General features: G+C 54.8%; 12 protein-coding genes across 48 annotated transcripts; 6 read left to right on the forward strand and 6 right to left on the reverse strand.

The window, feature by feature from the left end:
- The first annotated feature begins 2,709 nt into the window (after nucleotides 1-2,709).
- On the forward strand, nucleotides 2,710-16,265 carry ADAR (adenosine deaminase RNA specific). 6 transcript variants are annotated; one of them, XM_040088098.2, is made up of 16 exons: nucleotides 2,968-3,625; nucleotides 3,960-4,008; nucleotides 4,859-6,385; nucleotides 8,466-8,652; nucleotides 8,735-8,892; nucleotides 9,304-9,445; nucleotides 9,605-9,810; nucleotides 10,002-10,170; nucleotides 11,122-11,293; nucleotides 11,883-11,976; nucleotides 13,320-13,448; nucleotides 13,555-13,688; nucleotides 14,148-14,330; nucleotides 14,654-14,766; nucleotides 15,204-15,331; nucleotides 15,638-16,265. In XM_040088098.2, the coding sequence occupies exons 3-16, from the start codon at nucleotides 4,941-4,943 to the stop codon at nucleotides 15,876-15,878; spliced, it is 3,501 nt and encodes a 1,166-aa protein (XP_039944032.1). In that variant the 5' UTR covers nucleotides 2,968-3,625; nucleotides 3,960-4,008; nucleotides 4,859-4,940; the 3' UTR covers nucleotides 15,879-16,265. The 6 variants fall into 6 exon arrangements, with proteins under 6 accessions (XP_039944033.1, XP_039944034.1, XP_039944032.1 ...); XM_040088099.2 differs by lacking the exons at nucleotides 2,968-3,625; nucleotides 3,960-4,008 and adding an exon at nucleotides 2,710-2,757; XM_040088100.2 differs by lacking the exons at nucleotides 2,968-3,625; nucleotides 3,960-4,008 and adding an exon at nucleotides 2,770-2,950.
- Nucleotides 16,266-18,190: 1,925 nt separating this feature from the next.
- Nucleotides 18,191-21,358, reverse strand: CHRNB2 (cholinergic receptor nicotinic beta 2 subunit). The gene is made up of 6 exons (XM_040088078.1): nucleotides 21,233-21,358; nucleotides 20,548-20,693; nucleotides 20,405-20,449; nucleotides 20,054-20,163; nucleotides 18,976-19,936; nucleotides 18,191-18,445 (listed from the first exon to the last, which is right to left on the reverse strand). Exons 1-6 carry the CDS (start codon nucleotides 21,273-21,275, stop codon nucleotides 18,275-18,277), a joined length of 1,476 nt encoding a protein of 491 aa, XP_039944012.1. The 5' UTR covers nucleotides 21,276-21,358; the 3' UTR covers nucleotides 18,191-18,274.
- Nucleotides 21,359-21,901: 543 nt separating this feature from the next.
- Nucleotides 21,902-29,708, forward strand: UBE2Q1 (ubiquitin conjugating enzyme E2 Q1). Its single transcript, XM_040088143.2, has 13 exons — nucleotides 21,902-22,261; nucleotides 23,414-23,518; nucleotides 23,814-23,918; nucleotides 24,228-24,278; nucleotides 26,111-26,251; nucleotides 26,796-26,880; nucleotides 27,284-27,344; nucleotides 27,869-27,959; nucleotides 28,051-28,109; nucleotides 28,356-28,404; nucleotides 28,574-28,669; nucleotides 28,818-28,884; nucleotides 29,282-29,708. Exons 1-13 carry the CDS (start codon nucleotides 21,977-21,979, stop codon nucleotides 29,311-29,313), a joined length of 1,227 nt encoding a protein of 408 aa, XP_039944077.1. The 5' UTR covers nucleotides 21,902-21,976; the 3' UTR covers nucleotides 29,314-29,708.
- Nucleotides 29,709-32,319: 2,611 nt separating this feature from the next.
- On the forward strand, nucleotides 32,320-36,862 carry SHE (Src homology 2 domain containing E). The gene is made up of 6 exons (XM_040088241.1): nucleotides 32,320-33,271; nucleotides 33,915-34,041; nucleotides 34,843-35,154; nucleotides 35,591-35,741; nucleotides 35,842-35,961; nucleotides 36,374-36,862. The coding sequence occupies exons 1-6, from the start codon at nucleotides 32,888-32,890 to the stop codon at nucleotides 36,558-36,560; spliced, it is 1,281 nt and encodes a 426-aa protein (XP_039944175.1). The 5' UTR covers nucleotides 32,320-32,887; the 3' UTR covers nucleotides 36,561-36,862.
- Nucleotides 36,863-37,370: 508 nt separating this feature from the next.
- IL6R (interleukin 6 receptor) lies at nucleotides 37,371-40,901 on the reverse strand. Of its 6 annotated transcripts, none has more exons than XM_040088237.2 (10): nucleotides 40,764-40,901; nucleotides 39,962-40,056; nucleotides 39,605-39,708; nucleotides 39,066-39,250; nucleotides 38,826-38,989; nucleotides 38,606-38,750; nucleotides 38,483-38,526; nucleotides 38,280-38,358; nucleotides 38,089-38,197; nucleotides 37,371-38,013 (listed from the first exon to the last, which is right to left on the reverse strand). In XM_040088237.2, the coding sequence occupies exons 1-10, from the start codon at nucleotides 40,855-40,857 to the stop codon at nucleotides 37,824-37,826; spliced, it is 1,209 nt and encodes a 402-aa protein (XP_039944171.1). In that variant the 5' UTR covers nucleotides 40,858-40,901; the 3' UTR covers nucleotides 37,371-37,823. The 6 variants fall into 6 exon arrangements, with proteins under 6 accessions (XP_039944171.1, XP_039944170.1, XP_039944169.1 ...); XM_040088236.2 differs by having other exon boundaries at nucleotides 38,826-38,986; nucleotides 39,605-39,728; nucleotides 39,811-40,056; XM_040088235.2 differs by having other exon boundaries at nucleotides 39,605-39,728; nucleotides 39,811-40,056.
- Nucleotides 40,902-41,636: 735 nt separating this feature from the next.
- Nucleotides 41,637-50,947, reverse strand: ATP8B2 (ATPase phospholipid transporting 8B2). 7 transcript variants are annotated; one of them, XM_040088252.2, is made up of 27 exons: nucleotides 50,879-50,947; nucleotides 50,092-50,150; nucleotides 49,334-49,447; nucleotides 49,087-49,185; nucleotides 48,868-48,929; nucleotides 48,684-48,756; nucleotides 48,242-48,312; nucleotides 48,035-48,114; nucleotides 47,676-47,834; nucleotides 47,503-47,591; nucleotides 47,233-47,429; nucleotides 46,313-46,521; nucleotides 46,104-46,147; nucleotides 45,863-46,028; nucleotides 45,605-45,793; nucleotides 45,282-45,397; nucleotides 44,968-45,132; nucleotides 44,779-44,890; nucleotides 44,560-44,665; nucleotides 44,290-44,431; nucleotides 44,022-44,205; nucleotides 43,609-43,832; nucleotides 43,268-43,351; nucleotides 42,841-43,086; nucleotides 42,615-42,753; nucleotides 42,398-42,528; nucleotides 41,637-42,316 (listed from the first exon to the last, which is right to left on the reverse strand). In XM_040088252.2, the coding sequence occupies exons 1-27, from the start codon at nucleotides 50,907-50,909 to the stop codon at nucleotides 42,029-42,031; spliced, it is 3,579 nt and encodes a 1,192-aa protein (XP_039944186.1). In that variant the 5' UTR covers nucleotides 50,910-50,947; the 3' UTR covers nucleotides 41,637-42,028. The 7 variants fall into 7 exon arrangements, with proteins under 7 accessions (XP_039944186.1, XP_058279765.1, XP_039944185.1 ...); XM_058423782.1 differs by having other exon boundaries at nucleotides 46,313-46,566; XM_040088251.2 differs by having other exon boundaries at nucleotides 48,242-48,315.
- A 374-nt stretch (nucleotides 50,948-51,321) lies between these two features.
- AQP10 (aquaporin 10) lies at nucleotides 51,322-53,267 on the reverse strand. The gene is made up of 6 exons (XM_040087956.1): nucleotides 53,163-53,267; nucleotides 52,412-52,538; nucleotides 52,179-52,316; nucleotides 51,973-52,091; nucleotides 51,684-51,901; nucleotides 51,322-51,613 (listed from the first exon to the last, which is right to left on the reverse strand). The coding sequence occupies exons 1-6, from the start codon at nucleotides 53,265-53,267 to the stop codon at nucleotides 51,322-51,324; spliced, it is 999 nt and encodes a 332-aa protein (XP_039943890.1).
- Nucleotides 53,268-53,835: 568 nt separating this feature from the next.
- Nucleotides 53,836-55,513, reverse strand: HAX1 (HCLS1 associated protein X-1). The gene is given in 9 exon segments (XM_040088170.1): nucleotides 53,836-53,982; nucleotides 54,071-54,229; nucleotides 54,303-54,444; nucleotides 54,539-54,654; nucleotides 54,773-54,812; nucleotides 54,929-55,080; nucleotides 55,162-55,291; nucleotides 55,293-55,368; nucleotides 55,460-55,513. Coding segments are annotated over 8 exon segments (825 nt in total). The 5' UTR covers nucleotide 55,513; the 3' UTR covers nucleotides 53,836-53,982; nucleotides 54,071-54,113.
- Nucleotides 55,514-57,861: 2,348 nt separating this feature from the next.
- On the reverse strand, nucleotides 57,862-88,331 carry UBAP2L (ubiquitin associated protein 2 like). 4 transcript variants are annotated; one of them, XM_040087935.1, is made up of 28 exons: nucleotides 88,238-88,331; nucleotides 84,159-84,288; nucleotides 83,514-83,591; nucleotides 82,298-82,408; nucleotides 79,705-79,873; nucleotides 79,283-79,378; nucleotides 78,527-78,572; nucleotides 78,121-78,233; nucleotides 76,532-76,591; nucleotides 73,166-73,218; nucleotides 71,606-71,691; nucleotides 70,996-71,167; nucleotides 69,949-70,150; nucleotides 68,493-68,770; nucleotides 68,076-68,248; nucleotides 67,241-67,430; nucleotides 65,947-66,001; nucleotides 65,328-65,502; nucleotides 65,063-65,135; nucleotides 64,237-64,432; nucleotides 64,040-64,128; nucleotides 63,372-63,425; nucleotides 62,695-62,776; nucleotides 61,298-61,515; nucleotides 61,104-61,209; nucleotides 59,917-59,984; nucleotides 59,427-59,624; nucleotides 57,862-58,463 (listed from the first exon to the last, which is right to left on the reverse strand). In XM_040087935.1, exons 2-28 carry the CDS (start codon nucleotides 84,246-84,248, stop codon nucleotides 58,368-58,370), a joined length of 3,327 nt encoding a protein of 1,108 aa, XP_039943869.1. In that variant the 5' UTR covers nucleotides 84,249-84,288; nucleotides 88,238-88,331; the 3' UTR covers nucleotides 57,862-58,367. The 4 variants fall into 4 exon arrangements, with proteins under 4 accessions (XP_039943869.1, XP_039943867.1, XP_039943868.1 ...); XM_040087933.1 differs by having other exon boundaries at nucleotides 76,517-76,591; XM_040087934.2 differs by lacking the exon at nucleotides 88,238-88,331 and adding an exon at nucleotides 88,001-88,023 and having other exon boundaries at nucleotides 76,517-76,591.
- Nucleotides 88,318-91,641, forward strand: C29H1orf43 (chromosome 29 C1orf43 homolog). Its single transcript, XM_040087937.1, has 7 exons — nucleotides 88,318-88,515; nucleotides 88,958-89,059; nucleotides 89,260-89,368; nucleotides 89,540-89,593; nucleotides 89,852-90,018; nucleotides 90,141-90,199; nucleotides 90,576-91,641. Exons 1-7 carry the CDS (start codon nucleotides 88,447-88,449, stop codon nucleotides 90,772-90,774), a joined length of 759 nt encoding a protein of 252 aa, XP_039943871.1. The 5' UTR covers nucleotides 88,318-88,446; the 3' UTR covers nucleotides 90,775-91,641.
- Nucleotides 91,642-95,775: 4,134 nt separating this feature from the next.
- LOC120764154 (tropomyosin alpha-3 chain-like) lies at nucleotides 95,776-96,950 on the forward strand. The gene is made up of 3 exons (XM_040087957.1): nucleotides 95,776-95,930; nucleotides 96,281-96,410; nucleotides 96,793-96,950. The coding sequence occupies exons 1-3, from the start codon at nucleotides 95,817-95,819 to the stop codon at nucleotides 96,948-96,950; spliced, it is 402 nt and encodes a 133-aa protein (XP_039943891.1). The 5' UTR covers nucleotides 95,776-95,816.
- A 1,333-nt stretch (nucleotides 96,951-98,283) lies between these two features.
- LOC120764269 (tropomyosin alpha-3 chain) lies at nucleotides 98,284-114,537 on the forward strand. 18 transcript variants are annotated; one of them, XM_040088149.2, is made up of 11 exons: nucleotides 98,284-98,501; nucleotides 101,772-101,905; nucleotides 102,736-102,853; nucleotides 103,100-103,170; nucleotides 103,933-104,008; nucleotides 105,068-105,130; nucleotides 105,274-105,343; nucleotides 107,091-107,169; nucleotides 108,958-109,021; nucleotides 112,731-112,851; nucleotides 113,394-114,537. In XM_040088149.2, exons 1-10 carry the CDS (start codon nucleotides 98,370-98,372, stop codon nucleotides 112,806-112,808), a joined length of 885 nt encoding a protein of 294 aa, XP_039944083.1. In that variant the 5' UTR covers nucleotides 98,284-98,369; the 3' UTR covers nucleotides 112,809-112,851; nucleotides 113,394-114,537. The 18 variants fall into 18 exon arrangements, 17 of the variants coding, with proteins under 17 accessions (XP_039944083.1, XP_058279756.1, XP_039944096.1 ...); XM_058423772.1 differs by lacking the exon at nucleotides 103,933-104,008 and adding an exon at nucleotides 104,515-104,590 and having other exon boundaries at nucleotides 98,288-98,501; XM_040088145.2 differs by lacking the exon at nucleotides 98,284-98,501 and adding an exon at nucleotides 98,603-98,828.
- Nucleotides 114,538-132,792: the final 18,255 nt, after the last annotated feature.

Consider the following 132,792-nt stretch of genomic DNA (forward strand, 5'->3'; position numbering starts at 1 on the left):
CTGCCATCCTGCGGGGAAGCCTCTGCTCAGCCTGTAGAAAGTGGGAGATTTGGGGCAGCCCCCAAAGAAGCAGGGGAGCAGGATGAGGCCCAGCATCCAAGAGCAAATGATAGAGTTTTTTCCACCCTCCACCAAAATCAGCCCGGCAGCCTCAGGTAAACTGGTTATCAGTTCCTTATCTCCACCACAAATTGACTCATTTTCCCATGACTGCAATCTCCAGAGGCTGCAAGAGCTCCTGTCATGGTCAAGCAGATGCCATGCCTGTGTTAATGCTGGGACTTCAGCAGCTGGACGTCTCTTGGTCTCCCAGCCTGTTCCTATGGAAACAGATTGGGAGCCTGCCAATTTTCCACAAAGGAGAAAGGGGAAGGAGCTTGTGTGGATGAAGTGCCTGTTTGTCAGGTTTAGGGTGTTGCAATTCTAAAGGATACATGGCCCAACAATGCCTGCAACACATGATTTCATGAGCAGCTTATGTCACACCAAACAGTAGTGCTGGAACCTTCCCATTCCATCTTCACAGCAGCCAAGATGAATCACATCCACTGAGTCTGGAGCAAAGCTCAGGAGTGATCACCAGCAATTAAAACAGAGTGCAAAAAAAAGGAAAAATAACAGATCAAGGAGTCGCTAGTTGTGTACTCTGTGTGCTGTGGAGCAATTTGTTGTTCGGTGAAGTGGATGGGAGACACTGCCTATGTGGGCTGTGACCCCCATGTTTGATGGTCTGCCATGAGCCTCATCCTAGGCAGGAGTCTTTGTGCTCCCAGACCCTCCTAGGAACAAAGATGTGACCACTTCAGTGAGCGTGCGGGGTTCTTTTTTAGGCAAGGAGTCTCTTCATTATAGGAAAAAAAAACAAAACCAAAACCCAAACCAAAAAACCACACCAAAACCACACTACAACACATACAACACACAAGCCCCAAAATCTCTAAATCCAGAAATCATCTGGAAAAAAAAAAAATAAAAAAAATCAAAACCCTGAACAATCCATAACCTTCACTGAACAAGAGGAACAGCTGAGCCTGGCAATCCTGGCGTCTGATTCACCATTTCTGGACCTTGCCACTACTCCAGGTTCATCAAAATGCCTTTGGAAAGCTGCAGGGAAGAGGTCACGGTGGGAATATGGTTTCCAGCTGAAGGCACACATAGCTACCACTCCACTGGGACACACAGAGCTGCTGATGAAGACCAGGGTGCTCTGAGGAGCTTGTCTTTGTATGTTTTGCCCACTCATGGACAAATGTAATTAGATGGACCCCTAAAATTCTTCCAGAACCTATGCCTGTCCCTCCCAGTTCCCTCCACACCCACCACCCTGGCAGAAGAGGGTCTGGGGACTCCCAGATGATGGTCCTGCATGTGATAGTTTCTCACCACCTGTACCACAGCAGCAGAATTATAGAATTGCAGATTTGTTGAGACTGGAAAAGCCCTCTAAAATCACTGATTCCAGCTATTGATTCCCCATCACTGCCAAGGCCACCACTAACCAATCTCCCCGTGTCCACATCCACTCCATTTTTTAACACTTCCAGGCACGATGACTTCACCAATGCCCTGGGCAGCCTCTTCCAGTGCCCGATCACCCCTTCCATGAAGAAATAACCCCTAACATCCAATCTAAACCTACCCTTGTACAACCTGAGGCCACTTTCCTTCTTGCCTGGATCAAGAACCCGACCCCCACAGCTGCTCCATACATGCATCTAATAGCTCTGCTCCCAAACCTTTTGGTTACGATCCATAGCCACAAGTGTAAATATCGCAGTGCCCACCGCCCAACAGCCGCTGCTGCAAGGCGCTGACAGCCTGCGAGCCGGCAGCGCCGGTGCAGCTCTCGGACAGCACCCGCTCGGATCCCTGTGCCAGACGGTAAATAACATAAGGCTATTGACGCCAGCAGTGGAGCAGCGGACAGGAACAGTCTGTTCTCTGACGGTAGTTTTATAACTCACACGATCCGGATGGTGTTTGCCCGGAAAAGGGAGGATTCACCGGCAGCAGAGGATGTGCCTGGTTTGGGATTAGGGAGGAGAATGTCTTCATCTGCCTGGAAAGAACCTCGGGCAGCCTGGGATGTGACTCGCTGCACGTCTGGCATTAAAATAACGGATTAAAATGGGGGTGAAGGGAGTCCTGCAGGAAGTGGGAAGCCTGTGGGAAAAAGAGCCCCGCTGGGGGAGACCACGGTGAGGGGCACAGGGAGATAAGGAAGCTCCAAGGGAGAAGGGGGGCCCCAGAGGGCACAGCAGAGCCCCACCACACATAGAAAGCACACAGGAAATGGGTGTCCCACGGGTCATGGGGGACCCATGGAGGAGAGGAAAAGCCCCCTAGTCCTGAGGACACCGTGGCGCGGCGGAGCCGCAGGGGGACAGGGACAGGCGGCAACGAACAAGGCGCAAGCGCGGGCCCAGGGGGACGGGGGAAACGTCATCTGAGACGCATGGGCAGAGCGCCTATACGCGCCGCCGCCTCAGCGCTCCCGCTGTGGCGGGTGATGCCCCGGGACACAGCGGCAGTGGCGCTGCCTTTCGGCCGGGTGACTGGGCGGGTTGTGCCGCCTGTCCAGCAGCGGAGCGGGCGAGCCGAGCCCCGCCGGGCCCGCGGCGCCGGCGTAGCCATGCGCTGCCCGCACCAAACATGGCCGCCGCGCAGGAGAGGTGATGGCGGCGCAGGAGCTGCGCAGGCGCCGGAGTCTCGCGGGCGTCATCAGCGTGCGGCCGGGAGCGGAGGCCCGGCGAGGTATAAGCGGCGGGAGGAGGGGGCGGCCGCAGGTTGCATTCGGGCCCTCAGGGGTTTTCGTGGGGCCTTTCAGGTCTGCGTGTCCTGCAGCGGCCACCGCCGGTGACGCGGCGGGCTTGGGCCGCGCAAGCCGTGGTGCGGCCTCCAGCGCAGGCAACCGGAATGCGGCGTGACCGTGTCCCGGCTCCCCAAGGTCCTTGTCGGATTGCATAGGGCGGAACGCGTAGAATAAAAGCCTCGGCTCCCGGCTTTCGGGGCTTGCCGCTCTGTATCCCAGCGGGCCCTCCGGACTCGGGGGTCTCGTCCGGGCGAGCCCCTCGTGCTCGCGGTGCCGTCACTGCCGCTTAGGATGCGCGGGCCTGGGAGCGTGGTTTGACATAGGTGCGGGTGGTAGCCGTCCTGCCGTGGTCCTTGGGTCTCCTTTGGGGATGTAGCTGAAGGTGATAGGTGTTCCCGTAGCCCCTCCCTAAGCCGGGACAGCAGCCTCTCCTCTCGTGCGGGCCAGTACCGTGTCCCGGCAGCAACTCTTGAATGACGGGGCTGCATCACCATAGGGACCGGGGGAAGCAGCTGCCGGACTGGGTTCGCTTTCCCTCCCTGGGTTCCCCTGCTGGTAAGGAACCTGATGATTGCTCCCAAAGCCGAGAGCCTGTTTGGAAAAGCCCGAAGTCCGGCCAGCCCCGGCCAGCTCTGCTAGCTCCCTGGGCGGGGCGGAGTGGCTGCTGCGGGAAACGAAACTGAAACGGAGCTCGCAGCCATCTTGGCGCTTGCTCGGTACCGCTCCGCTGGGCCTCCTTGTGCGGGTCGCTGTTTCTTTTTTTCCCCCGTATTTTCTCATAGAATAATTTGGCGTACGGATAAGACTGAGGTAAGAGCGTTTTTTGTTTTTGTTGTTGTTTGTTTTGTTTTTCCCCAAACCCCTCTTCCTATTTCCGTCCTGCCTTTGGCTCAGGGAGCGCTTGTAAAACGGGGTCCCTGAGCAGGAGGGCAGCTGCGGGACTCCCTCGTAGCTGGGAAGGTGAGAACCTGTCGCGCTGCACTCAGCTTCCCCGTGTTTATTGTAAAAATAAACCCCGGTGATGGCAGCCTAGGGCAGTTGTTTAACGAAAGTGAAATTTAAGTTGGCCTTTAGGTGTTTGGTGAGGATGGGGGGCTTTATAAAGATGAGACTTGCATCGAAAAAACTGTCTTTGTGACCGTAGGTGCCCTAAGGAGGTCACGGAGGAGCAGGCAGTACGGGGATCCAGCAGTGTGTGTATCATGTTCCGTGTCTTTATCCTCTCGGTTTCGCAGCAGGTGTTATCAGAAAATTAAAATATGCAGGGCTGGATTCCCTACTTTTAAAAAGTATATCAATAGTTTAGTCTTGCAATCCGTACCCCAGGGAGGCGGCACGACTTTGTGTGATAGAGTGAAATTTGGGCTATAATCGAAAAAAAACCCCTTGTCATACTGTTGCCAGCTGCACACCTGTCCAATTTCTATGCGTGTTACCACTTTCATTCCCCTGTCAGTGTGATGTTTTACCTCTACAGGTCACATAGTATCCAGAGAAGAAAAGACACTTGTGGTTTCAGACTGTTTTGGCCATAAATCTGAAAGTAATTGCGAGCCTGTTGCAGCTCTGTTTTGTGTGGCTATTCAAGCTGCTCCAGCTGCTTGTGCTACTCCAACTCACCTCCTTGAGCTTCTTTCCTTCCTCATGCCCCCATTTCTCAGGTTGCAGAGTAGGTCTGAGATTCTTCTGTCCCTTGGGGCAGGGGAGTGGAGCTTGCTGTGTTTCAGGAGTGCGTCCTGAACGGGGCACTCAGCCCTGTGCTGGAATCAAGCCTAAGAGGAGCAGAGAGCTGCTTGTGTCAAAGCTGCTTCTTGTGTTTGGCTTCACCTGCAATTTGGGGCTGCTGGTTGTCTGCTGGGCAGCCAGAGCTTGCCGTTTGTGTTTCCAGGACTAATTTAGACTGTTAGAAAAGTAGGGGGAAAAAAATTTACAAGGGACAAGATGCTTGGAATGCCTCAGTAGCTGGGAAGCTGTTAAAATTGCATTTTTGGAATCCTGTATTTGTGTGAACACTTTCTGAGTTCCTGTGTTTTTTCTCCTCAGGGTGGGAGAGTGTGGAGTGAGTGACAGCTCCTCTCCTGGCTCATCAGCAGCCCGGTTCCCACGTGTGTCCCAGGACTGCGCTATGATCAGAGGCACTGGGCGAGGCAGAGGCTTGTATCTTACCCAGTCAAATCGTAACTTCCCCAGCACTAACCGAGGTCTTTTTAACCACCCTTGTACCCCACGAGAAACTAATCAGGAATCCTTTTTACACCAGCAGTTCCTAACAGAGCAGGACGCCGAAGTCTCTGTGTTGCAGGGACAGGGATCACACAAGGAGTCGCGCACCAGAGGCGGGCGAGCTGTGGCACCAGCTCCTGCTAACAGATGTCAGCCCAGCTCCAGTAGGGCTGGATGGCGTAAGTTCTCCAGCCAGCATCCGTGGGTTGAGACTTTGTCTCGGTGTTGCCCTCCACAGTACCGCTGTCAGGAGAACTACAGGAGAGATTCTGACACTGTGAGGCTGAATTTCCAAAGGCTGTCTCTTGCTGGGCAAGACTATGAACAAGAAATTCTGACTGTTTTCAGGCAGCTCGGGGAGGGGAGGACTTGCACGGCTAATGATCTGGCACGTAAACTTAAAACTCAAAAGAAAGAGGTCAACCGTGTTTTGTATAAACTCCTCAGAGAAGGCAAGTTGCACAAAGGGGGAGAGACACCACCACTGTGGAGAATTGCCAGCCCTAGCTCAGGGAGAGAAAGAAGCCCTACTGACCACAGTGCCAGTTGCACAGATCCAGCTTGTGAGAGTAGAGGAGAAGAGCAGAACACACTTGGCTCGGGACATACAGAGATGGCTGAGACAAAGGAGAAAATCTGCAACTACTTGTTCAGTGTGATGGAAACAACAGCACTCAATCTTGCAAAAAACATTGGGTTTTCGAGAGCCAAGGATGTTAATGCATTTCTTAGCGCTCTGGAAAAGCTGGGAGATGTCCACAAGCAGAATGCAATTCCACCACGATGGTCCCTGACAAATAGGAAACGCGAGAAGATGCAGATGAGGCTGAAGGCCAGCACAACAATGCAGATGGCAGATTCCACACCATCTGAGGCAGGTCATCCCTCTTCCTTTGTCCCTCCATGTCCCCCAGAGATGACTGCAACTTCTCCAGAAGTGATGGCATCAGAAGAAAGTGTAGAAAATGGGCAGCAGCCTTTGGGGCAAGCTGGTCAGGGCCATGTCAGTGACAAGAAAGCAGAGGCATCTGGGGACATTAAGCCTGAATTCTCCAGTTTGAGTAATTATGATAACTCAGAAAACAGCAAGTGGATCACAGATGATATCCCAGATAATCTGAACACTATGAACAAGCAGCCTGAGAAGTCGGAATGCATCATGAATTCTCAGTCTTCCCCCAGTTATGCTGCCCCGTTTGAAACTGCTTTCCCATGTACACCTGTAGAGAAACTGCTAGCTTGTCAGGAGAAGAACCCAGTGAGTGGCCTTACTGAATATTCCCAGTATACATACCAACACTGTGATTTCATCATGCTGGAGCAGAATGGACCCTCTCATGAGCCACGGTAAGAAAATGTCCTACCTTTTCTGAGCACTTTTTCCATAAAATGATTTGACTTCAACTAAGTTCACCCACTGAACTGTCCTGAACGGGCATGCTAGTAATATTTCTTTCATTTCAGAAGGATTAGCCTAGCTGATCCTTTGCATCAGCTTAAAAAATAAAACAAGACTAAAATTTAACCCTAGGTATGCCAGTTTTGGCATTACTCATTCTGAGCAGCGAAGATGGGTTTAATGTCTTCACTATGTGCCATTTTAATTACTTGCCTTCAATTTGATCATAAAGGAAGAAACTGGTATTTCTAAGCTGCCTCTCAAGATGCTCTCACCCTGGAAGTGGTGTAAAAGTGTGAGGGGTTTTGCTTCTTTTCTTCTCTGAGGTCAGGGTGAATAATATTCGGGAAACACCAAGCTCGAGTACAGACTTGGAATTTTATTATCTCTTATCTGTTTACAGTATTTACAGACTCACACACTGTGAACTCTTAGAAAATGAAGGTAAAATGGAGTGCTTCTAACTCTTTCCAAGGTTATTTAAATGATAAGTACCCAATACCAAGGTGACTTGTATTTTATTTTATGTTTCTAACCCAATAATGACCATCCAAGGCCTGCAATGTGGACCTTTTTCACCCAATTACAGAAAGCCACCTAAACCTGTGATTGCGACAGGCAAAGCAACCACACGGAGACGAGAGATTTTGCAGGGCAGAGATGTTCCTCTGAGAGAGCCCAAGGCTGAGCCAAGGCCAAGAGCCCCTCTGCCGGTTTATTTCTTACTTTTTATACATTTGTGGGTCTGGCTGTGGATTGGCTTCTGGAGTTTTCACCCCTCAGCCAAATGGCCAGACCAGCCGTCAGTTACAATTGTTTTCAGGTTAGAAATATGCAAACAAAGGACAGAGAATGAAAAACAAAGGATTTGTTTATGTTACATGTGTGAGAAAAGGCAAAAACTGCTACTAATATTGTACAGAAGCTAAAAAGACTGACTCCATCTTATGAACAATCAAAAGGCTTTGAAAAACCAGGGTGACATCAACCCATGAAGAAGAAGGACAAAGACAAAACCCAAAATCCTCCATCTTGACTCATATGTATTACGATGCACTAAAACCCCAAATTCTAAGTTTCTAGGACTCCAGCATAAAGGGGGCCCAGAACGAAGTGTTTGGGTGCATGTGTCTTAAGTTACACAAGGTGGCCCTACTCTGGACACTTCTGTGTTGTAGCAGGTCAGAGCAGATTCTCTGAGCTGAGCATGTGGTACGATGCTGCAGTTGGCCAAGTGGGTCTCTGGAGTCCTGCAAAATCATGGCTGTTACTGAGCACCAGTGAGACCTTGAAAATCTCCATATGTGCCACACTGGAATATGTCAATAGATCCGCTAGACGGGAAAATTGGCCTAATTTCTAAAGATGGAGTCCCGGGGTTTTATAATTTGGAGGGGTTTTTTTAAGACAGGCTCTGAATGGATTCAGTGCTGTAATCCCTCTCCAGATCTGGCTTGATCCATTCTCCTTGGAAGCAGATTTCCAGGGCTGGAGGATGGAAGATCAACTTGTTTGTTAGAGCTCACGAGAATGGGGCAGGCAGAAATGTCAAAGGCAGGAGGTTTATGTGAGGCACCACCTTTTTAAGATGGATGCACTGGATAGCCCTGGAGGATGCCAGAGGGAGGAGTGACCCCTGAATGACCAGGTACAAAAGAAACAGTGCGGGCTGCTTTTGAACTCTCCTATTCCTGGGCAGGAGCCACAACAGAGCTGCTGCCTGCATACAGCCGTTACCTGTTTCTGGCACCTGTGGTGGAACAAGGCAATCCATCCTGTTCCTTCAGAGCAAAATGTGGAGTGCTCCTGTGTTGTGAACAGCCCTGGAACTGCAGTGAAACAAAGCCCAGATGCAGTGCTGCTCGGTACCTTTGGTATTTTTGTCTTCTGCACATGGCAGCCGGGGTTTACTCTCACAGCTGGGAGCTGGCTTTTTCTTCTCCTTTGAAGTCCAAGAGCAGCCTTGCTTGCTCTGAGAAGACCGCACTTCTGCTTCTCAATGTGCCCCTTTGGTTTTTCTTTTCAAAGGTTTAAGTTCCAGGCAGTGATTAACGGGCGCCGATTCCCACCAGCAGAAGCAGGAAGCAAAAAATTGGCCAAGCAGGAGGCAGCAGCCAATGCAATGAAGGTCCTGATGAGTGAAGTGGAGAATGGAAGGCACAGCGAAATTAAATGTGATGAACCATTTCCCTCCAACAGCATGGAACCAGAACTGGTGAGTCCTGTTTTCTTTACTTTGTGAGACTGCTCAAACAGTGTTGAGTCTGACACTGATTTTCTCCAATTTCTTGATGTAGCCTTTGCAGCTGGAGCCAGAGCAGTCATCTACAGCAGCTCACCTCAACCTGCTTCCTGGGAAGCACCCTATCAGCATATTGATGGAGTACGGTCAAAAATCAGGGAACATAATTGAATTCCAGCTGCTCTCCCAGGAGGGCCCACCTCACGATCCTAGGTATGGTATATTCTTATCAGCTGTGAGGGAGGGTGGAAATGCTTTCTTCACTGTCCTTCCCCTTCAGCGTGCTGCCCGCATTCCTGGATTTGTCACTGACCTAGCTGAGTGCTCCTCTTAGCCAAGGATTCTGGGCATGGCTCGTCCAAGACATGTAGTTCCAGAAAGACCCAAAGCGATGCCCTTCCTCAGAGAAAGGATGCTGTTTCTTCCGCTAGAGTAGGAGTGGGTTGCAGTCCTGTACCGTGCCTGGAGGTAGTCTACTGGAAGTGTTTAGGGCCATCACAGTAGATTTCAATTGCTGATAAATTGGAGATAACCCAGAAGGATTTACCTGGAAGTGGGAAACAGTGATAACAACCAGATCGACACTATGGTTAACACTATTCATGTACTGTAATGTCCTGTCAGGTTCAGCTACTGTGTGAAAATGGGTGACCAAACTTTCCCTGCTGTGGTAGGAAACAGCAAGAAGGGAGCAAAGCAAATGGCAGCAGAAGTTGCTGTGAAGATTCTTTCTGGAGAGTCTGTACCCCATCTCTCATCTGAACAGGTATAAAGAGCTTCTTATTAAGACCCAAGTGTGTTGGGTGTGGTGTTCTTCCCCTCTTTTATTTCCTCTTTGCTGGATTTCACCCCACAGGGTCACGTGGGGGAGAGGTTTGCTGCTGCTCAGTGTTTAACAGCCTTCTCCTGTCTAACTCTGCTCTAGCCTGTTGTGAAGCCCCACAGTAACCAGTCCATGCACAATATCGCCACTCCAGATGAATCCAAGGTGGTGAAAACGAAGGGTGTTGGGGAGCTCATCAAATATCTTAATGTCAATCCTGTCAGTGGCCTGCTGGAATATGCCCGTTCCAATGGGTTTGCTGCAGAGTTCAAACTCATTGACCAGTCAGGACCTCCCCATGACCCCAAGTAAGTAGTGGCATCTGGCAGAAGGAAATTTTGCGCTGCTGCTGTTGTCCTAGGAAAAGGGCAGAAAGCTCAAAATTGCTGATGCCTTTTGAGATGGCAACGGGGCTAGCTGCTGCCTCTGCCAAATCTTGTCCCTTTGATTCCCTCCTCTCTCCACTTAAAGAATGTAAAGACCAAACTGAAATCCACAGGTTTCTTTGTAGGTTTGTCTATCAGGCAAAGGTTGGAGGCCGCTGGTTCCCAGCTGTAACTGCGCACAGCAAAAAGCAGGGCAGGCAGGACGCAGCCGATGCAGCGCTCCGAGTCCTGATTGGGGAGTCAGAGAAGACTGAGCACATGGAAGAGATGAGCATCACTGAGGTAAATCTTCTGCCAAAGCTGGGGTTGTGTTTGTAGTCCTGCCTTCTCCTTTCAGTCCAACAGAAAAATGCTTTCAAAATCAACTGTGATGCCTTTGTTCTCTGCATCTGTTGATAACCTGATACGGTTTTCCTGAAGTGGGTTAGATGTTTCCTCAGGGCACAGGCATACCCTTCTGTCCTATGGGTCTCTGCTTTAGGGCTAAATAATTATCAGATTCTTCCACAAGCTGCTGAAATGTGTTCCTGTGACAGAGTAGGAACATGCTTATTTTTAATTATGTCACTTTTTTTATCACTTCTTCCAAATTTCTTTGTGGTGCATTAAAAATTGTGTGTCAGCTCAAAAGGTTCGTGCATTAGATAAATGCAAAGCCCTGGTTGTGTCAGGATGGCTGTTCCCAAACTTGGGCTGATGTAAATCGTGTTTAGAGTGTAGTGATCTCTGAAAAGCCTCATTCGAGGCAGCACAACTGGGTGCAGTAGCTGGGGCTCTAAATAGCAGAGCCATCAGGAATGATTTGTCAGTCAGCAGTGCTGGAGGAGGTGAGTTGGTCTGCACTGGGAATGGTTGCTCTCTCCTCACAGGCAGGGAAAGGAGGAATTCCTCCAAAGCCAGGAACAGATTTCCTTGGCTCAGTCTCTGGAAATAAGCAGGTTGGTTTTGTTCCTTCTTGCTCAGGGTTTTCCCTGGCATTCTCAGGAGACCGTTCCTCAGCTCATGTTGCTTGCTGCTGTCTCTGATGTGGCTAAAGCAGAACTCAAAGCCTTGAATGAGGTTTTCCCAGAAATACCTAAAAGAACTTCACCTCCTCCTTGACACAGCACTGCCCAAACCTCAAAGCTTTCTGTGTTCTGCCTTCTGCTTGGAAAGCTGTGCTTCAGGTTAGCTCATTCTTGAGCTGTGTCGTGTGACCCGCTCACGACCCGTGCTGTTGTGTCTCCGTCCCAGCTCCCTGTGAGTGGCAGCACCCTGCACGATCAGATGGCCATGCTGAGCCACCAGCGCTTCAACGCCCTCACTGCTCGCATCCAGCACACCCTGCTCGGGCGCAAGATCCTGGCTGCCATCATCATGCGGAGAGGAAAGAAGGGCCTGGGAGTGGTGGTCAGCATCGGAACAGGTATGAGCAGCTTCTTCCAGCATGCTCTGAACTCTCACTTCTGTGCTAGGTTTCCTTGTCAGCCACAGCTCAGAAATGGCAGTTGCTGTAGGCTTCTTCAGAGAGGGTACAAAATGTTCCCGGGGCTCACATGGTGTCATGAGCGATCTGGTTAGAGAGAGGGAGAGAGGACAAAGCGAATGTGCCTGCAGCTATATTGCTCTTAATCTTTGCTTGCATTGCTGCGTCCTACTCTGTGCATCAGAGCATGGGTTCCTTATGTGCTACAGCACACAGCCTCTGGTTTCTAGCAGCTGCACATAACCTTATCTCCCTCCCTACTTTGCTGCCAGGCTTATACCAGGAGCGATGGGCTGAAAAGCCCTCAGGAAGACAAAGTCCCCCCAAACTCATGGCAATTTAAGTCTGTCTGTCCCTAAAGTGGTGTCCCTTTATTTTCTTAACTGCTTGTGATAGTGATTTAATAGGCAAGGTCTTCATGTGAATGCTGCTGCTCAAGAGCCCAAAGAAATAAGATTTTCCACCTCTCTGAAGCCATCTTGACTTTGATACCTGCCCTATTATTTAATTCTTTGTTTGTGTGTTTCAGGTAATCGCTGTGTGAAAGGAGAAGAGCTAAGCTTGAAGGGGGAAACAGTAAATGACTGTCACGCAGAAATAATTTCTCGAAGAGGCTTTGTGAGGTGAGAAAAGGGGAAACTCTAAAGGAAAAGGAGGAGGTCCTGCCAAGAACTGCTCTCCCATTCTAGAGGGGTGTAACTGAAACACACCCCTAGTACTTTGCTGTGCTGAGAGATGCTGTGATCCTCACACACAGTTTACGAATGTGTTGTTGAATAGAGGAAAGTTATTTCTGATAAAAAGGGGCCATGCCTGAATGATGCCCAAATAAGTACTTGGAGACTTGCCAGAAGCCCAAGGGCTGCATCTGATGTAATTAATATTAAAGCCTCCTGCTGAAGCTGCTGGGCTGATGTGCAGGGTGCTCTCCAACTGGAGCGCAGCTCCTGCCATGCCAAGCCACTGCAGGCTTGGTCTCTTGGCCTTTCTGGATCTGGGTCTGGATCTGAAGGATTCAGGAAAACATATTGCCTGTGTTTGCTTTGATAAGTCAGAAGCCCTTTTTCAGAGACTGGAAAGGGTTTTCCTAACTAAACTGCACAATTCTTCTCTCCTGTCCCCCTCCTCACATTTACCGTGGCACTTTTTAGTTTTTGAAATCTAAAGTGAGATGAAGTTGGACTGCTTCTTTAATGTCTGTCCTTCAGTTATGAAGAAAAAATCGGCTGCTTCCTTCAAGCCTTTGTGTGCTGCCACTGTGTTCTGCATTCCTCAGCAAGGGAAAGTGTTGAGGGCAGGTCCCTGGGAAGTGATGAATCAGGATTGCATCTTGCTTACTGTCTGTTTCAGCTGTTAATCTTGACAGCGGTGGCTGCTCTGGCACAGCAGAGTGAGCTCTGCCTCTCCTTGCAAAATCAGTCCCTGCACAGGCTCTGCTCAAGGACTGTCTGGGAAGCTGCAGTTTTTCTTTAGCCCTTGACATGATGTTGGAGACCTCAGGGTTTTCCCTGGCCAGAAGCAGCCATAAAAGACCCCATCCATGTAAACAGATCATGGGCTCGTTCTACTGCCACTTGAATTCAGCTGCCTGCAGGGTTGTTTACTTTTAATGCAAACTTGCTGCTAACTAAAGGTGCTGGTTAACTTGAAGTCTTCACACTGGGATTGGATGCATTGAGCAGCACCCAACCAGGCTCCTTCTCCTCCCAGTGCTTCCCTCTCCTTCCTGGACAGAGTATTGCTTTTCTACTGTTTGTCCACTGCATGGCAGAAAATATGCTGATTTTTTTTTTTGCTCTTTTTGTGCATCAAGCATTGTGTGTTGGCTTCCCAGGCATCCTCAGCCTCAGCTCCTCGTTTCTTCTCTTCCATGTGGCAGAAGTGGGTGATGTGGGACCCTGCCTGTCAATTGAAGCACTCCTTGTCTGAGCAGAGAAGCCTTTTGACAGGATGGTGTTATTTTCAGGTTTCTTTACAGAGAGCTGATGAAGTATGACCCATCTAATCCTTCCTCTGCAGAAGAGAGCATTTTTGAGCAAGCGGGAGGAAAGAAACTCAGAATAAAGAGCAGTGTCACCTTTCACCTCTATGTCAGGTTGGTTGGGGGGTGTTGAATGACTGGCATCAGCAGCACTGTAATGCCCCTGGCCCTGGCTGTTTCCTTTACAGTCAGTGCTAACCAAATAGGGTTTGTTTTCTAGCACAGCACCATGTGGAGATGGAGCACTCTTTGATAAATCCTGCAGTGATCAGGCAAATGAGATGGGACAACCCCAACACCAGCCTCTCTTTGAGAACTCCAAACAAGGCAAGCTGCGGACCAAGGTGGAGAATGGTGAGTGCAACCACTCCCTGCACAGTGGATTGGCTTCAGTTCTCTCCTCTGAGCCTTTCTGGTGCTTCAGAGCTTCCTTACCCCTCTCTGTGTGCTGTTGTGGGATTTGAAGCACTCATGAACCAAAAGAGGTAGATGGAAGGTTTTAGAGAGAGTTTCTTCCCCTTCCCAGCTCTGCCTGTTGCACTGCTGTGCTTGTGAAGTTTGCAGATGAAGTTTGATGCAAAGCTCAGATCTAGGTCTGTGTCCTCCCCTTCAAGCAAGGTTCTATTCTGCTTCAGCCATGTTGAAAATTACTCATCAATACCCAATACTGATGCCACATTTTTCCCTGAACCTGGTGTCAGACTCCTGAGTTCACTCCGGGTATTCAGAACTTTCTTGTGCAGTTGCTGATGGGATTTTGATTTACTGAATATCTGACACTCTACAGAAAATCAATCTTCTTCTCTTGTGCAGGTGAAGGTACCATTCCCGTGGAGTCGAGTGACATTGTGCCCACATGGGATGGGATCCAGCATGGGGAGCGGTTACGAACCATGTCCTGCAGTGACAAAATCTTACGCTGGAATGTACTTGGCTTGCAAGGGGCACTGCTGTCACACTTCCTAGAGCCAGTTTATCTCCATTCTGTTACACTCGGTGCGAAACTCTCTCTGTCTTTTCAGGGTAAAGCTAGGCTGCAGTGACAACTCGTCTCACTCCCCAGAGTGATGGCAAAGTTCATTTGTGGAGGGTGTAGGAGTAACAGATGCCTTTCTTGGCAGAGCTGTTTGAAAATGCAGAGGGAGTCAGTCTATGAATTTTGGGCTGTGGGTAGAGTCGGCATCTCTCCACACTTCTGGATTTTTAGGAGGCACATGTGATCTAGGAGAGTGAGATAAAAACTGCATGTTTGTGTCTTCAGTGGGAAATGTTGCAGTCTGTAGACCATTGTCTTACACACCTTTGCTCTGTCTCCACAGGTTACTTGTACAGTCAGGGTCACTTGGCCCGTGCCATCTGCTGCCGCGTGGACAGGGATGGGAGCACACTGAGGGAAAAGCTCCAGGCTCCCTATCACATTAACCATCCTGAGGTACTGCAGCTGTAGCACCTCTTCATCTTTCTGACCCGCATTCCTTTGCCTGTGGGTTTGGGGGTCCCTGAGGCACGCTGCAGGGAGGGTCTCTGTGCAGCAGCCCTCCAACCAGGGGCAAGAATTGCTGACCAGAAACACAGAATCATACAATCAAGGGATATCCTGAGTTGGAAGGGACCCGCAGTGTCTCATCAGGGCTAGCTCCTGGACAACCCCAGGAACCTGCCCTCTTTGTGTCACCCCACAGTTTGGGGGTTACTGGCAACGTTTTAGTCTGGAAGAAAGGACACTAAAGTTGCCTCTCTAGCCTTCAACCATCAATAATAATCTTACCCTTGTGGCTCTGGAAAGTTTGGGTTGAGCTAAAACTGTGAGGGGTGAAAGGGGCAAGAGACTCATGCAGCAGGATGAGGTTAAGAAACCCTCTTGTGCAGGTTGGGCGAGTCAGCGTGTATGACTCTGCAAGGCAGACGGGCAAGACAAAGGAGTCATCGGTGAATTGGTGTCTTGCTGATGAAAGCGAAGTTGAAGTCTTGGATGGCACCAAAGGGAAAGTAGATGGGTAAGGAGAGCCTTTCCTGACACTGCCTTTTCCTGACACTCTGGGGGAAGGGGGGGCAGGTCTGAGGTGGGGAGTACACTCAGCACTGTTACAGCACCTCTACACGTGGGAAGGGTTGGACAAAGGAATTTCAGACATAAGCAAGCGCTTCTGAAGGGAAAAATAAAAGTTGCCCAGCCTGGACCCTACCACAGAGCCCTGCCAAGCCCAGAGCTCCGTCATCACAGGATTTTACCCAAGCCCCCTGCTCCTCTTGGCTCTTCTCAGTGTCCCGTCCCTCACTGCTGCCACTGTCTTCCTTCTCAGTCTGAAGCTGGAGGTGTCTCGTGTGTCCAAGAGGAAGATGTTCACCCTGTTCCGGCAGCTCTGTGCAAAGAACAGCCGCAGAGACCTGCTGAGCTTCTCTGTGTACTCAGATGCCAAGGAGGCGGCCACAGCGTACCAGGCAGCCAAGCAGTGCTTCTACAGCACGCTGGAAGAGCTGGGCTATGGCAGCTGGATCCGCAAACCCCAGGAGGAAGAAAGTTTCTCTGTCCTCGATGCGTAGGGAAGCACTCTGCAAGGAGTGGGGGGTGAATGTGCACAGGCACCTGCGTGGCTGTGCTCATCCTCCTCTCACCACGTTTTTGGAGTGGCGTGGGGACTGTGCAGCAGTTTTTCTCATAGGCTCGGCTGCCTTGTGCCTGCTGCTCAGACCCTGCGTTTTTAAAATGTGCATGTAAATGATTCTTTTTTTTTTAAGCAAGGGCAGGCTCTGTCCCCATTTGCTTTTTTATAGTTTTATCCTCCCCCTTTTTTGTTTATTTTAAAGAAGGCACAAGAAACCAGAGGAATTTTCAGGACTGTGAGCTTGAAACCTTTGGACCATGTACTGCAAATCCCTCTGGCAGGTTTTGAGGCAAATTTTCTCCTTTGAAATTAAAAAAAAAAAAAAAAAAATCAGGCTGTTTGCATGGTTTTCTGCGTCTGTTGGAAGATGACTGGCAGCCCAGCCAAGCTGGGACATGGGGCTGACCTCTGCAAGGTGCAGCCATAGGACCAGCATAACATTCTGCATTAATAACAAAAAAGAAAGGGTCAGTATTGTTGGCTGTGGGTGTGTTAATTCCCACTCAGGTGAATAGGGGCCTGTGGTGGGGTTTGGAGAGGGACAGATGAGTTAGTATTTGCTAAATGATGAAGGTAGCCAGGTAGAGTTTGGAATTGAGCCTCTTGCCTCGACCACACCGTGAGGGCTTGGACTGGCTCTGAAATGCTGGGGCAGGGCCCTCCCAGCTCCTTCCCTCGTTGCTGGCTCTAGGATGGGGTGTCTTGTCTCTGGACACCAGTGGTGGCTGCAGGCCCTGTCCTGTGTCTGAGCTGAACCACGTGCCAGAGATGCTGGTGCAAGGTGAGAAGTAGCAATGCTGTTGCCATCCAATAACAAGTTGGATATTGTTGGAGCAGTCCCTTTCCTTGTGCAAGGCAAGTGCTGGTGTTGCCTGGGATGAGAGCTCTGTCTCTTATGAGACAGAGACCAAAGACCTGTTAGCGAGCAAGGACTGGAGCAAGACCCCAGCTCTGGCTGTGGATCTCCACAGGACAGCCAGAGGCAGCCAGGCTGGGGCCAAGCAGGGTCACCACTTGCTGACAGTCCAGCTGACACAGGTTCACCCTGCTGCAGCTGCCCATAGGCATCCGGTACCATGCAGGGCTGTGAGGGGTAGGAACTGCCCTGGCACCCAGCCCAGAGCTGGGCTGGGGGCCTCCTCTGTCTGCAGCTGCTCAGGGAGCTGTGCCCGAGGCTATGGGAGCTCCTGCTGTGCTCCCACGCTCTCCCAATGCTCACAGATCTCTACTCCTCACTGGGGCAAAGCAGGACCCCCCATCCTGCCCTTGATGTTGGACGAACAGCAAAAACCCAGAGGTGGGCTGAACTAGGACGAGCCCCTGGCCTGGGGCTGCTTTAGGAGCAAAGCTCTTAACATTTAAGCATTGGGGTGCATCCATGAGAGCAGGAGCTCCAGGAGCGGCAGCTGCAGCAGCGGGGATTTCTGTGGCTGGGTGAAGTGCTGGGATTTAAATTAATTTTCTAGCATGTGGCTTCCCCTGGCCCTGTGTGTTGCCAGGCCCCGCCAACACCACTCCTCCCAGCCCTGGGGATTACTGGTATTTATAGTGAACGCTCCATTTCAATTCTCCCCAATGAGGCCAAGGGCCAATTCCAGCTGGCCAGCAGAGTGCAGGAAGTGCTGCTGGCCATGGCTGTCAGCCCAGTGACCCATGGCGGGGCCCAGTTGCCAGAAGCTCCCAGCTTCGGTTGATTAATTATGTTTTCCTTTTCCTTGTGCAACCCATCTTGTGCTGCTCTTGGCTTCAGCACACTGAGCCTGGAGTGGAACGCAAAACGATGGAGCTGGAGCATCCCCTGGCACTTGCTGCCCCGGCCCTGCCTGCAGATAGGACCTAAAAACAGCCTCCTCCTGCTCGGTCCACATGTTCACCTCGGAGCCAGAGCTGAGCAGCTCTATCCTCCCCACACCGCCGCTCCTGCTCTGTCAGCTCATGGGAGCACCAGGCCGAAGCCAGGGGCTGCCCACCGAGGCTGGGGCTCTGACCCTACACAGCCTGAGAGGAGATGCAGGGAGTGACTGGTGCTCCCAGGAGCAGAGAGAGCTGGGCATGTCCCCATGGATCAGGTTTCATGCTCTTATGCTGTCTCCCTCGGCAGCTGGGATTTTCCTCTTCCAGAGCTGATGCATTCCCAACCTCCTTACCTTGGTCACACGCAGCCAGAATCCTCCAGCCCCAGCTGCATCCTGCTCTTTTAGGCCCGCAAATCCTATTAGGATAAAATGACACCATATGGAACCAGCCTGGTCCTGTGTGAGTATTTATTGGTTTGCAGGGGCTGCCTGAGCCCAGTACCCAGCTCTCTGGCCCTGGGACTGGCCATTCCCCATGCTATTTGGAGGTGGGGGTGCCCTGGCCAAGCTGCAGCAGGGAGTTGGTGGTGTAGTTCTGGAAGAGGGGCTGCAGGAACATGCCAATGGTGCCAAAGACACAGACGAAGACGAAGATCCACAAGAAGAGGCGGTCGATGACCATGGCCACGTACTTCCAGTCCTCGCTCACCTGCACGGGGCCGGGAAAAATGCTGGGTCAGGCTGGGGCCTCAGGCATTGCCTGACACTGCCCTGATTGGGAACTTGGCATCTCCTCAGAGCCTTGAATCTGCTCCCTCAGCACTGCAGCTCCTGGGGCTGCCTGCCAGCCTGCTGTGGGTCCCATGGGGCTCACTCCCCCTGCTGTCACCCGCATCACTGAGCCCAGGAAACATTTCCCCAGTGAGCAGAGCTGGAGGGCTCTGCAAAATCTGCAGCCTGACGGTGCCATGCAGGGCCAGGCCTCCTGGGAGTCTCCAAAGCTGCTGCTTCAGCCTCAGACTGCAGTGGTGGCTCAGGGATCAGTGCTGGACCTCCTACCCAGGCAGGAGCTGCAGGACCTCATCGGGCCTGGGGCTATAGGCAGGGACCCCCTTGGCTCTTGCAGTGCAGCCATGAGCAGGACACGCTCTGCACCCCACAGCTCTGCCTGCACCTCCCAGCTCTGGCCACCCCTGAGCACTGCCCACTCCCAGATGCACACCGCCCACCCCAACTTACACTCTGATCGTCATCCTCGCTGCGCATGTGGTCAGCAATGAAGCGCACGCCATCCACGGCTTCCTCCAGCCCGCAGCTGCAGCCAGCTACCGGGGCCGGTGCCTGCCCCTGTCGCTCCCGATAGCCGTTCAGCCCCTCGGCCTTGGCAGCACCAGGGTTGGCGTAGCAGGTGCAGGCGCGGGCACCAGCCTGGACGAAGACAGTGGTGGCGGCAGCACGTTCCTGGGTGTGCCGGCGCTGGCGCAGACGCTGGCGTGCGCAGTTCTGCCGCGGCTGCTTCATGAAGAGCAGCGCTGGGAGCTTGTGGAGGAAGAGGGTGCGGACCCAGGGTGGCATAGTGTGCGTGGTGGGTGAGCGGTGGTGCACATTGAGGACACAGACGCTGGTGACGATGGAGAAGGTCACCAGCACCATGGTGAACATAAGATACTTGCCCACCAGTGGTACGTCCAGTGAGGTGGGTGGCACAATCTTGGAGATGAGCAGGAGAAAGACGGTGAGGGCAAGCAGGACAGAGATGCAGAGTGTCATCTTCTCACCACAGTCAGACGGGAGGTAAAACACAAGGATGGCTAGGGAAGTAATGAGGATGCAGGGGATGATGAGGTTAATGGTGTAGAAGAGCGGCTTACGCCGAATGATGAAGTCGTACGTGATGTCCACATAGGTGGAGTCATCGGGGTTCTCGTTGCGCCGCCCTGGCAGCGCCACGATGTCCCACTCGCCACTGGGTGTGAAGTCATCCAGGCTGGCCACCTCACTCTTCAGCACCAGGTCGATCTCAGTGCGGTCGTAGGTCCAGGAACGGAATTTCATGGTGCAGTTCTGCTGGTCAAAGGGGAAGTGCTTCACCTCGATCTTGCATGCGCTCTTGTAGATGGCAGGTGGCAGCCAGAAGATGCTGCCATCATAGGAGATCACCGCATTGGAGTAAAAGGAGACCTCATACATCCCATCAGCACTGGTGTGGAGAGGCGTAGTCAGTCCTAGTGTTGTCAGCCCCACCAGCACATCGACATGGCCCCCTGCCCCGGGTGGGCTTGGGGAACACACAACCCCACTCCCCAAAATGACCTACTTGTTGTAGAGCACCACATCAGGCAGCCAGATGTGCTTGGAGGGCAGGCGGACCTTCTTCATGTTGTCAAAGTCCTCGGGCTTCCACGTGAGGCGATAGTCCTCCCACTCCTGAGGACAGGCAGGATCAGCCCAGCCCAACCACAGGACAGGGGCCTGAGGCAAGGGGCTGGGTCAGGACAGGGGGGACACAGGCTTTATGGGGGCTATGACAGGGCAGGGTAGACATCGGGGTGTCAGGATGTGTGGGGGGTCCCTATGATAGGGATGAGTCTCAAGGCAGGGGCTGGGGAGTCCTGAGGCAGGGTGGACATACAGGTCTCAGGGCCATGCCAGAGTCCAGGGTGCCCACCTGGGTCAGCCAGACGTTTGTGGTCATGATCTGCTCCCGCTCATGCTGCAGAGAGAGAAGGGCTAGTCACTCAGGGTGCTGGGAGGGTTTGGGGTCCCCTCGCTTGCCTGGTAGGTTGGGGAGTAGAGTCCTGGCCAACTCACCACACTGATGAGCTGTGCCAGTGACACCATCAGCTGCACAGTCACCAGCTCAGAGCCGTTGGTCGCCGGCCGGATCAGCTTGTTATAGCGTGCAGGGTCCAGCAGATACTCAACCAGTCGCTCCTCCGTGTCCGTGCCCAGGCTCCCTGGGGCATGGCAGAGCCTGAGTCCCATGGTGCCAGACAGGGCCCCCACGAGGGTCCCAGGACCCCCTGGGATAGAGCCCGCACACAGCCTGGGGCTCTCTGTCTGACAGCCCAAGGGAAGGAATGATAGGGTGCATGGTGAGGGGGTGTGGGTGTCATAACTGGGCAGGGAACAGGGAGAGCCGGGGGGAGATTGGGCGGTCTGAGGGGCTCCATGACTGGGGACAAAAAGCTGGACAGGACTGGGGGTTTCCCTCTGCCTGTCCCCGCAATTCCCTGCCCGTTGATGATACCCCCTCCCCTGCTGCTGTCGGCCCCTGCCCACCCCTGGCACCACCTCGGAGAGCCGGAGCCTACGGCGGCCGCACAGCCCCGGGGGGTCGAGGAGCGCCGGAAGCGCCGGTGGCACCGGCACCGCGGAGGGGCCGGTACCGCCTGTACTCCGGATGCAACAGGCGCAGCTCCCGGGCCCTGTCCGCTCCGGTCCGGTCCCCTCCCCGCCTGTGCCGGTGCCATCCCCCACAGCCCCCGACACTTACGCCTGAGGGCAGCGAGAAAGCAGAGGACGCGGAGCAGCGCCATGGGGGCGGCCCGGTGCCGCCACCGGTACCCGGCGCTGTCCACGGTTCCGGCCGGGCGCTGTCCGAGGTGCTGGAGCCGGCGGCGGCCCGGGCGGGGCGGCCCCGGGCGGGAGGCGGTGCCGGGCGCTGCGCCGGGGCCGCCCCGTGCTCCGGCTCCGTCGCCGTCACCGCCGCCGTCAGCGGCCCCGGGGCCGCCCCCGCCTCCGCCCCGCCGCGGCCCGGAGACACGGCGGAGGCGTCTGAGCTCCCCCAGCCCGCCGCTCCACCGGCGTCCCTGCACGGTGCCTGCGGGGCGGCGGAGCTCCGGGACGGGATCAGAGCGGGAGGGCGGAGCAGTGGGAGAGCTCGCGGGCGAAACCCGGCCCCGGAGGTCTCCGCCGTACACCAGTAGTGAAGTCTCCGAGCCGGGGCCGCCGGGCCTCAGGGAGCCCCGTTCCCGCCGGGCTCCAGCCGCGGCCGGTGTCGCCCCCCCGTGACCCCACGTGACCCCCCCGCGCAGGGGCGGGGCTCTCCGCGCCGGCCCCGCCCCGCTCCCCCGGGGCTCCGAGCTTCACTTCCTCTATGTCGCGAGACGGTTCCGGCGGGGCGGCTCCGCCCATTCCGGCGACGGCACTTCCGGGAGCGGGGCCGTCCCGCCGCCATCTTGGGCGGGCTCCGGGGCTGCGGCGGCGGCGGCGGCGGAGCGGGTCCCTCCATGGGAAGATGCAGCGGGCGGGGCCGGAGGAGGCGGCGAGGGCGCAGGCGGCGGCGGGGGGGCCCGGGCGGAGCGGGGCCGAGGTGGTGGCGGCTCCCGCCGGGCGGCTCCTGAGGCGGGAGCTGCGGCTGCTCGAGTCCATCTTTCACCGCGGCCACGAGCGGTTCCGCATCGGCAGCGCCTGCCCGGACGAGATCAGCTGCGAGTTCGTCCCGGGGGCCGGGGCCCGTGCCGGCGCCTCCGCCTCCCGGGGGCCGCCGCCGGGACCCGTCCGTATTCACTGCAACATCACGGTGAGGCCCAGGGGGTGTGGCGGGCCGGGCTCTGCGGGGGCACCGCAAGGCGGCCCCGGGACCCGGCGGCCCCTCCGCGCGTACGGGGCTGCCGCCGTTGGGGCCCAGGGTGAGCTGGGCCTGCGCCCCAACGTCCCTGGCGGCGGCTGCGGGGAGCGGGGGTTAGCTGCCCCTGGCCCCCTCCTCCGTGGGGCCTGCAGGAGCGCCCTACGAGCCGCTGCGAGCTCCTCGGGGCAGCGGCTCAATGCAGAGAAAAACCAGGGGGCAGTGCCCGGCAGCACTCCCGCCGTCCCAGTGTACGAGAGCTGGCCATTCCCCGTGCTATTTGGAACCCCTGTCCTGTCCGGCTGCGCATCCCCAGTCATCGAGCCCCTCAGACCGCCTCGTTTACGAGACCGCCCCAGTTTTCCCTGCTTCCCCCGGTTTTGGAGGGTTTCCCAGGGGTCCCTGGTCTTCCTGAAGGAGAGGCACCTGCGGCAGCAGCGTCGGCTCTTCCTCTCTGCTTTGGCTCATCTGCATCAGGCTTTTAGGGATCCTGCTGCTGGATGGCTTGGCGCTGGCGTGCTGATGCCCTTTTTGATCACAAGTTATGACTGCTTTGTCTCCAGGCGAGGAGAGCCAGCAGAGCTTGGATAGCCCCTCTTGCAGATTCTGAATGGGACTAATGACCAGGATTTTCTGGAGGGGCATGTTGAGAGTGTTGCCAGGGGGTTTGTCCTGGATTAAAGGTGCCTACTTGGCATTTGCCCTGCGTGGGTGCTGCCAGGTTCTCCTCCTGCAACTGCTGGAACTGTAGCAGCCCGTGGGCAACATGGGACGTCCTCAGCGTCCTGTCTCTACTGCCTCCCATCCCCAGTGGCCCCACGGCCAGAGGAGTGGCCAAAATGCCACTGTCCTCCCTCCATGTTCAACCCTGGGCTAGGGGAACACAGCACAGAGCCAGCCCGGCATGGTCAGAGTAGGGCTTTTTATTGCCCTCAGCCCCAGGTTTATGCTGGAGGGTGGATCAGTCACTTGTGGCCTGATCTCTGTGCTCCAGAGGGATCTGTTTGCAGAAGACACAGGGCTTCAGCCCCCACCCTGTCTGGCTCGCTGTTGTTTGCCTCACAGCGGCCTCCACCCCACCAACACCACCTTCGTCCCCCTCTCCAGGAGTCTTATCCAGCTGTTCCCCCAATATGGTCTGTGGAGTCAGACGATCCCAACCTGGCAGCTATCCTGGAGAGGCTGGTGGAAGTCCGGAAAGGAAATACGTTGGTGAGACACTCTCCACTGCTGGGAGAGGGGAGGGCTGGCAGCTTTGAGAGGGGTAACTCCTTGCTTGCATGTCCCCAGCTGCCTAAAGTGGGGATTACCTCTGGTCTCATAAATGTTCCAGATATTTGGGATGAGCTTCTCTGACATAGTTTGATGCTGGGGTGGGATTTTGTGCTTGTGTCTACCACTGCTTGGAGCAGGAAGGAGCAGCCCTGAGGCCTTTGCTTGCTGGCTGCAGTGCTGAGGCTCAGCACGGAGCTCCCCACACTTCGCTGAGCCTCTGTTCTCTGGACAGCTTTTGCAGCATCTGAAGCGAATAATCTCTGACCTGTGCAAACTCTACAACCTCCCCCAACATCCAGATGTTGAAATGCTGGACCAGCCTCTACCAGCAGAACAGGTGAGCAGCTCAGGAAAAGGCTCCCAAAGCTAAGAAAACAAGTTCCATGATGTTTGCTCTGGTGGCTTCTTGGGGTTACCAGAGGGGGAACACAGTGGGTGAGGGGTGGATTCCTGTCCTGGTCATGCCAGCCTGCTCTGCTGGGCCTTGGTGCTGTTTTTGGTAAAGGTTCTCAGCTACTCTTTGCTTTTAATTTGTTTCTGCTTGTATATGCCTGTTGACCTCATCTTTGAAGTGTCTGGGGAGGCAGGAGAGCATTTTCCCAGGATGCTGACCACACAATCTCCATCCTTGTCCTTCTCTCCACAGAGCACCCAGGAGGAGGTGTCCTCAGAAGAGGAAGATGAAGAGATGCCAGAGGTAAATGCCACCTCAGTGTGTGAGGAAATACGCCAGAGAGCTGAGCACAGGGAGAAAGGTGCTAAAAGCTGCAAGGGTACAGGGGTCTTGCCAGGGAGAAGCTCCAGACAGGGAAGGCCAGGTAATTCTTGGCATTTTGATGCTGAGGATTCTGAGGCACAGCTGGGTGCCACATATTCACAAACCCCAAGAGAGCACAGAGGCTGAGCAGTGTAGCCATGGCTTCCAAAGGCACTTGCTGTGGATGAGCTGTGAGCAGAGAGCTGCTTGAACAATATGTGCTCTCCGCTAAAGCCTGAAATTTCTGTGAGAGAGATGGATTTCTGGGTTGCTGTTGCTGGCAGGGAAGTCACTGTTGCACAGGACTCCCACAGAGAGGATGAGGTCAGGTGGCTGAGTGTGCAAGTGAGCTAATTGCCAGGAGTGGTGGAGGCAGCCACACTTCACTGCAGGCTGAGGGCACCTTGCAGCAGAACGCACAGGCTCTGGTTGTTTGGTTTGCAGCTCAGAGATCTGTGGAAGTGGGTGGAATAATCTTGAATCTCCATGGTGACGTTTAGCAATGCCTCGCACACGAGAGCAGCATGGGCACTGAGTCAGCAGTGCTGCGGAGCCTGGGGGCAGGTCACCGAGCAGGAGCACCCCAGCAGTTGGGGGGTTTTAGCAAAGTTAATTGCTTGCTAAATTAAGGCTGGGCTTTGCCAGGGTTTAGGGGGAAAAGGGGGTGGGGGATAAACTGGCACCAACATAACTTTATGAATCTGCAAATCTGCTGCTTCATGGCAAATCAGTGTGTGCAAGGCCTCTACTCCAGTGAGCTGGGAAATAAATCCCCAGGAGCTGGGCATTCCTCCTTGTGTTTTTTGCTAACACCATGTGTTGTGGAGGGAGAACGCTCTCATGGAGAGCAAAGGTTTTGTGCTGAGCTGTGTGGAGGAGTGGAGCAGCAGAACTGTGCCCTGGCACAGACATTCATTATACAGGTTAATCTACTCGAGAGATTTTCTGTGAGGATCTATTTTCCTGTGTGAGTCTAAAAATGTCAGAGTACTTCCAAGAATGCTGCTCAATAGCCATGACCAGTGCAGAGAGGCCAAACACTCGTTCAGAGGATTTAGTGCCAGTGCTGGAGCTCTGCGTACCCACAGCCATTTCCAGGCAGCTGAACCCTGTGTGCATGGGGAGAGATTTCTGTAGTGGGCCCAGATGGTGGCAGCTGCTTTTTCCTATCAGGGTCTTGCATTGCCACGTGTTATTATGGGAAACAGTGAGGGGCAAAGGCTCTTCTGAGGTCAGGTACAACACTTGGGGTGCGGTGAGCTGATCTGCTGAGACATGCCGTGAAATACCCACTTTCGTTGGGGGAATCACATCCCCTGTGGCTGGATTTGAGTGCAAGGATCTGTTCTCCTTGTGGTGCCAGTGATCTGTGTCCCTGCTGGGGTTTGGCTAGCAAAAGGGCCCAGGTGGACTGGCAGCACTGTGCCAAGGGGCTGTGCTTTGTTCCAGCACAAGGTGCTGAAGCCACAGGCATGCGAAGATCCAGGGTCAGTCATTTACATGGGGCTTGTTGAGGACTGAGAGATCAATGGCTCATTGTAAACAGGCATGAGACATGGCATGGGAGAATCCAGCAAACAAAGAGCTCACGTGAGCCCAACTGAATGCCCAAACCTTGTTTCTTCCACTCTGTTTGTACCTCAGGTCAGGAGTTGGAGCTTCCTGGGGTGAAGGAGTTGCACTAGGAATCCTTCCTGGGTCAGGGCAGCTCAGTACTCAGAGGAGGGAGGAGCAAAGGCACATCTCTTTGAGCTTTCCTCTTCCCTTCCCAGGACACTGAGGATTTGGACCACTATGAGATGAAAGAGGAAGAGCCGGCAGATGGGAGAAAGACAGAGGATGAAGGCATTGGGAAAGAAAACCTGGCCATTTTAGAGAAAATAAAAAAGAACCAGAGGCAAGATTACTTAAATGTACGTGTCGCCCAGTGGGCAGGTGGGCTGGGGAAGTAGAGGGACTCAAGGGCAAGAGTGATTAAGGCCCTTGCCAGCCCTACAGCCCTAAATCAGAGGGGCTGTTCCCAGCCAAAGGTACAGCAGTACCAGTTCTCTAGGGCTGATGGGGCTGAAGCAGAGAAGTCTGTGAACTGCCTCTGCAGCTCAGGGAGTTCCCTCAGGGCACTGGTGCCTCGTGGGGCAGTCCTCCTGCAGCAAGATCTGGGGCTTCTGCCCCAGGAGCTGTGCCCCCACGATCACCTGAGGCTGTGGAGGTGGGTTGTGCTTTTGCACCCCTGGGCTGAGATTCTTAGACAGTAGAGTGGGCACAGAGGTGTTTCTGCTGCAGCTGTGCTGCCTGAGGTGACATTTGGGGCAAGGGACAGACTGAGAGGTGATGGACAGGATACGGTCTGGTGTAGAGGCTGGACCAAGTTGTAGCTCAGGTATTGTCCTCGTAGAGCAATAGCCGTGGTTGGGTGCAGCATAACCATACAACTTTCCCCCTCGCTGTTCCTTGCAGGGTGCAGTGTCTGGGTCTGTGCAGGCCACTGACCGGCTAATGAAGGAGCTCAGGGATATTTACCGATCACCAAGTTTCAAGGGCGGTGAGTGCTGCCAGGAGCTCCATGGACGAAGATTCCTTCTCGTTCTCTGGGGTACCCTGTGGGCCTTGGAGCTGTTATGTTCAGCTGAGAGGGAGGATCTCTGACACTGGATGGCTGTTGCTCTGTCAAGAGTGAACAAAACCACCCTACCCTCTCTGTTCCCTGCCATTGCTGTGTGGAAGTGAGGAGCATGCTCCTGTGGGTCAGAGAATTATCTGACCTTGAGGGGGGTGGTGTTCCCACTCCTTTCCTGAGCCCAGGGACTGGATGGATGCTGCTTTTCAAGGAGGGACAGTGCCCAAGTGAAGTTGTGCTGCTGGGCCCAGGGGATTTGAAATCTGGATGATGGCTCAACCCCCTCTCATTGTCCCCCCAGAGTGATCCCTCTCTGTTCTCCTTGCAGGATACTATGCAGTTGAACTAGTGAATGACAGCCTGTACGATTGGAACGTCAAACTCCTGAAGTAGGTGGCCCAGCTTGGGAACATGCATTTATGGTGGTTTTGGTGATGGGACCAGAAAGTCTCTGTGAGCAGAGAGGACATTAGCATGACAGGGCAGCACCAAGCAGACCTTGAGTCAGCCTCTCTTGGGCAGCTGTCTTGCTGTCTCCATGACAAAAGGGAGATGATATCTCCAGACGAGATGAGGGAATCGGAGGACTCTGCAAGTCTCTGCTGTTCCTAGAGTCCGGAAAGAGATGCAGCAGGCAAACCCTGAACTTTAACACCCTCCAGACACCTTTTCCTTGGGCCAGGCAGCCTTTATTTTTTAAGCTGGCAGCATGGAAAAGGGGTGTGATGCTCTTCTCTGCGAACTGGAAGCAGAATGCTCGCAGGCCGTGCTGTTGCTGCCCTCAGCAGGAGCCTGAGGGCCTGTGTGCCTGCCTGGCTGTGCAGGTAGGGCAGCTCTGGGGTGTGGCAGCATTGAACATGGCTGACGTGAGGTGCACGGCCTTGACTGACCCTGTGGGGCTTTCCTGTCACAGGGTTGACGAGGACAGCGCTTTGCACAATGATCTCCAAATTCTCAAAGAGAAAGAAGGAACAGATTTCATCCTCCTCAACTTCTCTTTTAAAGTAAGGCTCCCCCTCCTAGAGAGATGCTTGACTCAGCAAGGCATCAGGGAACAGCTTCCTCAATGGCTCTGCTTCCCTTCTCTCATTCCAGGATAACTTTCCTTTTGATCCACCATTTGTAAGGGTTGTATCCCCGGTGCTGTCAGGGGGGTGAGTACCTACCTGTCTATTCTGCAGTGCTGCTTTCTGCAGCAGTTTTCACTGGGTTTATCTGTGCTGCGCAATCCTGTGGCTTCCTTGAGATGGATTTGCCATTGGGAAGCAGACAGCGACGGTGGAGATTTTAGCGCTTTTTTCCATCAGAAATCTAATCAGAGAAGATACTTCCCCTCTGGAGCAGTGGGTGGGTACAATCACATCTATCTGTGGGGTAACTTTGTCTGATTTCCTTCCCAGGTATGTTTTGGGTGGCGGTGCCATCTGCATGGAGCTCCTTACAAAACAGGTGGGTGCTGGTCCCTGTGGGAACTGGGGGAGCTGTTCTGCCTACCACACTCTATTCCTGGCAGCTCCTACCGCACTGCTGCCTGCCAGAGCTAGGAGAGGCCCTTTGGTTGCACTGGGAGCAGAGTCTTCGGGGTGGGCCTGGCCTCACCGTGTGTTTGATCCCTCAGGGCTGGAGTAGTGCCTACTCCATTGAATCGGTGATCATGCAGATCAGTGCGACGCTGGTGAAAGGGAAAGCACGAGTACAATTTGGAGCCAACAAGGTAGGGCCTGGAGTAGTGTAGGAGAATGGGGGGTGGCAGTGGTGTGGCAGATGGGGGCACAGCCAGCTCTGGCTGCACAGGGAAGGTGTGTGGGATGGCTTCCCTGGGGTTCCTGTGGGACTGATGGTCTCCTTGCCTTCCCTTGCAGAACCAGTACAGCCTGACAAGAGCACAGCAGTCCTACAAGTCTCTGGTTCAGATCCATGAGAAGAATGGTACGGGCTGAGGGAGAGGGCCTGCATTTTCCCTTGCTTGTTTGGGCTCCCGGGACAGGCCACTCAAGTTTTATCCTGCCTCAAGTGCGGAGGTGGCAGTGGCAGCTGCTGTAATACAGCCTGGCTGCAGAGTGCTGCTGCCCTCTCTGCTGCCCAGTGCTGGGCTCTGGTGGCTGTAACTAGAGGCAGCGCCTCAGTGATTGCTTGGGCTTGATGATCTGAGAGGTCTTTTCCAACCTAAATGATTCCGTGATTGCCTGTGTGGCGTTGGGAAGTAAGCCAGAGGGAAAGCCTTCCAGTAACTGGGGATATGTGGCCCTTTGGAAGTGGGGCTTGGCTGCTTTCAGCATCTTTTCCAGGTGCAGATTCTCATTGCCTGTGCAATCTCTCATTTCAGGCTGGTATACACCGCCCAAGGAGGATGGCTAGCGTGGATGCTGCAGGACCAATCTTGAATATCCTCTGGATGCTCTACTTGGATCTTTGTGATGCCTTTTGGCTTTCTCCCAGGATGTAATAGCTCTGCCTGTTGCAGGACAATACTGGCTGTTCAAAACTCTAAATAACTGTTTAAGGAGTTGGACTGACCCAGAACACTTGCTGGGCCCATGCTAGCAGGCATTCTTGTTAAAACAAACTCTCGAGCCTCTTGTATTACTGGAAACTTTTGACTATACTCCAGTCTAGAGCATCCTCCTTACCTATGCTATGGATTTAATTTATTTTCTTATTTCATGTACACTGCTTTTTTTTGTTACGGTGTATGATGGATGTGTATGGAAAATGTATCTTTGGAGAAAAATTACAGTTTGTTAATTTGAGAATGCTGGTGTAATTTTTTTCCAAGCTCCTGCTGGGTGGGTTGTGCTCTGTGAACCCTGCAGCAGCCCTGCTCTCAGGGTGGACTGGTCGATGGAGCTGTGGTGGGCCCAAGCCCTGCAGGAAGACTTGGCACAACTGCCTTGGAAGAAGAAAAGCCCTTTTCTTTTTTGGTATCAAGGGAGCAGGATTTCTGCCCCATCTTCTCTGGGTAAACCCAGCTTTTCTCTGTAAACTGCGGACTTGCAACTCAAAGCACGCAGGGGAAGGTCTGTGAGCTGGTCCTCTCCCCTGCAGTGGAAGAAGGGGTTGTGGGTGTATCCCAGGGCTGCCAGCTCCCACCCCACACTTCTCCCTGTCCTCTTGCCAAGCAGTAAGGTGAGCTGAGGCCTGAGCTTTGTCCTGTTTCTCCCCGCTAGCCATGCATGGAGGCCGAGCCCCCTGTTCCCATCCCCGCTGTGCTGTGGCTGCAAGCTGCTGCAGGGAGTGGAGCATGGGCACTGCTCTGTCCTGCCGCTGCTGCCAGCCCTGACCAGGACCTGTTCCAGCAGGGACCACCCCGTTCTATGGGGTTTTATTTTACTTTCCTTAAGCTGTTGTTCCTGCTCGCCTTTGTACTCCAGCCCTCCAAGGATGGGGTTGTGGCCTCTTGTCTTGAATCCCCAGGGCTGTTTTGAGGCTGCTGGAAGGAGCTCTGGTTGTGGGAGCACCTCTAACTTGGGCCGTGTCCTTGTCTGGAGGACAGAACTGACGCACCAGTGTCAAAGATGGAACCATGCGTATTAATACACTGTGTTTGAATAAAAGTCATTAGAAAATCAAAGAGCCTCTGAACTCCATTATCTGCTTCAGCAGCTGCTTCTCTGTCCTGCTCAGACCCTTGGAATAAAAAGATGCTGTTAGGAGAGGGATTACTGACGGCTGCAGGAGTGGCTCTGGCCTCAGCTTGGGGACTATTTTTGAGTGCTTTGCTGAAGGACCAGAGCATTTGTGAAGCTGAACAGCTCTGCCCTGTGTCCTCCAGCCCAGACCAGCCCCTCCCGGGGTTCTGGGTCCTTTCCAACTCTTCCTGGTACCTGGGGCTGGGGGGGGGCACAGGTAGCTGCACTCAGCTCCCACCTTTAGCTCAGGAACCTGCTCGGTAGTGGGTTAAGTCAGTTTAAAACACCTGTGGGGCTTTCTCTTGGGTGAAGTAGAGGCTGTTCTGCTGAGCCCAGCCAGGGGGCTGGGTTGGGATTCGGTATGCCAAGTTGGTTGGGTTGGCACACAATCTCACATCATCGCTGCTTTACAGGCTGGGATGGGCAGAATCGCAGAGGGCCCTGAAGGACACAGTCACTGGAACGCTGACCTGACAAGTGTCAATGCCGAAAGTGCAGCAGGAGCAGGGCTCTAGCAGGCATCTGCCAGTCCTGTCTGCTCACACCTGCCCAGTGAGGACCCATCCCACTCTGAGCCAGGCTTGGGCTTCATCTGCCACCCGGCTGGCTCAGGGAAGCAGGTGTGTGGTGCCATCTGTCACCACTGCTGAAAGCACTCCCAAAGCCTTCCGCTGTGGGATCTGGCAGAGAACAAGGACAGGGAAGACTTCCCACAGGAGATGTGGAACATTGGTGTAAACAGCACGGCAGCACAGTGACCGAGACAGTGCTGCCTGGATGTCTGGCCTATGGAGGCCATAAAAATTGAGGGGGACTGAAGTCTGCCTTCTGAAGGAAAGAAAAGGAGCCAGCAGCCAAGTTTACTGGTGGGGAAGTAGAGTTTTCTTAAGCCCCAAAAAGGCAGAGCTGAAGCCAGATGAGATCCCACTGGCAGCTAGGGCACCAGCCTGCCAGCAGCATCACACCACTGCAAGGCACATCCTGCCCAGCAGCACCGGCAAGGAAATTGCCACCACTTTCTACAGCACTGCCAGCACCCAGAACCTCTCCCCTGTACAGAAGAGGAGCCCATATTATGCCGCAAACTCTCATCCTGGGAGCTAAGGGAGCAATTTTGCCACAATTCCCTCTCCTCTTCCCGTGCAGTTGCAAAGGGGGAGGGGTTGCTGTTGAAAGGGCCCCCCAAGCACTGCAGCCCGACAGGAAACTAAACCACTGGGCTCTGCCGAGCTTTTCCGGCAAGGTGACAGCACGGCCAGACGCAGAACTTGGCTGGTGTCGTGTGAAGCACGGCTGCACGCAGCGCTTGTGCCCTGCCAGGCTGTGTGCGCACACGGTGCTGTGCACAGGGGGCTGGCGGCACTGCGCACGGTCTCCATCCATAGGGAGCGCGGAGCCCAGGCTCAGTCCTTCGGGTCCGTGCCCAGGGTCTGTGGAGGGAGCCCACGCGCGTAGGGTCTGCGCTGTGCCCGGGCGTCCACTCGTACAGTCCGTCCGCGGGATCCATGTGCCAGGCAGGAGCACGAGGTGTCCCAGCCCCACCGGGACAGGACCCCCCCGAAGCTTCCACATCTTCCCACGGCCCCCCGGCCGCCTGCCCGGCTGGTGCCGCGCCGTTCCCCGGGGCCGCCCCCTCCGGATCTGGGCGGGGAGCGCCGGCCCTGCCACCCCCTCCGGCCCCTCCGGCCCGGCACGGCCCCGGTCCATCCCGTCGCCGCCGCATGGGGCCCCCCGGGCCGGCCTGACCCCTCGCCGAAGCCCCTCTGCCCCCGGAGACGGGCCCCGCCGAGGAGCCGAGACGGGACCCCCCGGCTGCCCGTTCCCGGCCGGGCCCTCCGGAGCTCGGAGAGACCCCCCCGGGCCCCGAACCCAGGAGCAGCGGACCCCTGGAACCTCCCCGGGACTGCTACGGCCACACTCCTCCGACACCCGGCGAGACCCCCCGGCTCAACCCGCTGCCGGAGCGGATACCTCGGCCCCCTCCGAGACCTTTCCCCGGGGCAAGGGACCTCCGAGGGCACGCGGTTCCCTCCCCGAGCCCCAGGAGCCGGCACCCCTGGGGACCCGCCAGCAGTCCCCGCCGGGGCGAAGGACGCCTGGAGCCCCCCACGAAGGCCCCGGTCCCCCGGCCCGGATCCCCGCTCCCGGGCTGGCCCCAGTCCGCAGAGGATCCCGTTTCCAGGGCTGGGGGCAGCCGGGCTGCCCAGGGCCCCCCTGGCTGAGTGCACCCCGAGCCCGCGGGGCAGCCGAGGGGGGTCGAGGAGCCCCGGGGGCTCTGCGGCACCCTGCGCCTCCCCAGCTCCATGGCGGCCAAGTGGTTCAAGGAGTTCCCATCCAACCTGAAGACGGTTTCAGAGAGGGCTCGGCCGGGAAGCAGTAGCCTCGGGAAGAGCCGCAAGAATTCAACCGCTGAGCTGGGGGGCTACCGGGCGGCTGGGGGTGGAAAGGAAGGGGGCAGCCGGCTGTCACGAGACAACCTGCAGGGTCTGCTCCAGGCCGCCACCGGGAAGATGCGGAAGAATTCCCGAGTGGAGGGAGGCACGCCGGAGGGACCCTCCAAAACCTACATCAATCGCCTCATCAAGGTAGAGGCATCTGAGAAGAACGGGAAGGGGCACCCCGGACCCCTGCCTGCCGGTCTGCCTGCTCCCGAGCAGGACAAGGGGAAGTCCCCCAAGACAGAGACGGTAAGGCAGGGACTGGGAGCCGGGGGCAGAGGGGGAGATGTGGGGAGCGCAAAGCACTGGCAGCTTTCACTGCTTTGGTCTCTGATTCATTAGCCTGGCTGACTTCGTCCTTTTATCCTGCCCGGCTCCGCTGCCTTTAAGTTCCTTCAAAGCTGCCTTCATCCCAAGTGCCCTTTGTCACCCGTGTGGGGGTGGGGGGGGTCGTAGGGCATCCTCATCATCCCGCCAGTCCCATGCCAGCCTGACCCCAGAGCTCAGCTGCTGGTTAAACAAAAGCTGATGTAAAGCTTTTCTGGGAAGCTGGTCTTTCACCCCTGCAGAGCCTTGGGAGGATTGGGACCCAGTCGGGGGCGTTGCTGTCACCCAAGAGGGTCCCAGAGCTCCCCCCAGGCTCCTCACTACCACTGAGGTGCATGGGAATGGTCTGGACTGCCCCCACCCAAATGTGCCACTGGGTGCATCCTCCGGGGTTGTGGTATGGCTCCATTTACCCCAGAACAGCCGCCATGCTTCCCTGGGGACCCCGGCGTGCCTCTTCTCTGCCTGGCTCTGTGCTGGTGGCATCTCTGCCACCCCTGCTGGAACCCCTGCAACGCATGTGGACACCACCCCCTGAAGTCAGCAATGCCTGTTCTCTGCTCAGGTCATCATCCTGGAAGATTACGCAGACCCTTACGATGCCAAACGGACCAAGGGGCAGCGGGACGCCGAGCGCCTGGGGGAGAATGATGGGTACATGGAGCCCTATGATGCCCAGCAGATGATCACAGGTACGTGCCAGGTTGAGCCCTGCTACAGCTGGCGCCGCTCCCCAGCCGAGAGCCTGCGGCTGCCCTTGGAGCCGCCCGGTGCAGGAGGCTCTGGGAACAGGAAAGCTGCTCGCCGCTTCCTGCGGCTGCGCAGGGCCAGATAAGGAGCGGGAGCAAGGCCGGACACTGACCCGTGCCGGCCAGCCCCTCTGCCGCTGCCATGACCTGCTGCCATCATCCGACGGGCACATGTGGCCAGTGCAAAACCCTCAATGCCCCCCAGTCGTCCCAGGGTACCACCCCCCGAGAGCTCTCAGTGGCCGTGCCCCCCAGCCAGCAGCAGCCCGGCTGGCGTGGCGACTGTCCAGCTGGCCACAACAACAGGAACTGACTGGGCCGGAAGCTGGAAATAAAAGATTTGCTGCTGATGTTTTTTTTCCATGCAGGGCAGCCCAGGCTGTTAGGCAAAGGCTGGCGCCGTGGGGAGAAGCAGAGAGCTGGGAGGGGCGAGCCCCTGGGGTGGCCTCCCGCACAGCTGAGCTCCAGCTTGGGGTGTAGCATCCTGCTGCCATGGAGCCCAGCTGGCCCCACTGGCGTGGGTCTGTGCCGGTGGCGCCAGCAGCCTCGGGGCTGGACGGCAGAGCAGGCGCCGTGAGGACGGGCCCTTTCCTGCTCCAGCTCCTTCCAAGCTGGTTCCCAACGGGGCGTTGCCAGCGTGGGGTCCCCAGCACACATCCCTGACCGAGGGCCGGTAGTGGGAGTGGGGGGGGTCTCAGGGAACGCACAAACCCATCCCTGACCCATCATCCCTCTTCCCCACAGAAATCCGCCGTCGTGGCTCCAAGGACCCCCTGGTCAAAGCCATCCTGCTGCTGGACGGCCGTGGAGAGCCTGGGGAAGGGGGTGCCAAAACGGATCTTGCCAAGCGGCTGGGGGGCAAGGAGATGGCAGGGAAGGGGCCACAGCTCTACGACACCCCTTATGAGCCTAGGGAGGGGGTGGTGGCCGGGGGGACCCCGGAGCGCAGGGTGAGGGCTGCTGATGGGCGCCTGCCTGAGAATGATGAGCGCCCGGCCGGCGAGTATGAGCAGCCCTGGGAGTGGAAGAAGGAGCAGATTGTCAAAGCACTGTCAGGTAGGGGGCAACGGCAGGATGGGAATGAGGATGGGGGGAAGGGACAGGCATGGGAATGGTGATGACAACAGGGACAGGGGTGGGGACAGACTTTCTAGCGGGGCTTGTCACAAGAGGACAAGGTAACAATAGTTTTTAACTATAAGGGGCACTTTAGATATAAGATTTTCTTCGGCTGAGGGTGGCAAGGCACTGGCACAGGTTGCCCAGGGAGGTGATGCCTGCCTGGTCAAGTTGGATGGGGCTTTGAACAACCTGATGTGACTGAAGACATCCCTTTTCACGGTTGGGTGTTGGACAGATGGGGACGGGCACATGGCTGGAGAAGGGGTTAGGACGGGCAACGGGGAAGGTGGGGGGCTGGGAAAAGGGATGGAGCTAGGGATGGGGATCAAAAGTGAAGAGGCTTTGGGGGCTCACATCTTGTCCCTCCCAGTCCAGTTTGAGGGCTCAGAGCGTCCTAAGGAGGAGACGCTGCGGCAGCATCTACGTCAGAAGAGCTGGACTCCCAAGATGCTGAAGCCGGCGGGCACCGAGCACAGCGAAGGGGAGCGGGTGGACCCTGCCCTAGCACTGGAGAAACAGCCGTGAGTTGAGAGGCCGATCCACGCGTGGGAAACGGGGCGAGGAGGGCTGGAGTGCCCAGTGTTCTCCCACGGCTCAGGGCCCCCTCCGTGTCCCCCACAGCTGGTACCACGGGGCCATCACGCGGGCTGAGGCGGAGAGCCGGCTGCAGACGTGCCGGGAAGCCGGATACCTGGTGCGCACCAGCGAGACTGGCAGCGGCAAATACTCCATCGCGCTCAAGTGAGTGTCGGGATGGGCACGGCACGGGGGGGTCCTGGCCCCGGGGGTTCCCATCCTGGGGAGATGGGGCGAATCCCCACCCTGGGGCGATGCTGTTGGCAGGAGTTCCCCCTGGTTGTTCACGTCAGTGCCCTGATGGGGAGGAAGCGCCCAGATCCCCAGGGATGGCAGCCCCCGATCCGCGGGGGGACGCAGGCGTGCTGGTGTGGAGCTGGGGCGGAGCGGGTGGTACGGCCTGTCCCCCTCCCCGGCACATTGTCGGGAGCGCCAGTGGCGTTTCCTTCCTGAGGAAGTGCAGCCCCTGGAGCCGAAACAATCAGAGCGGGACGGGAACAAACAGGGGTGGATACGGCCTCGGGGCAGGCGGGCGCCGGGGGGCTGGAGGCGACACTGATGCCTGCTGGCCGCCCAGGACCAGCCAGGGCTGCGTGCACATCATCGTGGCCCAGACCAAGGACAACAAGTACACGCTCAGCCAGGCCAGTGGCGTCTTCGCCAGCATCCCCGAAGTTGTGCACTACTACTCCACTGAGAAGCTGCCCTTCAAGGGGGCTGAGCACATGGCCCTGCTGCACCCCGTCCACTGCAAGCTGCATTAGGGACTGCCGATGCTGCCCCCGAGTGGTCTGTGACCCCCGCCCCTGTGGCGTGAGACGGGGTGTGGGCACAGCGATGGGCATCGTACCACGGCGAGGGTCCGGTGAGAACCCCTTTGTCATGTCTCCAGTCCTGAAGGAACCCCACTCCTGGACTCCAACAGGGCTGTCCCCCCTTTTACTGGGACAAATCCTGACCATCCTCTGCCAGAACCGACTTGTCATGGGGCTGCCCATGTGCCCGAGGTGGGGGCATGCAGTGAGATGGGGATATGTAATGATCTAGTGAAATAAACTTGTTGGCTGAGAGGGAGCAGTGGTCCTGGGGGCCTAGGATGGGCCTTGTGCGGGCAGGAGTCACCAGTTCTGGGGGCCAGGGGTACTGGGGCACTCCCACAGAACATCTGCATCCTGCCAGGCTTTTTATAGCATGGGGCCAGCAGAAGGGAAGGGGAACACTGTCCCCAGGGTGCCCGAGTACCCTCTTCCCTGGTCCTGTGGTTTCCTGCCTGGGTGCAGCTGCAGCTCCCCAGAGTGTTGCACAACCCAGCATGGGGTGTGCAGTGCCTGACAGAGGAGACACGGCCTGGGGGCGCAGGCCAGGGGGTTTGTGGCATGGAGGTGTGCACAGCACAGGGGTACAGCCTGGGAGGCACCAGGGAAACAGGGAGCATGGGATAGAGGGGCAGGGGAGCATAGTTACAGGGCACAGCAAGGGAGGGGGGAATGAAGGGGGGGTACAATCCCACTGCAGCCACTCCCAGGCAACAGGCAGGCTGCAGAGACCCCCTGCTCCCAGCAGCCTTTCCAGTGTAAATCCAAAGCATTTATTTGAGCCACATTGTCCTGTTTTCCCCGACATGTGCTTTAAAAAGGAGCCCTGAGGGGACTGGAGCAGAGGGATAGGGCTGATCAGCCAGGTTCTCCCTCCCTCCCTAGTCCCCTAGTAGGGACTAGGCCCTTCCCTGTGGGACCCCCAAACCCGGTCCTGGGCCAGCTCCCATGTTCTGGTGCAGTCATGTTTCCAGTGCTATCACTCCTGGCCATCCCAGCCTGGCTGTGGTGCTGAAGGTGCCCCCTGGACCCCATTTGGGGCCCTTATCAGCTGCTTCTCCATGGGGGCTGGCACTGATTTCCCTCCTCAGAGGCTCATCCCAGCCACAGAGCCACCAGATAGTGGGGGAGAACTGCTCCCAGAGCCAAATCACAGCCCTGTGACCCCCCCCATCCAACCCCCAAGCACCTACCAGCATATTCAGCCCCCAGCTACTGCCCTGAGGAGGAATAATCTGCGTGAGTTATGTGGAGCATTCCAGGGGCTGAGGGGGCAGGGTGTGAGAGCAGAGGGGTATCACTGAGTGTGGGTGGGGGGAGGTTTAGGGGGAGTAGCATGTGCTGCCCCTCGCCCTCTGGCTTGGTCGTCGTCTCCTGCCCACTTGTCCACGTCTGCCTGTACCTGCGGGGGAGAAGAGTGGCTCCGGGTCAGGGGGGGGCAGACAGAGCCCCCTGGACCAGCCCCCCTGGCACTCACCTCACCACGACGCCAACAAACAGGGCGATGCCAAGGAGCAGACTCCCTCCAGTGACCAGGAAGGGGTAGGGGGATGCCACAGGACGGGTACTGGATTCCATGACAGACCCTGACACAGAGAGAATGGATGGGCTCATTGTGACACCTGGGTGTCCCTGCCCTGCACCCCCAGTCCAGGGACCCTTCCTCACCACCAGCACCATTACTGTCATCCTCTCTGAAGAGCCTGGGCACCAGTGTCACCCCATAGGTGCCATCTTCCACAAGGACCTGCAAAAGGCGGTGGGGCACAATGGGACAGGTCCCTCATGCCCTGGTGTTCCCTTGTCCCACATGGGGACAGGAGACCCATTCAGGAGTGTGTGATACTTCCCAGGGCCAAGACCATAGTTACCTGTGAGCTGAAAGGCTCCATTTCAGAGGTGAGGTCCCAAGGGTCTGCACAGGGAGAGAGAAGTGTAAGACTAGGAGACCCCACGCTGGTTCCCAGTCTCGGGGCCCCACGTTTCCCTCCTACCTGTCCAGGGGGTACCCACAGCCTCCTGGCTCCACTCGCTCCACGCACCGTGGCCGAACTCATCCTTCGCTCTCACCTGCACCACGTGCCTCATCCCACGCCACGCGTCACGAATGTCGAGCCAAGTTGTTGTCACCTGATCCACCTGGAGGGAACACGGGGCTGGGGACGGTCTGGCCAGGGACAGGGACAAGCAACACGCCAGCAAGCGGGGTCTCACCTCCGTGAAGATTGGCAAAGGCTCAGGGCGGTAGCGGACCTGGAAGCGGAGCCAGTAAAAACGGGAGTCCCAGGAGGAGGGGTAGGACCAGTTCACCTGCAGCCGCTGCGGCGCCTTCTCCAGTGCCTCCACCGTCACGTTGACTGGAGGGTCTGGCTTCACTGCTGGGGAATGCTGGGGCTCAGGGCCTTGCACTGCGCCCGCAGCCACCCCAGCTCCAGCCACAGGGGCAGCACTCACGGACGCTGCTGAGGGTGATGATCTTGTCCTTGCCAGCCGAGCCACCAGCGCTGTTGCTGACGCACGTGGACACCACAAGGTGTTTGGTGTCATCGGTGCCAGGCGGCACCTTCACCCGGCAGACGAACTTCCGAGCCTTGGAGAAGTAGCGGCACCGCTGCTCTGTGGCGTTTTCAGCCACAAACCTGTGAGGTCACAGCTCAGGGGGGGCTGCAGCATGCTCTAGGCACAGGGCAGCCGTGAGGGACGTGTCCTAATGCCGTATGGTCCCTGGCAATGTTAGGGAAAGAGGCTGTGGGGAGGGATGCATTCTGTGCCGTGGGGTGCCAGGCAGCACTGGGGAATGGGGCCATGGGGAAGAAACATATCCTGTGCAGTGGACTCCCAGCTACCAGCAGCTGCTGGGGAAAGGGTCTGCAGGGAGGCAAGCATCCCAAGCCACGGGGTCCTGGATGGCAGCAGGGAGAGGGTTCATGGAGAGGGACGTGTTCTGTCCTATTGGGGTCCTAGCCCGTGGTGGGTGCAGTGACAGCACTCACCTCCGCTTCACCCAGATCATCGCCCGTGTCCCTGGGGATGGCTTCTCCTGCTGTGGCCACTCACACACGACATCCTTGTCGTGGCTCCGCCGGTAGCAGGAAACCTGGGGAGTTTCAGGGGGCTCTGCAAGGCAGGGAGGTGCTGGGGGACACGGACCATCACAGGCAATGCTGCCAGGGACATTCCCACCCCAGCGTGGACCCACCTGCCACCAGCAGCCGCAGGGAGCGCAGCAGGTGGCTCCCCACAGAGCAGCTGTAGTGCCCAGAGTCCTCGTAGCGCAGCCGCCGCAGGAGCAGCGTGTTACCCTCTGCCAGCTGCTGCCCCCAGCCCCCGGCTGCCCCCTGCTCCTTCACCTGCCACAACACCGTGGCATTTTCCGGCACCTCGTCCTGGCAGGTCAATGTGATGTTGGCTCCCAGGTGGCCCAACACCGTGTCCCGTGACAGCCCTGGAGGGACAGGAGGGCACCAGGAAATGAAGATGAGACCCCCCCCCAGGCCCAGCGGGTGTCCCTGGAGATGGAAACCACCCCATCATGTGCTCCCCATGTACAGTGACTGCTGGGGATCAGGGCACTGAGCTGGAGATGGCAGTGGTTCCTCACACAGCGGGGTACTGGACCCCTGGACACCACAGCACACGGGGGGCTGCATATTGAGGGGTCTGGTGGTGTGGAGCACAGCTCTGGGAAGGTGGCAGACTGGGACTGGTGGTCCCAGGAGCCCTTGGGTGGGAGTCCAGTGCCAGAGGGGTTAAGTGACGGCACTGGCTGGCGGCCCGGGTCAGGCCTGGGCAGTGCTCCCGGCTCCCTCCAAAGGTCAACGGCCAGTGTGAACCTGCTGTTCCCTTCGGCTCCTGCTGCTGGGAACGCACCAAGCACCCAGCCAGCACCCGGGACACAGAACCCAGCACCCAGCACAGAGAATCCAGCACCCAATACCCACCCAGCACCCCGGACACAGCACCCCAGTCCCAGCCCCCACGCTCCCAGCACTTCCACGGTCCGCCCGTCTCCCAGGAGCCGGCTGAGCTCCTTCGGGCCAGGCAGGGAACCGCATGCGTCCCCTCCCCCTGCCCGCACCCACGAGGCCCAGGTACCGGCACAGGCTCAGGGCCACCCCCTCTCCCGCCCCGCCCGCTGCCGGTCGCACTCACCGGCGGGGCCGCAGGGCCGCCCGGCGGCGGCGAGGTAGAGCAGGAGGCGGAGAAGGAGGAGGAGAAGGAGAAGCGGCCCTGGCGGCCGCGCCATGCGCCCGGTGCCGGAGAGAAAAACATCGGCAGCGCCCGCGGTTGTGAAAGCGGCGGAGGGGCGGGGCCGGGGTGGGCGGGGCCTGGCGGGCACCGCCCCCTCCCACCCACCCCCCTTCTGCCCCCGACCTCGCTCGTACCCCCTCCGCGCCTCCCCCGGATACAGGACACGGCGGAATCTGCTCGGAACATTGATTTCTTTTTTAAAATAATAATAATTAAAAAGCTAGTTTGGCTTTTTTTTTGGTTTTTTTTCTTTTTTTTTTCCCCCTCAGGAACCATAAAATACTATTTCGCCAAGACAGAAACGCGTCATAAATTATTATCCAGCCCGATCCGCGTTCCCTTCACCGAAATAACCCCCCCAAATCCTCTCCAGCCAACACCTGTCTTAACAAGCTCCTCTTTGGTATCGCGTTCCCGGGAGCCCCAAGAGCCCCAGAGGCTCGCCGGGGGTCTCTCACTGCCCACCCACACCCCAGGAGCGCTCAGTCCCCAGGAGCTGGAGAGGAGGATGAGGGAGGAAGCAGAGGCCGAGGGTTGCACAAGACCACGAGTGGGAGTGAATCACGGCACCGCCAACACGCGGCCTCCCTGTGGCACAGAACACTTCCCCTTTCCCACCGTCCTGGTGAACCCTGAGGCAGGGAGACAAGGAGGGTGACCTTCCTCCCCCCTTCTCCCTGTACCCAGCCAAGAAAGGAGTTGCTCTGTAAACTCTGAGGGTTTTTCCTTACTTTTTTGGTTTTGGGGTGGTTTTTTTTGGTTTTTTGGTTGGGGTTTTGGAGGGGGGGACTCTTTTCCCTTTTTTTGTTTATATAAAAAAAAAGACACGTGGGTGAAGGGCACAGGGCGACCACAGTTGTCCCAGAGCCCTGCACCTCTGCCATGATACATTCAATTGTGATGGGGCGTTGAATACTGATGGCTGGGAGGGGCTGATGGTGGCGACATCCACCCATCCATCTGCCCACCCTGGGGAGGGAAAGACTCTCTTTTTTTGGCTAGAAGGCAACAGTCCAGACTCCACCAAACCTCAGCACTGGCCCCCACATCACCTCTGCTCCTAGCACTGGACCCCAGTGACAAGCGGCTTTGCCCTCCCAGGGGCAGAGGAGGGGAGCCCCTAGCTGCACCGGAGGGGCTGCGACCCCCCTGTGACCCCTCCAGCCTCAGATCCTGAGAGTCTTGTCGGCCGCGCAGCCGGGGCTGCCAGCACCGCTGCCCTCGCTGCCCTTCTTCCTCCGCAGGCTCTCGATCCAGCTGGTGCTGGGGCGGGGGGCAAAGCTGGAGAGCGCCAAGGAGCTGAGCCTCATGTTCTTGCCAGACATGATGAGCTCCCCAAAACCCTCCTGATGGGAGAAGGCGTAGCCAGAGCGGCGTGAGCCCACGCGCCCCGCGTGCCGCATGCACCGGTGCTGTGCCTTCTGCTTCTTTCGTACCAGCTGAGTGTAGCGCACCTGGGGACACAGGGCCGGGTGGAACCACCTCTCCTCAGGGCTAAGGACCCTGTGACCGCTCCTACAGCCATGCACTCTCACCGTATCCGAGAGCTCTGGTTTCAGGTCCAGCTTAAGGAAGCGAAAGGCCACAACGGGCATGATGCAGACTACGGTGGTGAGGGCGATGGTCAGCCAGACCGTGGGCTGGGCCAGCGTGCTCTGTGCGTTACCTGGGGGGAAAGAAGGAATCGGGTGAGGGCCAGGCTGAGGCGACACCCTGCTGGGGTGGGGAGCGCAGGGCACCACAGGGACTCACCCACAAAGCGGAACTGGTTAGGGAACATTCGGAAGAGGCCGTCGCTGTGCATGGTGAAGAGGATGGCAAAGTAGGCGGCCAGGCTGCCCCAGATGAAGAAGTGGTTGATGGCTGTCCAGAATCCTGTGTCTAACCCAATCTAATGGGGGAGATGCAGGAGGAGACAGAGCTCAGGGGACGCCTGAGGTGCCCCGAGTGTCTGGGGCCGAGGTAGACACGTCCCTACCTGCACACTGACAACAATCACGAGGGAGGTGGCAACAGTGACAGCGAAGGACTGGTAGTTGGCCAGCTGGGCACCGTCATCACGGGTGGCATCAGCGAAGATGCCATAGGGAATGAAGAACATGAGGATGGAGGTGTAGATGCCCTGGGCAATGCAGATGAAGAACTCCCGCTTGTTGAAGAGCAGGTTCAGTTGCCCAGGCTCATAGAGTTTGGGGTATTCCATGCTCCGCTGCTCCGGCACATCCTGGAGGCGTGGGCACCTCCCTTTAGCCCTGGGCAGGAGCAGCCTCCACCACAGCCCACGGAATGACAAGGACAGCCCAACTCAGGCACCCAGAGAGCCCTTCTTCCCACAGGGTGGGCATGAAGGGAAGCAGTACAGACTCCTCACACACCCAGGGACCTCTCACAACCCCCAGCCATACCTGGTCAAAGACACCCATAGCGAGCACAGGCAGCGATGTGTAGACAATGTTGTACAGAGTGATGAAGTACTGGTCATACACTGTCTGTATGGAATAAAGCACTCAGCAGGGCACGAGACCTGCCTGCCCTGTGCCCACAGCTGCAGGGACAGGAGAGCTGTCTCCAGCACCCCACAACTGCCCACCCTGACCACAGGCTCCTCACACACTGCACACTGGATGCCAGGCTGTGCCTCCTGGCTCAGGATGAGCCCCCACAGGGGACCAGGACACACTTCAGATGTGAGGAGCCCTGCAGGAAAACCCTCCCCAGCTCTCAGTGAGGAAAGCCACCAACCTACCTGAGCTGAGAAGCCGCAGAAGAAGCCAAACCAGAAGTGGACCATGGTGAAAGCAAAGTTCTTGTAGAAGAAGTAGCAAAGAAACTTGCACATGCGCAGGTAGGACCAGCGGCCATGCACCAGGAGCAGGCGCTGTAGGAACTTGAACTGGGAGAAGGAGTAGTCGGAGGCCAGCACGGCCTGGATGCCTTCCTGCCCACTGATGCCCACCCCAATGTGGGCAGCTGTGGAGGGAAGGAGAGATGGGTGAAGAGAGGGCTGCCACTAGAACAGGGGATGAGAGCAGCACCCCCAGCACAGGCACTTTGTTCCTGTGGGGCACAGAGAGGTGAGCACAGAGGCTCCCACAGGTCCCAGGATGGTGCAGGGGGGTGGCCTGTCTCTCCTGCGGTCCCCCAGATCCCAGGCCTTACTCTTGATCATGCTGACATCGTTGGCCCCATCCCCAATGGCCAAAGTCACAGCTTTCTTGTACTTCTTCACCAGCTCCACCACCTGGGCTTTCTGAAGGGGTGTGACACGGCAGCAGATAACAGCTTTGCAGGCACACGCTGTCTCCAGGAATTCCACCTCCATGTCTGCCTCCAGTGCATGGGCCTGTGAGGAGAGCAAGGGACAAGCTGGGGTTACGAGACAGCCAGGCACAGGGCCTTGTCCTGCCTGGCACCCCTAGGGCCCTACCAGGCTGTGCCCGTTGATGACCAGGGCGTATTCGCCTGCAATGGCTTCCAGCACAGAGGTGAGCTTGGAGGAGAGTTTCTTCTGGTAGGAGAAGCCATTACACACAGAACGCGATGCATCCATCATCTTCTCCCGGGCTTTCCTGAGGAGAGAGGGGACACGAAGTTCCATCTCAGGGCCCTTCCATATCTCTAGCTCCCCCAGTCACAGCTGTGCCCCACACTGGTACTCTCCTTACTTGTTCTGTCTCCTTTGCACCCCAGTCCTCACCTGAGTTCCTCTCGCACCTCCAGCACAGTGTGGCCTGTGACCACAAACACTTCTGTCATGTCATCTGTCAGCATCTTGCAGGAGTAGCCGATGTTCACAGCTGTTTCTGAGGACAGGAAAACCAGGGGCTGAGCCAAAGTCCATCCAGGAAAGAGCAGTAGGGATCCCAGGCAGGTGGAATTCAGCCCACAAATATCCCCATCTCCAGCCACGCCTCACCCTGCTTGTCCCCTGTCAGCACCCAGATCTTGATGTTGGCCAGCGTCAGGATGGCAATGGTTTCGGGGACCCCCTGCTGCAGTTTGTCCTCGATGGCTGTGGCTCCAAGCAGCTTGGGGATCCAAAGAGGTGAGATGTCAGCAGGGGCCACCCCCAGACACCAGCGGCCTCAGCCTTCAGCCCACCTACCATCATATCATGCTCCACCTCATCGTAGAGCCGAGCCAGGTGATCTTCACGAGCCTCAGGGGCACTGCCAGCTCGGTGCAGCCGTTCGGACCAGTCCCTGTAGTAACTCTCCTCCAGGTCTTTGTAGGCCAGCACCAGCGTCCGCAGCCCCTCGCCAGCGTACTCCTGCAAGCGGTCAGAGCTGGGTGCCGGCAGACCCTGATGGTGTCCCCAGACCCTAGTGGTGTTCCTAGGACAGGGCACAAGCCCAGCTCAGGCTCCTGGGCAGACATTCTTTCCTCCCCACCCTGCCTGCCGGACCCTGTCCCACGCACATTCAGGTGGTCGGCGGTGATGCTGCTCAGGTCCTGGTTGACAGGGTGCAGCCGCTCCAGCAGGATGGTGTCAGCGCCTTTGCAGTACAGCCGGATCTTGCCCTCAGGGCTGCGGACTGCGGGGAGGAGGGGATGACGTTCTTGGCTCAGGAGTGCAGGAGCAGGTCCCACTCTGACCCCCAGCCATCCACCTGCCAATGCCTCCACAGTCACATCCCCGTCAGTGTTGGACTGGTCCCTGAACACACCGCAACGAGCCCCATGCTGCAGCCCCACACGGCCCTGCCAGCCCCACAGCCCCTTCGCCACGCCCAGGACCTTACCGATGACGGACATGCGCTTGCGGATGTTGTTGAAGTCCAGGATGGCCAGCAGCTGGTAGGTGACGGCTTGACCCAGCTCCTGCACTGTGATGGTCTTGGGCGTGCGCGACCGGAACACAAAGCCAAAGTTTCTGGCAGCTGTGACCAGCGCTCCCTCATCAGGGGACTGTGCCTTGTACAACAACTCCCCTGTGGACAGCATGGGGGTCACTGAGAGTGACTCGTGACCCACAGGGATAGATCCGACCCCACGCCTACCTTCACTCTTCTCCTCGGACATGACAGTGTGACAGAGCGAGAGCAGGCGGAAGAACTCGTGCACGTGGAGGTCTCCCAGCTTGACGGCTTCCAGCAGGCTGGGGTCCCAGAACTGGAACCGTGGGTCTGCCAGTGGGTTGAAGGAGAAGTCTACAGGCTTTGACCTCTGGCAGGGGCAAAGTCAAGGTTACCCCGCTGTGGCACTTGGCACGGGCAGGCGTCAAACTGACAGCACCCTTACCTCTCCCAGCTCTGCCTTGTGACTCAGCATGTCCTGCACTTCACCTGCAAAACAGGGTATGGAGCTAACCAACACCATGGCAGCAGCCCCTGCCCCACAGCGCTCTAGCTGAGCCCCCTTGTCCCCTGAGTTCCCCAAAGGGAGGTGGGGACACAGTGTACCCCCATTCTGTGGGCAACCCCAGCCTGGCTCTGGCAGCTGGCGCTTACCGTAGCTGTGCCCGTTCACCGAGCACTTGCTGAAGACCATGATATTCTGGGTGAGGGTGCCAGTCTTGTCAGAGAAGATATACTCCACCTGCCCCAGCTCCTCGTTGAGGGTGGTGGTGCGGGCTTCAGCAGGCGTCCGGCGCTTAGCACAGTACATCTTCTTGTCCCAGTTGATGAAGTAGCTGTGCCCAAGCCGGATCACCTCAACACTGCAGGGAGGGTGTCTGGGCGTCACTGGGGCAGGGCAGCACGCTCTGCTGAGCCAACGACAGGCATACACATGCCCACCCCAGACCCTCAGTGCCCTGGGTACTCCAGCAGCCCAGGTGCCCCCCATTGCTTGCTAGCTCCCACACCCTTCTCAGGGGCTGGCCTACAACCCATTCCTGCTGACAGCCACTGCTAAGCCAGGGCTGGGGACTGAGGCAAGGCACCCAGGGGGCAGCCCATGGGCTCCCCAGGCATCTCACACACCTAGGAACAGTGAACCCCTCCCCAGTCCCCAGGGCAGACAGCAATGAGCTAGTGGGAGGGGTGGGGGTGACACATTCTTACCTCGGGGCTAAGAGTGACAGAACCCATGCTAGGGAACGAAAAGAGAGAGAAATTAAAAGAGAGAGAGAAGGGGACAGTGCAGGAGCCTGGGAGCTGTAGGAGGGCAGAGCAAAATAGCCAGCGTGCAGCCAGTGCGAGGAGAGACAAGCAGCCAGACAAAGCCGGGGAGGCCCTGGGGGACCTGTGGGGTCCTCAGATCTTGGGGCATCCCTGAAGGCAGACATGGCCTGTCACCGAGAGTAGCCCACACCCCCCCACAGAACGCACCGTTCTGCCTGTGGATCTCCATCTCTGTCTCCCCTCCCCAGAGGGCACCCCTAATTTCTCATACAGCCCCTGCCCAGCCCCTCTGCCCCCTGCCCTACCTCACATAGAGCGAGATGGGCACCACAGTGTTGAGGATGATGATGTAGGACCAGAAGGAGAGGAAGCCAGAGAAGAAGGCACTGTGCACCCCCTCGTCCCAGGGCAAGTAGATCTGGAAGCAGACGCCCACCTCGTGCTCCCAGATGGCATTGCCAATGGCCAGGATCACTCCCATGCACACCAGGAACCCGAAGATCTGGGGACAGGACAGTACATCAGAGCCCTGACTGGGGCAGAGCCAGGGCTCCCAGGATTTCCCTTCTGCATACCCAGAGCACCAGTGTGTTCATCAGCCGGTCGATGCTTGTCCGCTTGAATTTGGTCCGGCCGCTGTTCTGCATCAGCTTCGTGTCAGGTCCTGAGGAGCGGGAAGGCATCAGGGGGTGTCCTTCCCTCCCCTCCCCTCTGTGCAGCGCAGCAGCAAGCTGCTGCCTCAGCCCACCTGCAAAGATGACGAGGCCAAAGCACCACTCGGTGTTGCGCAGGACGCAGCCCCGCAGCAGCATGTTCTGGTTGCTCAGGGGGTACTTGTTCTCCTTCCAGTACAGTGTCCCGCCAAACTTGTCCAGCTTGTTGTTGGGGGGTTCACAAATCACCTCACCTGGGTGCACAGTAGGGCTCAGAGCTATGACTTGCCTTCTCCATACGGCCACTCCATCCCAGCGCTCCCAGCAGCATCCCTGACTCCCCAGAGATCCGCTTCGAGGCACAGAATGCCAATGCCACCTGGCTGGTCCTTGTCTACCCAGGGTGACGCAGCAAGGAGCGTGGGGGCTGCCAGGGCTGGTGGCAGGCACTCACCGTCAAAGTGAGCCAGCTGACTGGTGTCCCCCAGCTCCACGGTGACGGGGATGGCCTGACGCACCTTCATGTTGGTCTCTCTGCAGACAAGAAGGGTCAGAGACAGCCTGGCAGGTGGTGCCCAGGAGCTCCTGTCCTGCCTGCAGCCCACTCTCACTCCCACCTCCTGCCTTCCCTGGGCCTCCCAAGGCAAGCAGGGGCACCTACCCATCCAGCTCTGCAGTTTCTATGTAGCATAACCCATGGGGTTCGCTGCTGGAGAGGAGGAGGAGGTCAGCCTGCTGGGAGAGACTTGTGAAGGGTTGTGCCAACACTGGGGCTCCCTAATGCCCTCCTCAGGGAAGTCCCTGGCCCTTGGATGCCCTTTGCATCTGCAAAGGCTGTCCCTAACCCCATGTGTCCTTTGCACCCGAGCCTAGCCACCATTGCCCCAAGTGTCCAGATCCTCAGAGTTCAAAACATGGCTCCACCATGGCTCCAACTCCCCATCCTAAATGCAACTCCTAGGTTGGAAGTCCCTAATGTCCCCATCCTGGGAAGTGATGGAGGAGCACAAAAGCAAAGCAGGAGCAGCACCACACCCTTCCATCATGGTCCCTGTGTGCCACCCACCCTGCTGGAACCTCACTTGTCTCAGGGATGCACTCACCGCCACAAACTGGTTGTTCTCCAACTTGATGATGTCTCCAACACGGACATTCATCCACTGCTCCTGCCGAAGGCTGTAGAGGGACAGCAAACTGCAGTCAGGCAGGAGCCCTGCCCATTGCCCTGTGCCACATCCCACAGGGTCCCTGGCTCCCTCTCCACTGCTCTGTGCCCGTGACACTCACACTCCACCGATCAGGACCTGAGACTGCCGGTTGTTCACCTGGTTGTCGCTTTTATGGCGGAACTGGGAGCAGGGGGAAGAGACAGCAGCGTCAACCTCTTAGGCATGGGGTCCTGCATTCCCACACCATCTCAAATGCCATGGCCCTGGACACCACACCCCTGCACAGCACCCCAGCCCCCTGCCCAGGGGGCAGAGGGGCGCAGGGGGAACCACTCACATAGTCATCGGTGGCGTCTTTGACAGCTGTGATGGTTAAGACAAGAACCAAAGGCACGATGGTGGTAAACCAGGAGAGTGAAGAGATCTGAGGAATCAGCTGAGGACAGGGAACAGGAATTACATGGGAACCAGCCAGCTCCAGGCCCATGCTGGCCCTGCCTGAGGGTGCCAAATCTCCCCACTTCCAAAGTATGGAACTACTCAGAGCCCTGCTGTATGCCCAGGCAGGGAAGGAGTGCACCTACCTGCAGGATGAGGAGGAAGAGGAAATAGGTGTTTGCCACTTCTTGGAACTGCTCAAAGAGGTTGACAGGCAGGAAGGTGACAATGTTGTACTTGGAGGTCTTGATGCAGTTGCTCTGGGGACGGATGGGGCAAGAAGGGGGTTTACAGGCTGCCAAGGCCCCACAACCCCCCAAGATCAGGTCACTCTGGAGGGCAGGGGCTGTGGCTCACAGTGCTCTTTTGGGGGGTAAGGCTCCTGCTCCTGTGCTACCTCTGGCAGCTTCCTTGGGAAGCCAATTCCTCAGTCTCAGTCACCAGCCGGTACCTTGGGACCAGCTTCCTCCAGCAGCAGCACCTGGCCCCCACGAGGGTGATCCCAACCCAGACCCCCTTCTACCCTCTCTGCAGCCAGCTCTGGAGCAGCCAGGGATAACATCTAACATGGGGGGAGGTCAAGCACTGCTCTCCCCTGGCACCTTCAGAAGCTGACCGATGATCCACATTAGGATGTGGGGCCAGGCTGGGATCTGGGCAGAGCCAGAGGGTTCTTGGCCTTGGCAAGGATGGGGGGCTGAATGCACTGTGTCCAGCCAGCCCCACACCTATATTATTAGCATTAATATCATCAGCACCATTTTCTCAGGGAAAAATATCTGTTTTGTAGAAATAACGCCTCCCTCTCCTTCACCGCCCCCACTGAGGTGCAGGTGATTCAGACCCCAGCCCCACAAACCTGTCCAAGGACCCCCAGGAAGGGGTTCAGCCCCCCCTCACTCACTGCGTACTGGAACTTCTCATTGTACTCCCGCGCGTTGGCTCGCACTCGACGCTCTTCCTCTGCAACACAGCACTCTGTCACCCCCATGCACCCCAACACCCACTACCTCTACAGCCAGACAGCCCCAAGACCCTGAACCCTGACACCCCAATCTCCTCTCCATCCTGAGGGCCAAGCTAGTCCCAGAATCCCAGAAGGGAGGGAACAGGGAGTCGCCCCAGCTGTGTCATGTGGCCCTGTGCTCCCCCATGCCAGGACCCGTACCCCTGCACAGCTGGAACCCCAGCCTTGCTTAACTGTACCTCCACCCCCAAATTCCGCATCCCCAGATCCCCCCAAGCCTGCACTGCTAGATGCCCAGCTCTACTTACCCATACTCCCAAAGCCCCAGATTCTGCATGCCCCATCTGACTTACCTGCTCCCTCAGCTCGGCACCCCGAGGTCACCAGACCCTTACAGCCCTGCACCCCCCGATGCTGCACCCCTAGATCTCACCTCTGCTCCCTCAGCCCTGCTTTGCTGCATTCCCGGATTCCCAGTCCCGCACCCCTAACTCTCTACAGTCTGCGCCCCCAGCCCCGTTTAGCTGCAGCCCCCTCATCTCTGCATCCCCCATTTCTGCTCCCTCCCGTGCCCGCCCTGCACCCACCCGCCCCGCCGGGGTCGCGGACCCGCTGCCACTCCTCGGGCATCACCCGGGGCCCGGCCCGGCCCGGCCCGGCCCGCCGCGTTACCGGGGTAACGGGCCCACCCGGGCCTCTCCCGGGCCCACCGCGGCCCCCTTACCCGCGGCTGGGCGGGCCGCGCACCGCTCCATGTCCCGCGGCCCCGCAGCCCATGGGGAGCGGGCGGGCGGCCGGGCCGGGCCGGGCCGGGGCCGCTGCCTCTGCCGCCGCCTCAGCTCCCCATGGCCGCGGCGGCGCCGGTCGGCGGCGGAAGTGAGGCGGGGGCGGCGCGGGGGAGCGGCCCGAGCTGCGGGCCCGGCGCTGTCCTGGCCAGCGGCGCGGCTTCTGGAGCTCCCGGGGAGCCGCCTGAGTCGGGGGGGCCAGAGACAGCCCCACGCGTTCCAGGGGCAGTGCCGGGGGTCCCGGGGACAGCCCCGGATCGCAGCACGTGTCCCCCCGGCTGGAGTCCCCCTGCAGCCAGGCCTGGCCGGCCTGCCCCTGGGGCTGGGGAGCCTCCACCATACCCCTGCACCCCCATGTCCATAGACAAGACACCCGGTGCCCTCAGGACTCTTTTAATGGTGTGACAGGGGCTGTGGGGGAGGCTGTACTGCTGGCGCGTGGTGCTGGGGGGTACCCGGCAGGCACTGTTTCCCCAGTATCCTTCTCCTTGGTCAACATCCTGGTGTCGGGGTCGATGGCGGTGTTGACTAGAACGATCGAGCCCTGCTCTGCCAGGATTTCGCTGTCCTCCTCCGGGTAGTGGAAAGTCACAAAGAGCTGGTACAGGTACGTGCCCACGGCGGCCCCCAGCAGTGGTGCTACCAATGGCACCCACCACCACCCATTGCCCCTGCTGAAGACGGGACAGGGTGGGCTGGGGATCATCCCTGCCATCCCCACCTCACCCCCTTCCCTCTACCCACCTGAACACCTCGGGGCCCCAGCCTGCCACATAGGTGAAGAGCCGGGGCCCGAAGTCCCGCGCAGGGTTCATGGGGCAGCCACAGTTGGCCCCCATGGAGGACTCAATGGAGAGCACCAAGAGACCCACAACCACTGGTTCCAGGCCCTTGGGGACGGCCTTGTTGCGGGTGTCCATGATACTCATGATACCCAGTATCAGCACCCCTGTGCCGATCACCTGCAAGGACAATGCAGCAGCTCAGCACCAAGGGGACTGAGGGGGCTGGGGGTGCTGACAGTGGCACCCACCTGGTCCAAGAAGCCATTGGGGATGGAGACGTAGTCAGCCGGGTAAGTGGCGAAGATGGAGGCAGTTTCTCGGGGGCCAGAGACAGTGAGGGTCCCATTGCTATAGTGCCAGATGGCATCTTGGGACAGAGGTAGAGCATGTCAGTAAGCCTGGCCACTCCAGCCATCACCATGGGGTTCTCTAGCCCAGTGCTGCTCCCCCATACCATAGTAGAGGATGTAAACAGCTCCAGCAGATACGAAAGATCCCAACATCTGCACGACCACAAAAATGGGAAACTTCCACCAAGGAAACTGCTCTGTCAGGCACATGGCAAAGGAGAATGCTGGGTTCATGTGGGCCCCTGCAATGGAGTAGGGAGAAGGGCTGGGAGTGGAGGGTCCTGGGAGACTCAGAACCAGAGGAGAGCAAGAGTTGGGACCCTTTCCTCTGTCTCACCAGAGATTCCCCCTGCTGTGTAGATGCCCACCATGACAGCCAGGGCACCTCCCAGGTAGCTGGTGAGGATGTTCCCCTTCATCTCAAAGCTGGTGGTCTTCTGTGCTGAGCTGCTCAGGGTGATTATCTGGAGAAGAGGAATGTAGCCCCACCTCAGGCCTGGTGGCCTTGTGCAGAGACCCTCCCACCGCTGATAAGGCAGGGCAGCGAGGCAAGGGCTATGCTGGTACTGCCCCCCTGGGTTTGCTCCCCAGTACTTGGACACCAGACAGAGACTGGCAGGGAGGTGTTTACTGCCCTTGCTTGTGGTTTTGATGACAAAAGAGCCAAATTATAAGCAATTAAGTAAACTGCTTTCTGTGGGGAGGTGTTGGGGAAGAGGTGCCACAACATAGCCCCAGGGCTCTGTTTGCCATCGTGGGATGCAGCTCAAATGAAGAACAGCACCAGAGCCCCAACCTTTGCCTGCTCTGGGGCAGGAGGTATCAAGGCACACACTGCCCAGCGCCACACCCTGATTGCACCAGAGCCATGGCACAGGGCGAACCATGCTGTGGGAACAGGGTCCAAGTGGGAGGACAGGCGGTGCCAAGTTGCAGTTTTGAGTGCAGCGCAGCCCCAAACCCCTCCAACCCCATGGGGCAAGCAGCAGCGCCCTGGGACCCCTGGTGCCTGCCACCACCCTACCATCAGCCTTGTCCCACCCACATGACCACCCCTCCACCCCAGCCCACCTGCCTGCCCTGCTTACAATGAGCATGAAGGTGGCCAGCAGCTCAGCCAGGCATTCTCGCACCAGCTGATTCCGGATGCGGAGCAGACCCCGGACCCTCGTCAAGAAAGAAGTGGTGCCCATAGTGCTGACCAAGCAGGGGCAGCAGTGACAGCAGTGGCAGAAGTGAGAGTGGCGTAGATGTTTCGTTTGCAGCAGGTTTTATGAGCCCCAGAGCCATGTGGGTGATTATGTGCAGACTTTAAACCAATCATGGCTGCACCAAGGGAGACGCCTGGTGGGGACCAGAGTCCTGTGTGGGGCCGGGGACACCTTGTGACGATGCTGCATCCCAGCAGGGCCAGGCCAGGTGGGAGTACCCTGATCCCTAAGTGGCTGTGGGGAGCCAAGACCTCACTCAAGTATTTCCTGGCCAGGAACCCTCTTTATCCCTGCCACATCCCCGCTCAAGCCACAGCTGCAGTCAACACTAATAAAAGAGGCCCTGGAAAGGCCTCGGGGCTGGGCCAGGCCCTCAAGAGTGCATTAGCACAGCATCGGGAAGGGAAATGAGAGAGGGAGGTAAGAAGGGAGCAGTGCAGGCACAGGAGCCCGGCAACCACCTGCACCCCTGAGGCAGCCTTTCCAGTGTCATCCTGGTGGACAGGGGAAATCTGCCTCCAAACCCACGAGATTCCAGTCTGAAGGAGCATGGAAGGTCACTGTATAGCATAAATAGACTTTATTGCTCAGTACACACATGCACTTGGCCTCCACAGGCGTCCCTGTGGCTATGCAGCACTGCAGAAGGTGGGCAGCCTCCAGCCCAGGCACCACTTCCCAGCAAGATCTGACACATCTACAATAAAAGCAGGTGGTAAGAAGAGGCTGCTGCCCACTGCCTGCTCTGACAGGCCTGGAAAGCCCAGGGTCCCCCCAGCCTGCACCTGTCACACATACGGGCTGCTCAGTCAGGACTGGACACATCTACTAGCTCGAGAACCAGCGTCGGAAGAAGCTGCCCAGCACAGATGAGGGGTCACTCAGGTTGGCACCATGAAGCTCATCTTGCTGCGGCCACGTGCCAACGAACTGTGCCAGCTCTCCTGGGAGGGCAAGGAGAACTTCCTCAGTGGGGCCCCCGTCCAGTCCTTGTGTCCTGCCCAGACCCCCACTCACGGTCATCCACGTTGGCCACCTCGTCCTTCTTCTCCCCGTTCTCCTTGGTGGTGGTGATGAAGGCTTGGTTCCCCCTCCAGCGCGTCACTGTTGTCTCCCGGTGGCCCTGGCTGTCCTGCACAGTGCGGCGCTCCTCTACTGCCTGTGAAGAGTGTGGAGCCCTAAGAGACTCCCCAGCCATGGGGACGGTGTCTCCAGCTCTCCCACAGCCCTGCTCCACCTGCAAGGACACTTACCCCATCAGGGAGAGTCACTTTGGTGACAGAGACACTCTGGAAGTAAGAGTGGGACTTGGGCTCGTTGGGTCTCAGGATGGTCCCCAGCCCCACAGAGGAAACCTGGGAGTCCAGGTCTGGGGGGAGATGTAAGACGGTGGCTGCACCAGGGGTACATGCCCCAGAGGCTGTGGTAACACAGACGGGTGAAGCAGGGAGGGCAGAGGCCCCGCAGCCCCCGCTCCCAGCACCCACCTTGGTCTTCCTTGAGGCCAGGAGGAACTCGGTCTTCCAGCTGCGAGACAAAGCCACATATCACTGACGCCAGTGACGCAAGGCAAAGCATGACACTGGGGCAACACTGCAACAGCTGTCGAGCCTTGGGAGGTGGATCCCAGACCCCTCACCTACCCCTAAGATGGGTCTCTGCGGCCGAGCCAGATTGTCGCTGCCCCCGGAGCTCCCCGGGGCCGCGCTGGCAGAGGGACTCTCCGGGTGCTTCAGCATCGAGTCCCGCAGCGGTCGCCTTGCGCTGCCCTCACCGGGGCTGGGCAGGGCGGGCTCTGGGCAGCAAAAGGCCGTCGGTCAGGCCGAGGGGCTCTGAGCAGCCCCAAAGAGTCTCGCTCAGTCCTTCCCGAACCCACCGAAAGGCTGCTGGGGCTCGGCCCAGAACCCCCCCAAGGCGCCTAGGAGCTCGCTCATGTCCCGGAATAGCTCCTCGAAGGGGCCGCGGGACGAGCCAGGGCTGAATCCGAAGCCGAAGTCCTGGGGGGGGCTGCGACATGGACGGGCCGCCATCCTCATCCTCCTCCTCGTCCCACGCCGCGCCGCCGAACAGCGGGTCCCGGGGTCTGCGGGACCGCGGCACTGAGACACCCGGAGAGCCCGGAGCAACGATGGGACCGCCGGGGGGACCCAGGAGACGGGCAGGGCCCCGGTTACCTGCGGCGTCCCGGGAACCCGAAGAAGCCGCGGAACGCGTCGGTGAAGCTCATCCCCCTCTGGGCCCCGCTCCCCCGGCCACCGCCGCGCCCGGGTCGCGCTGCCGCGAAGCGTCGCGGCCGTAAAGCGCCGCCGGGTGTCGCGAGGCGTCGCGGCAGAGCACAGGGGCCCGTCCCGTGTCCTTTCCGGGCCCCGTCAGAGCTCCCCCGAGCTACTGACCCCGGCGAGTGTGTGCCGGGGAAGGGCTGGCGAGGTACCGGGCTCCATCCAGCGCCACCTGTGCTCCTACAGCGCCGTTCCCTGTGCTCCTAGCTGAGCTCCGTGAGCCCTTCCCCGCCCTGCCGCTCCCGCACCCGGCCCACACAGCACAGGGCTCTGGGAGCTCCACACCCCCAGCCCTGACCTTGCGGCGAGAGGCTGAGGGGGAGCGCAGGGTCAAGGGCAGCTCAGCGGGCACTGCAGGGACAGGCACTGCAGGGACAGGCACTGCAGGGACAGGCACTGCAGGGACAGGCGCTGCGGGGACAGGCGCTGCGGGGACAGGCGCTGCAGGGACAGGCGCTGCGGGGACAGGCACTGCACAGATAGGCACTGCAGGGACAGGCACTGCGGGGACAGGCGCTGCAGGGACAGGCGCTGCAGGGACAGACGCTGCACGGACAGGCGCTGCACGGACAGGCGCTGCAGGGACAGGCGCTGCAGGGACAGGCGCTGCAGGGACAGGCGCTGCACGGACAGGCGCTGCACGGATAGGCGCTGCAGGGACAGGCGCTGCGGGGACAGGCGCTGCGGGGACAGGCGCTGCGGGGACAGGCACTGCACAGATAGGCACTGCAGGGACAGGCACTGCGGGGACAGGCGCTGCAGGGACAGGCGCTGCAGGGACAGGCGCTGCACGGACAGGCGCTGCAGGGACAGGCGCTGCACGGACAGGCGCTGCAGGGACAGGCGCTGCGGGGACAGGCGCTGCAGGGACAGGCGCTGCACGGACAGGCGCTGCACGGACAGGCGCTGCGGGGACAGGCGCTGCACGGACAGGCGCTGCACGGACAGGCGCTGCAGGGACAGGCGCTGCACGGACAGTCGCTGCACGGACAGGCGCTGCAGGGACAGGCGCTGCACGGACAGGCGCTGCACGGACAGGCGCTGCAGGGACAGGCGCTGCAGGGACAGGCGCTGCAGGGACAGGCGCTGCACGGACAGACGCTGCACGGACAGGCGCTGCACCGACAGGCGCTGCACCGACAGGCGCTGCGTCCTTGCCACAGCAGCGGCCTCACCGCTCCCCCCTGCACCTGTGACCACCCTCCCGTGACTGCGAGGGGCCCGCTGAGCTCATGGGGGCTGGCGAGAGCACCCCTCGACCTTCAAAAGGACCAGCAGTACCGAAGTGTCACCCTGGTTTTTCTGAGTTTTTTAAAGCCTTTTGATTGTTCATAAAACGGAGTCAGACTTTTTAGCTACTGTACAATATTAGGAGCAGTTTCTACATTTTCCTACACATGTAACATAAACAAATATTTTGTTTTTCATTCTCTGTCCTTTGTTTGCACATTTCTAACCTGAAAACAATTGTAACTGACAGCTGGTTTGGCCATTTGGCTGAGGGGTGAAAACTCCAGAAGCCAATCCACAGCCAGACCCACAAATGTATAAAAAGTAAGAAATAAACAGGCAGAGGGGCTCTGGGCTTGGCTCAGCCTTGAGCTCGCTCAGAGGAACTCTCTGCCCTGCGAAAATCTCTCGTCTCCGTGTGATTGCTTTGTGTGTCCTGATCACACCAGAGCAGTGGGGATATAAGGCAGAGCACAGGAGGAGGCAGAAATGAAGAGCTGAGGGTGTCGGAGAAGGGAGGGGTAGGAGAAGGGCATTATCCCTGTGCTGGCATCCTGCTGCCCAGTGCAGCAGCTGGGAAAAATTCATAAAAGGAGTGGACAAAAACACCAGCAAGAAGCTGGGGAGGGGGAAGCACTGCCCCCACTGCCCAGGGCTGCCCACCCCCGGCACCAAAAATAGGGAACGAGGCTGAGAAGGTGGAAAAAATACACACATCACTTTGTGATCTTTATTCTCTTCAGTAAATCCCCGCTTGGGGCTGCAGCTGAAGGGATCAAGTGGAACTGAAAAATACAAGATCTGGACTGCATAGAAAAAAAAAAAAAATCAAAACAAACCAAACCAACAAACAAAACCCCACAAAACAAAACAAAAAAAGGAGGGGGAAAAAAAAAAAAAAGAAAAAAATCCCCAAATCAAAAGCAGAAGATACTTACAGCGTGCAAAGCAGGGCAGGGCCTGCACTCTGAGCCCGTGAGGATGGTGGGACGCAAATGGAGAACATAAAATACCAGGGGGGACCCCTTGCTGGGGTGGGGGAGAAATGAGAGAACTTGAGGACAGCATGGGGTTTTTGTTTTTATATACAAGACACATTTATCCATTAAATTTAGAACACGGTACAAAAAAAACACTTCAACTAATTAATCTTACAATGCTGCTCATATCAATTACTGGTCTTAATCCTAATAATAAGGGGGTTTGCTGTAGGCGACTCGCAGCTTCCACTCCTTTGGATCTGAGAGATTCTGGGGCAGCTGGATGGGAGAGGGGATAGAAAGGAGTAAAAACCAAAAAAGGCCCCTACGGCAAACGGTTCAGATCTGAATGCGGAGAGAGAGAAAAAAAAAAAAGGAAAAAAAAAAAATACAAATTCTATATTACATACAACAGGAAAGTGGCTGAAGACAGACAACGCAGAGATGCCTGCGGCCTGCCCCGCGGGGCCCTGCCAGGGCTGGAGGCCCGGGCCCTTCCCGCTGCAGGGCTCTCTCCTCCCTGGGATCCTTCCTCATCATCGGGGTCACTGGGATTCTCTTCTGGAAGCAAGTGGTGGCAAGGGGGCCTGGCCTCAGTTGGCACCCCAGCTGTAGCTGTTGTAGGCAGACTTGTTGGCCTGGGATTTCTGGGGGATGGAGCTGCCTTGGCTGCGCTGCCCAGAGCCGCTCTGTGGGAAAGGGCAGAAGGAGAAGCAGGTGGTAAGCGCAGGGGAATCACCCCCAGCCTATTCCACAGGGCAAGGCTGGCACTGCCTCGGCCCCAGAAGGTGGCCCTGGCCAGGTGCTCTGGGCAACAGCTCCTCGGCAACTGGTGATCCGCCTCGGCCCAGCTGAGCTCCCTGGTGCTGGGACAGGTGCTGCCTCCAGCATCTCACAGCTGCACCGTCTGTGCCCCAGCACCCTCCCTCGGCTCCAGGCCAGCAGTGCACAGGGCTGTGGGGCAGCTTGCACAGTCGCTGAGCAGCAGGGAGACGGGGAAGGGCTGGTACAGGTTGTGTCTGCGCGCAGGCGTGTGTGTGTGTGTGCACACTGACTGAGGACCTCTCTCCTCACCTCACGGGGCCATGGGGGAGGAGGAAGGGGCTACGTGATCCTGGGGAGCCTTAGGGGCAGGGGTAGAGCCCAGGGCAAGTGCAATGCATTTTCTGAGGGTTCATTACCTGATCTTCCTGCTGGCGTTGGCAGCACACTATCATCTGCAAATATGGAGGCTGTTGCAGTACCAGGATATGTAAAATAAAGGGACAAACTATGACAATACAAATCCATAGTTAGACCTGAAAGCTCCTGCAGGATCGTGGCTGTGGTGAGTAACCCCTGTGGTGCTGGCCTGGTCAGGGTGCCCCAGATGTGTCCGTGTGAGGGGGCACTACCTAGCCAGATCTGGCGCAGCCCAGCAGCAGGCGGGTTGTGCTGAGTACCCACCCTGGCAGAGCACACTCCAGGGCCTTCCTTCTCATCCTCTTAGCAGCCCTGCGTGTATGTGGAGGTGTGAGTGTGTGCATGTCACTGTGTGTGTCCGCCGCAGAGCGTGAGGGAGGGAGGCAGGGATGGAGGGGGGAAGTAAAGGGGGAGCAAGAGCCCTAGGAGATACCCCAGTAAGGGGCTGAGGTGCCAGGGGCATTGCTTACCTGCCCATCCTGCTGCAGGTGGTGATGGAGGATCTGCGAGTGAGGCTGCTGATGCGGGGTCAGGATGTGCATGAACGGGGTGGGGGGGTACGCCGCTGCTGTGGCGGGGTTGATGGGGCCGCCGCTGCCCAGCGCCGAAGGCAGGTTGAAGGAGGCTGCTGGGGTTCCAGTGTGAAATCCCTGCTTCTCGAAGGATTGCTACGAAGGAGATGCCAATGGCAGAGTAAGGGCTGGGAGCCAGGCTGGCAGTGTGCCCCTCACCATCTCTACACATCGCAGTGCCAGAGTCAGCATATGGTACAGAGAACACACAGAGTCTCTTCCTATGGCTCTTTCTAGGCTTGAATTTGCTGTAAGCTGGGAAAGATTAAACATTTCCCTTCTCCCTGGCTGACTGATCCAAGGGGAAGAGACCTCATTGCCCAGGGAGGCTGTCTCAGAGCTTGGCTTCTCCTCCCCAGCAATGCAGGAAGCACTCACAGACACTAACCTGAGTTTTGGAGTAGACAGAGCCCGAGATGTCTGGCACGCCTGTATTACTGGATGTCACAGATACACCTGGGGAGAAGGGAGAGGTGGGTGTTAGGCAGCAGTCAGCAGGTCAGCAGGAACTGCTTGCTGCTAACACCAGCAGCACCTGATGGAGAGCTCCAGACATCAGGGAAGATCTGCAGACAGACTCGCCTGGGCAGCCAGGCCCTGGCACGAGCACATGCAAAGCACTTCTGTAAGTTATTTTGTTCTGGACACACAGTGTTTTGAAATGCCTCCAGAAACCAGCTGAAGGGCTGGCTGCCACTCAGAGAAACACACAGAGAACAGCAGGTCTGATGGACAGATAGGGAAACAAACCCACAGCATGTGGCACAGCAGCAAGAACAGCCCCAAAGCTCCTCAGATGTAAACCTGGCAACTGCACGTAAAGGCAGCTCAGCTGTGGGCTGGGATGGCTGGTGCAGTGACTGACAACACAAGCCCCATTGGATGTTGGCTGTCCGTAAAAGAGGGCAGCCCAGAGGACACCTCAGCCATCATTTAATGCCTGGAAAAAGTGCTGAAATGAAAGCAGTTTGAAGGACTCGGCACCAGGTGACCTGGTACAAAGCTGAAATACCTTCACAAAGAGAAAACACCATCTCTTGAAGGGCTCTAATGCAGTGAAAAAAGTGACAAAAGGAATTTAAAGACTGGAAGAGGGAGCCAAAGGCAGCCCTGTGTAAGTCAGCCAGACAACAACCAAGTAACAAAACAGGCAGCAGGTTTATGACCTTCCTGCATCTTTGAATCAAAGACACTTCCCTAGAAAGTGTCTGCCAAACACTGGTGGGAAACAAGTTCAAATCCAGAACAAATGCTGTTCTGTTAATCACATATAGGCAGTTATAAAACAAACAAACCAAACAATTCAGCAGCTTAAGCTTCTGATAGTGGTCCAAGGGCCCAGACAGCTGACTGCAGTGCAGAGAGGAGGGCATAAAGTGATCTATAACCCCCAGATGTGCTCCAGACCTGGATGCAAAACAATCCTGGGCCTTTCTGATGATAATCAAACTGTTTGGGAGTGGCACCCCTGGCATTTTTCTCTTATCACTGCTATAAGACAGCAGTCCCCATCACAGCCAGTAAGACTGGGAACAAGTCCTGCTGCTGTGGAAGGTGTTTTTGTGGGTCTCTTACCAGTGCTGTACCCATGAGAGCCATAGCCACTGGGCTGCTGAAAAGGGGTTGCTGATGCGTTGACGCTGACATTCACACCATGCTGCTTGGAAGAGGTAGGAGCAACCTACAGAACAGAGAGGAACAGAGTGAGGAGAGGCTGTGCTGTGCCACCCTTCTGTCCAAATCCCACAGCTTGCCTCTGGGACACTCACAGGGAACACGGCGGGCCCATACTGGAAGGTGCTGGGGAGCCCTGGTACCCCTGTGTAGTATGGCAGACTGGTGTAACTGTAGCCAGGAGGCAGTGCCGGGTTCAGGAACGTCTGCTGCGTGGTGTGGTGAGTCTGGGTCTGGCTCTGCTGAGGCTGTGCCAGAGTTGTTGCAGGAGCGGGGGAAGAGGCATCACCACGGCCAAATTTTGTTAAGTCACCTGAAATAGAGGAGGTGAGAGTGAAGAACAGATGTTAGATCCTGGCCCATTCCAACTCAGCCCAAAGGTGACGCAGTCTTTTGATAAACAGTGACTTCAATCGCACACATCCCCCACCTCCTCCTGCCAGTGCCAAGGACTGTGGCCTTCAGACCTTTGCACGTTGATAAGGTGAAGCTATTAATTGCCCCTTGGCCCTAACAACACTACAGAGACAAAGAAAAGTCACAGCAGCTAAGCCCACAATCTGGCACTGGTTAAAGCTCCTCGCAGAGCCTGATGACAGCTGACTGTAGTGCTCAGAGGAGGTCGTGATGTGATCTATAACCCCCAAACATGTCCCTCATTCCTCTCCATGCGCCACCAGCAGGACTGAACACAACCCAGGTCCTTGCCTGGGCTGTGCAGGGCTTGGCTGCAGGGCTGAGGGAGGCTCCCTAAGCTGATCCAGATGAGCACCTGCTTGGCTCTCCCATGCAAACACTCTCCTATTCAGAGCTCACATAATGCCATGCTCTGAGCTTGGCATTTCAGCCTCAGCTGGGCAAAAGCACTTCCACGCAAACCAGCTCCTGCCAAAGCTGAGAAGTGCTGCAAAAAGAGCAAACCTCCAAGTGCAACAATTCCTAAAGCACGTGAAAGCTCAGCACAGTCAGTGCCCACTGCAAACTGGTAGTGCATTAGTGCACTTACCAAGGTCAGTGAGGGGTCAAACACCTACTGAGTGCTTGGGTTGAGTTTGACAGGTCTCAGATTTCTCACTTGTTTTCTCCACGAGACTGTCCCATAGAAAAAAAATGTAATTTCTCCATATTTTGTGTTTCTTTCTATTTTCACTCTCAGAGCTTGACAAGCACTGCTCACCACCTGCCTCACAACCACCTGGAAAGCAGTCCCCCAGTTGTAGGCCTTGCAGAATCTTTCAGCTCTTCCTCACTCCCTTTCGATCTGCCCCATTAACTCCTACTTTGCCCACCTCTTCCCAGTATCAGACCCTGACACAACCAGATGCTCAAAGGGAAGGCAAGAATTTAGCTGTGAGAGGCATGCTCCAAACCAAAAGCAGTGCAGGAGGCACAGTGCAGGTGCAGATGTAACTCCAGCGGACAAAGACACAGGACACTAGAAGCAGCACAAACCCTGATGGGATGGGAATCAGAGAAGTCTTTTTTTCCCTACCAGAGTATGGATTGCTGCTCAGGCTGCCATCTCTTCCAGTCAGTGGTGTGGTGGGTGTAGGGAATGGGATGCTGTAGTAATCCTGATGAATAAAAACAAAACGAGAAGACATTTTATCAGCTCCGTCCAAAAGGCAAAGCAGTATTTTTTGGGAGAGAGGAATTTCTGTACTGTAGCTGCAAGATATGTCTGAGTACTGCAGTTCAACCAGCCACATCCAGGCTGATCGTGACCTACAGCAGCCCCAGCTTTTTGTAGCATGTACCATCCCCCTCATCTGGCTATTAGAAGAACCAGATAAGGTCTACTGGTATGCAGTTCTTAAACTGCCTAGGCTTCTCCCCTCGCTTCACAAGAAAAAGGACATGTCCTACTGCTAAATAAAGCCCATTCTCATCAGGTACTTGATGTCACAGTGGCTCTGTCATGGATCAGAGGTGAATCTCTACAACAGCCCTGCTATTGTAACTCATGCTCCCTGGCTCCACAAGGAATACTGCTGCATGAGTAACTCATGTGCCAACTGGCAATGTGCAAAGGAGCAACTGATTTAACTCCTCACTGCTGCTAGGGAGAGGTGCCTCTGCTCAGCACCCATTCTGCCAGGGCTGCTGCTCTGTCTCTATCCAAGCAGCACCAGTAGAAGTAGCGTGTCCTTGTCATTCTGCAGTACTCACCAACGGAAATCTCGTCTGGAGCATTTGCAAGTCATCATATCCATACACCTGTGGCTAGAAAAAGAGCCAGACATGACATTAGGGACATGGACTACATAAGGAAACCTAATTTTAGAGTAAAGATTTAGATAAACGTGAGAAAACCAGAAGTAGCCAATCAGCAACCACACAAGCCTCTACACAGGTTGATGCTGCCAAAAGTTTCTGTGAGTTGCTCAGAGGAAAGTGCTCCAGACATAAAGCCACTCAACAGTCATTCTCTGGCAATCATTCAAAACTGAAATCTATCCTCACCTTTAGGAGAGGGTGTGACACACATTCCTAGACTTGTGGCCATTGCTACCCTTGCCCTGATTGTTTACTTTTTGTCACACCACGTTTCTAACACAGTTCTGTGATTTCACACACTGTGCTGTGCCCAAGGGCTCTTCAAAGGCTGGCGAGGCTGCAGGGAACAGGCACACAGACTCTGCTCTGAGGTGATCACAACACCCCCACGGGCACATTGGAAATCATGGAAAAAATAGCAGGTACAAATTCTGCCTGTCCGAGGCAGCCCTGCTGGACTATCACAGATTTTAGTTTCCCCACTATGCTGCATCCCTCACTGCTGCAGAGGGAACTGGGAGGGACCTGGTAATGTGACACCACTGCAGAGTTCCACTCACCGGATAGGCATGTAGCAACCCTGGAGCCATGATGTATGGATTAGGCAACAACGGTGGAACTCCAGGAGGGAGATTGGGAGGGGCTTTTCCTGAAAAAGGAAGAAAAAGGGAAAGTTCCACAGCAGAAGCAAACAGCAGAAGCTTGCTCTCTTAGCCCTCACACCCTTCTCTAGTACAGCTGTACCCAGGAAAAGTACCTGATGTGGTTGCAACAGAGCTGCGGGTCGAGGCTGTCACTGTGGAGTTGCTGCTGAGGCTGAGGCCCAGGCTGCTGACGCTGCTGAGGCTGGATGAAACGCTGACAACCGGTGGGGCAGCTGACACCGTGCTGGAGGAGGTGGAGAAAGTACTAGCAGAAGAATGGAGGCTTGCTTCACTCTCCACACTTGTGTGCTAGAGAAGGAAGGGAGGAGAGTCAGGGCATCAGGCAGTTGAAACCACGTGCACAGGTATCACAGGACACTCTCCATGCAGAAGATTATCTCTGTCTGTATCTGGATGTTTCTACAGTGAGCCTGGCTTAAGTCCAAAGTCCTGACAGCAGCCAATCCCTAATGCTTACAAACCTCTCTCGTGGTCACATCAGTCTGATGAGTGGAGCAGGGCTTGACACCACATCTGCAGCAGGGTGATTTATTCTGCTGCAGAAGCCAATACCCAGGAACTGTACTGCAAGAGCTCCAGCAGTAGAGATATTTATTTGGTTCCACTGCATCAGACACCAGTTTGCTCTGACATGTGGCTGTGACTCTGCAGCACCTTCAAGGGCTACTACAGGCTCAAAAGAAGGCGCTGGTCAGTCAGAAACAGGCAGGTTGTCAACAGCCTTGAGCCACAGGTGCACAGAGTATTCTAACATAATAACCCTGTCATCCCTCTCTACACAGCATCCAACCTCCAGCAGGACAGCCAGCAGCCTGGCAGCTCCTGTCACAACTGCAGCCCCAAGGTCAGGCACCCCAGCAGACCCCATCAAGCCGAGCAGGAACGGGGTACACAGTGTGAGAGCACATCCAGACTCACCAAAAGAGTTGAAGTTGATGTTCGCCCAGAGGATGTGGATGAGGACAGACTGTTCTGCTGGGTGGGTAATGCACTGACAGAAGAAAAATAAAACATTGTCAGACCAAGGTGAGAGAGTCAACATTGGCAGCACCGTCCCATTTCCAATCTGCTCGAATGGGATGAATCATCTTAGTCTTCCTCATTGCATGAGACATCTGATGTCTGTTACAGATTACTGCTGCTAGTTCTGCTTCTTCAGAAATCCACTCCCCCGCTCACTCACCTGCTGAGCTGGGCAGTGGTTGTACTGGGAAGCTCCTCGCTGTGGCTCAGGCTGCTCAGAGCTGTTGAGTGTTGGCTGGCTGTTGTCAGCAAGGACGATGCAGACACCCCATCATTGAGAGGTGCAATACTGGGAGCAGAGGGGGAGTCGGACTTCACTGCAGGGCCCGTAGCACCTGAGAACAAAAGACATGGGTTAAGGGCAGCTCCAGACACCTTCCAGAGGGTAACACAAGGGCAAGGATCAGCAAGTGCTCAGCTAGAGGTGCTGGGAGATTTGGGGCTTTCCTCAGTGCTGCCAAACAGTTACACACAAAAGATTGTGTTCTAAGTCTCACTTTACCCCAACACTACCACTGGCTCTGCAAAGAGCTTCAAGACTTACAGATGAAGTGCCCTCCACACACAAAGCAGAGTAAATTATTGTCATAGATGACTCTTCAGGAATCTCAAGGATCAGCAGAAAGCTGAATGTTTTACGGCAAGCAAATAATCTGAATGGCAGCAATCAGTTCAGCAAGGAAAGGACTTGCTATCAGCACAGATAAAGCTTCTCACTCAAAACAGAGAACACAAGCACAAGAGGTGCAGGACACCCGCTCTACTGGCAAGACTCTTACCTTCAACAGCCTGCGTGGGTTGTAATGGCGTGGGTTGTACAGAACTGAAACCATTCTGAGGAAGAAGAGAAAAAAGGAGTACTGGGCATTATAGCTGTGCATTTCCAGAGGCAGAGTCCACACTCCCATCCACACTTAAGAAAAGGTCTTGCTACCACATGTGTCACCAGACTGTTTGGGTCAGTCCCAAGGCCTAGCCCCATGCCAGCATGGTCCCAAAGTGTACATTAGAGAAATCAGTGGAGGAAGTTTCTCTGCTGCTGGTTGTTGGACTGCCTAAACATTCTCAATACAAGCTCATTAGCCAAACCTCATGCTACTGAACCAGTGTGCTGCATACAAGAACCAAACCCTTAACACAAAACAATTTTTTTTGTTTGCGTGCCCCTCTCTAGCAGTGTAACTGTACATGACACAACACATGCCCTGCAATCGACTGCTGTTAACCCCATATCCTGGGGTGACTTTATGATGCTTGTATCCCCAACTGTCTGTTCTGTTTGTGCTGTATATTGAGTTCTGTGCCTTTAAGACTGGTTCTAAGAGCAAGGAGAAGCTCAGAGTTTGTTTTGAGAAAACTGCCTGTCTCCTAGACATTCTTCTCTGGACGGGGTGTTCGGCAGAGGCTTGGAGAGACTGCAGGACAGATCTTTTTTGCTTTTAGTTAGTTTCATCTAGCTAAGGCAGAGAAGTTCTTTGGACTGTTTTTTTTTCCTTTTTCTTGGAACTGCGTAAACCTGCTCTGGATTGAAAAAACCCAGGGGGAGCACTGGGGGCTGCACCTGCGGCCCCACCGGGGCCTGGACCTCGGCATTTTCCAGCAGCGCCGGAGGGACTGGGACTGAGGAGAGACTGAGAGAGAGCTGAGCTACACCCATGGCAAGGACTTTCTCAATTTGCCATCTCACTCCAGAAGGAGAGGTTTTATTGTTTCATATTATTCATTCTTTATACTTGTATGCACTTTGTTTGTTAAGTAAAATATTTTTTTCTACTTTTCTCCAAAGAAGTTTTTTTACTGGACCGGTTGGAGGGAGGGGCCACTTGGGTTTGCTTCCCGGAGGGATTCCAATCAGGGGTTTTCTCCCAAATTTGTCCCTAAACCAGGACAGCCCAGTGGTCCAGGCCCAAGCACAAAACACAGCAGCCAGAAGAGAGCTCTGATTAGAGCCAACGAGCCCAACAGTGTGGCTGGAAGATCACAGAACCATTTGAAAAGTCATTCAGCTTCCCCCGAGACACTTCACACATGAGACTCACTCAGGACGACAGGTGAGCAAAGCTGTTCTCTTACCTTAGCCTGGGTCAGATCTTTCTGGGGTGAGGAGGAGATAGAATTTGGGTATCGCCTCGTCTGAGTGGATCTCTGTTCATACAGTGGTCCCTGAGCACTGTTCTGGGAGGTAAATGTTGCTGTCTGTATTGTGCCACTCTGGTAACCAGACTCCTGGCTTTGATTGGATGAAATTGTGGATGAAGATTCACTACAAAAGGGAAAAAAAAAAGCGTTCCTCCATTTTCCTCCACAACAGCTCTGAGATAAGCTGCTAACCCAGATTGGGCTCTTAATTTCAAATTTCAAAAACTCAAGATAAAAGCCCCAAGCATCAGTATAAAGGCACCACATGAAGCAGCCAAGCCAAGAAACATACCCAGAGAGCAGGGCTAGCCCAGCCATGGACACTTACACACTGAGTAGCTGCCACTACTCAGGTCCCAGTACTCAAAGGACTGGCCAGTTACTAAGGGTCAGCCCAACCAAAGACAAACACACCATCACTGTAGATACACCTACCCCACGGGGTCCCAGTTTGCCAGACAAAAAGAAGGACAAAGCACTGAGAATCTGTTCACCAGAGACATGGAGCAGTCGTACTGTGGATGCCTCTCCTGTGTTTTCAACAACACAGTTTAAGGGCTGCAGGAAAACTGCTTTCTGTGAAAGTACAGCAGGCCAAAGAGCCACAGAGCTGCCCAATGAGTCTGCTGGTAACTTGTGCTTTGCTGATGTGTACTGTCCCCACTCTGTGACCAAAGCACAGTCAGAAAGTATGCACAACAACTCAAGTCCACAGGACCAGCCAACTTCTAAAGCTGCCTGCTTGGATTCACAGGTTCCTGGTCCTCACCTGGCCGAGCTGGTGTAGAGGCTGCTCTGAGACTGGGAAACGGCGGCACTGGTTGTGGGCGTCGATTCGTACTCAGCAAGAACAGGCTCTGAACCAAACTGTAACGCCCCAAACTGCAGGTTTAGCCCTGAGATATCCGACGAGCCAGGCATTTCCACCGCAAGGGCGGGAATCTGCAAGGGAGGAACAACAGAACCGATCAATCATCCCAGTGATTAGCACTTTAATACCCAGCACACCATGGCAGTTACAGGTTTGCAGTCCCTGAATCACACCGTTCCACCCAGGCGGGCACACAACTCCATCACTCCACAAACAACAGGAAGGCCAAGCCCAGACCTTCCCTCAGCAGCCCAAACAGCTGTTTCTGCAGATCTAACACAACTTGATGCCTCCTTCCCCACCACTGGTCTGCACCTTTGATGTTAACGACGCCTTTTTCTTTTGCTGCTTGAGCTTCTGCTGGGCTGGCTGGGGACTTGAGGACTGGTTGTCCGAGGACCCTGGGGACATCTGGGGAACCGGATTGGTTTTGCTAGGCAGTGGTGAGGATGGGGGTGCCGGTGTGGTTGTGGAGGCAGTCACCACAGGCTGCTTCTCCTGCATGAACACTTCTATCATGGTTGAAGTTGATGTGAAGCCCTGACGCTTGGTGAAGGGACTATGCACGGAAGAGTCTGTTGGGTTCTTGAGATCTATGGGACAAGACAGAGGTGAGTTAGCAGGGTTTGTCTCCTTAAAACAAAAATCTGACACTTACCAAGAAAAATAAATCCTTTTCCTCTGTTTCATCCTAAAGCCTGTTAGACAGCAGAGAACTTAAGCATCTTTGCCCCCAGCCTCATGCTCTCAGCACCATCAATGCCAAGCCTTTTTAAGCAAGTCTTCCCTCAGTTGCTTCCACCATCCCTACAGGACAAAGCCAGCTTGCAGGGCAGAAGTCTTCCATTCTCCAAGAAAAGCTGGACTCCAGAGTCCCTCATGTGGAGACTGCATGTCAGAGTCCTGCAGGCCATTTCCTTCTCTTCTCTGTTAACATTCCTGCATTCCATTGCCTCCTCCTTCCCCTGCAGGGACTAGGTATCTCCAAGTAACATCGCTGCTTGGGGCTGCCTAACTTCAGGACTTTGCACTACCTTCCTCTTCTGACCAAGTCTTTCCACAGTTTATTCAAAATCAACTCCTATTCTCTGTGACTCTTCTGAGGCTTCTTGTCTGAGAAGATCAGAAGCTGCCAACACTGACTGTCACTAGGACAGGGCTCAATTTTTCTTCAGCTTAGATTTGAAGCAGAGCCATTTCCCTATAAAAAGCACAAGCTGAAGGAAATGACACTAGCACTCAACCACAGCAAAACTCAGCTTCTCATCTGAAAAGAGCCTCTCAATCCCTGTTTATTGCCTCATGCCAGCCTAGAGATAGAGTTACTTCTTGGCATTTAAGAGCAAATTCCCTTAAAATTCCCTTAAAAGATAACAGGAGTTCAGCAGGGAGAGGAGACTGACAAGAGCTCGTAATTGGGAGCTGTTCTCCAGAGGTGCCCTTTTAGACCTATTTCTGGCACAGCTTTACACTGGGAAGTAGTTCTGCATACTCTTAGAAGCTCAGGAATGCCAGATCCCTGGCCCTGAAACTGTCTAGAATGACAGATTCATATGTTCCTAGTATAAAAGGAACAGTTATAGACTCACACACATCATTACATTTTAGTCTCACTCACAGCTCTCTTGATTCTTCCAGCTCAGCTAAATTGGTTATGAACTTGTTAACAGACCCTGGAGGTGCTGAATCCCTCCCACTGCTGTTCACAGCGTGCCCCTGCAGTTCTGGGGGAACATGTTCCCCTCTGAGGAGCCATGCTGCTTTTCCTTACCGTACTGCACCAGAGACGAGGTCTGTGTGGTGGATCCCATGTCCCAGGAAGCAGCAGTGGTGCTCCCAGCAGGCTGGGTGTGCTGAGCTGCGAGCTGAGCCAGAGCTTGGGCTGTCTTGAACTGCTCCAGGAACTGTGACCCTGTAGTACTGCTGCCTTTGGCCTCTCCGACATCTCCAAACCCTTTCCCCAACATGCTCACCTGCAATTTCAGCAAGAAGATAAAGTCACTGTCTCCCATGGCTTGGGACTTGGCCCAGAGGACAGGTAGATCTCTGAACATAAACCCAAACACACTGTACCCTTCTGCTTCTCAATGGGTGCCTCAGCTCAACACTCTTGAGCTCCAAATGCACACACACAGCTGTCAGGACTGGCTCATGTTTCTTTCCCAGCCTCTATCCTGTGTGAACACAGGCACACTCATCTCTTGCCCAACCCATGCCACGGTACAGTGTCAGAGGGGGTCACAAAGGAAGTTAACAGACAGGATCTTAAAAAATGCACTAAATTATTCTCATGCATTTAGTTGCACTAAAAGAGAAACACCAGGAGATCTTGGCTTTATAGTCAACGTGGTTTTGAAAGTCTTTCCTCAACTATCGCACCATTAAGTAAACGATTTTCATTTCTTTTTGCTAAAGTTACACAAAGCATCTGCCCAGGTCTATGCACGTCCCTGACTCTGACTCAACTGTCTCCCTTCTCCTGTCAGCAGATGACAGCATTCCATCCCACACCAGTTATGTTTCTCAAATTGTTGCAATGGTGAGTCCTGAACCAAAAGAGCTTTTTCTTTCCTTTAAGCAGGAATGAAGTATGTGTTGCAAACCTGACAAGGGCAGCAGGGGGAGGAATTATCACAATTATTTCAAATTGAGCAATGAATTTCAGGCCACTGCTTTTAAAGCAAACGAGCAAATTATTTGGCTCTACCAGCCCCGAGCAGTGAGCTTCAGGACTGTATTTCCTATATTAACCAAACAGACAACAAGGGATAAGCAACCTCAGCCAAACACCCACTGGCAGAGACCAGCACTTCCTTACCATGCTGTGGTGAGAGAAGGAGTTTCCAGAGGCAGGCTGGGATAGAGCACTCTGCTTAGAATTGCTGAACACCAGTGGCTGCGCCAGGGAAGGAGTCTGGGATGACTCCAGGTTTGTTGACTCATTCTCCATAGAAGAGGGTGTCTTTCCTAGCAGGACTGCGAGATCGATTCTGGGTAGACAAAGACCCACTGAGGTTACCACAAGCTCCTGCTTCCATTAGAACAGTATTCCCCCTCCACCCTCACAGCTTTTACTTTACAAATTGAAGAAATCTGCAGAACATTGACTCACAATTGCCAGTAGCAACCTCAAGAAGACAGACTGACCAAGCAAGACCCTGCACGGTGTTTGATTTTCAATCACACTTCACATTAATTTAACACAGCAAAATGCCCCCAAACCTGAAGAACCAGCAATAGAGCTAATCTAAATTCTAATCCAGGATTAGGACCCAAAAACTACCAAGTGAACTCTTCCATTTAAATCCACCTCATCTCATTCAGAGCTGCATGTTAGCTAGCTAGTAAGGTTTAGTTGAAGATGGCAAATTGCTCTGAGACTCATGTGCTATTTTTCCCAGGTAAGCAGCACCACCATGGGCTCTCACCTTTGTCCAGCTGTGATTGTCACATTCTCGGCAGGCAGAGGCACTGAAGACACATTGGAGGCTGTGAAGATCTTCGTCTCTGACAGCTGAAAGATAAAAAAGGGAAAAAGAATCCAAAAGTGAGAACAGCACTGCGTAACAGTCCCTACGACACAAAGCACATGAACATTTGAGACGAAAAGCCACAGAAAAACCTCAAGAAATTCAAATGCTTAGACTGAAACATCTGTAGCATTTGGCTCACACCAGAACCAGCTTCTATCTCATTTTTTTTCTTCTCAGGCAAGTGCACAAATCACCTGCCAGTAGAAAAAAAAAAAAACGACTCTCCAATCCTACAAATTTCCTATAGTCCCCAAACCCCCTAGGGCTGCCCTAGGACCTTAGGCTTTTGCTGTGAGTCAATGGCATGCAGCACAGACCTGCAAAAGCCCCTGCACAGGTAGGTGCAAGCACTGGTAGTGAAATCAAAGAGAAACTTTGGATCCATAGCTAAGCTTCCAACGATCTGGGCTCACCTGGATTATCTGACCAACAGATCTACTTTGACTATGGAAGGGAAAATAAAATCGCTCAACAACTGGTGGAGGGTTAGTGATGACCTGTGATATAGCCTGAAACATACCTGAACACCAACAGCTTCTATTCCAGACTGAGGAGCTGCTACGAACTGAACTGCCAGAGTTTAAAAAATAAATCCAGAACTCCTGGGAGCACCTCACACACACTGAAGGTAAGAAAGCCTCTCAGAATCTTCTTTCTAGCAAAAAACTGAGTGAACAAAGAAAGGCTGCTCTTATCTCCAAACACAGCAGTAGTGCTTCCCTCAGGTGGTGACTGAAAAACAATCACTTCCCAAGCTTGCCTATTCTGCTGTTTGAGCCAAAACGAGCACACAAAACTAACAATCATACTAACATGCCCAACCCCACTCCCATCTGCAAGAACAGAAGTCCTTCCTTGATCTGGAGAGGGACTGAAGCCCATTTCAGAAGAAACCTATAGACAGGCATTAAGAGAAGGTGCTAACAGTGTCCGTGCTCTGCTGAAGGAGACGTCAGGCAGAGAACACAGGGCGGTGACACACATCAAAGAGCACATCAGAAGGTAAAGTCAAGAGCTTCTTTTCCATCCAAATCACAAGGACCAGCAGAGGCACATGATGTGCATGAAACCATGAAACTGCTGCTGCTGTGATCAAAGGCAAACCTTCCCCAGCTGCCACTCCACCAGAGGAGTGGAGCAAGAGTCTTGTATGGAGCCAGGCCAGCTTTTGGAAGAATTCCATCTTGCAGTTATAGGAAATAAGAGGACCAGCCTCAATGCCCCAGGAGATATCTTCCTGTCTTGGGCTCCTATGACAAGCTCTATAACACATATCACGTAGAAGATGCAACAATCACGTATTCATCATGGCTCCCAGAGCTGGGAGCCTGCCTGGAGTTCTGTCCACAGTTTGGGGAAGATGGGCTCTGAGCTCCCCTGGCAGTTCTATGTGTAGAGACAGGACAGCAGCCTGCTGGCAGATGCACAGAGGAGATGGGTTCAGAAAATACCTACATCTTCATTCCAGTCCTCCGTGCCCCATTCTTCTGTCGCTGCCCTCCATGCACCTATAAGGACAACAACAGGTACAGAAGTTATGGACGCATCAAAGCTCTACCTCCAACATCTGGGAGAGCACTGGGGAGCTTTGCAGGCAGCCAGGAGGATTTCTATTTGCCAATCAGACAAGTTAAAGCAATCAATCTCAACCCACACCTTACAGTCAAGCTACCGTGACGGGATCGCCCCTGCCTTGCTGGAGCAGGCTGGGATGAAAAGAGGGATTTGCTGGGCTGGCAGACAGGGCAGTGCACATCCTCCCAACACCCAAAAGGGGAGCTGAGCTCTGCAAGGCAGCCCCAGCATCATCCCCAGCCTCCTTGTGCCATTTCCCTGGCTTCCCCTTGTACTGCAGCAGCTGTTGGTTTGTGCACCTGCAAGCAGTCAGCGTTATCCCAGCAGTTGGGACAGAGCACCTCCCTCACAGGCTCCCTGCCAGCTCTGGCACAGCATCGCACCATCCAGGTAAAAGCCAAGTTTCTATAAAAGTTAAGGATAACTGAGCCATTCCCATGATTCATCTTCCACCCCACAAAAAAAAAAAGTCTTGAAACCTCAGCACTCCAGAACCTCCTGTGCTCAGGCAAATGGGATTCAGTAAAGAAAATTTATGGGACTAGATTAAGCAATTCCTGCATTTTCTGTGAACAGTTTCAGAGATAGTTTCAAAGTGTGCAGCTTGAGATACCAGGGAGAAAAGCAGGAAACCTCAGCTGAAATCCAACACAGCACAATTTTACCAGAAAAGAAGAGTTTTGCCAGGCTGCATTTTCAACTTGTTCCAATGCTCGCTTCCATCATAATTTAACCTCTGAATATTATGTGGCAGTTTCAGATTCCATTTAACAATTAAAATGTGGTTTGGGAAGAGAGCAGGAGCTCTCTGAAAACCTCAGAGCATAAAGCCAGTCCCATTTTGTGCAGCTTGATTTCAGTCCACACAAACCAGATCAAGAAAATTTGAGAGCACCAACAGGGTTAATCCTGAAGACACTTACTGGACAGAACAAGTTGGTATCAGCTCTTTTACAGCATAAAACAAAGCATGTAGAGAAGGAGAGCTCTGATTCTGCGTTCCTCTGCAGGACACAGATCTCCCTACATAGACTTCACTTGTGTATTTAAACAACCACTTGTCTAGACTTGGGTGCATGAAATAAGGATCAGTGAATTTTTCTTTTTTCATTGCTTTTTTGTCTTGCTTGATGAGTTGAGCTAATTCAGAAAGTCTCCCAGGATTTACTTTTTTTATGTTCAAGTTTGAAATCCAGATATTAATACAACAACACTTGCCAGAGTGCCAGGAGTCTTCAGGCACACTACTCCTTCCTCCACAGCCAGAACCATCAACACATTCAATGCAGAACACAACCAAAGTTTAGAAACATAAATTCCCACAATCCTTAGATTTCTGGTGCCCTCACAGGTGCTTCCTCATAGCAGGAAGGTTGCTTTCCAAATTTTCATGGATCAGAAAGATCATTTTAGCCCAAGCCTTACCCAAGAGGTGAAGTGGGAGCTGGATGTACCTGCAGCTGGCCCAGAGAGCAGGAAGACAGGAGAGCTGCCCCAAGAAGAGTTTGTGCATGCAGGAACGTAGCATGGGGCTCTTAAGTCTTGTTTGTTTGGAGAAAATAAGAAGAAAAGCAGCACTAAAAGTAAAAGGAAACCCTGCAGATGGAAGAACAGCCACTGACAGGGCTTTCCCAGCAAGTCTACTCCTCATATACCAGACACTGACTCAGCACAGCTCAAGCTCCCCACACACAAAGAGGCAGATGGAGAATCAAAGACCTGTGATGTTTAACTGGGTATTCACCAGGAACACTCCAGAAAGCTCCCAACTAGCACAGCATGGGAAGTTTTTTTAAAGAAATCAGCTGTCCATCAAGCTCTTCTGAAGGGGAGAGCTGCAACACAAGCAATACCCTGAGCCTTCTAACACCATTTCAGAAAGGTGGTCTTCTGAACAGCAAGCCTTCCTCTCTGCTTTCAGAAAGCCCTTCAAAAAGCTGCCGGCCTTTAAGCTCCTCAAACCAAGAAAAAGAGGAAAAAATAAAATGAAGCCAACAACATGTGCAAATATGAATGCGGTGAAGGAAAAAAAAAAAATCCAATTGTGTCTCCCAAGTTTTTCAAATCTCTCTCCAAATACACTCTCCATTTTAAAATGGGAGATAACCACGCAGCTTGCTCCTCCCACAGCCCAGCAGGCAGTCAGCTGCCTCTCAAGGACTGGATCCGGGCTTGTCACCCTGCACTAGGAAGACAACAGACCCAAAGGCCTGCACTCTGCACCTCGAAGGAATGTAATTCAAACAAAGCCAAAGGGCAGCAAAATCACAACGCCAGTGCTAGAGCAGATGGCCTTGTGCTGCCTGTGCAAGTTAAAGAGTAACCCTGAGGTGAGAACCAGGAAATGCTCCAACACAGCGGAAGCACTCCATGTATGTCTGCCTGCTTTTGGGCCCTTGCACAAGAGACTCCTCGGTCTCAACACTTGTCCTGCCCTGACCTTCAAGAGTCAAGTGGCAAGTTCTTCTGGAAGGTCTCCTAGCCTCAGCTTCAAAACCTCAGGTTAGATGGAAGAGACAGTCAAGCAGGATGTTGGCCTTACTAGGGGCACCAGTGGAATTCTGTACAGGTAAGAATACTGCATCAGTCTCTTGGCCTCATAAGGATAACGGTGTAAGAGCAGGAGATAAAGTGGCCAGGCACAGAGCAGAGCTTTGCCATCAAGCATCCCTGTCATCTCAAAACCCACCATCATCTTCAACTGCAGGGAGGTGAAGAAGAGCAGCCAGGCAGCCTGAGCACACCAGAGCAGCCACCGAGCACTGCCCACTCAGCAGCAGCCGTAAGGAGAGGCAAAGCAGAGAGAGAGCTCAGCCAGAACTGTCCTTGCAGCGGGGTTGTGTATGCAGGAACAGCAGGGAGGCCAGAGGAATGGCACAGGGACAACAGCAAGTCACAGCTTTCGGGATGTGAGACAAAGGGAATCTCACTGAGCTGCCTCACACTTCCCACCCTTGGGTGGGATACTACGGCACCAGCTCCACAGACACAGAGCTGCTCTGGGCATCCAGAAGCAATGGCTGAAGTGAAAATTTGCATAACCCAGAGGAATTGGTGTTAGCCTCTCCCAATTTACACTCAAGGTGTCAGCATTAGTAAAAGCACAGTCAGAACAAACGCCATATATTAATTAAAATTAATAGATTAAGAGAGAGAAGAATGACATATCCACAGATATTTCAGATTTTTTTAAAAGCTATACAGTAAAGGTATCCGGGGCAGTTAGTGCACCTGGATGTATCGTACCAGGAGCAGTGTCAAATTTTCGGGGATAATTTGACCCCTCACCCCCAATGAAATCAAGTCCTGAAACAAAAAAAAAAAAAAGAAAAGAAAGACAACTGGTGAAATTTTGACTTAAAGAAACGTAGGTGAGTTTCACTGCCCCCACATAACACCAAATTGTACCTGTGGATATTATTAAAGAGATGCCTGTGGCTACTAAATTTGAAACAAAACAACCACACGCAACACAGGTGACCAGTGGTTTTGCACAATAAATTTCACAGCTGTGTTGCAGAACTAGAGTAAATCTGAGCTGTTTGTCTGAATAATCTTCAGTTCCCCCTAACTACACTCTAACCCACTTCATTCCACAAAGCACCAACACAGGAAAAAGAAAACTGTTCACACAGAAGCCTGTTCCTACTAGACTTCCAGCACACAGAGCTTGTCCACTCCTATCCTTTTTCTGAAGAGGCAAGCACACCCACTGCCCCAAACACAATCCCACACTACTCCCTATGGTATTTAAAACCCTTTCTCAGCTGCCAAGATCATTGCTCTGTCTGCTGGTGTTTCACAAAAAACACCCTCCTTTCACAACAGCTGTTTTCTGAAGGAAAAAAAACTGAACAAAACCCTAAACCCAAACAAAACCCACGAAAACACAAACAAACCACCCCCAGCCCTCTCCCCACCACCAACAGTATGCAGTAAAAGGTATCCCAGTTAACAGGACTTTAATTCTCTCTTTCTAAACCTATCAGTTTTTCAGCAAAACCGAGAAGTACAGAAGTGGCCTACAGCACCACTAACACAGGTGTGGATGCTTCATATACCCAAGACATGGTATTTACTTAAATACTCAGTAATTGTGGAAAAACAGTTTGACTTTGCAATGGGGCAAGATTGCTCCAAAAAAAGACAACAACACCACCAATTAGCCCTGCCTCCCCCCAGTCAAGGACTGTGACTGTCTCATTCTCACACTGCAAAATCTGAGTTCACCTGTGTCTCAATATAGTGTGCACATGAAACAAAATCCAGAGCACCAGTTTTTCCAGTGCAGGAGAACATGCAGAGGCAGCTGGGTGTTCAGAACCACCAGCAAACACGTTGGCTTCAAACAGGAAGGAAGCAGAGCTGCTTTCAGCTTGTTTCTCTAACAAAGTCCTATCCTATCATGGTTTGAACAAGCTGACTATGAAAGAAAGAATGCTCCCAGCATCAAAATGAAGAGTAACACATCTGACTTCGAGTAATTCTCTGGAGGATACACCAAACACTAGGAGATCTTGGATCGCTTATCACACACTAGTTTATAAAAAACACCTTTTCAAGCAGCAGAATAGTTTCTACAGGAAAACAATTAGAGGCCTCTGTCAGGCAACAGCAGGCACAAGCTCACCCCAGAGCAATCATCCAGCTCCCGTTTCTAATGTGCAAGGGGTGAAAAGTATGAGTGTCACTGAAATCCATCTCTGAACCAACAGCCTGTTCCTCCATCCCTGATCCTCAGACCTGCCTAGAATGTCCTCATTGCAACTGGATGGATGCAAACTCCAGCCACGCTCTCAATGCACACCAGCACACACGCACGTGAAGATGCTTACTTGTGCCATCGTCCGGCTCAAAGCTCCCAGTGTTGTTCCACGTGTTGTTGTTGCTATTCCCATAGTTCTCATCTGTGCTGGCCGGCTCAGCATAGTCAGCTGGGTTGAAAGTTCTGTAAGAAATACGAGGATGGAAGTGTTCACTCTGCCAAAGCATTCTGAAAGCAATTGATTTTATTCAGACCATAACGGATACCACATGGCAGTTCTCTCGGCAGAGAGATGCTTCAGCTACACCAGCCAGCACAAATTTAAGTTACCATGATGAAGTTTAGGCCTTATTAACAAACAAACAAACAAACAAAAAAAAAGGAAAAGGAAAATGGGAACAGAAATTACTGACACAAACAGTACCATTCATGCACAGACTTTTATTTTTGCTGTGGTTTGTGTTAGTGAAACTTACCCCATGCCTTGGGCAGAAAACCTTCCCCCCCGCCGTCCAGAGCCACCTGTAAATACACACACACACTTGGCTCTACATCACCAGGAAAAGAAACACCTGAACAACGTACAGAGCTCTGATGCCCAGAACATAAAAGTGGAGAGGATCTTCCTGGGTTGATGGGATTACCAGAAACATCTCCCGATGTATGGGAGTGACCTCAGCTGGCTGGCAGCATGATTAGCAATGTAATATTCCAGGCTCAGATGAGGTTTCCAGCTGGCACAAACCAGAAGTACTGGACCCTAGGTTCTGATTTCTGCAGTATGTGACCTCAGCAACAATTCCTAAGCAGCACATTTTGGGGCAAAATTCATTTCTGCCCCAAGTATTTCAAGTCCAAGCCAGTGGTGGTGTCAGATACATGTGCAAGAATGATGAGGATGCAGGTTCTTTTGCTAACAAGCCATTGGCTCGCCTGCTAAAACAGTCAACCTTGAGTTTTTCAACTTCCCACCTCTGTAATAAAGCACTTTTTTTTTTTTTTTTTAATAACTCTTTGAATGTAACCCAAGAACTAGGTGCTGTTTCTAGCACGTTTAAGATGGGAAAGCAACAAGTAGGCACTAAAACTAAGCACGAGAACAGAAAAATCAAGTGCATATTTTCAATCTGGCAGTTTCTCCCACAAAGAGGCTTTGGAACCTCATGGAAGATAGATACATTGATGCAATAATTCTCCTCCCAGCCCCCAGGGACCTCACATCCCATGTGTACCTCTGCCTCGGCCACGTCCCCGCCTCCCTCTTTCCGTGCCTCTTCCAGAAGATCCTCCACTCTTACCACCATCTAGTCCATTCTCCTGGCCCCGAACTGAAAGACAGAACAAAGCAAAGGCAATTTCAAGACTCATCCTGCTTTGGCAGGGACACTAGACCAGATCTTAAACCCCAAAACGCGGCGGCTGTGTGTGGGACCACATCACCACATGCTCCCTGAACTTTTGATTTAAGCTGATGGTAAGTGGGCATCACGCAAAGAATCATCTCGGACAGGAGAGCATTAAACAGATCCACAAACACATGTGGGTGGTTTTCCTCACAGAAGTGTCTGCCCCAAAAGCTTTACTGATAGCTGTTAGGAAGCACAGAGTGCTTCAGAGTGAGGGTTTTGTGGGTTATTAAACAGCAGGTCCATACACTCTCTTCCACGGGTGGCACCTCGCCCTCGCCTTGGCAGCCCACCACGTCGTCTGCTGAAATCCCGCTCCCGATCCCGGTTTTCTTTGCTTTCCTCACTGGGTTCCGTCTGTCCACTCTCCTTCTGTCCTGAGACACCTTTCTTCTTCCCAACCATTTCCCAGGAATGCTGAAGATTAGCGAAGTGGAAAGAAATTAATCAAATTAATCACAGTTAGATCAATGAAAGGTGCAAATACACAAAGATTTAAACGTGCTGCAGAGAATGTAACAAGGGGGTCACCACAAAAATGGTTTCCAGATCAATTTTTTTAAGGAGCCTACCAGTTTACATACAGCACATCTTTGTTCGAGCCAAGCTTTCTTAGAGCTGACTGGCATACAGTTTGAGGTAACAGCTGAGTTATTCTATTTCTGCAAAGATCTACTAGAATTCTTTAATAGAGAGGGCATGATACTTCTACAGTTCACAGCATGGATTAATTTACCTTGCTTAGGGAAAAAAACAGCCTGCCATTTCACACAGGTCACCAGGAGCTCTCAGAATAACCCAGGTAAATGTTTCATAGTAATCTGCACTCAACATTTGGGCTAAGATCTTTCTGCAGATGCAAAGTTATTAATAAAAGCTCTCCCCTAAATATCATCTCTGATGGAGAGAGGTATCACAGAATTTAAGCAACGGGCAAGTTCAGCTGAAAAACATTAAGTCTGCCTCCAGCTCACTGCCATGGGCCTGCACCCATGTATTTTCTGACAGCTGCAGTGGTTTCATACTCAAATGGATGCTGCACACTGCTAGAACAATTAAAAATAGTCTTAAGTCATTGACAATCACCTGAAAACACAACTGGCAGACAGCTGGGTTTGAATGGCAGCATGCAGGGACAGTGACAAAAAACGCAACATAGTGGCACAAACTGCCTTCAAACCCAAGGCTTCCAAAGTGTTTCTCCATAGGTATCTGGCTCAGAAATAAACTTTAAAATTACAGTGTTCCAAGTAAACATTTTTCAAGTAAGTGGGGTTTTTTTTAACCAAATCTAGTCTAATGCTAATATCACACTTGCTCCTTTACTGTTTGAAATACAGTACATTACCAGTAACTAACTAAGCAGGCAAGCTGTCTTCAGCACCAGAGCATCCAAGCAATTAACAGGTCTGTTTCTCACAAGAAAATCCCCTTTCTGGGATTTCTGCACAAACTGGATCCAGGCCAGAAACAGCTCCAAGGTGCTTGACAATGGCAGTGCAGGGGCTGCCTGTGCTCAGTGATGCTGTAACTGCAAGGCCACTGGGCTGCATCAGCCCAGCTCTTCCTCTGCCAGCTCCCTGCCTCTCCAGAGCCCGCCCCTGCAGGGCCTTGTGCTGCTCAGCCAGTGAAGGAGGTGCTGCTGCACAGCCCCACGTGCTGCACACTGTCCTGGATGCTACTCTCACGAGCAACGTGTTTCTCTAGGCAATTAAACTGCTGTGAGAGCAAGGGTTTGTTCTCTGACTAGAAGCCACTGATTACAAGAGATGTGGAGGAGAATACAATAATGGCAGAACTGTGCCTCAGCAATGCACATCCCTATCATTCCCTTTTCTAAAAGGATTTTCCAAAAGCTATTTTATTCAGTTGTCAACGGAAATGGCTTTCTAAAGACAAGGAGGAATGCATACATGTGTCATCCAGAACTTGTCTGAAGCCAAAGCAAGCAGAGAACCAGACACTGGGGAGCAGCTGCAATACACAAAAAAAAGTCTGAGGTGTCCAGCTCAGTGACATACCCCCAGGGCTTATCACAGGCAAAAAAAAAAAAAAAAGAGCTAAAGCATAATATTCTAAAATGATATTTAGACTCTCAACTCAGAGCTGAGTTGGCTCCAACTAAATCAGGGTGCCAGGATATGTGATGTCAGCAGTGGTTTGGAAGGATCTTGCATTTGTAGGCTTTTTCCTGGGCTGTGACAGTACTTGCATCTCCACTGTCTTTGTCACAAAAGGAATGACATCCTGCATGCAGGCGGAAGGCTCCTGCTAAGCAAGCACCCTTGTTCTTGGGGCCGACCTCAGCTTGCCTGAAACAGGCACCTGCATGAGAAACAGCAGCCAAGCCCAACTCCACAACAACAAACAGCAAAAAGCTGGCAGCAGCACAGAAGCCAGTCAGTGCATCACTGAGAAATGAATCTTTAGGGCCAGAGACACAAAAAACACGTTGCTCTGACAGAAAGGAAGCACAGCTGATGCACACCTGCCTTTCAATGCAGGTTACTCAGCCCTGATGGGGAAAGGTAAGTTCCTTCACACTCACTGGTGTGAAAGCACATACACTATTGTTGAACTGCTTAGATTCGAAAGTAACAGGAAGGAAATTACTTATGGCATTTTCTCCTCCATTCCTTCAAGCCTAGGGCCATTCTCACGGCCTGCACAAGCCCACAGAGAGCAGTGCTCAGCAGCCAGGTCACAGTCACGCTGTGCATGCTCCTGTGGAACTAGTCAGTCGCTGTGGCTCTCCTTATCTTGACATTACTGGATTCCTCACCTCCAAATATGAAGTTACACTGAACTAGGCCTCACCAGATTTACAGGACCTAATCCTACCGTGTCTGGATTGCCCTCCAGCAGCACGTTAATGGCTCTGTTGACATCTCCGTTGCAGTCATGCAGAGCAATCACACACTCGTCCTGATTCTTGCCTGTGATGTCAATCAGCTGTAGAGAAGACAACAGCATGGTCAACACATTCCAAACCAAGACAGTAAAAACCAAACCAAAATCTCTATGGGTTTCTCAGGAGGCAAGCAAGTTGAATCCCAAACCAGAAACCTTCCAACAAAAAATTGAAGGACTAGGGAATCTCCCCAGCCTTCTCAGCTTAACTATGTTCCTCAACAAGAAGTGACTGAGGGTGGGAATTTTTAAGTTACCAGTTTCACCATGACTTTTCTTTTACTACAACCTCCTTGTCTGAGGGTAACACTGTTACCTGCAGAAACAAACTAAATGTCCAGCAAGACAAAAGTTGCTGCACCTGCATCAAGGCAACGCCAAACACAAACACAGGCTGGGGGAGACTGGACAGAGAGCAGCCCTGAGGAGGAGGACTTGGGGGTGCGAGTTAACATGACCTGGCCATGTGCACTGGGAGCCCAGAAAGCCAATGCTGTCCTAGGCTCATCCACAGCAGTGTGGGCAGCATGTGAAGGGGGGATTCTGCCCCTCTGCTCTGCTGAGGTGCCCCTGCAAAGCTGCCTCCAGCTCTGGGGCCCCAGCACAGCAAGGACAAGGAGCTGCTCGACAGAGTCCAGAGGAAGCCGTGGATATGCTCTGAAGGCTGAGGCCCCTCTGCTCTGGAGACAGGCTAGGAGAGCTGGAGGTGTTGAGAGCCTGCAGAAGTAAAAGCTCTACGGAGACTTCAGAGTCCCCTCCAGGGCCTAAAGAGGCTCCAAGAGAGCAGGGAAGGGACTGGAGAAACAGGACAGGGGAATGGCTTCCCACTGCCAGAGGGTGGGGTTATCCAGGCTATTGAGAAGAAATTCTTCTATGTGAGGGTGGTGAGACCCTCATACAGGCTGCCTGACCCCTGAAGTGTTCAAGGCCAGGTTGGACAAAGCTTGAACAGTGGAAGATATCACCATAGCACAGGGGGTAACTGGAGACCCTTTACCATCCCTACTAACCCAAACAATGCTATGGCACAACTTAATGAAGCCAGTCCAAGGAAATGAAGGGAGCAGGTGTGTCCCTCCCACCCCCCAGCATTCACAGTACTCCCTGTGATCTCTCCTTCCTGTCAGAATTCATTTTCTACACTCACTTGTTTCACCTTCTCCTCAAAGTCAGCATCGTTGTGGTCCGAAATCATCTGTGCAAGGCGAATCTGTTCTGCAGTAGCCTAAAGAAATCAGAGAGACAGAGCACATCATCAGGGTGGTGCACCTCCAAACCATCCTCCAAAGGCCATTCTGCTAGCCCAAACTCTCTGGAAACTGTGGAAAGGAATCAGTATAGCAAAGAGAAGGCACAAACAAGGGTGAGAGAAGGAAAAATCCAGGGAGAAAGTGAGATGAAAAAGTAGCAAGGAGTTCTGGAATAAAGGGATACACTGTTGAATGGTCTCATGGCACCAGATGAGCAGCAGCCACCCAAACCACATCTGTTTTGGGGCAGACCTTACCACCACCAGACCACCAAACTTCGACCCATTGCAGGTGGCTTCTCAGCCACTTGCACTCATTACAGTGTGTAAGGAATGGACAAATGGAAATAAAACCAAATCTCAGCAGCAGCTCCCAACTGGAGACAGACATGGGAACCCCAACGCCAGCAGCTGCCCGATTAATCTGGCTCTGGCAGCAGCACCTTGAGACACACGAGGAGTTCATCAGGTGTTAGCCCTGGACCAGGCTGGTGCCAGGTCTCCACCTACAAACCACCTGGTTTCTATGGACACTGCTCTTACCTGCGGCCGCTGCTTGTGCTGCGTCTGGCTCTGTGTCTGTGTCTGCTCCCAGTTCCCCCGGGCTCGGTTAGTGCCCACCGATGTCATCATTTACAGTATATACAAATAACAGTATTTACAAGGTTGAACTCTGTGGTGGGTCAGGGGAGAAGAGAGAATGGACTGTTAGATACAGAAAACAAAAGGCAGCACCGAGACTGAATGATCACAAGGGCAACAAAGCCAGAATGGCTGCTGTAGATCCCCACCCTCCCCACCACTTCCCTAAAACCAGGCAGGCCAGGCTGCCATCACCACATGCTCCCAACACAAAACGGTCACTTCTACTTCTTGAGGTTTCTCTCTGGATACCACGGCAGCATGCTCCAAACAGAGTATCACCTGCATCCAGGTGGGAGCAATCAGGCACCAGAAGCCAAAGGAAAATCACGGCCTCACAGACTGGTTTGGGTTGGAAGGGACCTTGAAGCTCATCCAGTTCCACCCCCTTGCCATAGGCAGGGACATTCCACCTGGCAGGGACACATTCCACCTGGTCTGGTGAAAGCTTCAAGCCCCATCCAACCTGGCCATGAACACTTCCAGAGGTGGGGCAGCCACAGCTTCTCTGGGCAAGCTGTGCCAGGGCCTCACCACCCTCACTGTAAAAAACCCTCTTTCTCAGGTATTCTAGATTGACCCTCCCTAAGTCTGAAGCCATTCCCTGGACTTGAGCCAAAGAGTTTAACAACTTCTTGTTAAAACACATGTGAGGGGGCACAGATCTGTCATGCGTCCATGCTGAGGCTGTGGCCATCAAATGGAGCAGGAAGGGTTGAAGAAAGCTTCAAAGAAACTTCACTTGGAAGACAGAGCACCTCAGAGCCTCAGACATTTCACCTACTTCCCCTTCTCCTTTCTTGCCTTTAAAGCAGGGCAGGGGAAGCAAATCCCTGGGATTGCTCTAGCAATAAGTGGTGCTACAGGTCTGCAGAATTTTTGTTTGAAGGAAATCCTGCCCTTGCAGAAGTGCCTATTTAAATTATTCCCTCAAACTGGAAAAACTAAGTTTTCCTTAGTATTCTTGACTAAAGAATACAAAAAAAGTGAACGTGTCTACATTCCATGCAGAAGTCTACAAGGAATAACAGCCAGTAACACTGTTGGATAACACTGCTTGAGGCAAAAAGTCCCAAGAAGAGTTTGAGTGTCCAAAGCAAGCAGAGTTTTCTAACCTCACACTGGGCTTCAGGGCAGGGGGTGTTGGAAAGGGATGAACACTGAGGTTTTACCCTCTCTAGTGACCTCCAGGCACAAAGGATGTGAGAGACATCCCACAGCACTTGTCAGGACTCACAGCTTCTGAGCCCCTGAAATTTCAATAATCACAGAATTCACATTCTTGTATTTCATTACTGTGACTGCAAAGCCTTCCCCCAAAGCAGCAGGATCTGCTGCTGTGCCCTAGGCAGACATGAGGGACATGGGAAGGAGCCACAGACGAGAGTGTAGAAGCAGGGAGAAAAGTTCAGCAAGACAATCAGATCTGCATATTCCAATCCGAAACACTGCTGTACATGAGCAGGGCGGCACAGAGAGAAACACAGCGTGTCAAGCAGGGAAGCTCAGAAGCAGCAGTGGCAAATAGTGCGGGAAAAGTTGGGGAATCTCCTGCTGAAGTTTGCAAGTACTCAACTGGGTGAGAAATCCCTGCTAAGAGCAGGGAGGCCCCAGCATTGCCTCTACATGAGGCACACAACCCCCACACCTGCTCCCACCAGTGCTTGGCCTTCCTCTGTAGGCAAGTTTCTGTGCAATTGCTCCTGCAGCTACTCACAAAACCTCAAAATTCCCCTTCACAGCCACCCATGCCTCATGGCAACTTAACATCAGTTTTACAGCTATACAATGTCAAGGTCCCTTATCAGGAAATAATCCAAGATACCTGTGCAGATACCAGGAGCTCCTGAAATATGGGGGAAGAGCACCAAGCCTGCACTTCTGCTCAGGCAGAGCAGAAAAAGCCTTCTATCCCCAGCCATCCCCTTTGTGCAGGTGCCATTCCTGTGGTATATATATTTTTTTTTTCCTTCTTTCAGTTCCAAGTTTCATGCACAATTTGTCATACTAAACTAAATCACAGGCCCAGAGGGAAGTGATTCCACACATCCACAGGAACCCAGTCTGCAACCTCCCTGGGCCGTGGGTCCGCCAGACTAATTCCGAACCTTGTGCAGCATCCAGGCATTGTTCAGCAGCTGCTCTGCCCACCTACATTACTGCCACCGGTAACACCAACGTTTGTCCTTTAACATGCAAAAAACCCCTAAGAAAAAGATCTAGGATAAAAACCTCAGCCAGGCCCCAACGCTGCTGAGGCTGTCAGTGAGGGGGTGTCCCCATGCAGACCCCACAGCAGCCTTGAGGAAAGAGGACTTGGCTACTGGTAACTTATTCCTCAGTGGGGGAACCTGCGATCAGCTCACTGGCAGCACGGAGCCACAGAACACAATTACCCCAAGGCCTGTGCTGGCCCCACAGCCGCATGCAAGTTCCCCAGGTCAAAGCTGTTCTCATCAAAAGCACTTCATCTCTTCTCCTGCAAGAGCAAACCTGCACACATGCACCAAGAGGTGAAAGAGCAGCTCCAGCCAAAATGAACGGCGACCAGTCCACACTGGAGCATTAGCGTTAAATGGAGGAGCACTGATACCTCAGGCCAACAGCGCTGCACTTGGATAGGGCTTAGGGAAAACAAGAAGTTTCACAGTTATGGATTACAGCACCCTCTGATCAAAGGCACTGCATCAAATGAAGCATTTGCTGTTACCCCCATTCCTTCTCAGACCACACCGGTGCCTTCCCACGAGGCCTAAAGAGGAGAGTCTCAACTACACAAGTGAAGTGCGGAGTCTCCAGAAAATGAGGGGATACAAAAATGTAACAAACTGTTCATTTTATTAGAAATGTCAGGTAAGTTACAGTTTCAGAACCAGGATCTGTAGGTCCCATGGCTGTGCCAGACCTGCTGGCTGCCACTCGCCCTGGCACGTTTCAGTTTCCCTGATGTATTAATACAGAAAAATGGTATTTTCAGCCCATTCCAACACAGCTTAGTTAACGTGCAAAAATATACAAAGCCCCAAACGAAAGGGGCAGAGAAGACAAAGCTTTTCCTGCACATGGCGCAGAATGAGGACCCAAAAAGAGGGTTATCAACGTGAGTTTTTCCCCAGAGCAAAGATATGGCGGCCACAAACAGAGTCATTCCGTGTATGCAAAGCATGAGCTTTTAGGGAGATGCCCCTGGATATGCCATCAGAGACCCCGACTCGGTAGCGACAGGCAGCGCTTTGCTGGGGAGACTCCCGGGCCGGAGGGCGCAAGCAGAGCCCCCAGACCGGGATGGAGGGACGTGGAGCAGCGCGGCACTCGTGGGCCGGGGCTCCTCCAAGACCCCCGAACCGCCGTTACCCGGGAATTTCACGTGGGCAGTGGAACCACCCCAGCCACGGCCCCCGGAGCGCCACCGAGGAGCGGTGGCAGCAGCGGGCCTGGCGGCCCATAAGGAGCCCGGGAGGGCGGGAGCACGGCTCCCATTGTTACCACCGGCAGGGACGGGCGGGCCCCGAGAGCGCGGCAGGGTCGGAGCCGCCCGACCCCGCGGCCCAGTTCGCGGCACGCAATGAGGCGACGGACCGGACCGAACTGGAGGGCGCCGGCGGGGCCGGGCGAGAGCCCCCACAGCGGCGCCAGGCCGGGCCCACAACGGAAAGGCGGGCGAGTTCGGGCCGCTTCCGCCCTCATGGCCGCGGCCGCCATTTCACCCCCCCGCCCGCACTCGGCCCGCCCGCCCGCCTCACCTGCGGCGGCCGCGCGCTACGCCAGCCCCCGGCTACGGCCCGGCCCACTAGGCCGCGCGGGGCCCAGCGGCAGCCGCGGCGGGGCTCAGGGCAGCCCCCGGGGCACCGGACGCAACGGGGCCGGGTGGGCGGGGGGCGGCGCGGCCGGGCAGATAGGGGGCGGCGGCAGGAGCCGGTACGGATGGGTTCGGGGGCCGCGCGGTACCAGAGCCGCCGCCGCCGCCGCCGCAACTTTACCTGGGTCCGCCCGCACTGACAACTCCCCCGACCCCGCCCCCAGCACGTGACCGGGCGGGGCGGGGCTGCCCGCGCCGAGCACGTGACGTGCGCGGGGGCGCTGTGGCAGCCCCGTACGGGTCACGTGACCCGGGCTCATCTGGTCACGTGGTGCGGGCGCAGGGCGGCTTTGTGGCCGCCATGTTGTGCGGCCCCGGGCCAGGCCGGGCATGGCGGGGGCTGGCAGCAACTGGCTCTCGGGGGTCAACGTGGTGCTGGTCATGGCTTACGGCAGCCTGGTGAGGGCCAGCAGGACAGGGCGGGGCGGGCTGGCGTGTCTGTGCGGCCTGGCGTATCCGCGAAGGCGGACCACGCGAGTTCGTGGAGCCCCCGCGAGGCTGATCCTGGCGCGTCCGTGGAGTTCCCCTGGGCTCGGGCCCAGGGAGTCGATAAGGCTCCCGTGAGACGTGTCCCGGACTGGCTGTGGGGAACTCCTCGGAGTCGGGCTCGGGGTGCTCATGGGGCTGGGATGGAGCACCCGTGGGCTCCTGGTGGGCGGGGAGAGGAGATTGGGACGGCCTGGGGCTGACCTGAGTGTGGGGCTCCTAGTGGGCTGAACAGGGCGCTCTGCTCGCCGGGCTTGGAGGGGCTGGGAAGCAGGGGCTGGAGGGCTGGGCACAGGCTGGCTCTGAGACCTCCTCCCCAGCACATGCCTGACCCTCACCCGCCGTGGCTCCACAGGTCTTTGTGCTGCTATTCATCTTCGTGAAACGCCAGATTATGCGCTTTGCCATGAAGTCCCGCCGCGGTCCGCACGTGCCTGTGGGACAGCACGCACCCAAGGTGGGTTTTCTCCATTTCTTACACCCATGGGCCCATGCATGCCTGAAGGGACAGGCAGGAGCTGCTCCAGCATCAGAGCTGCTGCCTCAGAGTGATGATAGGCAGTGGGGAGGGTGTGGTTTATCTAGGGCCTGTTCTTACCCTTTTGATCCCACAAACAAAGTGAGCAGTCTGTAAATATTTTTTTTCCTGCTGTACAGGATTTAAAGGAAGAGATTGACATTCGACTGTCAAGGGTGCAGGACATCAAGTATGAGCCACGGCTGCTGGCAGAGGACGACGGCCGGCTCCTGCAGCTGGAGACACCAGGTACCGTGCCAGAGGTACCATCCTGCACTTGTTCCCCGGGGGCCAAGTCACACCTTTGACTGCTCCTGTTGGTGTCCTGTCACATGAGATGGTGCCTCTTCTCCTGTTTTTCCTTTCCTTGCTCCCTTCCAAGGTTTGAAGAGATCTCAGTTTGTGCTTTCCTTTTACCAGGCTGCTATAACTACCTGTACAGGATGAAGGCACTGGATGCAATCAGGACATCAGGTAAGTGCGCCCAGGGCAAGAGTGGGAGCAGAAGGGTGCAGAGAGACCCTGAATGAGGGTGGCAGCAGCCCCATAGGGAGGCTCCAGGTGCTCACTGGGGAGTAACAGTCACTTGTCCCACTGATGGCCTGAGGGTTGGCTTGCTCCATGTTCTGGGGCAGTGGGCATGGATAGAAATTTATCCAGCCAGCAATACCTGACCATAGGGATGAGCACAAGCATTTTTACCTGCGCTTCAGCTGTTGTGCCTTTTTCCAGAAATCCCGTTTCAAGCAGAGGGTCGGTTCCCAAAGTCTTTAATAGGGAAGAACTTTTGTGCCTACTTGCTGGAACTGCGGAATTCCAGCACCTCCTTCAAAGGCATCCGCAAAGCCTTGATTGACACCTTGCTGGATGGCTATGAGAGCGCCCGCTATGGCACTGGGGTGAGTGCTGGTGGGGCACTGCTGGCCCTGCAGGGCATTTCTGTGCACTGCACTACTGCTGGGATTGAGGTCACACCATAACTTCAGCGGGATGCTCCATGGTCTTTTCTGTTTGTATCCAGGTCTTTGGGAAAATGGAATATCTGAAGTATGAGGAAGCTCTAAATGAACTGGCAAACATGTAAGTGCTGTTGCCTACCTGCACTGGTGGGATCCTGGGCCCCAGCAGCCTGTGGGAAGGTGTGAACAGATATGGGTTTTGGGACACAGCCATCTTCTGAGATAGAGGCTGTCTGCGCCCATCTGTCCCTCTGGGTTCAGTCCTTCCTTGCAGTCTATCTGTTACTGCAGTTTTGGGTTTGTTCCATGGTCACAGTCAATATTCCTGCTTGTCCCCGACCACTTTGAGTCAGGGACTTGCACAGGACCAGTGGCCTTAGATTACAAGACCTCAGTGAGTGGTGTCATCACAAAAGCAGATTTGCTTCATGTTGGACAAACAGAGCAGCCCCTCTGAGGCAGCAGCAGCAGTGATGGTGCCTCTTCTCTGCCCACAGGACCAAGGCCCGGGGCAGCAGCAGCCAGCGGCAGCACCAGTCAGCAGTGAAAGACCTCACCCTGTGCTCTGAAGTCTCCAGCCCCACCACCATCCAGGTTACCTACCTTCCTTCCAGCCAGAAGAGCAAACGTGCCAAACACTTCCTGGAGCTGAAGAGTTTCAAGGACAACTACAACACGCTGGAGAGCACGCTGTGAGCATGCAGCGGCCTGGTGCAGTGGGTGTGCTGGGCGGGTCTGGGCTGCAGTGCAGGCAGCACTGAGAGGAACCAGCTGCACTCTCAGATCTCGCCCTCACACCACGTTGGAGGTCATCACTCGGCGAGGGCTCAGTTCCAATTCTGCAGTTTGGCCCTCACCAGGAGCCCATTCTGGAGCTGCTGAGCCCATGGGGATCAGCCCCACGGCCTTCTCTGCCACAGGCTTATGACACTCCAGGCTTTGAGTCCTGCACTGCCTTGGATCCTGTGAATAAACTCATGAGCTTGAGCTTATTTATAAAGACACGGATTCCAGCCAGCTCTCTCCTCCGCCTGTCCTTCCCTGCGGCAGCTAGTGGGAACTGATGTTTGTCCATCCTGTCCGTGTGGGTCTTGGGCACTGGAGCCACTTGTCTGGTTTTTTTCTAAAGGGTGAACACTTTTTCCCCGTGACGTCATTGTTCCTGCTGTCAGCCCTTTGTGCCCAGCCTGCCTGTGCAGCTGGATAGGGTAGAAATAGTTTGCCTGTTCTTAGCACCGTGGCTAAACTACCGCTTTGGGCTGAGGTTTCTACTCATTCTCCTGCAGCTGGGCTTTTGGGGATGTCTTGAGTGGACAAACCAGTGTTAAATGTCCCATCTGTTCTGTTGAGGGGCTGTTTGCTCCCACTCTCACCAGCGCCTCGCATGCCAGCGTCTGCCGAGCTCCTGGGGCTAAAAGTTCGTGGCCCCCACCTTGAGTCTGCGTTCTGTCAGGATGAGGACAGCGCCGGCAGCTCGTCACCGTGGCGTGGGCAACACAGAGTGGAGGGTACAGACCTCAGCACTTTTTAAATGCTGTTTAATAAAATGACAGTTCAGCTCAAGTAGGGTGTGTGCTGCTGGCCTCTGACTACAGGGCCCCATCCCTACCTGATCCCGGTCTGTGTCCCTCCTGAAGGTGCTATAAAGTAACGCACACACTATTAATGGTAGCCGGGATGCTGCCTTTACTGCTGTGCCAACTGTGATACCATGACAGGAACTGGGAGGCTGTTACTGTAACCAGGGTGCCATTAGTGTGGAGGTGTTCCATTAACGCCCTGGGCCGTTGCCGGGGGCCGTTGCAGGGTCCCCGTGGCACTGGCCATGGCAGTACCAAACAGCCAGAGCTCCTCACTGCAGCAGGAGGAGGTCAGACAGGGCAGGGGTTGGGAACATGGGAGCAGGTGGGGACAGTGGGCTGCAGTGTGCCCTGGTGCAGGTTAAACCCAGGCCACACAAACGTTGCTCTTTGTTCGCAGCTCCGGGTGAGTGGGAATGCTGGCGCGAGGCTCCTGGAGAGGTAGAGTTGGCAAAGCACCCTGGGAGCCAAATCCTTCATGCTGGGGATCTATGGACAACGAGAAGCCCTAGCACAGGGCAGGCTGGGGGAACATCTCTGCATCCCTGACCCGCTCACCCTGTGTCTCAATAGCTGTGGGCAGGAGGCCAGAGAGCACCCAAAGTGCTGGGTATCGTCCCTTGAGGTGCTGCAGTGGATCATGGAGTCACGGCTGAAGAAGTGTGTGGAGTTGGAGCTGCACCTTGCAGGCAGGGAGCAGGCACTGGTGAGGCTGGGTGTTGGTTGGATACAGCTGGGGTCCCCCAGGCTCTGCTGCCAGGGGGTGGGTGCCCCCCTTTTCCCGCTCCACAACATCGTGGGGAACAATGTCTCCCAGCACTGATGAGCCAGGGGGATTTGGGGGTTCAGCACAGACCCTGTACCTGGCAGATCCGCCGAGATGCCCTGTCCCAGCTCGTCTTGGATGAGCACTTACAGCACCAGCAGGAGCTGCGCCAGCAGGGGAAAGCCTTCTATGTCGAGCGCCTCTGAGTATTCAGCCCAGTGTGTGGCACTGGCCTGGCATTGCCCAGCTCCTGACTGAGAATAAAACACGTTGAGCAAGACAGGCTCTGTGTGCTGCATGTGAGGCATGGGACAGCCCAGGGCAGCAGTGAGGGGAAGACACAGCCCAGCACAATTCCTGTGGCTGGGATCCAGTCATGTCACCTGCATCCCTGGGTGCCCTGGATCCTGCGCATTTCATCTCACCCATGGCTGTGCCAGGAGGTGGCAGCACGGCCAGCATGCCTCACCAGACTGGCTGCTCCATACTGGGACCCTGTCCCAGCATGGGTCCTCCTGTGCCATGCCAGTGCTCCTGACCATGTGGCACAGCCCTGCAGTAGCAGGAAGAGGAGCCTGGCTGGCCTGGGTGCAATGCTCCCTGTCCCCACTTGCCATCCAGGCACCCCAGGATCCCTGTCTGCTCCCCAGCCGGGACGGCCCTGTCCCCTACCTCCCATCCCTTCTGCCTGTGCCCGACCTTGGTGTCTCCCAGCCCCAGGGCCCATCAGTGCCTGATCTGGCTCTGCTTATTGACAGGGCTGGGGGCTGCTGGGCCAGCACCCCCCGCCCATGGCCCTTCATTAGCTCGGCTGTCGGGCTGCATCACATCACCCACTGCCACACACACGCCCCCGGCTCTGGCACTGCTGCTGCCACGTGTGTCCCTGCTGTCCCCACTGCCACCTCATCGTGTGGCCACCTCAGGAGGCTGAAGCCCCTGACCCCCAAGGCCAGGCTTTGTCCCTGTCCTTCCCATGGCACTCAGGATCCTGGCTGCCCCGTGTCCTGTCCCACTGGTCCCCCACAAAGCCCCCGGTGCCGTTCCCAAGGCTGATGCAAAGCACTGCTGTGGTGTGGGGAGGTTCTGCTTCCAGCCCTCCATGATATCCTGTGTACCCTTGTCGCTGGACACGGCCACCCTGGTCTCAATAGCTCCCTCAGTGTGGGCCGGGGTCCTGCCTCTGCTATCCAGCATGAGTGGGGCCACATCCTCAGCATGGATGCAGCAGGGTGACAATCGGCCCCTCCAGCTGCTCCTTGGAGGAGAAACTCCCATGAGTTCCAGCAACTCCCCCAAAGCAAGGAGGTGTGAGGCACAACTCCCCTGTGTAATGGGGCTCGTCCTTGGGCAGGGTCATGTGCAGCCCCTTGGTGGCACAGGGCCCGCAGGCCAGGCCTGGCCGCCCAGTATTGACAGCCCTGCTAATGACAGGCGGTGTGACCAGGGGCAGGAGCAGGCGGCGCGGGGCCATCGACCGCATCGACTGGCAGTGCTGGGCGGAAAGGGTGCGGGGGTCCACGGAGGGGGAAGAGGGACGTCAATGGGTGGTAATTAATGGGAATGAGGCCACGTGTGCAGGGCCAGGGCTGTCTCTGGCCACATCCCTCTGCTTGGTGCAGCCGAGCGCGGTTATAAACGGCGACCAAGCAACCCCCCAAGCCAGAGCACAGCAGAGTCCCCCAAGCCTTCCCAGGTAAGATGGTGATGGATGTGGGATCCCTTCGGCCCCAGCGTTGCCGGCCATGGCATGCTACTCCATGCCAGTGCATGTCATGGTGTGCCCTGACCTGCTGTGCCAGGAGACCGAACCTGCACCGCCCTGCTCCGGCTTCATCCCAGCCACAGGACGCCTCCTGCTCCAGCACTGCATCCCGAGCACCCCAGTACCGGCATGGCTGCCCAGCAGGCTCCAGGCACCGAGGTGAGGCTGGGCACTGCCTCTGCAGTGCCTTGGGGTTATGCCTGGGTACCACTCCTGCCCCAGCTCTCATCGTATTCTTCTCTTTCTCTTACAGGCAGCTGAGCTCCGGGTCCTCCCACCTCTATCTGCCCCTGTCTCTGTCTGATATGTTTGATATTAGGTTGTTTTATTGGAAAACCAACTAAATATCAAACATATTCTTACAGCGCCAGGGATGCCCAGCACGAACTTGGCCAGATGCTGCCTGTGCCCTGCCTCAGGCAGGGGGGGCCTCTGCACCCTGTCCTGCACCCTCTGCTAGTCCTCATTGCCGCAATAAAACCTGTCTGCCCATCTCCATGGGACTTGAGAGGGGGAGCCCAGAGCCGTCCTGGGGGTTGGCGGAGGTTTGGGATGGCAGCGGGGTCAGCGCTTGCCACCTGTCCCCCCGCTCACGCCAGGGATGATGAAAGTACAAAGGCTCGTGGCCCTGTGCCCAGCACTGCCTCCACTGCCTTGGCATGGGGGCGTTATTTATGGAGGTGCAGCCACTGCTCAGGGCTCTTGGTGGGCACAGTCCCCCTGCAGTGACCTGCCCAGGGTGCCCAGACCTGCCACCAGGTCTCTGTCCCTCAGGTCCCTGGGTGCTGACCCCTCTAGCCCTCAACATCTGTCCCTGGGTAGGAGAAGTGTGTCTCTTCCATGGGAGATCCTAACCTGATTTATGGGGCCAGCAGGATCTCTGGGCCAGCATGAGGAGGCTGCAAATCTCTTGACTGTGGATGAAGTGCCACCACTAGCCCTGAGAATTCCTCCACCCATCCAGGGAATCTGCTCCTCAGGCTGCCAACAGCATCCTCCACCGCAGCACCAAGTGCCAGCATGGACAGAGCTGGGCTGGGGGCTCAACAGGCTTCCAGAGGGCTCTGCCCCTGCTGCTCCCTGCAGAGCCAAACACTCTCGGCCAAGGCCCTGCCCCTAAAATAGCGCCAGGATGATCTTACCCTTTTCAATGCCACCCCCGGGCAGGGGTAAATGTCAGCTCAGGGCCACCAAAACATCCTAAACCCCCTCCCCCCCGGCCCCAGGAAGGCACATGAAGGGCGAGGACTTTGTGCCAGTGCTGCACAGACCCAGCTCAACATCCTGAAGAAGCGCTCCGGGCACCAGCCAGGGTGTCCCGTTGCATGGGGGGAGGGGGCACCTGGGACAATGCGGGACCCCCTCTCGCAGACCTGCTGCTGCTTTTTATAACGCCCCAGCTGTCCTCGGGAGCCCAAATAAGGCTGTGACCACCCGGAGCCCCAGGGATGCACAATGGGTCCCGAGCACAGACTTTTTGGGAAGGTGGGGAGGCGGGTCAGCCCAAGAAAGGCAAAGCCCCTGCGCTGGGCAGAGCTGATAAACGGTCAGTGGGGCACAGGCAACACAGCTGCCCTATTGTCTCTCCTACATCCTGCTACCCACCACTGCCTGTGTCCCACCAAGGATGGAGGCCATCAAGAAGAAGATGCAGATGCTGAAGCTGGACAAGGAGAACGCCCTGGACCGGGCAGAGCAGGCGGAGGCTGAGCAGAAGCAGGCGGAGGAGCGCAGCAAGCAGGTAGGGCGGACAGCAAGAGCCCCCAGCCCAGGGGTGTTGCGGGGTGGCTTCTGCCTGTGCTGGGTCATGCTGAGCCCAGAACCAACAGAGACTCTGTCCGGAGTATGGGAGTGCGAGAGCTGCCACTACTCCTCAGCTCAAGGGCACCCCGAGGGCTGTCTGGGGCACGGTCACGGCCAGCTGGTGGGATGTGGGAAAGGGAGGGATGCTGTGAGGCAGAGCTGGTCCCAAGGATGGGGCAGGACCATGTCATGGAGCAGAGCTGCGCCTAGGATGGGGCAGGCAGGACTGTCTTGGGGTGCAGGGGCTCAGAGTGGTGTCCACCTGTGGTAAAACCACTGTCCTTCCAGCTGGAGGACGAGCTAGCTGCCATGCAGAAGAAGCTAAAGGGAACAGAGGATGAACTGGACAAGTACTCTGAGGCCCTGAAAGATGCCCAGGAGAAGCTGGAGCTGGCAGAGAAGAAGGCGGCGGACGTACGTATGGGGTGCAGGGTGGAAGATGAGCACTGCCTTGCCCCCTTTCCTGGTGGGACTGCAGCCCTTTCCTATGCCTTGGGAACACAGAAAGGTCTTTGTCCAGATCAGTGTGCTCCCGGTAAAGCTGTGTAGGTGTCTAGGAGAAGAGAATGGCCCTGTGAAGGACATGTCCGGAGGGCAGAGCCGGGCAGCGAGCGAGCAGCCCATCAAGTGCAGGATATGGGGTCCACGTGTCCTCGGGAAACTCTGAGTCACGGCTAGGGGTGGAGAAGCTCCGAGAAGGAGGAGGAGGAGGAGGGGGGAGCCCTCATCCCCCTGCGGGCAGGGGCTCTTGGGCAGCCTGAGCATTGCACAGCCCGGCTATTGTTGTCCACTGTTTCCAGGAAAACAATGGTGCGAGCGGTGCAGGGTTTCACCCAGCGGCGGCTCTCCTGCCATCACGAGGCATGAGGCTCTGCTCATCACCTGTCAGGACCTGGCAGCCCTTGTGGGGCCGGGATGTCTCGGGGTCCAGCGTCAGAGCGATGCAGCCCAGCTCTGACGCAGAGAAGACAGGAGCTGCCCTCTCCCACCGTGCTCGTGGGGAAGTGCCTGAGCCCCAGCACAGCACCTGGGCTGCCTCACTGGGAGCTCCAGGGCCTGGAGACATCCTGCAGCTTCGCTTGCAGGTCCCTCTCACCGGCCCTGCACTGGAATCGGCTTGTGTCGAGTGCAGCACTGCAGAGTTCTTGGGAGCCCTTTCCCTCCCTCACCTTTCTTGCCTCCCTCTGCTCCTTGTTGGCATTTTCCCTGCTGTCACCACATCCTCTCTTGCTTCTTCGTGGACCTCTCTCTCTGTGCACCTGGAGCTCGTTTTCCTGGCTGCTTCCCCCCCAGGGTGGCCCATGGGGGTCCCCCAGTTTCCCCCTGGCTCTGGGAAGAGGGATTTTGCACCCTGGAGTGCTGAAAGGGGAGAGCTGTCTCCCAGGTGCTTCCAGCCCAACAGAGCCCTTTCAATTCCCACCTCATCCCTGGAAACATGCTATGCCACACATGCCATCCCTGGCAAATTCTCCTGCAGCATCTACCTGCCTGGCTGCCGAGGGTTTCAGGCCAGCAGCCCTGAGCCTTTCCCTTCTATCCACACACTTGAAGCACTGCTGAACAGGTTTCGTGGGGATGAGAGCAGTAACAGCACTCATTGATGTTTTTATTGAGGTCTTGGGGGGCTCCATGATCCTCATGACACTGAAGAGCACAGCTCCCAGCTCTGACAAATGCTGATCCTCGCAGCGTTATCTGCCCTGAGACAGCAGGGTTTTCACCTTGGCTCAGGCTGGCGCAGCGTTGGGATTCCACACATGGAAGTGGAGCGGGAGCCTGGCGGCCACAGCCCTGCCGCTGGGTGGAAGGAAGGAGGATCTGCTCCAGGGCTGTGGGTTCCTGGCCCCGGCAGAGTCCGGCGGTTCTCCGGGGGTGGCAGTGGAGCCGCGGCAGGGCCGTGCCCGAGTGCAGCCCGCGGGCCTGAGAAGCGTCCGGCATCGGAGCGGGGCGGGCGTGAGGGAGGCGGCGTGGGGCAGCGCAGAGAAGCCCGTGTGGAGCCGGGCGGATCCTCCGGTCCCTGTGAGGCTGTGCCTGGTCCCTGTGACACATAAGGCCAGTCCCGGTGCCCCCATGCCCACATGCGGCGGGTCCCGGTGGACTCAGGGGCCCGTGGCGCAGACCCCGGTGTTCCCCCCCCGGCCCGGTGCCGGTGCATCGTTCTCGCGTGTTCCCGTCCCACTAGGGCCGATCCCGGCGCCTGTCCCCGTTCCCGCCGGGGCCGGTCTCGGTTCCCCCGCCACGCCCCGGGCGCGGCGGCCGCTCCATCTCCCCGGTAACGGCCCGCGGGGCGGGCTGGAAGTGACGTCACTTCCGAGCGGCCGCTCCGGGCGCGGTCCCGGTGTCTGGGGGTGGCGGGGCCGGAGCGGAGGCACCGAGCATGGCCGGGGCTACCACTATCGAGGCGGTGAAGCGCAAGATCCAGGTGCTGCAGCAGCAGGCAGACGATGCGGAGGAGCGGGCGGAGCGGCTGCAGCGAGAGGTGGAAGCCGAGCGCCGCAACCGCGAGCAGGTAGCGCCGGGGCCGCCGCGCGGGGGCAGAGCCGGACGGGCGGCGCTCCCGGGGCCGGGGAACGTTCCGAGCCGCGGCGGTGCCGGAGGGATGCCGACCCGGGCCGAAGCGTCCGCTGGGAGAGGGGCTCTCGCTCTGTGTCCGTGGCTCTCTCTGGGTCCCTGGGACCCGCCCGTGGTGCTGAGCGGACGCCGAGGCCGGGGGGATCAGCCTGTCGTCGTTCCGCTGTTACCGGTGTCCCGGGACGGAGAGCAGCGAGGGGGGCCCGGCCGGGGGGAGGCGGAGGTCCCGGCCATCTTGTGCGGCCCCGAGCCCGGAGCTGCGCGAGTAAGATGGAAGGAATGAGCGGGCTCCCTCGGGATTGTGGCCAGCGCGGGAGCCCTCTGAAGCACTCCCAAACTCCGCATCCTGCCCGGATCCCGGCGAGCGGGGATCCCTGAGACCGGCAGCCGCGGGGGAAGGCGGGCTGGGGTGGGATTGCCTGGCAGGGAGGAGGGAGCGACGACAGCAGGATCTGAGCTGGCAGCGCTCAGCGCCTGGCTGGGAAGGCCGGAAAGGCTGGGGACAGGGATGCGGTGACACGGGCAGCACCTCGAGGTGCCGGCTCCCTTGGGCCTGCGACACAGGCAGGGCTGGTGGCGTTTGGGGGACGGGGATTGGGATGACACGGGGCAGGTCCTTGCTCGAATCTAAGCATGAGTCTCGTTGAATTTACAGTGACTTTGCTGCATTCGAAGCCTGAGGCTGAGCACTCCCCCCTGAGTGCTTGAGCCTGTGTCCATGGCAGCGCTGTGGCATTTGCTGGGGACGGATTGGGCTCTGCTGCCCAGGCCCATGGCAGAAGCTCCTGCCTCTCCCAGGCCTCAGCTGGCTCTTTCTTTGCAGGCACTTAAGGAATTCTCCTTGTAATAGAGCATTGTCACGGGTACAGGCATGTTTGTCCCAGCTCCCTGAACCTCCTTTCAAGGGAGAGAACCAGTGCTCCCAGTATGGTGCCCAGGGCTTGCCCGGCCCCGGGTCCTGGGGAGTCCTCTTGAATCTCTTGGGGCAGCTATAGTGAGTCCTGAAGGCCTGGATGAGCTTCTCACTTGATTTGCTGGGCTCCAGGTGCTCCCTTCGTGAAGGAAGCATGGAATAACAGCCCCTTGTAGCTGGGGTGCCTGGAAGAATCACCCGGAAGCATCACCCTGTGCTCTGGGAAAGCCTGACAGTTTCATCTGTATCTACAGAAAAACAGCAGACCAGGAGGTGTAAGGGCTCTTCTGCAGCAGGGGAGAGGCACTTCCTCAAAATTAAGGGCGGTTTTTGGGTGGGTTGAATGCTGCCTGCAGGAAGTCGTGGCTAAGTGATGCAGTTCAGAGGGTCCAGAAGTGGAGGCCCGCTGTACTGGTGTGTCTCCATTGCCTGGGAGAAGGAAGGAGGAGATCCTCCACCTCTACAGCTGGTAGCCGGGCTCCTTTAATAGGGAAAAAATGCGTGTCAGGCAGTCTCCTTCCTGGTTCTGTTTAAGGTATTGTTGTGTTCCTCTTCAGGCAGGCCACTTCCCCTTTCCGTGGGGTGGGTGTTGGCTCTGGGCACCAAACAGCTGTGGGCTTCTCCGGAGTTGGGTGTACCTGCATGGGAGTTCCTCGGTGCTCTCCCAGCCTGGTCTTGGAACCTGCCAGGGGTTCCTTAGTGCCAGTGGTGGGGAGAGCTGGGACAGTCCCTCTGGGAATGGGACACAACTGGTGTTGGGCCCCACTCTAACACTGGCGCCTTTCATCACTCTGCTCCTCCCTCCTCAGGCCCGGTGAGGAGCAGTGTGTCTGGTGAGGAGCAGTGTGTCCGGGATGGATGCTTTGTTATGTGCAGCTGGAGTATTTCGTGTTTGTCTGGCATGTTTCTGTGCCTGGGTCTTTGCAAAGGATCACAGTGCTGCCCTGGAGTGGCTGCACTCCTGCCTGCCTTTGTAATCCTGTTGAGGAGCAGGATTCTGGGCTCCCCGGGGGGCTCCCGTGGGTGTCAGAGTCTCTGAGTGTCTGGGCTTCCCTGGGCTTTGGCTGGAGTTAATGTGGACGTGGCTGTGGCTGTAAGCAGGGGCCTCATGGCCAACCAGGTCATGCCCCCAGGGTCCCAAAAAGCTTGCAGCAAGTCTCTAGTTGACTGTTTAGTCTGGGTCTGATCCAGAAGAGGAGTGCCACTGGAAGGATTTTCATCCTTGGCCTTGAGGTGCTTTGTTTTCAGCAACACTGAAGGGCAGTTCCTGTCCTTTCTATCTGCACTGGCTGTGTTCTGACTCAACGCTGGAGCAAGCCACAGGGTGATGGCAGTGCTGTGTTGCCTTACTGAGTACAAGGAAGTGGCTCTGCCACACGAGTGATGAACTGAGCACAAAACTGCATGGTCTGTGTTCCCCACCATCTGTGTTGCCAGCACAGCGCCATGGGGGCTGGCTTGTACCTTTTGGCCTCTTTGGAGGCTGACTAGAACCTGAATTGCAGTGGTTGGGGGGGTGGGATGGCCTCTGGTCTATGCCCATTCCTTAAAGTCTCAGTCACGTTTCTGGCAAATGTCTGCAGGCTGTCAGCAGTTTCACCAGCTCCCAGTGTGTGTGACTGAACCGAGTCAGCTATTGCTGGGGAACAGCCTCCTGAACCTGTCTCAAGACTGGAGAAGGCTTTTGCTCCTTCTCTGGATTGTTAGTGAGTTGCTGGGAGGGAGGAAGCCTCAAGGACTGCAGGCTCTCTGCTGGGGCTGTGGGCACAGCAGCAACAAGCCCTGGGGCTGGGCAGCACCTGTGAGCAGCCCAGCCTGCCAGCACCCAATACAGCTTCATCTCTGAAGGTGTTAATCCTTCTCACCTTGCTGATGAGAGGGTTTGCCTCAAGCAACTCACGTCCTGTATCACACCAGTAAACTGACTCTCTGCTAAGTGGCAGCTGTCATCACGCTCTGGTGTGCTGGATAAACAGGGCCATGATGAATGGCCTGGCAGGATCCCAGCAGGATCCCAGCAGCTGCAGAGACAGCCTTCGGTGTTTATGGCTTAAGCTGTCACAGCAACATAGGCTGACAGTGAGAAGTCTGCAGGAAGGGAAGGCTGCTGTGCGGAAAAAGCATGCGGGGAGTGTTGCAGATCTAAGTGTGTTGCTTCCCTGAGAAAGGCTAAAGCATCCTGGGTTTGCTTTGGGCCCCCAAAGTGTTCTGCTGCTGACCTGATGGTGAATTTCAGCTGCCCTACCCGAGCTGGTAAACCTGCACAGGCTGAGTACACTCCTCTGCTCCCTCCAGGCTGAGGCAGAAGTGGCATCTTTGAATCGCCGTATCCAGCTGGTAGAGGAGGAGTTGGACCGAGCTCAGGAGCGCCTTGCCACAGCTCTGCAGAAGCTGGAAGAGGCAGAAAAGGCGGCGGATGAGAGCGAAAGGTGAGCAAGGACTCCTGCTTGCACTCTGCCAAACACTGAGTGTTCAGTGCCATCAATGTTTTGGGCTTCCCAGAGTGGGGGAGAAGATCCCACATCAAGGCTGGATGTGGGAGTCTGTGCCTGCTTATGCAGAGCAGCTAAAACAATGCTGATGAACCTGAGGCTGCTGGTGGCTTTGAGTGTCCTGGAACCGGAGGCTAGAGAGTGCGAGGAGGTGCCATGTGCAGCTATGCATCCCCGTCTCCAAAGGAGGAGAAATAAATGCGTTCAGGGACACCACTGCCTTGTAAAGGTGGCTGCTGTTGGGGCAGCTTCTCTTCCATCTCCCTCTGCCAGCAGGCTCCCTAACTGGCAGATGTCCCCTGACCTGGCCTGTGATTCAGAGGGGAGTGGTCCATTTCCAGCTGTGTGATGTGCTTCCTCATGCACGCACCGTGAGCAGCCTGACCGAGCTGGTGGCCTGCTGTAGAGGCAGGCTTGGCTCTTCCTGCGTTCCAGATGGGGAAGTGCTTGACTTGGCTGTGCCGAATCCCTAAGACAGCTGGGCTTGTTCTCAGCAGCATTGCACTTCCCTTGGCCTGGGAACCCAGTGATCTGCTGGAGGAATGTTCCAAGGAGGAGTTAATTCCAAGCAATTGAGGTTGCTGTATTCACATCAGCCTGGCATCCTCTGCCTTCCTGTGCCACTTTCTGCATTCAGAGGAATCACGGCTTATTGGGAAGCATTGTGCTTCCCGGGCAGTGCTGTTAATGCTCTGAAACTCATTGCCCTGCTGGCTTGTCAAAGATTATTTTACATATCTCCCCTCCCTGTGCTTGCTTTTGGGCAGAGGCATGAAAGTCATTGAAAACAGAGCTCTGAAGGATGAGGAGAAGATGGAACTGCAGGAGATCCAGCTCAAGGAAGCCAAGCACATTGCAGAGGAGGCGGACAGGAAGTATGAGGAGGTGAGACCCTTGGGTGCTCTAGTACAACTGACCTGGGCCAGGAGAGTTGAATCCTCTTCCTGCTGACAGCAAATCTAGGGGCAGAGCCTAGCTCTCAGCAGAGCTACATCAGTACTCTGCTTGGCCAAAAGCTTCTGACAGCTCCAGTGGCTCCTGCAGGCATTCCTTCCATTCCTTTCACTGCTGTGCAAAGCCTACAAGCACAAAACCATCCTCCTTCCTCTTGACTCTGATTCTCCTTTCCAGGTTGCTCGGAAACTGGTGATCATTGAAGGAGATCTGGAGCGTACTGAAGAGAGAGCTGAGCTCGCAGAGTCGTGAGTAGTGTGCTTGCATGTACCTGGCAGGTCTGCCTCTGCATGGGAACTAACATTGCTTGCTAACCTTGTTACACAAGGCCTGAAGCACAGGGTGGGTTTAGGTCCGTGAAGGAAGGGGATGAAAGCACTTCTCTCCTTGAGACGGGATTTGCTCCACACATGGAGTTTGTGATGCGATCTGCCTTGGGTGAAGACGCTCTGCCCCTCTGCATGGAGGCTGGAGAGCCTTCCTCTCCTGGGTATTCACCAGCACTGCTTTTGTGTGTGCAGCCACAAGATTGTTCACGTTGCTACAGAGCACAGTGCCTGAGCTGAAGCGGCAGAGGCCTCCTGGGCCAGGGGCTGAAGTGGCATATGGGGTGGGTGAGGGCAGAGTTGTGCCTGAGGCTGGTCTCTAGGCCCCTCCCAAGTATTTGCAGTAACCACTACAGGCTTCTCCGCTGCTGAGCAGAAATCTGGGCTTCCTCTGCTAAGAGCAGAGACACAAATCCTGGTGTTTGGGCTCCTTTCAGGTGTCCAGATGCTTTAGCTGATCCTTGTGGAGCTGGTCAGGGCCTTTCTGTGCTCTGGGCCTTGTCTAACATGGTGTGTATGCAGCAGCAGCAGCAGCACTGTGCTTCCTGCCCAGACGTGCATGTTGTGACCATGATTTTTCTGTTTCCCCCCACCCCCTTTTTTGCTCTGTGGTGGTGTGGTTTTGGTGCTCCTTTTGACCTTGCCCCCACCTGGCTTGTGCCCTTTTGTGACCGTCACTAACAGTCATTGCCGGGAGCTGCAGGAGCAGATCAGAGTGATGGACCAGAACTTGAAGTGTCTGTCTGTTGCTGAAGAAAAGGTACTAACCTTTCCCTTCTTGAACCATTAAACCAGAACTCATGTGGTCTCCTCACTGTGCTCCTCCCCTCAGCTTAACTGCATCTCTTTCTTTCTCTCTCTCTCTCTCTCCTGGAACATTCTGTCTTCTCTGCCCATGAATATCCCTGTCTGAGTGGTGGTGGCTGTCCTTCTGTCCATCAGAACAGCTTCCCTCCGTACAGCACACTAAATGAGAAGCTTCTCCTTGGAGACTCCAAGTCTGGCAGAAACCTGTGTCCACATCTCACTGCTCAGCTCTGTGTCCCGTGCATGTGCTGGCAGAATACTTCAAACATGAGCTCAGAGGCAAAAAGGGAACTTGCTTTCTGCACAGGTGCCTCAAAGCAGGGTCCTATCCAGTCTCATCTCAGTCTCCTAAAGATCTTCCTGATCTTCCCTGCACGTGGATTCACTTCTTGTCTCCTGTCTTTCCCTCCCACTTCTTCTTTTCCTTTTTTTTCCCCCTTTCCTTACAAAACCCCACAGTAAATGTTCCGAGCTGGAGGAGGAGCTGAAGAATGTCACCAACAATCTCAAGTCTCTTGAGGCTCAGGCTGAGAAGGTAGGGCTGCCTGTCCCACGGCCAGAAACATTGCTGTTGTGCTAGGAGGGTGTGTTAACAGCAGAGCATCCACTAGGGTGGAAATGATTCAACTGCATCCTAAGCAAGCCAAGAGTGCTGTGCTTACTCTGCTGGGAGGGATAACATGTTTCATTGGAGGGCCATGGAAGCTGAGGTGTGGGAGGCCTGGCTGCCCTTCCCTGCCTTGGGGCAGACTCAGTCAGCTAGGATGTTTAAGCTGCTAAAATGTTAAGATGAGGATTTTTCTGCATCCAAGTTTGTGTTCCATGCATGATGTGAGACTTGCCACCTGACCCAGTCCTGTAGGATTTGGGTAAGGATGTGAACAGCTCCCAGTTGGAAGGTTCTGTTGTGGCATGTGTGCTGCAGTGAGGAGTTTTTATCACCCTCTGTGGCTGTGGGCTCTCTGGAGAGGGAGGTATCTGGGGCTGCTGACTGCTGACTTCTTTTCCACAGTACTCTCAAAAAGAGGATAAATACGAAGAAGAGATCAAGATTTTGACTGATAAACTCAAAGAGGTGAGTGACCGTGTCGGGATGGCCCAGCTGGGTGAGCTGGCCTCAGCTTGACTGGGAGATGTGAAGGGCGGGAGACTCCCTGTCCTCGGACTAATGCCCTTTGCTGTAGAGCTGTTGCACTGACTCTTATTTCTGTCTGGCAGGCAGAGACCCGTGCTGAATTTGCTGAACGCTCTGTAGCCAAGCTGGAGAAGACCATTGATGATCTGGAAGGTACATTCTGGGGATAGGAAACCAAGGAATGTGTGTTGAATGAGAAGCTAAGGAGGGCTATCTCTCACGTAGCTGGAGAGTGGAGAGGCTGCCGTGTTCCTCATTACTTGGAGCATAACCTGACTTGGCCTCCAAGGTGAGGCTTGGCAAGAGTCCTGCCCTGTGCCTCTGCTCTGAAAACAGCTCCCCAGCTGTGCTGCAGCAGGGCTCAAGCTCTTGATCCAGTCACCTGGCCTCATCTATATGGCTGGTAAATTTTATAGTGATATCCTCAGGAATGTAACTAGATCCCTGTGCTCCAGCTTAATCCAATTAATTTAGGAGTGGCATAGGAAAGAAACACCTGAACTTGTAAGAATTGATCACAATAACATCCTTGTGTGCAGAACATCATGCACGTGCTGGCTACTGCAAACAGCATCTTGCAAGTCAACCACAGGAGTCAGTGAGTCTTGGAACAGCCCCCGTGAAGAGTCAGATTCCCCAGTTTAACCAGAAACAAGGTTAAATTGCCAGCAGTTCAGTCTGTGGGGTAGCCTGTGCCAAGGATGGGTTCCTTTCCTCCTCCCACTCCTTCACACAATTCTTCAGGAACACTCCTGAGGCCAGCCATCGCAGAACCTTGCCCCAAGCCACAGAAGGAAAAGGTTTCAGCTGCCTCCCTTAAATCTGGGAGTGTGGCCAGATTCTTCTGTGAGCTGCTGTGGCTGGATTGGTGGTGCTGGTAAACCAAAACCCTTACAGGTCTCCTACCTTGACCACAGGTGTGCCTTTGTGGTCTTTTAGTGCCAGTTCTTGGAGATACAAAGCACCATCCTACTGTCTGGAGTCACTCTGGAGGTTTATTATCTAGAAATAGCAATGGTGTCAGCTGGGCTGTTCCAGAACTGCAGCCAAGCAGCAATCTGAGCCACCTCATGATCCAGGACAAGCTTTTATTTGGAACTGCAGAAAGTCCTCCAGATTCCTGCATGCTCCCCTTAAAACCTGTTGATTGGGAGTTGGCTCTGGTCTGCAGCCTCGCTGCTGAAGTGACCTAGTTTATGACAACTGACAAAGTACCCTAGGCTCTGCGAGGCTGTTAACAGCATGCCCAGCTGCACTCTAGCCCAGGCAGTCAGAGCTGGAGCAGCCTGTGCCAGCTCTGCAGGGCTCAGGGATGCATCAGCACAGTTCCAGGCCCACCCCTCTCTGGAGGCGGAGAGCTGCCTGTCAGCTCCATTATCTGATGGAGAACAGTGGTGTGGCCAGTCTGCTCCCCCACCTCACTGCGTCCTGCAGGATTGGAATTTCCTCTGATGCCAGCTCTATTACATGGCTGACTTCTCCCAAGCCAGTCTTTGCATTGAGACACAGGTGAGAACAAAGTACCTCAATTATCAGTGCTCTCCTTAGGTGTAAAAAACTTCTCCCTAAGTGGATGGAGTTGCCTTTCCCTGCTGCTCCTGACACTGGTTCCTGCTGACCTAGCTGGACAGCTTGTTTTTACAAGGTGATGTGGTTTGAGTGCTGCCCTTGGAGCTGGATTGTAATCCTGGAACGCAGCTGTGGGTCAGTTAGTCCTCAGGCTGCTGAAACCCTCCCGTTCATTGTTGGGGATGAACACGGAGTCGTGATGGCTCCACATCTAACTTCATTTTCTTCTGTTCATGAGTCCCATCCTGCTTTTCCTGCCCCAGAGTGTTGGAAGAACTCCTTTGCCTTCCCTCATTGTTTTCCTTTTGTTCTCCTCCTGAACCTCTTCTAGATGAGCTCTATGCCCAGAAACTGAAGTACAAAGCAATTAGTGAGGAACTGGACCACGCCCTGAATGACATGACTTCCATGTAAATATGAGCTGGCTGGTGTTCGCCTCTCGCTTAAGCAGGCTGGACCACCAGCGCTTGCTTGGTTTGCTGTGGTTTCCGTAGTTGGAGAATCGGCGGCGCTGTGCCGTCCAGGTTACTTCTACAGATCTGCCCAAGGTGCCCCAGCATGCCGTCCTCTAACTCTAGGTCCTTGTGATCTGCATGCGTAACCAAGTGCTGTGCTGGCCTGAGAGGGTTCTGACTTAAATTTGAGTGCAATTCCCATTCTCACTGGGAAAGGCTTTCTCAGGAAATGTTGCTTTGTCGTCTGCTGGAGCCACTGGGCCATGGTCTCAGATTCCTTCTGGAAGAGGCTGTGGATAGTGCTCAGGTGGATTCCTTAGGAATTGCCTCAATAGGCTTGAGATGGGCCGGATCATGAACTGATCTGTGGAAGTAGCTGAACTTGTGTGTTTCTGCAACTTCGCTCCTCAGCTTTGTGTTCAGATCTGCAGTGGGTGCTGCTAACAACTGCTCCGTCTGGTCCTTGCACTAACCCAGGAGAGACCCGGTCCTCACTCCACAGAGAAGAGCCTTAACACCTGTCCCAAAGTTTCCTAAGCAGAGTTTGCTGTGCACAAACATTGAAGCTTCTCTTAAAATTAGTGTCTCCTTCTGTCTCACACAGATAAGTCTTGCGGTTCCAAACTCCGCTTTGGATTTGTCTCTGCTTGGTGGCTTGTTCTGCATCGGCACCCGGCATTCGCGCTCTCTTCATCTCACTCTGAATTCCAGTACCTTTTTCCAGTTAACTGTGCACAGGGCATCCCTGGGAATGGGTGCTGTAAAGACACGGAAGCAGCAGCAGCAGCAGCCCTCCCAGTTCTGCTGCACTTGCTCCCAAACAAAGCTTCCTCTGTGTGACCTGATGTGCCAGACACAGCCTGCTCTGAGGGGCTGCTCTTTCCGTGTCCAGGGAGCTGGGAGGATGTTGTTCTCATCTGCATATCTTGTGTGGAGCCATAAAGCTCTTTTTGTATTTCTCTTGCCTCTTGCTCGAGCATGATGTCACCTTTTTTAAGGAAAACAGTTCTTGCATAAATGGCTGTTGCTTTTGAGAAATGGGTTTCTAGTGACCACTCGCTGCTTTAGAGTAACTGTTTCAGCATTGCCTTCACACCAGCGTCACCCTCCATGGAACACAGACCTCACTAGCACGCTGGATTTTTCTTTGAGGTGTGTTACTGGCTCCCAGATGTGATGGCAGCTCTGCAGACACGGCCTGTGGGGTCAAACAGGAGGCTAGGGGTTGCAGCAGCAGGCCCTGGAGCTGTGCCTGACTGAAGACACTCCTCATTCCTGCCTGCTTTGGAGTGTTCCCCAGCACCGGTTGCCAAATGCTGGCTTGCAGTGGGAGGTCACACACCTGATAGTCGTTAGCCGGGGTATGGAAGCCAATAAATACTGTGTGAGCTCTGCCTGGTCTCTACTGGGGCAGAACTGGTTGGGTGTGAAGCTTCTTGCTTCAGGAATGAGAAGGCACTGCAGCTGGGCTGTGAGCATCTGAGCCAGGGAATCTTTTGCATGGGGGACCCTCCCCATGCAGGGGCTGAGGACTGCAGGATCCTTCTAGGAGCGTGGCATAGAGCTTCCCACTGAGCACTGCCACTGGCAGTGGGCTGTGAATGCCTGGCATGTGTCACCACTGGCACTGTTGATAGTTGATCTGGTATGATAAACACTGGTCAGCCTCTCAAAACAGTATGTGCTGCCTCATGATGGTTAGTCAAATATTTTTTCCTTTCTGGATCGGTTCATCTGCCACAGTGCCCGAAGAGCCCTTCGTGAGCAGAGTTCTGATGAGATGGGACACTTCCCGTGGCTTTCTCAGGTTTGTGCCCTTCTGGTCTTCACATGACAGCACTGGCAGTCAGGATAATCGAGGCACACTCACCTGCTCCAGCCTGTCCCACTCTGCCTTTGGTGGCAGGTCTGTGTGGGGAAGGGAGGGAGCACTCAGTGTCCTGGGACAAAAAGTCCTGGGATGTGGGGCAGTAGCTGTGCCCTCTAAGCACAAACCAAGAACCCAGAACTCTTCAGTAACCCAGCTGCAGCTGGAGTTGAGGATCTGGATCCTGTGGGAGGGGCAGGGCTTCTGTAAATGTGAAAGCTTCCAGTGCAGTACGTCATCATTGTCTGTGAATGTCTGAAGGGAGGGTGTCAGAGGATGGACCAGGTTCTGCTCAGTGGTGCCCAGCAGTAGGACAGGCAGCACACAGAAATTGATGCCCAGGAAGTTCTACATGAACATGAGGAAGAATTTCTTTCCTGTGTTGGTAAATGAGCCCAGAGACAAAGTCTCCCTCACTAGAGATATTCCAGAATGATCTGGATACAGTCCTGGGTGATGTGCTCTGGGATGACCCTGCTTGAGCAGGGAGGTTGGACCAGATAATCCACAGCAGTTCCTTTCAGCCTCATCCCTTCTGTGATTGATAGCGGGTAGGAGGTGGCAGCTTTGCCCTCAGGAAGTGCCTCTCTCCTCACAGGGAGGTCTAGTTGCATCCTGACTCTTGCTGTGGGCAGCTGGTGGCTCTTCTCTGCACAGTGGTGTTCCTGGGAATGTTATCTAAGGCTGGGCTGTGGCAGGCCCTTTCCACACTCATCTGGAAGGAATCCACTCTGGGTGGTGGATGGGTATGTGGGTGGGTGATGCAGTGTTTACCCTGGGAGGTTTTGGAGGCATCTGGTCTGACTGGATTGCTGGGCTTGTGCAGGCTGGTTACTGTGAGCTGAGCTGTGATGTGGGAGTGCTGCAAACATGGGTTAACTGACCAGGAGGGCCAGGTCCTGGGGCTCCCCTCATCCTGGGGCTCCCTGAGTGGCAGGGATAGCTGGTGAGGCTGCCCCGGGGTTGGGCAGAGAAGGGAGCAGGCCAAACATGGCTTAGCTGCTGCAGTCCTGGGCAGGTGTGCTGTTCCTGAAGTCTGGGAAGTTAAATTATGCTAAACATTCCAGTCTGCTGCCTTGTGTGGGTGAATCATCAGGTCCCTGTACACAAGCAGGAATGTTTGCTTGAAAGCTTTGAGCTGTTGCACCGAGTCCTGCTGAGCACAGTTCACTCTCATCCTCTGCCACTCAGGAGATCCAGGAGCAACCTGGATCCCTGGGGTCTGGGGCCTGGCATTGGGGCTGCCCAGAGCCAGCATGGAGCCAGGGTCCCTCGCAGCAATAGCAGCTGTTGTGCAAGGCATGGGCCAGGCAGGATGCTGTATGCCCACAGCTTCCCTCAACTTTCACATTGTGATAGGACAAAAATCATTGCCTTCTCTGCCCGTGCCTTGGTCCCTTGGTGGCTTTAAAGAAGGGATAATCAGTCAGCATTACTGCCCTCTCCTGCAGAGCAAGGTGCAGTCAGAGTGGGTCCTGAGGACTGAGAAGCTGAGGTGAAGCTGAGGTTGAGCTTCCCCCTCTGTGTGCAGGTGTTATAGTGGAGGGGCTGAGAGCTGAGACTCTGGGGAGGGTGACATGCTTTGACTGCTCCATGTAAACCACTTTCTGGAATTTTAGTCAGCTAGGTCTGGTTTGAACACAAAATATTCCAAGATTGAAAGCAATGAGGAATGGTGTAGCTCCCCTTCAGAGGGTGCCTAAGAGTCCTGGGACATCATAGTACAAGGATTGGAGTGGGAGCCCAAGGCCAGGGCTGTGCTCTAGGCTCACTCCTCCAGCAGAGGCATCAGACTGTGTCATTGCAGGTGATGCTGGTTGGTTCTGCCAGGCTGGAAGATGATGTGTAAGGTTTTTTCACTGTCTGGAATTCCCTTAAGTGCAGGAATTGCAGCTGTCAGGCTGGGAGCAGCAGCTGCCATGCAAATGAGCAAGGAGGGGTGCTGAATGTATGGTGTGTAGTGGCTGGTTGTGCTGACAGGCTGTGTGGCAGGACACTGGCCATCGAGCCCCGAGAAGTGACAGCTCCTGGAAAGGGACCAAACATGCTGATGAGCATGAGTGCCTGGCATGGACCTCGAGGATGTGTGTGGCTGCCAGACCTCTGTGGGGCTATAAGGACAGGGACTGGAGGGGCCATGGCTGCAGAGGCAGTGGCAGCTTGTGCCCTGCTCATGGAGTTGTTCTGGGGCAGATGTAAAAGAGGTGTGCTCCAAAAGTCCTTCTGTCCTGTACCTGAAGCAGGTGATGCTGTTGGTCCTATCTGGGTTGCTGGTGTGGCACCAGGCCTGTTCTCAGAGGAGGGTCCTCCAGGCCGGGGATGAGATGTTGTCATTCTCAGTTCTTCGGTGTGCCTGTCCTGCTGTTCAACCCCTGCCAGTCCCACTGCAGTGTTGATGTGGCTCCCTCTGGAAGCTGTTTCTGGTACAGCTGTGGACTTGCTTCTGCAATGTGCTCCACAGGCTTAAAGCACATCCCAGATCTCTGTCCTTGCTGGGGTCCGGTCCAGCCCTGCCTGCAGGCTCCTCTTCTGGTGTTTCCTCTTCCTTTCTTCGCCTTGGCACATCTTTGGCAGCACTTTCACTTCTGCCCACACTTGGTTTCCTCTGTGATCTTCTAAGCTGAAGCACAAGTTAGAGAAAGACAAACCCTTGGGAATAGCCCAGGCTGTCCTCAGAAGCACACGTTATGGAGACAGCTTTTTTTATGTGCTCATCTTGGTGATCTACTAACCTTCCCTTTCTCTCTTTTTCTCTCTTCCTCTTGTTTCCCTTATCCTCTCGCTGCTGCAGAGCGCCTGTACAGCCAGCTTGAGAAAAACCGCCTGCTCTCTAATGAGCTGAAGTTAACGCTGCATGATCTGTGTGACTGAGAAGGGGCCCACTAATCCCATTAAACAAGCTTATTTCGACCACCAGTGCTGTGGACCACAGTGAAATCTGATCATTAAGACTGGCAGACTTGTGAATTTTATGCAATTGCTGCTTTTTAATGAGGCTCTTGGATTTATCCTGTAATTTATTTAAGCGGTTTTTGTTTGGTTTTTTTAATATATCAAGGTAATCTCTATTCTTGGTGAAGTCACCCTCAGACTTGGCTGGTTTTTGAGCAGTCTTGTTTGCTTGTCCAGGGGGTCCTGCCTGGCTCCTCCATGGAACCAGAATGGCTGCAGCCCCCAAATGAGGGGTGGGGTGAAATTAGACTTATATCTGCTTGAAGCTGCCTGTCAAGTGCTACAACTTAATTCACTATTAGCTGAATGGCTGTAGGATTTCCTGGTGAATGGAATGATGGCTTCTACCAATAAATGGCTGACTTTGTGGTCTGTGAGACGCTGCACACCTGCAGTACATTCCTGTCTAGGGGAGTTCTAACTGAGGTGGTTTGGGGGCAGCAGTAATTTCCCAGGCCTGACCCCAGTGCAGCTTCAGAGCCCTGAAATGGATTGGGGAAGCTCACAGACATCTTGACAGCGAGTGCCAAAATGCACAGCCTGGAGCTGTGTCCTGGGTGCCTGCAGGGAGTATTTAAATGCTGCTGCTGCTCATGCTCGAGGAAGGCTGTTCTCTCTCTGTGCACAGTTTCTGGACCTGGGGAGGTTGGGAGTGGCTTTGGGAATCTGCCTGTACCTAAAGGACGTTTTTCTGCAGCCTGTCTGTCCAACGTCCCAGCGTGTGGATGTCTCCAGTGATATGGGTGGGCTTACCTTTGGAGTAAAGCCTACTTAGAGCACTGGCTGCTGATCTGCTCTCCTCCTGCCTTAAGGAACATGTGAGAATTGACTGCACAGCTCCCTGTAGTGTCGGGCAGGGTGCAGCTCCATCACTCCTCACTCTCTGCCTGCCACTGCCTCGGCTCCTGTCCCTCTGCCCCCCAGGCTGGCAGTCTGCTCCCTGCTGCTGGGCTTGGCATCCCTGCCCTGTGCTGAGGGGAAGGGGGCACAACCAGCTGTAGTTCCAGGGGATGGTTTCCAAGCGTGTGTTGCTCTTGGGTGCCTTGCTGGGCCACGTGTGTCAGCTGTGGAGGAGTGGAAGCCCTGGGAAGAGCTGGCTGCAGTCAGAGATGCCTGCATGTGAAACACTGCCTAGAGCTCTGGCTAAAGGTGCACTGGGCCATCCTGACTGGGAGCACCAGCGGTGTGAGGCGAGGGCTGCACACGAGCCAGGAAACCTCCGAGCTTCCAGCTGCGCCCAGCCAGGCGCTGCGCCCCAAGGATCGCTGCGGCAGCGCGCGGGGAAGGGGCTGGCACGAGCTTTCTTTGGCAAAGGACTCTTGCTGCTGATTTGTAACTCTCCACTCTTGCTTCCTGCCAGATAAACTGAAATCCACCAAAGAGGAGCATCTCTGCACGCAAAGAATGCTGGACCAGACCCTGCTAGACCTGAACGAGATGTAATGGATCCCTGCCACTGCCTCTGCCATGTGATGCCAGCCCAGCTGCTGCTGCCCTCTAACCCTGGGACCAGAATCTACTTTCCGTTGCCAACTCGACCAAACACAGATCTTTGTTCCAGGGTTAAAGGCCACTAGGTTGGGCAGAGCTTCAAACAGCATCATTAAGGGAAATAAACAATGCAATAATGTTTGGAGAGCATGTTTGAGATGTACACATTTTGTAACTACCTTTTTTTGTAGTAGCCATTATAAACATTCCAAATAACATGTGAGGCTGGTGAGCTACACTTCAAAGCTCTTGGCTTTAAAATTTGGTATTAACCTTCTGTTAATCGGCTCTGGGCCACCCTGCTTTGGCAGGGCAGGAAATGGATATGATGGTTCTGGCTGCGAATTGGAGTAGCCGGGCTAGGGATGGAAGCCTGTTTGGAAAACGTCCTTTCCAGGAGCTGTTTGCTAAAAGCACAGTTCAGTTTTTCAGCTTTAAGGTAACTCTGTGTTGGGAAGGAACAACTTGGGTGAAAGGCGTCCTTTCTTTTTTGGGGTTTGGTGGTTTTTTTTTTCAGCCAAGCCGGTCATCTGAACAATTGAACATTCACAGGGATCGTGTCCCTTCCCCTCCACACCTGAAGGGCTTAGAGAAGCCTCTGTCCGTGTAACCCATCGCTCCCCTGGGGCTGACTTTGCCTTCACTAAGAGCTGACGCACCAAGCTTCACTGCTCATCACTGGGTTACACTTAACAGCTTAAGTGCAACAGCCTTGTGTTCTTGGAGAAGTGTTTTTGCCTACCTGGAGGGAGGGAGCCAAGCCTTCCCTCCTGCCCAGGACTGCTCTTACTGTCTTGAGTGCAAGCCATCTCACTGTGCATTGCTGATGTGTCGTGCTTGTGAGGCGTGCGTGTGGCAATGTCACACGGTGTGTGTAGCTTGTGGTTTGAGCATGCTGCTTGGTTGTAGCAGTTTTTGGGGCCAATCCGGAGACAAAAACCCTATCCAGTGTTTTGATACTAAATTGAAAAATTGTGTTACTGTCTTTTGAAATAAAAACTGATCCCTCCACACGGCTGCTGGCTGCAGAGCTTTATTAGGTGGGCTTGTGGGGGATGAGGATGAGGGGATGAGGACTGGGGTACGTGCCCGTCCCTGGGCAGTGAGAGCAGGCCTGGGGTAAGTAGCACTTTGCAGGGTGGGAGTGCAAAAGCAGGACTGTGGTCAGGAGTTCCTCAGTCAGTCTGGAGACCACACTGGGTTGGGTGGAAGTGTGAATCTGCTGGAGGGTGGGAAGGCTCTGCAGAGGGATCTCTACAGCCTGGATCCAGTGGTGTGACAGTCAGCAAGGCCAAGTGCCAGGTGCTGTCTTTAGGTCACCATATCCTGCTGCAGTGCTCCAGGCTTAGGAAAAAGGGCTGGAGAGCTGGAAAACAACCTGGGAGTGCTGGTTGACAGCAGCTGCACATAAGCTGGTGGGTACCCAGGTGGGCAAGAGGCCAAGGGCACCCAGCCGTGGTGTGGCAGTGGGACCAGGGCAGCGCCCGTCCCCTGTGCCGGGCACTGCTGAGGAACTGCAAACCCCAGGGTCAGTTTTGGGCCACTCCTGGCAAGAAAGACCTCAAGGGGCTGGAGAGCATCCAGAGAAAAGAATGGAGCTGGGGAAGGGGCTGGAGCAGCTGGGGGAGCTGGAGGGGGCTCAGCCTGGAGAAAAGGAGGCTCAGGGGGGACCTGGCTCTGCACAACTCCCTGACAGGAGGGGACAGCCAGGAGGGGGTAGGCTCTGCTCCCAGGGAACAGGGACAGGACAAGAGGAAGTGGCCTCAGGTTGTGCCAGAGGAGGTTTACACTGGATATTACAGAAAATTTCACAGGAAGGGGTCCAACCCTGTCACAGGCTGCCCCATCCAACCTGGCTTGGAGCCCTTCCAGGGATGAGATAGTCGCAGCTGCCCTGGGCAACCCGTGCCAGGGCCTCACCGCTCTCACAGGGAAAAAATTCTTCCCAATCTCCCTGTACTGGTTTTACACATCCAGGTTTTTGGCAGCAGGTGGCGGGGCACAGAGGTGGCTCCTGTGGGAAGCTGCTGGAATCTTCCCACCATGTCCAGCAGAGCCGATGGCTGATGGCTCTGGAGATGGACACGCTGCTGGCCAAAGCTGGGCCAATGGGAGAGGCTGGCAACGCCTCTGTCATGATATATTTAAGAAGATAAAACAAAGTCACAGATTTTTGCTCTTAGTTAGAGAGGAGGAGGTGAAAACATGTGAGGGAAAACAATATGGCATCACCAAGGCCCGTGGAGAAGGAGAGGGAGGAGGCGCTCCAGGTGCCAGAGCCGAGATTCCTCTGCAGGCTGTGGTGAAGGTGATGGTGACGCAGATGTCCCCCTGCAGCCTGTGGGGATCCATGGGGGATGCAGAGATCCCCCCACAGCCCCTGGGGATCCACAGGGGATGCAGAGATCCATCCACAGCCCCTGGGGGATCCACAGGGGATGCAGAGATCCATTCTCAGCCCCTGGGGATCCACAGGAGATGCAGAGATCCACACGGGATGCAGAGAGCCACACGGGATGCAGAGATCCACAGGAGATGCAGAGATCCAACCACAGCCCCTGGGGATCCACAGGGGATGCAGAGAGCCACAGGAGATGCAGAGATCCACCCACAGGCCCTGGGGATCCACAGGGGATGCAGAGATCCATTCTCAGCCCCTGGGGATCCACAGGAGATGCAGAGATCCACAGGAGATGCAGAGATCCACCTGCAGCCTGTGGGCGCGGTGCCCATTCCAGAGCTGGTGGATGCCTGGCGGAGGCTGTGATCCAATGGAAGACCTGAAGGAGAGAGGGAGCCCTGATTCCAGGCTGGAGCAGCCTGTCCTTGGAGGACTTCTTCTGGGGCAAGAGAGACCCAGGTCCCAGCAGTTCTGGGAGGACTGTGTGCCCCCGGGAGGAATTCACACTGCAGCAGGTGCGGTATGGCTGCTGCTCGTGAGAGTGGACTCGTGCCAGAGAAGTTCTCAGAGAACTGTCTCCCATGGGAGGGACCCCAGGGTGTCACAGGGGAAGGACTCCTCTCCCAGAGCAGCGGAAGAAAATCTTGGTGATGAACTGACCCCAAAATCCCCATGCCCTGTTTCCCTGCACTGTCGATGGGAAGGAAGAAGGGGTTGGGGGAGAAGAAGGTGTTTTAAGGGCTTATTTTACATCTTATTATCCTCCTCTAATTCTGTCAGTAATAAATTCACTTTGCAACCTTCAGCTAAGCCTGTTTTGCCCTTGAAGTGTTTTCTCTCAGTCCTTATCTCAATTCATGAAACCATTTATCTCCTCTCCTCTCCTCTCCTCTCCTCTCCTCTCCTCTCCTCTCCTCTCCTCTCCTCTCCTCTCCTCTCCTCTCCTCCTCCTCTCCTCTCCTCTCCTCTCCTCTCCTCTCCTCCTCCTCTCCTCTCCTCTCCTCTCCTCTCCTCTCCTCTCCTCTCCTCTCCTCTCCTCTCCATCTCCTCTCCTCTCCTCTCCTCTCCTCTCCTCTCCTCTCCTCTCCTCTCCTCTCCTCTCCTCTCCTCTCCCCAGCTGTGGCAGGGGAGGGTGAACAAGTCACTCTCCTGGGTACCCAATGCCATCTATCCCTGCCCTCTGGCAGCGTTAGACCATTCCCACTTGTCCTGGCACTTCAGGCTCTTGTCCAAAGTCCCTCTCCAGCTTTGTTGGAACCCCTTTAGGCACTGAATTTTCCTGAGCTAGGGAAGGTTTGGAGAGCAGAAGGGACCATAGTGAAAACCCCCCCAAATCCTGAGCTCGGGGTCCTCCCACGGGGGAATGGACATGGCTGTGAGGCAGGCAGCTCCCACCTGCTTGAGTGGCCTGGCAGTAAAGAGGCTGCTGCAAATCCCCCAGGGAGTGGGGCTGAGGGGCTGCAGCTTGGCACTGGAACACGGGGCTGTGCAGTCAGAACAGCTGTTTTCTGAGCTCCTGCTGGCTGGTGTCAACACCAAAACCTGGAGCAGAGGGACCGCCAGCTGAGGGACAGTCAGCTGCTTGTGCAGAATTAGACCTTGCCCTCAAACACCATGACTTTGAACATTGCTGTGACTGTGTTACGGCACCTCGAGGGTCTCGTGTTCCTCCAGCGGTTCAGCGGGGAGGGTGGGCACTGGGGCAAGCTCTGTGCCTGGCACAGCCTCTTCCTCTCTCTGCTCATCAAAGTCCCCTTCGACACAGAGGTCCAGCTGGATCTGATTTCCCAATGTGTCTCCATCCTCTTTCCTCTTCACTGGTCATTGCTCTGACCAATCAGATTTGTAGTAAAAGCGACTGTAAAGGCAAACAGGACATTTTGGAGCCTGGTTTCAAGTTTCTCCAAATGCTTCAACTTCCCTGAGTAGTTATTTGAGTGCTCTGAGGACATCTATACTCCCTTTTGATAAAATGAAAATAACAAGATAATTCCTGCACAAAACCAAGGATGTTCATATGTTAACCCATTTGCTCCTCCTAATTGCACTGTGTTGTAGAAGCTGGATTTTTAACACCAAGTCTGTAAATTATAAGCTTGATTATAAATCCCTTTTGCTTCAGGAATATACTCTTTCTTTGTAACTGCATCCACCCCATTGGCAGTGGACAGCTCAGTCTTCAGGCAGAAGCAGCTTGCATCCTTTCAAATGCCGTAATTTGGAAACTGAAATTGGCATTTCTCCACTCGATGGGCTTCTCTCTAAATCACATCAGTTAGCTCCACTGCAGACTAACAGAAGTGGGCCCTGGAGCTGGGAAAGCCTATGTCAGGATTTCCTTTGTGAGACTTCTCTGCTGCTTGCTGTTTTTTTTCATCGTGGAGTGTTTGGATTCAGGAATTAGTTGTCAAATTATTTGGGTACTTAGAGGATGAAGAATGAGAACGCTCCTGCTCCAGTCCCTGATTCCTGCCCAGAAGAGTTTCACAGCGACATTGCTGCCGCTGCCCTGTGCCTGTCCTCTGCTCCTCACTGAAATCTGGGCAGGAGGATGTGTGTGTTACAGAAATCAGCATTGCTGCCTCTCTCATTGCTCTGGGACAAAGCCCAGTGCAACTTTCAGGTTTCCAAGCCAATTTAGGAGTGCTTGCATTTCTTAATGAAAACCGTGTTACCAAGTTGTTGTTGATGGCTCTTAGGAACAAACCTCGTGCTTTATGACAGGTTTCACCATCTGTGCAGGAGACAGGAGGATGTGGAAGTGAAGCTGTATGTGGTGGCCATGTAAGTTTATGACACCAAAGTGTATTTATCTGATGGGAATATGTGTTTACTTAACAACGAGCGGCTGCCAAATGGAGTGCTATGGGTAACTGTGCTACAGATTTTAGCACTAATAAGGAAATGAGAGAGTGGGAAGGGACTTAACCCTCACTGTGTTCTCTCAGTCTCTCCCTCACACACAATTCTATTCCCATATATTCACCAAGAATCCTCCATGTGACAAACCACTACAGAAATGCAAAATTCTGGGAGTATTTTTGGAAAGTGCACTGGGTTTTCCTTGGAAGGGAACACACTGTCCACTGATTTCTGCCAATTCACAGAACCTGATAACAACTCACCATTCTAAAACAGAACTGTTTTCTGTCTGCAGGCAAGAGGCAAAGGTGGTAGTAATTGTCTTCATTTTTTCTTCTCTAGTCCCTCAGGTGATACTGTTCACATCTGCGTGAAAGAAACTGCTCTGTGCTTCAGGTTATGCCATATTCCCTAGAGCTCAAAGACTCACAGACTGCTCTGGGCTGGGAGGGACTTGTCCTGGGTTACAATGTCAGATGTGCCCAAGGTATGTATTCTATCACCATCTCCATGAGCAGTTGAAGCTAGGTTGTGCCCTGTTTCCCTTGCCCCCTCTCTCCAGACTATCTTCTGTTCATGGCCCATCAATGCCCTGCTGCCTGACTCATAGATAACTCCCTCCAGGAGCCATCTCTGTTTAATGGGCAATCAAGGACCCATTGCAAGAGTGATAAAATGGTATCAGCCCGTTGTGAGATGCTCCGCCCAGGGGGAGGAGCCAAGCATTCCCACCTGGATACAATCTGGCATTTGGGACAGCACAGGCAGCCTTACCCCCTGGATTCCCAGAGGACAAGAGCTACCAGACCTTTCTGAGGGAACGCTGCTTCAACAAGACCACTTCATCTGGACTGCTACCACCACGGTTTCAGGCTGTATTCTGACTCTCTCAGTGATATTTTGTACCATTGCATGTGTTTTATTTTATTTTACTTTTTTTCTCTCCTATTAAATTGTTTTTTTCTGACTTGGAGTCTCTTGCTGGTTTTGCCTTCAAGCCAGCACAGGACCTGAAAGACCAACGCATTCCACGCCTTTGCCATGGGCAGCGATACCTTCCAACAGACCAGGTTGTTTCAAGTCCCTGGACACTTCCAGGGTTGAGGTAGTCACAACTTCTCTAGGCAACCTGTTCCAGGGACTCACCACCCTCACAAGGAAAAATTTCTTCCCAGTATCCCGTCGATCCTGGCCCTCTAGCATTGGGAGGCCATTCCCCCTTGTTCTGGCATTCTAGGTACTCATCCAAAGTCCCTCTCCAGCTTTGTTGGAGCCCCTGTAGGCCCTGGAAGGGGCTCTAAGATCTCTCCAGAGCCTTCTCTTCTCCAGGTGAACACCCTCAGCTCTCTCAGCCTGGCACCAGAACAGAGGGACTCCAGCCCTCGGAGCATCTCCGCGGCCTCTGGACCCACTCAGCTGCTGCGCCTCCTTCCTGTGCTGGGGATCCCAGAGCTGGAGGCAGTTCTGCAGGTGGGGGTCTCACCTGAGCAGAGCAGAGGGGCAGAATCCCCTCCTTTACCTGCTGCCCACGCTGGGGGATCAGTGCTGGATTTCTGTGCACTGCTCTGCTGGTGCACATTCTCTGTAAGGTTTCCAGACACAATCCCTTCTGCAGCTCCTGTAGCTGAGAGCTACCAAGAGGTCTCAGACATGTGAGAAAACAGAAACGTGGATAGAAAGGCCAAGAAAAATGGAATTACAGCAGCAACTCTTGAACTTTGCTCTGACACAGGAGCAGTGGTCGTTCTCACACAGCCTCTCCTCCCCTGAGCAGTGGAGGTCCCTGCTGCGCTCACTCTGTGCCAAGCAAATGATTTCCAGACAAAGTTTTCGAGTGAAGGTGTTCTGGGACCACTCCCCAACAGTGAATTAGATGTAGTTTTTTAAGCTGATGAAGCTGTTGAGCAAGTTGTTCTGTGCCAAGTGGCCTCAGCACCTGGCAATGTAAATTAAATGTGTTCGGGAACTCTGAATGTAGTCACAGCCTCCCATCTCTAATTTTATACAAAGCAAGACGTTATGGAGGCAATGCAGCATGACAGAGCAACACTTTGATTACTGTAAAGAGAAGCAGTGGTTTGATATGTGTTTTTAAAGCTCAGGTTTCTTAGGTCCTAAGGAATTGATAGAAATTTTCTATGCTGTATTCCAGGCCTGTCCAGGCTCATATCAAATGTCTAATGCTGGTGAGGGTGTCCATGTTTCAGTGGGGGTAGAGTTAATTTTGCCAGCTCTGTAACTTGTCGTTGGCTAACAGTTCAAAGCATGAACCTTCTCCCTTTGTGCTGGAGTCCAGGGCACTCCTTTGGTTGCCCTGGAGGGTCAGAGACCTGGGCAGGGGGGTCTGGGACCCCAGCCCAGAGCCCAGAGAGACACTGGATTTGATTTCAGTCCATGGGAGAGGCTTCTTGCACTGCAGGAAGCACTGCAGGCCACAAGAGTGTGAAAAATAGTAGTTTAGTATATCACAGGGTGAAAAAACAGTGGGTTTGGGATTTTTGGCATTGAAGTGAATGGGGCAAGATGGAGAATTTGGGGCGTTGTCTCCTTCTTCTTCCTTCTTGTTCCCTCACTCCATTTCTGCAGTGACGTTGGCACAAAGTAGTTAGTGAGGATTGGGTCAGAGTAAAGATGACCTTCTTAGTATTAGTGATAGACATTGGTAATAAATAGTAAATAAAGAACACGTAGCAGTTAGTATAAAAGATAAGGACAGCCCAGAGACAGGGGGAGTCACCAGATGTCCGAGCCGCGGCAAACATCTTTTGGACACTGAGAAAATTGTAAGATAAGAACTAATAAACGAAGCATGTAACCTTGAAGACTCCGTCTTTTCCTGCGTTTGGCACAGAGCTTTGCAGAGGGCCAGGACTCTAAAACCACCTGAATGCTGGGGAATTTAGACTCTTGAAAAGGAGCCCCCGACACCTTTGGTGGTAAACTGCTATGCAGGAAGATTGCTCCCTTTTCCCCTAGCTTTAGGATGGCTCTGCAGTCCACCTCCCTCTGGCATCTGTGAACAGGACGTGAAGATTTACCTTCCCATCACTCTGTCACTTGTCCTTGCATTTCCACACCATCCCTTGGAAGTCGTGCATCGATATAAGCTCCAGGTGCAGTAGACTACAGAGGGCTTCTTGGTGTGAGAGCCTCTTCCAGAAGGGAAGTTAAGTAAAAGCTTTGAGGCAGTTGAGGGATAAATGAGGAACCTGAGCACTGATTGGGTCAAACTATTCTCATTTTCATTCTTTCATCTTACAATTATTGTCCTTCCACACTCCTCCCTCCAGAAAACCCCAGTTTTTTGGGATAAAGTCACATACTCTTCCTTTTTCCAGAGATGCCATGCTCCTGTCCTCAAGTGTTCTTCCTCTTCTTCTCTCATGTCCTTTGGTTGCACTGTTCTCTGCTCCTGCATTCCCTGATTGTTTGCTGTTTGCTCGACTGTGCAGCAGTCAAGTTTACTCGGATTTTTGATCTGTTGACAGCGGTGTGTAAGAGCAGCCAAGAGAGATGCACTTTTCCCCTGCTCTTTCCCAGACTTTGATCACCTGGGTTAAATGGTCTCCCTGTGTCTGGGGTGAATGGTCTTCCTGTGTCTCGGCTGGGAAAATGGAGTTTATTTGGTTTTCCTTAGGCTGTAGACAAGCCTGAATGTAGTTTGTTTGACTTCTGATGGTCCATTGTCACCCTGGTTTTTCTGAGTTTTTTTAAAGCCTTCTACTTGTTCTTAAGATGGAGTCAGTTTCTTTAGTTTTTGCACAATATTAGGAGCAGTTTTCGCTTTTCTCACACATGGGGACATAAACAAAACTTTTGTTTTTCATTCCCTGTCCTTTGTTTACATATTTCTAACCTGAAAATAATTGTACCTAACAGCTGGTCTGGCCACTGGAGTGAAAGGTAGTAACCCCAGAAGCCAATCCACAACCAGACGCTCAAATGTATAAAAATGTAAGAAATAAACAGGCTGAGCTCTCAGCCTTGCTCCCTCTCTCTGAGGAACAACTCTGCCCCGCAAATCTCTTGTCTCCGTGTGATTGCTCTGCGTGCCGCTATCACAGTCCATTGCAAGGCATTACACAATTTTGAAAAGTAATTTGAGATGTTCAGTTGTGAGAGTCCCAGAAGTGCTGCTGCTGGGGTTGCTTGGGGTTTTCTTTGTTATCCTTGGGGGCAGGGATGCCCACACTACACCACAGACACACAGTCCTCTGTGGAAGCCACTGTGCCCACGCTACCCGCACACAGCCTGCTTCCCTGGACGCCACCGTGCACACGTGGCACTCACATGTCCCAAGCCATGTCCCCCTTGCCCAGAGCCCCCCACAGCCTCCCCCAGGGCCAGCAGAAGATACCAGTGACCCCCCCTCTCCACCCCTCCATTCCAGCCTACCCCTTCTTCTGGCTGCTGCCGCTGCCCTGTTTCAGTGTGAGGCAATTGGATCTCCACGCCCTCCAGACCACTCCGGCCGGGATTATGGCCTGGAAAGAAGAGGCACCATTTATCAGGGCATTGAGGAGGCCCCTCCACTATGGCCATTGAGCTGGGGGGGACCCCATGGCCCCCCAGGGCCCTGGGTGAGGGGTGCAGTGGTACCACCCTCAGCCAGTCAAATAAAAATAATAAAACCAGACTTTGGTTCTGGCAATACAGGCAGCAGAGGGAACTGGTTGGCCCATGGGGTGAAATAAGGCATTTTAGGAGATCCCTGGCAGGCACAACCCTGGAGGCCCCAAGGAGGCTCAGAAGATCTGGTGGGATGTGCCTTAGCTGTGTGTGGATGTTCTGCCCGCTCTCCTGCTCCACTCTTACCCCCTAATCGCCGTGGTTTGGGCACACCCATCCATCTGGACCCCAGTGGGCACAGGGCACTCCAGGGCATCCTGAGCAGGGATGGTGGCAGCCTTGGACCCGTTGGTGGCTAACCCAGTGTGAGCACCTGGGTGTGGCCGGTGGGTAAAAGCCCCCTGGCACCGGCAGAGTGGGAATAGCCTGGGCACAGCGGCTGCCTGGTGTCAGGGGCTTTCCCCGTTTTTCAGGTGGTTTCAGGGTCCTTTGCTCCCCTGCACAGCTCTGAGCCAAGCCGAAGGAAGAGACGGAGTTCTCAGGTTTAGATTTTTCAATGTTGCATACTTCGTTTATTGTTTCTTATCTTACAATTTTCCCGGAGTCCGACAAGGTGTTCACAGCTGCATGGACTCCTCACGTCTCCCCCCGAGCTGGGTTGTCCCTATCTTTTATACTAATTGCTACGTATTTCTTGTTTACTATTTCTTACCAATGTCTATCACTATTACTAAAAAGGTCATCTTTACTCTGACCCAATCCTCACTAACTACTTTGTGCCACGTCAATGCAGCAATGGAGCGAGGGAGGGAGAAGGAGAAGAAGACAACGCCCCAGATTCTCCATCTTGTTCTCATTCACTTCAATGCTAGGAACCTAAAATTACTATTTTTTCACCCTGTGATAAGCTAAACTACTATTTTTCACATTCTTGTGGCCTGTAAACCTTCTCCCAGTGTAGGAAGTTTTTCCCATGGACTGAGATCAAAGCCAGAGTCTCTCTGAGCCCTGGGCTGGGATCCCAGACCCCCCAGCCCAGGTCCCTGACCCTCCAGGGCAACCAAAGGAATGCCCTGGACTCCAACAGCTTGGAGGTGTCAGCTTGGTCACACAGAGCCTGAAAAGCTTCTGGGCTTGGAGCAGGACTGGAGCAATCGCTTAAGGAGTGGTTGGACCATGGGCTCCTTCCTCTGGACGTGTCCCCTCTGGCCAGAAGGCATGGGGATGCAGAGAGTGTGATGTGAGCACGGCACCCACCGAGCCCACAGGTCACTGCACGGGGACACGGTGATGTGGCAGCAGCAGGGACAGCAGCAGATGGGAGAGGGACACAGCAAGGTGGAGGAGTTGGAGCAGGGACACAGGAATGAGCAGAGGTGTTGGGACAGGGACACCTGTCAGTAGATGAAGAGTTGGTACAGGGACACTGGCAGGGGATGCAGCTGGGACAGAGACAGCTCCTCCCAGCAGATCTGAGGACATGGCAAGCCAGAGCCTCTGTCCCCAGAGTGGGGCAGGGGGACACGGATCCTCAGGGCTCCTCCAGCCCCGGGGCAGCTCCTGTCTCACAGCCCTGACGAGCGGGAAGGATGGAAAACAGTCTGCTCCACAAATGTCTCTGTTAAAAGTCACAGGGAAATGGAAAGCCAGAATTGTGGGGAATTGCAGCTCTGCTCCTGGTGGGGATCAGCTCAGCTGTGTGCTGCTCTGGCTTGGCTCTGGGCCCTCCGCTGCACCTGGCACAGGACTCCTCAGCAACTGCAGAGGCTCTGCAGAGCAAAGAATCCATAAGCCTCTGGGAGCAAGCTAGAGTTAGGGTTTGATGAGAGGGACCTGCCAGGTGGCCTAGGGTGGGATGCCAGAAAGGACCTGGGACGCCAGGGGTCCCAAGGAAGCATTGCTGTCAGCAGCAGATGCAGGGGTCTCTGCTGCAGGAGATGCACTGCAGAATGGAGGTGGCGAGGGAGGGGTCTCTGCTGGACTTGCAGTGTCTCCAGGACAGGGAGCGGTGAAGGTGGGGGTCTCTGGAGGATAGGATGGTGAATGCTCTTCACCCCTCTGGGGAATGCAGGAGGGGGTTCCCTGCTGCCCTGGGTGGAAAATTTGGGAGATGGGGGGAACCACTCTTGAGGGATGAAGATGGGGTCTCCCTTGTCCTGGCACATGAAAGTGGGGGTCTCTGCTACCCTGGAGGATGGAGGTGGGAGCCTCCACTGAACTGAGGGTGAAGGCATGGTGCAGGTGAGGGCATCTATCGGCCTGGTGGATAAAAATAAGGTGTCTTCTCTGCCCTGGGTGCTCGATGATGTGATTTTCTGCTCTCCTAGGAGATGAAGATGGGGGTCACTGCTGCCCTGAGGGATGAAGGCAGGGGTCTATGCTGCCGTAGGGGTGAAGATGAAGGTCTGTCTCCCTTGTCCTGGCAAAAGCTGGCAGGAGTCTGAGCTGTCCTGCGGGTCTTTGGGGTCCTGGGAGATGAAGACAGGGGTCTCCACAGCTGAGCTTAACTGGGATGTGCGGGTGTTTAACTGGGGGGGGGTGGGCAATTAACTGGAGTGGGTGGGCGCAGGCCGGTGCTGTGATGTGGCAGCTGTGGCTTTTCAGGCCATTTCATCCTGCTCGAGGCACTGCTAGGATGGGCCCATGCCCTGTCCCAGACCCCAGTGAGCACAGTGAGTCCCTGGGCACAGGGCGAGGGCAGAGCTGGTTCCCTGCCACACCGCCATGGGGGTTCCCTTCACGGCGGGGCACTCGCTCCCTCCCTGGGGCCTGCAATCCTGCAATCCTGCTGTCCTGCAATCCTGCTGTCCTGCTCTCCTGCAATCCTGCAGTCCTGCAGACCTGCTCTCCTGCAATCTCGCTCTCCTGAAATCCTGCAATCCTGCTGTCCTGCAATCCTGCAATCCTGCAATCCTGCAATCCTGCTGTCCTGCTCTCCTGCTCTCCTGCAATCCTGCTGTCCTGCAATCCTGCTCTCCTGCAATCCTGCAATCCTGCTGTCCTGCAATCCTGCAATGCTGCTGTCCTGCTATCCTGCAATCCTTCTGTCCTGCAATCCTGCAATCCTGCTCTCCTGCAATCCTGCTCTCCTGCTCTCCTGCAATCCTGCAATCCTGCTCTCCTGCAATCCTGCAATGCTGCTGTCTGCAATGCTGCTGTCCTGCAATCCTGCAATCCTGCAATCCTGCAATCCTGCTCTCCTGCAATCCTGCAATGCTGCTGTCCTGCAATCCTGCTGTCCTGCTGTCCTGCAATCCTGCAATCCTGCAATCCTGCAATCCTGCTGTCCTGCAATGCTGCAATCCTGCAATCCTGCAATCCTGCAATCCTGCTCTCCTGCAATCCTGCTGTCCTGCTGTCCTGCAATCCTGCTGTCCTGCAATCCTGCAATCCTGCTCTCCTGCAATCCTGCAATCCTGCTGTCCTGCAATCCTGCTCTCCTGCAATCCTGCAATCCTGCTGTCCTGCAATCCTGCTCTCCTGCAATCCTGCTCTCCTGCTCTCCTGCAATCCCTCAATCCTGCTATCCTGCAAACCTGCTCTCCTGCTCTCCTGCAATCCTGCTCTCCTGCAATCCTGCAATGCTGCTGTCCTGCTGTCCTGCTCTCCTGCAATCCTGCTCTCCTGCTCTCCTGCTCTCCTGCAATCCTGCTCTCTTGCTGTCCTGCTGCTGCCCCCAGCTCCCTGCGCCTCTGCTGCTCATCGTTGCTGTGTTTAAGCTCTTTGGGTTTGTCTTTGCCGTTCCTGTGTCTGCTCCTCGTCCTGAAAACAGCACAGAGGAAGCAGAGACTGCCACCTTCACCCGCCAGGTTGTGGGAGGGCTCACGCTCATCGCCCAGAAAAGCTGTGACCTTTGTCTTGATCCACCAAGACGCCTTCACCTTGCAGGACAGCAAAGTCTTCCCTCAATCGTCCAAGACTCTAGAGACCCCAACCTCCGTGTGCCAGCACAAGGGAGACCTCCACCTCTGTTCCTCGGGGCGGCAGAGACGCCTGTGTCCATCCTCCAGGACAGCACAGATCCCAGGCGTGTGCGTCCGGGACTGTGCTCCCACGTGAAAGGAATGAGTGGGATGTGTCTTTACAAACTGTGAGCCCACTGTTAGATAAAGCCAGGTACAGAGAGGTGAAAGAAGCAGCCATAAATTCCAGAGGAATTCCACTGATTGACACAGACTGTTGCTCACTCAAGGCTGTGCTAAATTCCTGGACTTAGAGAAAAAGAACAGAGATACAAAGAAAAAGGGGGTCTGTGTTAGGCAATTCAGGAAGTCTGTAATTCTTGAGTACCTCAGCCAATGGGGAAAGAGAGAGGGAAATGCAGCGGGGAATTAGGATAAAAGGAGGCTATGTCCTCCAACAATTCGAGAGAAATGCCCCATGGCCTCTCCCTTTGTTCAAATAAAGTTACAGGACTCCTCTGTCTCATTTTTGGACATAAACCACTGACACTGTGGGTTAACTTTTCTGACACAGGACAGAAGGGAGGCCACCTGCATTATCCCATGCAAAACCTTCAGCCTCATCAGAGTGGAGACCCCTGCCTCAATCCTCCAGGCCAGCAGAGACCTGGCCCTCAATTGTCCCAAGACTGCAGAGAACCCCACCTTCAGCTGCCAGAACCAGGGAGGCCCCTGCCTTCGACCGCAGATATCGCCCTGCATTTTCCAACCAGGGCAGCAGAGCTCGGATCCTGCTGGCTGCCTTCTCCACAGCCCAAATGTGGCTGACCCAGCACTTCCAACACCTTTCCAACCAGATGCAAACCTTCCTCCATCTACCCTGTTCACTGCTGGCACCTTCTTGTGTTCCATCTTCAGCTGCTCCAGCTGCCTCTGGTTCTCCTGGTACTGCTCCTCAGCCCTCAGGGCCTGTTCTGCGGTCTTCTGCTCTGCCTGATGTATGACCTCCTGCCTGGCTCTGAGAATATGAGAGCCAAAAGGTTCCTCTGTCTCCATCCTGCTCCTGAGAGCAGAAATACTGGCATGCACAGGGGTGGGGTAGCTGGGAAAGGGGAAAGGCTGGATGCCTCCATCGGGAAGAGGGAAGCTTTGGCACTGAGGAGCAGCTGTGGGGGCAAGAGAACTCTCTGGCATCCCAGACTGGGACATGGGGAGCAGGGAGGAGAGGAAGGAGAGTAAGAACCTGGGAGTGGCAAGGAATTTGTGAGGCTCAGGCAGGTGCCAGGTGATAGCAGGGAGTGACAGCAGGTGACAGCAAGGAGTGCTGGCCTTGCCGTGTTCAGTTCCCTGCTCCATCCTCATATTCCTCACCCACTGCAGCAGCTTCTGCTTCCACTCCTGCTGCTCTTCCTCTGGTTTGTTCCACTGCCCCATCTTCTCCTGCAGCTCAGTCTTGCGCTGCTCCGTGCTCTGGGCCTGGCTCAGGGCTCCTGCAGGCAGGGAGCGATGCTGGATTCTGGGTACCCTCTTGAGAGTTTGCCTGGACCATGCTTTCTGTGCCCAAATTCCAGGCAAGGTGGCCAAATTCTGGATCCCCTCCTGGCACTCACTGGGACCAAATTCTGGATCCCCTCCCACCACTCACTGGGACCAAATTCTGGATGCCCTCCTGGCACTCACTGGGACCAAATTCTGGATCCCCTCCTGGAACTCACTGGGACCAAATTCTGGACCCCCTCCTGGCACTCACTGGGACCAAATTCTGGATCCCCTCCTGGCACTCTCTGGGACCAAATTCTGGATCCCCTCCTGGAACTCACTGGGACCAAATTCTGGATGCCCTCCTGGCACTCACTGAGGTCAAGCCCCACAGCCCCGTGCCCACCACAGACAGGGGCATGACAGGCTCCTGCAGCCATGGCACGGGCATGGGCTCCCCTTCTCACAGCCCTGATCAGACACACCATTCCCCTGAAGGGTGGGAGTGCTGCATCCAACCATCACGACACTGCTGGATACAGCCCCAGAGGGGTCTGGGATACAACCAGGGTGGAATTCCTTTCCTGGCCGTGAACCTGGCAATCCCAGGGATTCTTTCCAGCCCTCCCTGAGGCAAGGACCACGGGAACCCCGAGTCCCACAGCCTCCTCTGCAGCCCAAAGTGTGGCCCAGAGAGGGGAGATGTTGGTGGTCCCTGAGCAGAGCTCTGGGGATGCCCCAGCCTGCATGTCCCTGATCCACTGGGAGCCCCCCGAGCCCTGATGGGGAGTGGGAACAGAGGGAGCAGGAGGGGAGATGCCTACGAAAGCAGCATCCTCTGCCTGTGCTCCTCCTAGGTGAGGGCTGGAGGTATTTCATTGATCCACTTGTGTCCTGGTTTAGGGACAAATTTGGGAGAAAACCCCTGATTGGGATCCCTCTAGGAAGCAAACCCAAATGGCCCCTCCCCCCAACTGGTCTGGTAAAAAACTTCTTTGGAGAAAAGTGGAAAAAACTATTTTACTTAACAAACAAAGTGCATACAAGTATAAAGAATGAATAGTATGAAACAATAAAACCTCTCCTTCTGAAGTGAGATGGCAAATTGAGAAAGTTCTTGCCATGGGTGGAGCTCGGCTCTCTCTCAGTCTCTCCTCAGTCCCAGTCCCTCTGGCGCTGCTGGAAAATGCCGAGGTCCAGGCCCCGGTGGGCAGCAGGTGCAGCCCCCAATGCTCCCCTGGGTTTTTTCAGTCCAGAGCAGGTTTACACAATTCCAAGAAAAAGGAAAAAAACAGCCCAGAGAACTTCTCTGCCTTAGCTAGATGAAACAAACTAAAAGCAAAAAATCTCTGTCCCGCAGTCTCTCCAAGCCTCTGTGTAGGAGTCAAGCAGCTCTCTCAAAACAAACTCCGTGCTTCTCCTTGCTCTTAGAACCAGTCTTAAAGGCACAGAACTCAACATAGAGCACAAACAGAACAGACAATTGGGGATACAAGCATCATAAAGTTACCCTAGGACAACTTGTAACTCTTTTTCCCTATGATGAGACAGGCTGGGGGCTTGTCCTTGGGAATGCTGAGGGGTGCTGGGAGAGAGCTCAATGCTCAGGGGCTCTGACAGCTCCCTGTCCCACCTGAGCTGCCCACTCGGCCACCAAGTCAGCCCAGAGCAAGGCAGGAAGCGTCAGGGCAGCTGTGGCTCTCGCAGTTTGGAGTGAGGCAGGAACGGAAAGTGGGGTGAGAGTGGCACCTGTCTGGGATGCAGGGGGTCAGGATGCCCAGAGTGTGGCCAGGGTCTCCTGTAACACCCCAGAACTTGTCAGTCCCACATTAAAAATGCTGGAAGACTTCAGCACAATCCGACTCTCACAGCTTTCATTTGGGAAAGACTTCACCCCTTTTCCAGCAGGCATGCTGATCAGTCTTGCTTCCCCAGACAGCTTCGGTGTGCTGGATCAAAACCTCGGCTCCATGCAGATTTTTGGGAGCAGCAGCCTGTTCCTGAAGGAGTGACCCCATGGAAGAGACTGTGATATATGTCCTAAAGTTAATTCGTGTTAAAAGATGTAAGATGTAATTCAACCCCTATAAATATAAGTTTTGTTTCTAATCCAGTATACCAAGAGTTAAAGCTGCACAGAGAGGGGTGCAAGGAATTTCTTTTGCCAGAAATGACACAGGAGGGACACAAATGACAGGAAGGACACAAGAAACTATGCTAGGAATTACAAGAAAAGGGACACGAGGATACCTCTGCGGCAATAGTTAAAGGGAGAACAAAGACAACGGAAAAGGGAGATGGAAGCCCAGAGAACCAGGTGATTACATCAGATCGATATCTCATCCATCTCCTCCCGAAATTAACATATCCACACAGCACCTGGACACAACGATTAAAGACATTGTCTTCACGGGCAACTCCATTCAGAACACCAGAACTGGAACATGAATATCTCATGAGGCTGCTTCAGAAGGAGGAACCTCGGAGTCCCGAGTTTCTCTCAGCGATCCAGTGTATAAAAAGAGACTGCTCCAAGCCAGAAATGTGAACTTGGGGGGTGACACACTGACTGAGTGTGTTACCGCGTTCACCCAGTGCCGATCCCGGGCTCGACGCTGTCCTTTTAATTGTGGCTGTCCGAGACTGTCATTTTGTCTCACAATAAAATTCTAAAATTTTGATTTATCGAATTTGGTTAATCGTATTTATTACAAGACCCCTGCAGGAGCAGTTCCTGAAGGACCAACCCCATAAAAGGAAGGCAAGGGACCCTCACAGGAGCAGCCTGGTTCTGAATGACTGACCCCGTGGAAGAGGCTCCCCTGGAGCAGTTTGTGCAGAACTGCAGTTCGTGGAAACAAATAATGTTGAGAAAATTGATTGAGGACTGTCTCCAGTGGGAAGGACACTACGATGGAGCAGGGAAAGGATGGGTGGAGTCCTGCCCTCTGAGGAGGAAGAAGTGGCAGAGACAAAGAGTGAGTGTGACAAACTGCCTGCAACCCCCTTCTCCCCCTGTGCCACTGCTGGGAGGAGGGAGAGAAAATTAGGAGTGAACTTAAGCCCAGCAGGAAGGGAATGCTGTGGGGGAAGGTATTTTGAGATTTAGGATTACTTCTCGGTATCCTGCCTTGATTTGTTTGGTTACAAATTAAATTAGTTTTCCCCAAGTCCAGCCTGTTTTACCTGTGCTGGTAATTGGTGTGTGATCCTTCCCTGTCCTGACTCATGAGCCTTTTGTCGTGTTTTCTTCTCTAACCCTTTACAGCAAGGAGGGGGAGTGATAGAATGACCTTGGTACCTGACACCCAGCCATCATCAACCCACCACAAATGCCAACAGAGCATGGTCTGAAAAAGCACAGGCACAAATGAACTTGGCACTCAAGATACATCTGGAACTTCACATGCCAAAATCAAGCGGTGATTAGGAGCTGGAGACAGAGAACCAAAGAATATACTGAGCTGGAAGGGCAGTGTCAGGATTGTGGAGTCCAGCTCCTGCAGAGAACACCCTGACAATTCCACCCTGGGCCTGAGAGCCTCGTCCAGAAGTTCCTTGAGATCTGGCAGCCCTGGGGCCATGGCCAAACCCTGGGGAGCCCGTTCAGTTCCCAATCACCCTCTGGGGGAAGAATCTTTTCCTGATTCCCAACCTAAAGGCCCCCTGACTCAGGTCCAGCTGTTGCCCTGAGTCCTGTCACCGGTCACAAGAGTGAAGAGATCAGTACCTGCTCCTCCACAAGCCCTTGTGAAGAAGCTGCAGATACTGATGCGTCTCCCCTCGGTCTCTGGTCTCCCCCAGGCTGAACAAACCAAGTGACCTCAGCAGTCCTCACAGGCTTCCCCTCAAGGCTCTCACCATGTTCATGTCCCTCCTTCAGACACCGCCCAGTAGCTCCACGTCTTTTCTTATACTGGGATGCCCAAAACTGCCCTAGGACTGGAGGTGGGGCCACCTTAGCGCAGAGCAGAGCAGAGCAGAGCAGAGCAGGGCAGGACAGTCCCCTCCCTTGCCCAGCTGGTGATGCTGGGCCTGATGCCCCTCAGGACAT

The sequence above is a fragment of the Hirundo rustica genome, chromosome 29 (genome assembly GCF_015227805.2).
Source record: "Hirundo rustica isolate bHirRus1 chromosome 29, bHirRus1.pri.v3, whole genome shotgun sequence".
NCBI classification, from domain to species: Eukaryota; Metazoa; Chordata; class Aves; order Passeriformes; family Hirundinidae; genus Hirundo; species Hirundo rustica.

Coding starts and splice junctions, on each gene's coding strand:
- ADAR (XM_040088099.2), top strand. CDS start 4,941: ATGATCAGAGGCACTGGGCGAGGCAGAGGCTTGTATCTTACCCAGTCA. Junction 11,977..13,319: donor TCTCGAAGAGGCTTTGTGAG/GTGAGAAAAGGG, acceptor TGTTATTTTCAG/GTTTCTTTACAGAGAGCTGA. Junction 15,332..15,637: donor ACCAAAGGGAAAGTAGATGG/GTAAGGAGAGCC, acceptor CTTCCTTCTCAG/TCTGAAGCTGGAGGTGTCTC.
- CHRNB2 (XM_040088078.1), bottom strand. CDS start 21,275: ATGGCGCTGCTCCGCGTCCTCTGCTTTCTCGCTGCCCTCAGGC. Junction 20,164..20,404: donor CAAACGTCTGGCTGACCCAG/GTGGGCACCCTG, acceptor GCCTGTCCTCAG/GAGTGGGAGGACTATCGCCT. Junction 19,937..20,053: donor GATGTGGTGCTCTACAACAA/GTAGGTCATTTT, acceptor TCTCCACACCAG/TGCTGATGGGATGTATGAGG.
- UBE2Q1 (XM_040088143.2), top strand. CDS start 21,977: ATGCAGCGGGCGGGGCCGGAGGAGGCGGCGAGGGCGCAGGCGGCGGCG. Junction 27,345..27,868: donor TGGAACGTCAAACTCCTGAA/GTAGGTGGCCCA, acceptor TTCCTGTCACAG/GGTTGACGAGGACAGCGCTT. Junction 28,885..29,281: donor TCAGATCCATGAGAAGAATG/GTACGGGCTGAG, acceptor CTCTCATTTCAG/GCTGGTATACACCGCCCAAG.
- SHE (XM_040088241.1), top strand. CDS start 32,888: ATGGCGGCCAAGTGGTTCAAGGAGTTCCCATCCAACCTGAAGACGGTT. Junction 34,042..34,842: donor TGCCCAGCAGATGATCACAG/GTACGTGCCAGG, acceptor TCTTCCCCACAG/AAATCCGCCGTCGTGGCTCC. Junction 35,962..36,373: donor AAATACTCCATCGCGCTCAA/GTGAGTGTCGGG, acceptor CTGGCCGCCCAG/GACCAGCCAGGGCTGCGTGC.
- IL6R (XM_040088233.2), bottom strand. CDS start 40,857: ATGGCGCGGCCGCCAGGGCCGCTTCTCCTTCTCCTCCTCCTTCTCCGC. Junction 39,747..39,810: donor CCTGCGGCTGCTGGTGGCAG/GTGGGTCCACGC, acceptor CGTGTCCCCCAG/CACCTCCCTGCCTTGCAGAG. Junction 38,359..38,482: donor TGGAGCCTTTCAGCTCACAG/GTAACTATGGTC, acceptor CGCCTTTTGCAG/GTCCTTGTGGAAGATGGCAC.
- ATP8B2 (XM_058423781.1), bottom strand. CDS start 50,909: ATGGAGCGGTGCGCGGCCCGCCCAGCCGCGG. Junction 47,430..47,502: donor TGAACACACTGGTGCTCTGG/GTATGCAGAAGG, acceptor TCCTGTCCCCAG/ATCTTCGGGTTCCTGGTGTG. Junction 46,567..47,232: donor CCCATCTCGCTCTATGTGAG/GTAGGGCAGGGG, acceptor TTGGCTCAGCAG/AGCGTGCTGCCCTGCCCCAG.
- AQP10 (XM_040087956.1), bottom strand. CDS start 53,267: ATGGGCACCACTTCTTTCTTGACGAGGGTCCGGGGTCTGCTCCGCATC. Junction 52,092..52,178: donor TGTTTACATCCTCTACTATG/GTATGGGGGAGC, acceptor CTCTGTCCCAAG/ATGCCATCTGGCACTATAGC. Junction 51,902..51,972: donor CCAATGGCTTCTTGGACCAG/GTGGGTGCCACT, acceptor TTGTCCTTGCAG/GTGATCGGCACAGGGGTGCT.
- UBAP2L (XM_040087933.1), bottom strand. CDS start 84,248: ATGATGACATCGGTGGGCACTAACCGAGCCCGGGGGAACTGGGAGCAG. Junction 71,692..73,165: donor CGGAGGACTGGAATGAAGAT/GTAGGTATTTTC, acceptor TTTATCTTTCAG/CTGTCAGAGACGAAGATCTT. Junction 58,464..59,426: donor ACCTGCAGCAGGATGGGCAG/GTAAGCAATGCC, acceptor CCTTTCCCACAG/AGCGGCTCTGGGCAGCGCAG.
- C29H1orf43 (XM_040087937.1), top strand. CDS start 88,447: ATGGCGGGGGCTGGCAGCAACTGGCTCTCGGGGGTCAACGTGGTGCTG. Junction 88,516..88,957: donor TCATGGCTTACGGCAGCCTG/GTGAGGGCCAGC, acceptor GTGGCTCCACAG/GTCTTTGTGCTGCTATTCAT. Junction 89,594..89,851: donor GGATGCAATCAGGACATCAG/GTAAGTGCGCCC, acceptor GCCTTTTTCCAG/AAATCCCGTTTCAAGCAGAG.
- LOC120764154 (XM_040087957.1), top strand. CDS start 95,817: ATGGAGGCCATCAAGAAGAAGATGCAGATGCTGAAGCTGGACAAGGAG. Junction 95,931..96,280: donor CGGAGGAGCGCAGCAAGCAG/GTAGGGCGGACA, acceptor CTGTCCTTCCAG/CTGGAGGACGAGCTAGCTGC. Junction 96,411..96,792: donor GAAGAAGGCGGCGGACGTAC/GTATGGGGTGCA, acceptor CACTGTTTCCAG/GAAAACAATGGTGCGAGCGG.
- LOC120764269 (XM_040088149.2), top strand. CDS start 98,370: ATGGCCGGGGCTACCACTATCGAGGCGGTGAAGCGCAAGATCCAGGTG. Junction 103,171..103,932: donor AGAGCTGAGCTCGCAGAGTC/GTGAGTAGTGTG, acceptor CGTCACTAACAG/TCATTGCCGGGAGCTGCAGG. Junction 107,170..108,957: donor CTGAATGACATGACTTCCAT/GTAAATATGAGC, acceptor CATCTGCCACAG/TGCCCGAAGAGCCCTTCGTG.